At 41.3% G+C, this 140,933-nt stretch overlaps 2 protein-coding genes and 1 long non-coding RNA gene across 20 annotated transcripts; 2 read left to right on the forward strand and 1 right to left on the reverse strand.

The window, feature by feature from the left end:
• Positions 1-28,250: 28,250 nt before the first annotated feature.
• On the forward strand, positions 28,251-74,809 carry TTC1 (tetratricopeptide repeat domain 1). 2 transcript variants are annotated; one of them, XM_019433745.2, is made up of 8 exons: positions 28,251-28,353; positions 29,760-30,124; positions 54,756-54,816; positions 56,234-56,346; positions 61,035-61,071; positions 63,849-63,997; positions 66,516-66,570; positions 74,186-74,809. In XM_019433745.2, the coding sequence occupies exons 2-8, from the start codon at positions 29,792-29,794 to the stop codon at positions 74,317-74,319; spliced, it is 882 nt and encodes a 293-aa protein (XP_019289290.1). In that variant the 5' UTR covers positions 28,251-28,353; positions 29,760-29,791; the 3' UTR covers positions 74,320-74,809. The 2 variants fall into 2 exon arrangements, with proteins under 2 accessions (XP_019289290.1, XP_019289289.1); XM_019433744.2 differs by having other exon boundaries at positions 28,309-28,379.
• A 1,723-nt stretch (positions 74,810-76,532) lies between these two features.
• On the forward strand, positions 76,533-84,715 carry LOC109257567 (uncharacterized). Of its 2 annotated transcripts, XR_008423734.1 has the most exons (4): positions 76,533-76,642; positions 78,377-78,527; positions 80,054-81,489; positions 84,451-84,715. It is a non-coding gene; the product is annotated as an uncharacterized LOC109257567 (long non-coding RNA). The 2 variants fall into 2 exon arrangements; XR_008423733.1 differs by lacking the exon at positions 76,533-76,642 and having other exon boundaries at positions 77,936-78,527.
• Positions 82,825-118,630, reverse strand: PWWP2A (PWWP domain containing 2A). 16 transcript variants are annotated; one of them, XR_008423732.1, is made up of 6 exons: positions 117,986-118,629; positions 99,154-100,118; positions 94,270-94,357; positions 87,410-87,529; positions 86,155-86,243; positions 82,825-84,997 (listed from the first exon to the last, which is right to left on the reverse strand). XR_008423732.1 is itself a non-coding variant. In XM_019433731.2 (5 exons), exons 1-5 carry the CDS (start codon positions 118,567-118,569, stop codon positions 84,949-84,951), a joined length of 1,872 nt encoding a protein of 623 aa, XP_019289276.2. In that variant the 5' UTR covers positions 118,570-118,630; the 3' UTR covers positions 82,825-84,948. The 16 variants fall into 16 exon arrangements, 15 of the variants coding, with proteins under 15 accessions (XP_019289276.2, XP_019289277.2, XP_019289278.2 ...); XM_019433731.2 differs by lacking the exon at positions 86,155-86,243 and having other exon boundaries at positions 87,344-87,529; positions 117,986-118,630; XM_019433732.2 differs by lacking the exon at positions 94,270-94,357.
• Between the last annotated feature and the right edge of the window lie 22,303 nt (positions 118,631-140,933).

Consider the following 140,933-nt stretch of genomic DNA (forward strand, 5'->3'; position numbering starts at 1 on the left):
CTGGGGGCGCCTGGGTGGCTCAGTCGGTTAAGTGGCCGACTTCAGCTCAGGTCATGATCTCGCGGTCCGTCAGTTCGAGCCCGGCGTCGGGCTCTGTGCTGACAGCTCAGAGCCTGGAGCCTGTTTCAGATGCTGTGTCTCCCTCTCTCTGACCCTCCCTCGTTCATGCTCTGTCTCTCTCTGTCTCAAAAATAAATAAACGTTAAAAAAAATTAAAAAAAAAAAAAAAGAAACCCAGACTGAAGAATTTTCTGGATAAGATATGGATCTATGTGACTAAGCAACACACATGAGCACAAGAACCCTCACAAGCTCTGCTGGGGAGCCTGCCTGAGAAAGAAGCCCTGAGGAAAGTCACACAGAGAGGTGGGAGCCTGGGAGCCGGTAACCTCCGTTCTAGCCATTCTACTGATTTACTGTATGACCTGGAGAAAGTCACATTCCCTTTCTGGATCTTGGTTTCCCATCTCTGTAGTGATGGGATTGATTTTTAACATCTTTCCTGCCTCTGAAAGCCTCCAGTTTGCTAACAACAACAACAATAAATAAAGGATGGGGAACAAAACAGAGAGCATTTTTCTTCCCTGAAATTCAAAAAAAGCATGACAGGAACACACCTGCCTCAGTCCTTTCTTTTCCCACTTTGCTTTCTCTATGCTGAACTTCATATTTTTTCAAATGGCAGGAGCCTTCTCCAACAATGTTAGCACATCAATCATGTCTTCTATAGGCGATTGAAACAGAAAAGGCTTAGTGAAAAAGGAGCAAGCAATAGTTCATGTAACTGAAAAGTGTAGCGGTATCAGGCATGGCTGCATCCAGGAGTTTAAACAAGACTGTCAACTTGTTCACAGGTTCTGATGCTTTTATTTAGCTTTCAACTTTTAGCTCTGTTTATCTCTCCCTGTTTCTGAAAATAGCTTTCTCACACCATTGTTACAACTTAAACCCCCGCAAAAGGAGAAATATCTCCCACTAATTCTGACACGAAAGAAAGAAAGAGTCCTGAGAGGCTAGGTATTCTGTGTCAGAGACCCCTTTGAGACTCTGTACAGTCTCAAGGAGAAAGCTGTACATTCTCCTTCCATTAAAAAAAAAAGTATCTATAAATATACATATATAATATTTTTACACAGTTGCAAGTGACTCATCCCTGTTTAAGATCCCATGAACCAAGCATGATGCCCTAGATCCACAGGTTATTTGAGCAAAATTGGAGTTTAGAATTCTGTAGGCTAATCCCTCATCTTTACAGATAGGGATACTGAGGTAAATAACTTGACTATGTGACACTAAACTAGGACCAGGACCCCAATCTGCTGCCTCTGTGTCCATACCTTTTATACTCCCTTGTGTTGCCATGTTGGGGTTGAGTACGTCCTCTAACAGAGAGCAGATTTTTTCTTGTCTCAATACTGATAAAAGAGTCCTAGAAAAAGAAGAGCCTGGACCCAATTTCCAGGGAAGAAGAAACAGTTTGGTGCAGTCCTCTGAAAACATCTTGTTAGCAACACAGATCTTCCAAACAGGCTTTACACAGAATCCTGACATAACTGAGGCCCAGAGTGAAGAAGGAAAGGGACAGCAGAGCCTCAGCCCCTTGAGTGCCCTCCTCCTGAGCCCCTCCCTCTGGCCTGCGCCAAGCACTCCAAGGCTCCACAGAATGAGGCTTGGGAGTCACTGGTCTAGTGCAAGCGAGTGGGACTCGAAGTCAGTAGGACGTGGGTTCGGGTCTTGGCTCTGTGTGACCTTGAGCAATTCACCCTGCCTCTTTTGGTCTGTTTTCCCGTCTACCAAATGGCTGTGCTCATCACAGCCTACCAGGAAGCACAAAGGATTCAATGAGATAACTGTGGTGTAAACCCCAAACTATGACTCACTGGGCAGGTGCAAATTATCATTTGGACCACAGATACCTAAAGCCACAAGCACCAAAGGCATTTCCTGAGCTGCTTGGTTCTGATGACCTCACACATCACCAGTGTTTGGAGGCCACCCAGGTGACACAGGGACCTTCTTCCAGAAGAAAGGCTGAACAAGCAGTGGCTTACATCCTCATAGGGTGCTGGGCTCCAGATCTGACCCCAGCCAGAGTCTGCATTATGCTACCTCTTCAGGTCACCTCACTGTGGTCAGGCCCAGAGAAGGCCCGGAGTTCAAGAGCCCTTATGGAAGAAAACAGGTCCTCTTTACTTGGACTTCCCAACTGGCAGCAAAGCAGTCCTGCTTAATCCTCTCCAGCCACCCAAACATTACTAGGTCATTGTCACCACTGAGACATGCATGGGAATGCATCTGCCAACCGAAGTAAAGAGGCAAGTGGCTTGGCAAGATGGGGTAAGAGTTAATCCTCCAGATCTACGTTCAAAGCCCACCTCTGCCATTTAGTAGCTATGTGACCTTGGGCAGCTCACATCACAGGTGTAAACCTCAGTTTCCTTAACTCTAAAATAAGGATAATAATAGTACTTACCTCACAGGGACATTAGGCAGATCGAATGAGATCATGAGTATAAATCAACACTATGTCAGTCACTTGGAAACATCCAATGAACTATAGCTACTCTTAGCAAAGGTATTAACTATTCAATACCTCGATGTATGACATTTAGAAAACCTGAATTCATGAACAAAGAAAACAAATTCAGTGTTATTCATCAGAGTCCAGTGTTTTAGGACTCAGGGTCCACCTTGAAGAAGAAAGACACAAGTTTATAATGGAGCAAAAGAATTTTGTATGCTACAGCAGGAAGAAACATGTTACTCAAAGAGGAGAACAGCCCAAGTTTGAAAGGAAAAATGAAATTCAATAAAAGTTATAGAACATTCCAGGGTGACAGAGCTAGAATGGGTGCACGAGAGAAGGCCGGATGTCTTAGGGATTGTGCATCCTGTGATGGGAGGTGGGGCGGGAACAGTGGGTGGCTGGGGGCACACAGAGCTGTGTTCAAAGTTCAGCTCTACTACCTGAACCAGGTACCTTGGCCTCCCTGAGGCCAACCGTCTTGTATGTAAATTGAGAATATGGTTAGCACGTACCCCACAAGTTGGGGATAAAACAAAACATGAAAGAGCTTGGCTCAGAGTAGGCACTATTTTTAGTGTCTGTGTGTGACCTTATATATCCCCATTCCAGCAGCTTCCCCTTTTCCTGCATCAGCAGCTCCTTTAAGAATCTGATGAAGGAGTGCCTGGGTGGCTCAGTCGGTTAAGCGTTCGACTTTCGGTTTTGGCTCAGGTCATGATCTCACAATTCATGTGTTCTGGCCCGCATTGGGCTCTGCAGTGACAGTGCGGAGTCTGCTTGGGATTATCTCTCTCTCCCTCTCTTTGTCTCTCTCTCTCTCTCTCTTTCTCAAAATAAATAAATAAACTTTAAAAAAAAAAGAATCTGATGAAAACTTGGGGCACCTGGGTGGCTCAGTCAGTTAAGCATCGGGCTCTTGATTTCGGCTCAGGTCATGATCTCACGGTTCATGAGTTCAAACTTCGCGTCGGGCTCTACACCAACAGTGGGGAGCCTGCTTGAGATTCTCTTGTGTGTGTGCTCTCTCTTTCTGCCCTTCCCCTGCTTGCATGCTCCCTCTCTGTTTCTCAAAATAAAAAAGCAAATAAACTTAAAAAAAAAAAAGAATCTGATGAAAACCAGAGAAGAGTGTACCAGTCCAAGTTTCACCTACCATTCATGCCCCAAATCTCCCAATGTACACATGGAACCCAGATTATAAACTTCTCAACAGATTCAACTTCCCCAATTTATAGAAGTGGTCGAATCCGGAGACAGGTACACACAGAGATGAATGTCTTCTCTCTCAGGGAGTCAACCCAGCTGACAGGTGGGCAGGCCACCCACCAGGCAGTCCCATTTGAGTGTGTAACAGGAGTCAGGGATCCAGCACCTTCCTCACTTGGTGAGACCCTGAGTGTCAGGTTCCACTTTCCATCTGGAGCTTAGCGGTGATGGTTAGGTTCCTGGAAGGGGTTTGGATGGCACTTGGGCAAAGCATTGAGCATCACTCCTCCTGATGAAGAACTGACCTTATCCTGGCTGCTGTCAGCCTCTTGGTGACAAGAAATAGAACAGCAACCACTCCTCACCTCAGATTCAGGGTCAACTTCTTCCTGGCCCCGGAAGCAGACATGGCGGCCTCTAGCCACCCTACCTCCTCTCAGCAGGTCCCTTCAGGACCCTCTCCATTCTACCTCACCAGCCCAGGGAGACTTTATTTAGTCTGGCTGAGGGTGCGGGGAGTATATGGAGGGAGGTCTGCATCAATGTGGAAGAACTTGCATCCTTCTGCAGTTTTCCCATCTTCTACCTGGCCCTGCCTTCTGAATATTAAAAGCCAAGAATTTGACACTGTTTTCTTCGGCTTTCCCTAGAAAACCTTCCCATAGGTGGCAATGGGCGGCTTACTCCTAGCTGGCTTGGCTAGAGTCAGAGTCTCAGTTTGCAAGTTAATTTGCTGAAGTATGGGTGTTGGGACATGAGACAGGGCACAGGGGTGCAACTGCTCCCCTTTTGTCTCCTTCTCCCCCTGCACCTTTCCCCATTCTTCCCTCCCCTGAAGCCAGGCTGCCTCTGCCATTCCTCAAGTTGGGGGAGCCCACCTCCTCACTCAGGGCTTCTGCACTTCTGGTCCTCTGACTAAAGTCCCGTCCTCCCTCACCTCCCTCACATCTGTGCTCAAGTGTCACTTCTCATTGGCCATCTGATTTCTCTGACCGTCCTATTAGAAACCAACCTTCCCACTGCCAATGCCTCCCAGCACACCGTGTAGCCCCTCCCACTGTATTTTTCTCTATAGCACTTGCCACTACTTAGCATGTTATATATTTCATCGGTTTATATGTTTGTCTCCTCACACACACACTAGAAATGCATACTTCACGGGGGTGGAGGTTTTTGTCAACTTGTTCACCATTGCAGTCTCAGCCTCTAAAGTGGTGCCTGACACACAGTAGGTGCTCAAATATTTTTGAATGAATGAGTATATATATCCCTAGCATGAGTATGGATGTCTATAATAGGAGTAGAACAGGGAACTAGGGGGGCTCATGGCAGGGACCCCTACCTGATGATGGAGGAAGGGGCACTTCTGATCCCTTCCTGCAGGAAGGTCCCCTGCAGGAAGTGGCAGCTGAAGAGTGTCATGGGCCCCCACCGCCCAACACCCAATGTGCTTCCATTGTTAGTGTTCTCACACGCCCCTCAGTGGAGATGAGAACCTGAAGGCCGGGCCCCCCCGTCCCCACTTCTTTCTAGGCCTCTGTCCTCAGACTGCTGTTCAGGAACACTGAACCAGAGACGAGCTGGCCAAGCCCTGCCAGTCTGTGCCTCCAGCTTTTGTTTTCCCCCAATGCACAGTCCTCAGGGACAAGCTGCTTTGGGAGACAACTTTATCGGGACTAGTAAGACAAACAGCTTTGGTTCTTGCTAATGGCCTCATTCAGAGAAGTGGCATCTTTATAAGAGGACTGCTTGGGAGAAGAGGAAAGCACTAAAATCTGGTGACTGTCCTCCTGTGTCATGTCAACCACTACAGTCAGAAGCATATTATGTCTCCATCAAGTGTCACCTGAGCCAGCAACCACGTACGCCTGTCGCCTCCACATGCTCCTGCCTCCTGTGCATTATGCTCTCAGTTATTTGTTCTTCCATTTACTCCACAAAATATCATTGAGCACCTACACAAAGAGGAAGAAAACCCAGCTCTGCCCTCATGAAAACTTCTGGCTAGAAGAGGAAAGTGGACTCAAAATGATGTATATATCGCGTAGAAAGAGGTCCCTATGACACAAGAGTTAAGTGTAAGGACCACAGAGCCAGACAGAACCAGGTGAGGACTTTTATTCCCCCATTTATCAGTTTTGTCTACTTGGGAAAATCACCTACTGTCTCTGAGGGGCAGTTTTCACGATCTGTAGAATCGGAGAATCCTACCTGTCTTCGAGGGGTGTTGTGAAAATCAGTTTCAATAGGCCATGTGGTATGTTTAGTACAGTGCCTGGTAGAGGGTGATTGGTCAATAAATGGCAACTGTGATTACTAATATGCCACTGGAGCCATGGAAATAAAGGGTTCAGGAATTTGAGGGAGAAAGGGTTCACATGCACATGCGCAGAATCAGAAACGCTTCATGGAGGAAGCGGCATCTGAGCTGGGTCTGAAAATGTGGCTAAGTAGAGATGAGCAAGAAGCAGGAGCAGAGGAACCCATCTGCTGTTCTGTAAGGAAGCTGAGGCCACATGTAGATGTTTCTGCCAACTGAGGGCCCAGCCAACAGCCAGCCTCAACCACCAGACTGTAAGTGATTCTTGAGTGAGAGCCACTCGACTGAGCCCCATCAACCCCCAGAATCGTGACAGATAATAATAAACCACTGCTTCTGTTTTCCACCACAAGTTTCTTACACAACAACAGATGACTAGAAAGGAAAGAAGATCTCAGATTTCCACTCAGGCCATCTGACCCTGGAACCCCTGCTCATAACCATTACCCCTAGCATCTAACCAGTGCCCAAAACATGTTCGTGTTCTCTTGACACAGCTAATGAAATGCTGAGCCAGATTTCAGATCTGGCACCTCCTGATCTTGACTTGCCAAGGAGACAGAGGATGATAGGGAAGACTAGGAAATTAGGTCAGGAAGGGATGTGCTTTGTGGTTTGATTCTTTTTCCCCAGATTCATTGAGATACAATTAACAAATAAAAATTGTATGTATTTAAGGTGGACAACTTGATGTTTTGATACATGTATGCATTGTGAAATGGGATTACCCCCCTCAAGCTAATTAACATACCCATCACCTCATGTAGTTTACCTTTTATGTAGATGTGTCAAAAACACTTCAGACCTACTCTCAGCAAATTTCAAGTATATGATGCAGTATTAGTAACTATAGTTACCATGCTCTATGTTAGATCTCCAGAACTTACTCATCCTGCATATCTGGAACTTTGTACCCTTTGGCCAACTTCACCCTTTTCCCCCTACCCGCCCCCAACCGGCAACCACCCTTCTACTCTCCATTTTTATGACTCCAACTTTTGAGATTCCACATACAAGTGAGATCATACGGTATTTGTCTTTCTGTGTCTGGCTTATTTCACTTGGCACGATGTCCTCCAGGTTCATCCATATTGTTTCAAATGGCAGGATTTCTCTCTTTTTTAAGGCTAAATAATATTCTTCTGCATACATCTACCTGATTTTATTTTTTCCCCAACTAAATTAGGGGAGGTAGATATGTGCTCCCCAACCTCAAGGATCTCCAAAGTTTATTTACTATTGTATTAGTTTTCTAGGGCTGCCATAACAAAGTACAGAAATTTCTTTCCCATAGTCCCGGAGGCTAGAAATGTAAGATCAAGGTGTCAGCAGGGTTGATTTTCTCTGAGGCCTCTCTCCTTGGCTTGTAGATGGACGTCCTCTCCCTGTGTCCTCCCATGGTCCTTCCTCCATGTAGGTCTATGTCCAAATGTCCTCTTCTTATGAGGACACCAGCCATATTGGGTTAGAGCCCACCCTAACAATCTCATTTACATTATTTAACCTCTTTAAAGACCGTATGTCCAAATATAGTCACATTCTGAAGTACTGGAAGTTAGGACTTCAACATGAGTTTGGAGTGGGAGGGATACAAGTCAGCTCACAACAAGCAACCCAGAACCTTAGGACTAAAGCCGTAATGCTACAAGAACACATCAATGGGGGTGCCTGGGTGGCTCAGTCAGTTGGGTGTCAGACTTCGGCTTGGGTTATGATCTTGTGGTCTGTGAGTTCGAGCCCTGTGTCAGTCAGTCTCTGTGCTAACAGCTCAGAACCTGGAGCCTGCTTTGGATTCTGTGTCTCCCTCTCTCTCTGCCCCTCCCCTGCTCATGCTCTGTCTCTCAATAATAAATAAACATTATATATATAAAAAAAAAGAACACATCAATGAAGTGGGCATTATAATTGTCTCATTTTTAGGCTTAGAGAAGTTTAAGTTGTCCAAAAGGATGTGGCCCCCAGGAGGCAGAGGCAGGATTTGAATCAAGCAGCCTACTAATCTTACTCTGCGCATGCCCAGCCTGCAGAAACCCCCTTTGTATGTGGGAAGAAGTGCTTCTCACCCTTCTGCTTCTCCAAGTTCCTTTCTCTTGCCCCCAATTCTGCCCTCTCTCTGGTCTGGGGCTTTCAGAAAACAAAGCCAGAAAACCTTGCATGCTGTTTCTGCTTCCCCTCACCCCCCACACCTCATGTGAGGGAGGGAAGCACAGAACCTGCTGCCTGCTTGAATGTAAGGAGAGGGATGGGTGGGGCAGAGATGTGGATGAACATCACAAATTATCATCCGTCACTCACTACCCAGATGTCCAAGCCATCACCATCCAAAGAGTGAACCCAGCTGCGAAGATGTTCTGCATGTGCATGTGCACACGTATGAAGGACCAAGCATGCTGACTCGGCCAGGTGTGCAGGGGTCCGGCCCACACAACTAACCCAGCCCGTGGCCATGGCTCTCCAGCTTCTGCAGAGCAGGGCTTGATAAGGAAGTATCTGTTGCAGCTTTCAGAGTGGAAGCAGCCTCTTTCCTTCCCTCCTCACCTGATCCCAGGATGAGCTTGGCAGATTTCTCAGGAAGGGGCTCCAAAGCTAGAAGCTAGTGGCTCCCCGGACACAACAGAGTCTGCAGGGCTTCCCCAAGAGAGCCCCAGGAGTGGGCCAGCCCCCGGCTGTGACCTCTCCAAGGAAACACCTTGGAAGGTCTTCCCTCTCCCCACCAGCACCGGGAACTACCTGCAGGGAGATGCCAGGGGGCCCAAATGCCTGCTTTCAGGATCTTCCTCATGGCAAGGTTCAAGCTCCAGGTATTCCAGCACGGGTGTGCTGGACCTTCAGCATCGTTCCTAAGGTCCCCAGGGACAGGTATTTTTCAACACCGTTCACCATATACTGCTGAGGGCCTCCTCCAAGCCAGACATGCTCGAGGTATGGTGATGAACTAGACGGAACCACCCAGCCCCTCAGCCTCGGTGATGGGAATGTGGCAGGAGTTGCAGTCAAACCGAATCTGGGATCCATGGTGTGATTGGGCCCACCACACCGGGGGTGGTCCAGGGGCCCTCCCAAGTGTCTGATTGCATAACTTGGCATGCACAGAATCAAAGGAGTCTGCAAGAAGGCCAATTATGTAGGTGGGCATTTAGGGGCAGAGGGACAATAATCCCTTTTGTTCCAGCATCCCCAGTCTTTACCTTTCTCTCTCTGTTGACCCCCAACCCCCGCCTCCCAGCTACCAACCTACTTCGTTATTTCCCTTTTGTGCTTACATCCATGTCTCCACTCTGTGCCCCACGTTCCCTCTTTACCAGCTACAAGGCTGATTACCAGCATGTCTTTCCAATTTTGCATTCAGTGACATCACACTGGTAGCTTCAAGTCTGCTGCCATGGGAATATTCTACAGAAATCGGCAAACACTACCGATCGGGGCTTTGGTTTTCGTTTTTAGAAGGCAGTCTACCTGCACACCACTTTTCATCTCTGAAGAAGCTCTTTCCTCAAGGGACTGTGGGGCACCTGGGAACCTGAACAATGCTGCCCCTGGGCCGTGGCAACAACACCTGAGCCAGAAACAGGGGCATTCTGCTTGGAACAAAGCATGGCTGGGGCACTGTGAGACCCAAAGGGAAGACACTTCCAGCAGGCCCTTGAAGATTTGCAGCTTTGAGAGGACATAGCCCCAAGGGAGAGAGCTGCGTGGGAAACACCAGGAAACTGAGCTCCAGTGGTTACACTTGTGGTTCCTCTTTCAGGCAGCTTGCAGGAAGCAGTTAGTTATTAAGGAGGTGGTGGGAGATGAGGAATTCACGAGAGCCCCCAGAAATATTTGAGAAGACATTTTAAGAGGGCCCAAGGTTTGGGGCACCTGGGTGGCTCAGTTGGTTAAGCCTCCGACTTCAGCTCAGGTCATGATCTCGCCGTTCATGGACTTGAGCCCCACATTGGTCTCTGTGCTGACAGCTCAGAACCTGGAACCTGCTTCGGATTCTGTGTTTCTCTCTCTCCCTGCCCCTTGCCCACTCATTCTCTCTCTCTCTCTCTCTCTCTCTCAAAAATAAATAAGACATTTAAAAAAATTTTTTTAATTAAAAAATTTTGGGGGCGCCTGGGTGGCTCAGTCGGTTAAGCGGCCGACTACAGCTCAGGTCATGATCTCGCGGTCCGTGAGTTCGAGCCCCGCGTTGGGCTCTGTGCTGACAGCTCAGAGCCTGGAGCCTGTTTCAGATTCTGTGTCTCCCTCTCTCTGACCCTCCCCCATTCATGCTCTGTCTCTCTCTGTCTCAAAAATAAATAAACGTTAGAAAAAAAAAAATTTTTTTTACAAAAAGAAAAAAAAAAGAAAAATTTTGGGGGCACTTCGGTGGCTCAGTTGGTTGGGCATCTGACTTTGGCTCAGGTCATGATCTTGCGGTCCGGGAGTTCAAGCACCGCATCGGACTCTGCTGACAGCTCAAAGCCTGGAGCCTGCTTTGGATTCTATGACTCCCTCTCTCTGCCCCTCCCCTGCTTGTACTCTGTCTCTCTCTCCCTCCCTCTCTCTCTCTCTCTCTCTCTCTCTCTCAAAAATATATAAATGTTAAAAAAAATTTAATTTTAAAAAGAGGGCCTGAGGTTTGATAGGTGGAGACTAGACAAGAACATTGACTCTTCACACTCATGTGGCCTAATTTGCACCCTCCAAGGTGGGACTAGAGCTAGTCACTTTGCAAGGGGAAGGGTGCTCAGAGGCTGGCTTTTATAGCTAAACTGCCTGCTTTGGGTATCAAGAGCTGGGGCATGGTTCTCAAACTCAGAGTAGAAGAACCATTCAGGGGCTTAATGAGAATACAGACAGACTCACCCCTGGCCTCCTCCCACTGATTTAGTAGGTGACGGTAAAGCCCAGTAATCTGCATTTTCAGCAAACGTCCTGGGTAGTCATTTTGAGAAGCACTGCATGCACCCCCACAGTAAAAGACTAGCTTTTGCTCCCTCAAGATCCCCTACAGGGTCTCCAGTCTTCTGGGAACCACTTGCTAAACACGGAGTTGAAGGAGCAAATTCCTCTCTCCCCAGGCCCTGATAGGGCAGCTTCCAGTACTGACTTGCCTGCCATCTGCCTTAAACTCAGGATGGCTTCAGAGACGGTAAGACTTCCATCTGACCCAGAAGTTTAAAATGGTTGACCTCCTCACCCCTGCCTCCAAGCGAGGAAGGAGCCAGGCCTGGGGGCAAAAGGGCAGTGTTGTTAAGAAGCTCCGGAAACCCATTTCCAGAAATCAAACAGCAGTTGTTCTCACGCTTTAGTTTCAATCATGCCGAGAGGTTTCAATTTCCTCCTTTTGCAGGCTCACAAATATTTGGCATTGGGTTTCTGCGAGTTCTGTGACTGCCTGGAGATCTGACCACTGCCCTCCCCACCCCACGCCCTACCCCCGAGAGAGGTGCGAGGGTCTCTCCTCCGGGCACCCTGGAGTCTCCAGCTGCACTCAGCAAAGAAGACAAAGCCTCCCTGGGCTTCTCCTTGCGGCCCAGAGCCGGGCATCCTTCCTCCCTACGTGCAGAGACTGGGAAACAGTTCTTTAGACACTGCAGTGACCGCGACCGCTCCACTCTCCCTTCCCCTGAGCAGGTGCTTGGAACCGGGCAAGTTCGGCGTTGAGGAGGACCCCGGCGCCACCTGCCGTCCACCGCGCCTAAGCGACGGAGTGTAAAAGAACAACGCTGCAATTCAGTTTGCACTGCTCTGCCCACTTCCTGTGAGCCCCCATTGGTGTTTCGGCTGCAGCCAGACATTCTAGAAATCTGAGTTAGGACAGAGAGAAAGACATTTGAAGATGCCACACAGCTGACTTTGAAGATGAAGAGAAGGGGACCAAGAGTGGGGAGACATAGGCTGCCTTTGGAAGCTGGAAAGGACACAGAAACTGTTTCTTCTAGAGCCTCCAGAAAGAACTGCGACACCTTGACGTTAACCCAGTGAAACTTATTTCAGACTTCCAACCTCCAGAAATGTAAGAGAACACATTTGTGTTGTTTTATGCCAGTGACTTTGTAGTGACTTGTTACAGCAGGAATAGGAAACTCATGTGCATCTTAGCAGGTATCACACCCTCAAAGCGGTTAGAGACTTCATACTCACAGTCCTTTGCAACGCCGAGGGTCTCTATATGACTGGTCCTTCCCCTCTCCAGGAGGAGACAAGTCAAAGAGGCAGAAAGTGCAAGTTAACACCGATTTACTGTACTTCTCCCTTGTGCTAGAGAGCTAAGCCACATCCGAACCCCTTTCCTGGAGAGCTTTGAGACTAGGCGGGAAGATAAAGCCCAGGCCGCATTTTCCTACCTGGGTTATAGGGAGACGTGCCAGGGACTCCACATCGCTGTAGGGTAAACGCCGGGCAGCTCCTGGAGCAGCGATTTCCTGGACAAGATCAGGTTTGAAACATGTCTAATATAAATCTAGATTTTAAGATAAAACAAGGGACTTCAAAGAAATTTTCCTCTTCTTTAGCCATCTGAAACTGTGTTTCCCAGATATGCATTCACTCTGACCTGCGGTTAGGGACGTTTTGGTGGACAAATCCAAAAAGTTATAAACTAAGGACAGGTGATGTTGAACCAATGGTGGAAAGTGCAGTTAGATGAACCTCGACTACACAGCGGCCTCCAGGCAGAGGCTGAGGCGGGAGCATCTGAGGAGAGGGAACTGCAGCCCACCTCGAAGGATGTGAGAAGGCAAATGGTAGGGGAAGGGAAGGTTTTCCTGGAGGGAGAGACACCCACAAAACAACCTCGCTGTTTGGCTACTGTGTCATTAGAAAAACCATGTGTTGGGTGCCTGGGTGGCTCAGTTGGTTAAGCGTCCGACTCTTGATTTTGGCTCAGGTCGTGATCTCATGTTGCGTGAGTTCGAGCCCCACATCGGGCACCACACTGACTGTGTGGAGCCTGCTTGGGATTCTGTCTCCTTTCTCTGCCTCTCTCTCTCTCTCTCTCTCTCAAAGGAAAGAAAGAAAGAAAGAAAGAAAGAAAGAAAGAAAGAAAGAAAGAAAGAAACATACATGTGCAGAGTGGCCTGGGTTCTGAACGACTCTAAAATTACAGCAGGAAATTTTTTTTCATTGACTATCTATTGAGAGTGTAGAGACAGAGGCAACCTCATACAGTGCTAGGGGGTGGTGTGAAGGCACCTCCAAACATTTTGGAGGGCAATTCGACAATGTCTAAAACATTTTTAAAAAATTTTTTAAATGTTTATTTACTTTTAAGAGAGAGAAAAAGGCAGAGCACTAGCAGGGGAGGGGGGGAGAGGGGGAAGGGCAGAGAGAGAGGGAGACACAGAATCTGAAGCAGGCTCCAGCCTCTGAGATGTCAGCGCAGGGCCCGATGCGGGGATCGAAACCACGATCTGTGAGATCGTGACCTGAACCAAAGTTGGACACCTAACCGACTGAGCCACCCAAGTGCCCCTAGTGGCTAAAACTTTTGAAGCAAACACCCTTCAGCAGAGTACATGTAGGCCTCCCACCACGGACATAGTGCTCTAAGAGCACAACAATGTACAAGGGTGTTGCTGCGGCATTGTCTGTAGGAGAGAGAAACAGAGCGATAAACCATCTATCCTCATCTCTCCTCAGCTGTGCAAGAAGGAAGCCGATGCCTGTTATGTTCTTCTGGTCCTAACTTTTTAAGATGCCATAATTGCTCAGGTGATGTGCTTTGCACTGGGCCTACTTCATGATGATTTAAGGGGAAACACTGAATGGGCCATAATACTGAACCTCAGAAATGGCAAAAATCATGATGGGGATATGCTAATGATTGTACTTTGGGAGATGGTAAGTACACTGTTCAATTACTTCTGTTAATTCTCGGGAACTATAGCCCATCAAACCTTTAGAAATTATAGGCTGTGAACAAGGTTCTGGTTTAGACTCAGATTGTACCAGCCCCCATTCACCCCCACCCTGTCACTGGAATGGAGCCAGTGGAGTGAGCCAGGGAGGCCTGTGGTTTGGAAATTAAAGCTGAGCAGACAGGAGTTGGCTTCTGGTCCAAGGCTTTTTGAGCTGACCCTGAAGGTAGTTGGGGACTCTGCTGTGATTCCATAGCAGAAATCCTCAGCAGGAGGAGGGATGGCAGTTGGCAAAAATAATGCCTGGTCAATCTCACTGCCTCCAGAATCCCACCTTATCTTCCAGAAGTGAAAGGATCTTCTAGAAATAGGTCTTCATGAGTTGTGCTCTCACTGCTAGCCTAGTTATCTTCCCAAGAGGATGCCACTGGCAGGGTCAGTCTCCAGGGAGAAGTGAGGTCAAGATATTTCTCCAAGCACTCAAAATTTTTCTCGTCATGCATCCTATTCCAAGAGCCCTCAGGGCAGTGATTACTAAGAAGCCCCAAAATGAACACCATCTCTAAATCTAAGATCCAAAGGGCTGTTCATTTTAAGGTGTAACAAAAACAACTGTCTGTGCTTTAACCTTTAGAAAAATCGTCCTAGATAAGACAAAGCATTATGAAGGGTTCCCAGTGTCCTTCAGACTGATGCCTTGAAAGCCTGGGATTTTAGAGTAGACAGCTGGATTCAGTAGCCAACCAGCTATGTAGCTTCCTGGGGGAAGGGGATGATCTGTAAGAAATGCTAATGCATCGCTGGGATAAATTAGTGGAAAAGCTAATTGGTCTCATTCCTGCTCCAGAAGACAGTTTTTCCGTGGGGAGATTAAAAAAAATAATAATCCACTCTTTCCTAACACAGACCTAACTCTGTACATGTTCGGTCGGAGTCAACAAAACATTGGTAATCATAGTGAAAAGCATATTTCTTATAGTTCTATTCTGACTGTGTTTGGAAACATTCTCCTACAAATGCTTCTACTCCCTTCATTTTTCTTTTAACGTTTATTTATTTATTTTGAGAGAGAGAGAAAGACAGTGCATGCATGCTAGCAGGGGAGGAGCAGAGAACGAGGGAGAGGGAGAGAGAATCCCAAGCAGGATCTGCACTGTCAGTGCAGAGCTTGACATGGGGCTCAATCCCACGAACCATGAGATCAGGACCTGAGCCAAAATCAGAAGTCGGATGCTTAACAGACTGAGCCACCCAGGCTACCCTACCCCCTTTAAAAATAAACTTAAAAAGTAGGTGTTCAAATACTGATTATACTTTGGCTCAAAACGTGTCTCAAATCAAAATACAACTTTGTGCAACCCCCTAGCAGAGCCTGGCCAAAAGAAAGTCCTCATTAATTGAACTCAGCTCCTAGGATAGAATAGCCCTGCTTACAAATGTGGAAGAGATGGGCAGTTAGAAGCTGGTTCCAGGCTGAGGGACAAGACTGGGAATGCAGGCATGGAGGGTCCTTGTCATACCCTGGTACGCTGCTGTGTGTAATCGTGGTTGTCATAGCCAGCCCCGTCCTCGGTTCTCCCAGACATGTAGAGGGGAATCCAAGTTCTGAACACTGATCCAGCAGGAGCCGCTAACTTTGGATGAGAAAACTCCATCTAAAAAATAGGCACCACTTGGGGCACCTAGGTGGCTCAGTCTGTTAAGCATCCGACTCCTGATTTCACCTCAGGTCATGATCTTGCGGTCCATGGGTTCGAGCCCTGCATCAGACTCTGTGCTGACAGATCAGAACCGGGAGCCTGCTTCAGATTCTGTGTCTCCCTCTCCCTCTGCCCCTCTCCCGCTCATGCTCAAGCTGTCTCGATCTCTCAAATATAAATAAATGTTAAGAAAAAAATTTTTTAAAAATAGGCACCAATCCATGGATCTCTTCTGCTCTAAAGTCAGAAGAATGAAACATAAATAGTTGATGCCATTTTTTGCTGTTCCTTCTTGTCCACACCAGAAAATAATGCAGTTCTTTTCTTCCCAAGTACCTGCTGGTAAGGGGTGATTAATTCATCTGAACCATGTGGGTGGGCTAGAACAAGAACATGCTGAAAACAATTGACGTTAGGCTCACAAAGTCAATGGGTGCTTCGCAGTAGCTGAAATTCTGAAACTAAATAATGCGTACTGTGGGCCTGTTGCTGGGGAGTGGGTGATTTATGTAATTACATTAATTTTGCACCCTTTAACCTGCTTTCCCAAAAGTTATCTGGTTCAGAGAAACCACAAACGAGACTTAAAGAGAGAATACGTCCATAGAACAACAAGAGATGCTCTCTTGAATTTTTTCTTGGAACGTTAATTCTGCTTTACTAGTGGACGGAGGCACTACTCGGTGATTCATGTTTCCCTGAATTTTTATTTGTGGAACATCAGTTCTTCCTCATCCTCACTAAATAAAATCTGAAGGGCAAAGTTTGACAATTCGCTTTCAGGGTGAATGTGGGCAAACAAATATTTTCATGTAGTACTCATGGGAATGGAAACAAGACTTCTTAAGAGAAGGTACACATTAGCTACCCCCAGGCCAAGGAATTGCAAAAGCTGATTGCCTAACTGGTAAAAGGAGGAAGGGGAAACTATAGAGGGGAAGCACAATGTAACACTTTGATAAATTGTCCTCCTGGTTTATTTATATAATTAAGTCAGTGTATTAGCTAGCTCATGCTGCCATAACAAAATATCACAAACTGGGTGGCTTAAACAACAGAAATTTATTTTCTCAGTTCTGAAGGCTCAAAGTTCAAGATCAACATGTCAGCGTGGTTGGTTTCTGCAAAGCCTCTCTCTTTGCCTTGCAGATGGCTGCCTTCTTGCATGTCCTCACGTGGCCTCTTCTCTGACAGTGTGCATCCCTGGTGTCTCTTCCTCCTCTTATTAAGGCCATCAGTCCTTCTGGAGCGAGGCCCCACCCCTGCAGTCTCATTTAAGCTTTATTACCTCCTTTAGGCCCTATTGCCAAATACAGTCCCATTGGGAGTTAGAGCTTCAACATAGGAATTGGGGGAGCATGTAATTCAGTCCATAACAGTGTATTGAAATCTTTTGGAAGGATACACAGCACACTGATGTTAATGTGACTTTGGGGGAATGACACTGGGAATCCAAGTTGGGCCTGTTCTTCTACTGAATTTTTAAAATGGTATTATGTTAAAAGATGTTGGTGATAAAGGGATATTAATTGGAAGGGATGTCAAGTTTTAGCCCTCCCAGTACCTCTCCAGAGGTCCCACCCAGCCCTGAGTGTTGACAGCCATGTGCCTCACTTCTAGGCCCCATGGAGAAGGAAGTCTACTTCAGCAGGCGCTAGCATCCCATGTGGTCCCCAGGGACCCATCAGTGAAAAGGGAAGGAAAAGGACCCCGTGGAAAAATAGCATTGTCCTGTGACGCGTCTGTAGGCCAAGTGCATCTTTGGGACCCCGCACTGTATCTTCACCCTTTGGCCCCTTCTAAAGCCTGTGGGCTTCTGCAGGCTGTCACCACCCACAGGCTTCCAGCTCTGATAGCAGAAGGTCCAGCAGAGTGGCCACTGGAGCAGGGCATGGAGTGTGGGGGGTGGGGGGGCGTTTGGTGTTGAAAGGTCCTTCACAGCCTCCACCACCTCTCCAGTCACTTCTCATGCCACATTCTTCCTATAAAGTCAGCACTGCTAGCAGAAGTCCCTCTCGAGCACTTATGCAAGAAATCTGAGGAATGCAGAGCAGTGGCTTTAGTCCCTGAATTTATATAAACCACCAATTGCCTGTGGTTGTTAGCCACTAATTATTAGGTGTTTTGTCCCTGTCAGCATTTTCATAAACTGTTCCTTTCTGTGAGACATGATAAGCATTTAATCAACGCTGAATTGGAGGCATGTGTACCAGAGCCGCGGTGAGCGGGTGGGGGAGGGGGGTACTGTGAGGCTGTGTGTGGTTTTGAAGCTAGGAGCCAATCTGGTACTAAGCACACTGCATTGTGAGACACTGAAACAGTAAAGGTAGTAACAGCTGCCTTTTTGTGTGCACTTGAAATTGGGCCAGGCACGGCGTTTAAATCCTCTATATCCTCTATCCCTTGCCAAAAAACCTTGAATGGGGCTGTTATAGAGGAGGGGCTCAGAGAGGCTCAGTCATCCAGCCAGAGAGAGGACTGTGTCAGTGAGGGAGTGAGTTTGGCTGCACATAAGACAACACAAGTAATGGTGGCTTGGACAATCAGAAGATTTTGTTTTTCTCTCATGTAGGAAGTTTGGAGGTAGGCAGTCCAAGGATGGTGTGGCCACCCCATACTGCCAGGAAAGGCCCATGTCCCTCCTAGAGTTTGCCTGTACCATCCTTCTAATGTGGCCATAATGTCCCTCTTCCACTCCCAAAGAGGAAAGGGAGCAGGGCAAAGGCACATTCAGCTGATTCTGTCCCCTTTTTAAGGAGATTTCCAGAAAGTTCCATCTGTGTACTTCTACTGTGTCACATGGGCACTCCTTTCTGCAAGATGGCTATTATGCATCTGATATTGTGGAAAGTATTTATGTGTATTATTCTGTTTATTCCTCATAACAGCTCTTTAAGGAAGGCCTTTTCAACCCCTAGGTCCTAGTTTATTTTTTTTAAGTAGGCTCCATATCCAACATGGGGCTTAAACTCACAACCCTGAAATCAAGAGTTGCATGTGACTGAGCCAGCCAGTAGCCCCCCCCCCAACTGCCTGGATTCTAGTTTAATCCCTGCTATTAAATGCCTAACTCATCCCAGATAAATCTCTTTCCCTCTCTGGCCCTCAGTTTCCCTTCTCATCTGTTTATGAGGGATTAGACTAGAGTTAGGAGTTCTTACTTGGGGTCTACAGACCCCACAAGGCCATGGATAACATTCAGGGTGGCGGGGTGTGGGGGGAGGTGGGGCACCTGGATGGCTCAGTCAGTTGAGCGTCTGACTCTTGATTTCAGCTCAGATCATGACCTCATGGTTTTGTGAGATGGCGCCCCACATCAGACTCTGCACCGACAGCACAGAGCCTGCTTGGGATTCTCTCTCTCCCTCTCTTTCTGCCCCTTCCTCACTCAGGCTCGTTCTCTCTCTCTCTCTCTCTCTCTCTCTCTCTCTCTCTCAAAATAAATAAATAAACATTTAAAACAAAATCAGTGGGGAGGGGCATGAATTTGAATGGGGAAAAATATTACATTCTTATTTTCACTGACCTCTAGTTGAAATTTAGCTGCTGCTTCTATTGTAATTGTAGGCAACAGACCACAGTAATATTGGCAGAATCTGTGACTTTTTCACCAAAAAAAAAAAAAAAAAAAAATCACAGGACTTTTATAGCATGTTATAGTTGTTTTAGATATGTTAAAATATTGTCTATGTTCATCACTACAAAATTATGGTAGCTATTATACCTACCATATTTAATGTGTTAATTATATACATACATATAATAAATGTGATCTATATTACAAAAATATATGTTTTAATAATGCAGTAACTGTATTTCAATATGATTTATTTTGTTCATAATCCTGCGTATTTTGCTTAATGCACTTAAAAACATTTTTCTGAAAGGGGGGTCCATAGGATCAGCAGATCCCCAAAGAAGTTCATAGAACAAATAAAATGAAGAACCCCTGAAGTATGCAACCTCTGTGCCCTTCTGGCTATAAATGAAACTCTGCCACGAGCTATCACGGTCACCCTGAACAAGTCCCCTCAGTTTTCTCTTCTGTGGAATGGTAATAATATATGCATTGCCTAGCTTAGAGCTCTAGGAGAACCAAAGTAATCTACGTAAAGCACACTCAACTGCAAAGCTCATGCATGTTCAGTTACACAGGGTTACCTGCTGAAATGCTAACTAAATGCTGAGTGTTGTCAAATTATCCAACTTTAGACCTATTTTCCAAAGATACTGATATTTTTCTGTCATCTCTGGGGGAGTGTCCTGCTATGGCATATATTTTCTATTGCCGGATTGGGACCAAACTAGTATAAAATGCAATAATAATGAGGGAAGTGCACCTTAAGTGCACCTGGTTGAAGCTACTTAAGACCACAAGGAGATAAAATGAGATTTCACCACTAAGTCGTATAGCTGTAATTATACTTAGACTTTTTGAAAAATTTGAGCCAACATACCATGGTTTAAAGAAAGTCATGGATCACCAGTCATTTCCTTTGGAATCTCAAAACATAGGGATAGTTGGACAAGTGATAGGAATGTTTGGGAAGTTGGTTTCTTTCGTAATCTGTGACTTTAAAATATCTGTGAATACTTATTACATACTTATTCATCCAAGAAGTCTTCCAAGGTGGCCATAATTAATGTTTTAAAAGCAAAGATCTACAAATATCTTGTTAAGTTATATTCTAGAACGGACCTCAAATTATGTTTGGGACATTACTGAGTGCTTTCACAGTCTTGAACTCAAAAACAAAAGGTACTGTGAGGTAGTCAACTTGGCCAAGAAAGACGCTTCCTAAACAAGCTAGTGTTTTGATAAATTTCCCCAAGGATTTATGCAAGTATGTGCTCTGAGATGTTTTTATTGGGGAGAATATTTGGTTTGCACAATGGAAGCTGCCTTTTCTTCTGGCTTTCAGAGAATTTTAGTCTGATACTGGGGTTTGAGCTATATAGAGAACCCAGCTAAAAGTTAGACTTGGGGAAGATTTTTATGGTGCTAAAAAAGAAAAAGAAAAACTTTATATTTTTTAAAAAACCAGCAGAGAATAAACCCTGGTTTTTTTTAAATCATGAGACTAACAAGAGATCATTCATTCATTCACTCATTCATCTCTTGACAAGTGTTTCCTGACTGCTTACTTTTTCAAGGCACTGTGCCAAGCATTCAGCACACAACTGATGTGGCCCCTGCCCTTGTGAAACTTAAACGCTAACGTTGATGACATTAAACATTTTTAAAGACCCACCCTGTTCTAAGTACTTTACATATGCTAATTTATTTATACTTCCCAATCGCCCTAGAAGGAAAATACTGTTATTATCCCCATGTTATAGTTGGGAATCGGAACTTTATTGAAGTTAAGGGGTTTGTCCAAGTTTACAGGACTAGCAGGGGCTGAGCTGCTATTCAGTCTTGCCCAGTATGATGCTACAATCTGTGCTCTAAAACACAGGTCAGCAAACTACAGCCTTCCAGCCACATCCAGCCTGATACCTGTTAATAAAGTTTTATTGGAACATAAAAATTCTCATTCTTTTACATGGTGTCTATGACTGCTTTCATGTGACAACAGTAGTCCAGCAGTTGCAGCAGAGACCGTATGACCCAGAGGGTCTAAAATATTTACTCCCTGGCCATTTACAGAAAAAGTTTGCCAACTCCTGCTCTAATACTCTGCTATACTTCCTCTTTAGGAAAAGGGGGGGGGGGGGGGGAATAAGAGGTAATTAAAATACTTGAAAATATTTTTTTAATGTTTATTTATTTTTGAGACAGAGAGAGAGCATGAACGAGGGAGGGTCAGAGAGAGAGGGAGACACAGAATCCAAAGCAGACTCCAGGCTCTGACCTGTCAGCAGAGCCCGACGCAGGGCTCGAACTCACAGACCATGAGATCATGACCTGAGCCGAAGTCGGACGCTTAACCGACTGAGCCACCCAGGCGCCCCTTGAAAATAATTTTTTTAACGTGAATTTCACTCCACTGTGAAATGGAGTGCTGTGAGAGAATAACTGGAGGGAGAAGAGGAAGTTAGAGGCATCCTCTTTAAAATGTGAGCCCCAGAGTAGGGGCCTCACAAGTGGAGATCTGAATCCTGGGATAGAGCTTCTTGCTGAGGAATTTGTACACTATTTAGCTGTCCAAATATCCACTGTTTCTACTTTGACCTGAGCAGAGGATGATAAAGGAACAGTCCCCTTTCCGGAGTGCAAAGGTTTCTTTCTCCTTCAAAGGGAGCCTGGGAGGATTCAGTGACAGATGAAAATGTTCAGCACAGTGCTTGACACCCAGCTGGCACTCCACAAATGTCCCCTTCTTCTTCCTTCTGACACCTGTCCTTGCCACCTGCTGGACCAAAATTGGCCCTCTGAACTTGCAAAGGTTTGTACAGCATGAACACAATGCTTTATGCTTTAAGATGGACATTGACATTTAATATAGCAAAGTGAGGTTGAAAGTGTGGTTGCTAACTCAGAATAAATTATTTGGTCCAGCTGATGAGTCCCAGGGGAAATATGTGCTAGGTCAGTCATTCCATTTGTAGTTGGGGCACAAATACCCTTTCTTCATCCAAATGACCAAGGCTGTAGGCATAAGGAGGTTGGACAGTCAGGCAAGTGGATGTGGGATGCTTGCCTTGGCGGTTTTCTGGATGACTCACCCAAGATATTCAGTCTCCATTTTATATGGGACCTTCATCCATCCATCACAAGCATTAAAGGCCTCATCTTTAACCAGGCTCTGAGCCATTTGCTTGCCACTAAAAAAAACTTCTGAGTTTTCCTGCCAAGTGTATATCCACATATATTTTTATACATATAAATCACCTTCAAAACCACTCATTTTTGCATTTAAGGTTACTATATCTGCCCACTCCTTTTGTTCTTTAGAAAAACATACACTTTGTGGTTAGACCTAGCCTTACGTCCTTGTTCTATTCTACTAGCTGGGTGACCTTGGGGAAAAATTTTAACCTCTTTGAGCCTCAGTCTTATTTGTAATAATAATACTTACCAATGTAATCCATTTATACAATATTTGATTGTCTATTGAGTGCCAGGCTCTGTGCTAGGCTCTAGGAATTTCACAGCAAAAAAAGACAGACAAATCTCTTGTGGCTGTTACAGCCATAAAGGGAGTCATAATATTCAAGTAAGTACTCAAGATCATTACAATGTTATTAAATGATCTAAAGGAAATGTACAGGGTGAAGTATTAGAGTGAAATACATAAGTGATATTAAGGCAAGACCTGAAGAATGAGAATTGTGCAAAGCATAGGAAGCTCTCTTAATGTCTTCAGGCAGAGGGAACATTGAGTACAAAGGTCTGGAGGTGGGGCAGATACTGTTGTGTTTTAGAACAGAAAGTAGTATTGTATCCAAAAGGGAAAGTGGTACAAGAGGAGGTCAGTGAGATGAGTAGAGACCAGATCTCATGGGCCTTATGAGTCATGATAAGGAATTTTGGGTTTTATTCTAATCAGAGTGGGAAGTCAATGAAAATGGTTAAGACTTGTACAGGATTCAGGGCACCTGAGTGGCTCAGTTGGTTAAGTGTCCGACTTCAGCTCAGGTCATGATCTCACAGTTCGTGAGTTCAAACCCAGCATTGGGCTCTGCACTGACAGCTCAGAGCCTGGAGCCTGCTTTGGATTCTGTGTGCGTCTCTTTCTCTCTGACCCTCCCCTGCTTGTGTTTCTCTCTCTCTCTCTCTCTCTCTCTCTCTCAAAAATAAACATTTTTTAAAAAGTCTTGAACAGGATTCATGTTTTTAAAGATGAGTCTGGCTACTGCATGGTAAAGGAATGAAGGAATTATAAGAAACAACAGCAAAGGGAGGCCAGGATCATTGCAAGGATTACCTACAATTACAAATGTAAAATAATGAGCACAACCCATGACACATATAAGTTCTTTACGAAAGTTAGTTGGCTGGTGTTCTAGAAAGTTTAAGCCTCATACAGTAGACACTAACCTCATGTGGCTATTGAGCATTTGAAATGTGGCTAGTGCAATCATGGACTTAAATATCTCATTTTATTTTAATAAGAGGAATTTTAAAAATTAATATCTAATTCAGTCATAGGGAAGTATTTTTGAAAAAATTTAGATGTATGTATCTATTTAACCATAATTTTTATGAAATCTGAGTACAGATTCAGGTATTTTCAATGAAAACTTAATGTCTAAATTGAGATGTGCCCTAACAGTGAAATATATATATAATCCCAAAGACTTAGTGTGAAAAAAAGAATGTATAGTATTCTCTTAATTTTTATATTAGTTACATGCTCAAACGAGAATATTTTGGACACATTTTGTTAAAGAAAATATTGCTTAAATTAATTTCACCTCTTTTACTGTTTTTAATGCTGCTACTAGAAAATTTAAAGTTACATATGTGGCAGTCACATTTTATCACTATTAGACATGCTGATCTAAGGGAAAACAGAAATCCAGGAATTTAAATGCACAGAATGTTAGCTTTTGGTTATGTCTCCTATCAGAAATCTCAATTTGAAGATTGGAACTAGGAAAAAATAAAAAGCAATAGCACCTTTTGGAAACACTATAGGACTATGAGATCTACATCTTAATTTTGTATTTTATGTGATATATCTCATCCTCAAGGAATTCTTGTGGCATCCCTGGGTATTCCTGGATGTTGGACCTTGCTTTGGCAAGTTCATGCACCCCAACTCTGGGGAAATGTGGAGAATAGAGCTCAGGACTTAGAAGATCCCAGAGCAGGAAGCTTTATCTTCAAAGCTGGGCTCAGTAAGCCCCATAGTATGAATATATTCGCTCTGGGCACAGAAAAAAACTGAGTCAATATAGCATAAAAATCTAGCTCCAGGGAGAGTAGATGCACAGAGCCTCCCAGAAGTTTAGCACAGTGCATACATAACAAGTCATCAGGGAAGGCAGAAGTGATTCCCATCTCTTCCTGAAGATTCTCCACAAAGCAACTTATGTTAAAGTTTGTATGAAAGTCTGTAGGAAGTGCTTTAGGTTTGTTATTTTATTTAAGCTTCATGAAACCTTATGAGGTAGGTATCAAGGTTCAGTGACTTTTCTAACATCAGATCACATAGATGCTGAGAGGCTGGGCAGAGAGATTCAGACCAAGGAAGTCTGACTCCAGAGCCCACACTCTTCCACCATACTCAACAGCAATCCTATTGTCATGCCAGTGACCCAAAAGATCACCTTGAGCATAAGACTCCTTCTCTTGTATCATTCCATGCCACCGAGAAATCACCCAGCTGCTCCCCCAGAAAGAAAAGGAAAGAGAAAATGGCTCCTTTGCTATTCTCCTGATTCATTATGTACATGCCACAGGGTCTACTATGATGCCTAGCATTCATTCATTATTCATTCATTCATTCACTCATTCATGTTCAGCTTCCATTCTTTCAACAAATTTAGGGGCTCAATCCTCTGTCTGGGGAGTGTTAATGAAAGCTTCATAAATATTATCACTATTAATATTGATGATCATGAGTAACCCTAGTAAAAATCAAGTACTATTAGTAATTGATCATAATATTGATAATACTGTGAGAACATCATTAATAATAATGATTACAATAACGGCAAATGTTTATTGAGCACTTACTACGTTAAGGGCTGTTACAATTAAAGTATTTTTTTCTATATTGAGCACTTCACTTGTGTTTTAGATAAGACATGACCATTTAATTCTTACAATAATCCTACAAGATAATTCCAGAAGTCTCAAAACCTCTTTATACAACTCATCAGAGCACCAGATTACGCATTATTTTAGCCATAAATTCTTTTTTTTAATTAATTTATTTTTTGATTTACATCCAAGTTAGTTATCCATAAATTCTTGGAAGAGAACCATTCACCCATGTGATAACAGGATGTTCACTGATCCCTTACAACTGACAACAAGACAGACATGGTCTCTGCCTCAGGAAAATAATAACAGAACGGACTTCTCAATGAAAAACATTTCTTTTCCCTTTATAATAGTGGCTGTAAGCACAAAGACAAAATTTCCACAGTTCCAGGATCTGATTAGTAGGCTTCCATTTGTAAAAATTTGTTTCTTGCTTTGTACTCTATAGCAACATCCAGCTACTTGTCGTTTCCAAAAATAGTCCTGATATTTTTATGATGTCCTTCAGCCTTTCCTGTTTTTTTTTCCTTTTAATTAACTAGTACTCTTTCAACAGCATAACTCAAATATCTTATTAGTGAAGAATTGCTAAAGTGGGTCAATTGGGTGTTGGCCCTTGGTTAAAAAAAAAAAAAAAAAAAAAGACTGAGGGGCACCTGGGTGGCTCAGTCAGGTAAGTATCCAACTTCAGCTGAGGTCATGATCTCACGGTTCATGGGTTCAAGCCCCATATCCGGCTCCGTGATGACAGCTCAGAGCCTGGAGCCTGCTTCGAATTCTGTGTCTCCTTCTCTCTCTGCCCCTCCCCTGCACATGCTCTGTTGCTGGCTCTCTCAAAAAAATAAACATTTAAAAAAAAATTAAAAAAAGAGTGGATTGCATCTTCCTTCAGGCTCAGTAGTGCTTTTATCTTATTTCCAGTCTCCCCTTCCCCGACTAGCCTATGCAGTCTTGGGAATGGGAAGGGCAGGGACAGTGTCTTATTAGGTTTCCTGTAACCAGCTACAGTCACAAGACCTGTCACATAATATTATTGTCTCTAACACTCATTAAACACTATGTGTGTGTCAAGCCCTGTTCTCCGAGATTTCACCATTTCTTTCTTCCAAAACTTAATGGTGAGGTATCATTGGTACCCAACCCAATTTTTATAGTTGAGGGAAAATTTATATACTAAAGTTTAGAAGAAGCATTTGGGGCTCCTGGGTGGCTCAGTCAGTTAAGTATCCATCTTCGGCTCAGGTCATGATCTCTCCATTCTTGAGTTTGAGCCCCGCTTAGGATCCTCTGTCTTTCCGCTCTGCCTCTACCCCGCTCGCGCTGCACTTTCTCTCAAAAATAAATAAACATTAAAAAATAGAAAGTTTAGAGGCATTAAGTAATTTGCAGCAAAGTCATACAGCTAGTCAAATGGCAGAGCCAAATTAGAATTCAAATAATCAAATAATCCACCTAAAGCATTTTTCACAGCATGTGACACTTAATAAACACATAATAAATGTTAGTTACGAGAATTATAATTCAAAGTTGGACAGCTAGTAAAGTAAAAGAGCTGATATTGTGACTCAAGTTTATTTTATGTATTTTACTTATTTATTTTGCTCCAAAATTCATAGCTTTTCAATTACACCAGAATTTAATTAACAGGACTTATTTTTTTATTATTATTGAAGTATAGTTGACATACAATGTCATATTAGTTTCAGGTGTACGGCATAATGATTCTACAATTCTGTACATTACTCAATGCTTACATAACTGTAGTCACTGTTACCAGATAAAATTATTGCAATATTATTAAGTATATTCCCTATGCTGTACCCTTCATCTCTGTGACTTATTTACTTTATAACTGGAAGTTTGTATCTCTTTGCACCTAAGAAGACTTCTTAAAGGTCATAAAAGGCCTAACTACCAAACAGTTTTTTAGTTCCTGCCATATTAAAAAAAAATTTTAATATTAAAAGGTTTCCAAAATCTGGACAATTCTAAAATTGTCTATTCTATTCTAGAATAGAATTCTAAAAATTCTATTTTTAATGGTTTTTGTATATTAAAGCTTTTGATGTACACAAAAATACGAGGGTATGCATAACTTCATTTAGACACAAATTCAAAAAACAGGTTAGATATCCTTCCTGATAAAGTCCCTCCCAGCTATCTCTGCAATAGGTTCTGTGAGTTAAAGAAAACTAAGTAATCTCTGCTGTTATTACTGATTACCTGTCTGGCTACCTTGAAGGATATTTCAATTCTGTATTCCCAGCATAATGTGTGGGGGTCTAATAAACATTTAGTAAACATTTCTTGAAAGAATGCATTGGACAACAGTTCCCTTTGATTCCAGGACCCCTTTAACACTCAATATTAATGAGGACCACAAAAAGCTTTTATGTGGCTTATACTTACCAATATTTACTATACTAGAAATTAGAACTGAAAAATATTTAGTATTTGTTAATTTAAGATAACAATACACCTATTATATGCCAACATAAATTATCTTGTTATAAATCATTATATTTTCCAAAACAAAAAATGCTATAGTGAAGAGTGGCATTGTTTTGTTTATGCAAGTCTCTTGCTTAACAGAAGACTACTGGATTCTCAGAACTCCTTCTGCATTCAAGCCGTTGAGCGATCACATGACACAGCCTCTGGAAAACACTGTATATTCATGAAAGAAGTGTGGGAAAGGCAAATTTAGTGTTATTATGAAAACCGTTTTGATCTAGCAATGGACCCCTTGAAAGGCACAGTCTGAGAATCATTGGAGAGAAAATTTTATTTTGGACAGGGTTTATGCTTCAGGATTCCTTTATACATTGTTAGCATAAGAGGTCAGAGTGACGGAGTAAATGGAACAGTTTGGAGACAACCTTTTTGCCGCAGGTGCTGAGTAATGCGAACTCTCGCCGTAACCCAAGATGGTAACTTCCGCCTGCATTTCAGTCCGTACAATGGCGTCACACACCGCGATAGCGACGTGCTTTCTCCCTGAGGGTGCCACTACATTTCCCAGGATGCTTTGCCAACAGTGATGCCATTGGTTGGCTCCGACGGAAGTGCACTTGGGTGAACGGAAATAGAAGATTTTAGAGGCTGGGAAGGTGAGGACGAGAGGAGCTGGGGAGCTGTGAGTGCCACCTGGGGCTGTCCGCTTAAGGCGTTGGGGGACTCAGAGAACAAACTGTTGGGAAGCGTAGGGTGGCCTCTTCTTAACCCCGGGGACTCAAACTCCTGCATTCTTCCACTAGACCTGGAAGCAGGGGAAACAAAACATTGTGTGGAGGCTAAGTCTTGGTATTAAGGTCTTGTTTTTTTGAAGTTTTCTTGGGACGAGCTGGGACGAATTCGGGCTCTTGTCGCGACACAAGGGGCTTTGGCGTGATTTTGCTGTGACCAGAGGGGTGAGGGGTGGAGCTGCTGACGGTCTGACTCAGCTTCTACAGCAGTGGTTCTCAATTGGCTGTACATTAGAATCACCTGGAATGCCTTTTTTAAAAAATACGAGTATCCTGGGCCTACGCCAGACGCCAAAATCAGAATCTGTGGAGGATAAGATCTGGGTAGCAGTACTTGCTAAAGCGTCCCAAGTATTATTGTGTTTAGCCAAGGTTGAGAGCCACTCTTTTCGTGCCTGAGTCCTGATGAGGACCAGCTGCGCCACGATTTCCTTTACAGTATAACCTGCGTGGGCTCTACAGCGCGCACTTGGGTGAATTTGACAATCGATGTTTTGGCACTGACTGCATTTTAAGCACCGTCAGATACTTATTCTTGAGCTTCGTATCATGGTGCTGGAAAGGCCCGTATTTTTATTTTTATATTTTTATTTATTTATTTATTTATTTATTTATTTATTTTTTTACGACCTGGCTATTCGTTCTGAATAAAGGTTAGGGGCGTTTCATTTTTCTTACTTTTGTTTTAGCTTATGCCTATTTTTTTACAACCCTGACAAAATTTGAGCAGTGGAAAAAGGAAGAGTCACATTAAAATCGTTCTCTTTTGTTGCTTATATGAAGTTCTGAAAGGGGTGTCAGTTAAAATGATGTTTGGCATTATTTATGGGCTTATAACCAAATTTTTCTTTATAATAATTTCAATGAAAGGAAGTTAAGGTGTGTTTTGGGGTTTTGAGGTACAAATTTGTTTAGGTGTAATAGGTAGGATCTTTTTTTAATACAGGTTTCCACTGCTGTCTCAAAAGTTGAGCGTTTATCAAACCTTTCCTGAGCCAAAATGGCATAAAATAAAGATTATCCACACACCCACCACCCCCTGCTTTCCAAAAGGTCGAGTTATACCAGTTTGCTTTTACAAAGACCTGCATTAATATTTACATGTTTTCACTAAAAGAAATCTGAAGGGGATTTTCACTTTTACGAAAAGAGCTATTGCCATGCTAATGTACCATGCTAATGTTAAAAGCGAAGTGGCATAAGGCAGACTTTTGGAAAGTGGTGGATACCTGTATAAGCACCATTACCTAACATATTTTCTCTTTTCCCAGAACTTCAGCTTCACCTTCCTCACTGATCCAGCATGGGGGAGAAGTCAGAAAACTGTAGGGTTCCAGAGGATCTTTTCAATGGTTTGAAAGTTACAGATCCCCAGGAAGCAGAGTGTGCTAGCCCTCCAGTTTCTAATACCAAAGATCACCATTTCCAGAGCAAGTTGCTCAAGGATGTTGAAGCCCATCCCCAGGAGGACCAGGGAGAAGAGGAGTGTTTTCATGACCCTAGCACCTCATTTGAAAAGGAGGAGCCAGGAGTGGACAGGGTTGAGAACAAACCTGATGATAATGTGAATTCCTCTGAACTAGATGAAGAATACCTAATAGAACTGGAAAAAAACATGCCAGATGAAGAGAAACAGGTAAATATTTATTGTGCACTATCTGCCACGATAAACTGCTTTTTAAAATGAATAAATGTGTTTGATACTGTATCACAGATTGGGTCATCTGTGCTGAAAGAGTTACTTGCCCATCTGTGTCCTTATTGCTTTAGTAGTGACAGAGCTGAGATAAATCAGTAGCACGGAGTGTGTCTGCTTAACAGATTTCCTTTTTTTTTTTTCCTTTTTTTTTTTTTTTTTTTTTGGTCAACTTTGAGTTCTTCTGTTTGCCTCATATAATTTTATAACATCTGTATATACCTTTTAGCTTTTTTTTTTTTTTAAAAAATGGCCTTATTGGTGGTTGGCTGCTGAAATTCCTGTAAGGAACGTTTTTTGGTTAGACTTTAGAATTATGGTATGCTGCTTATTTGTATTAATCCCTTGATAGCAAAAAAAAAAAAAAAAAAAAAAAAAAAAATATGACTGCCTGAATATTCTGGTGGTGGTTTGGTTGCAGAGGGCAGTGACTGGGCCCTGTATTGTTTACATAACATTCTTGAGAAATAGACTTGTATATGATAGTAGTTATCATTTGTTAAGCACCTATAATTTGCCAGCCACTAAACTTAGAAAGTTGTGTTTTCATGTGATCTTTACAACACATCTATGAAACATAAACTGTTAGCATTTCCCATAAGAGAACAGAACTTAGTAACTTGCCCAAGATCACACGTGTAATAAATGGCAGAACTGATTCTCAAACCCAGGTCTGATTCCAAAGTATAATGTAGCATTTAATAACAAAAACAGCTGTCTTTCTACAAAGCAAATACACTAAAACAATGTACATTTTCCTGCTTCTTTGCCCCTGGGCCACATCCTTAACTGGGCAAGCCTTCACTTTTGGAGACAGAAGTCTTGGTATCGTCCACATATCCTTCCTTCTCATCTCCTAATCGAGGTCATCTGAATAGTTACCATAATATCTGAGTTCCTTGTCTGCAAGGAACTTGAATGAGATTTGTATCTTAGGCTTCTGAACAGCTCACTCACTGAACAGGTTATGATACATTGGTAATGGGCAGGGATTCTGAATGTGCACTGTAACGGGAACTGGGAAGTAATGTGACATGGAGCATCTTGTCTCTCCTTGGGCATTTTTCATTATTAAGCCTATTGGTGTTATTTTATTTTTTATTTTTTTGAGAGAGAGCACATGCACACCCATGCAAGTGGGGAACAGGGCAGAGAGAATCTTAAGCAGTCTCCATGCTGTCAGAGCCTGATATGGGGTTCCATCCCACAACCGTGAGATTGTGACCTGAGCCAAAATCAAGAGTCGGACGCTTAACCGCCTGAGCCACCCACACACCCCAAGTCTATTAGTTTTAACGTGCATGTGTTAGCTTTTGTGCTAGTGTGATACGATAAAATAACAATGGCTTAGAAGAGAAGGACAAAGGGCAAAATGAACCAATTTCATAAACTACCTCAGCAGAAATGGCTCAGAAAATTAAATCACATACTGTTCAATAATTAGGGAAATGATTTTCCAGAAAGTGTTTGATTCATATCACAGGTGCAGGCTTTTTAGAAGCATTGATTAAATGTCTGTGTTAAAACGTTAGCAATGCCTTTCTGATACCTTAATGTGTTTTACCCTGATGGTGAATTTTCTACTGTGCCATTGGTTTGACAGTTGTGTGATTTGACTCGAGATGTTACATACTCTGCCTCCCATTCCCAATTTAGTAAAACTTTGTGTCTCCTGGCCAGGAATCACATTTTAAGTTCTATAAATATTTAAAACAATTACTTTTATTGCCTCTAAGTTGAATATTCTAAATGGCACAATGACTTTTAAACTTTTTTCTTCCTTTTAAAAGTTAAGATATAACTTACATATAGTGAAACTGTTTACATTCTGTGTACAGTTCAGTGAGTCTTGACAGCTGTATGCACCTGTGTAACTCACACCCTTATTAGGATCCAGAACATAACCATCGTTCCAGAAACTCCCATTGTGTGCATCACCACTCATTTTGTCCCTGCACCCCCACCAACCCAGGGACCCACTGCTCTGATTCCTATTCCATAGGTTGGTTTTTTCCTATTCTAGACTTTTGTGTAAATATAATCACTTTTCAGATATAAACATTTTGTATTTTATATTTGTGTATCAACTTGTATGTTTTTGTAGCTTAATTTGAAAATTTGTAACAATATCTCTTAGAAACAACATGCTGTGGTGATAGCCATTGTTATTTTATAGAAATGTAAACCATTAATTCCACTAAGGAAACAACCTCCAAGAGTGCAGACTACCTTTACCTAATTGTGGTACTACTCTCTTGGGTATTTTTCTGGTGTTTTGATAAATATCTTTATGAAATTATTAGGAAACCAGCAAAACAGATGAAGAAATCTCTCTTCACTGCACACATGGTTTGCTTTTATAGGTCACTAGGAACAGGATACCTTTAAACTTGATTCTTTTAAAATAGAGTTGAGATAATTCAACAACAACAAAATAAACACAAATTGCCAAAAAATGTGAACAGATTTTTAGCCTCACTAATAGTGTTTAAGTGCAGATTAAAACATTACGTCTCGATTTATCTGATGTCCGCAATGAGAGGACACAAAGAGTGCTTGTGCTAATTTTGGGAGTTTAAAGTGCTATGTCATTTCTGTGGGATATAGGTATCACATTTTTAATATGAATATTTCTTTAGACCAAGGCTATCAATAGAACCTTTTGCAGTGATGGGAATGTTCTATGTATACTCTGTTTAGTATGGTAGCTACTGGCCATGATCAACCACATGTTAATAGTCATCAGCTGTGGAGCATTTGAAATGTGGCTAGTAGAGATGAGGAACTGAATTTTACAATTTTTAGTCATTTATTTTAAGGAAGTTATTAGAGATGTGTACAGATGTCTACATAAAGATGTGTCACAACATCATTCATAATTTTGAACATTAGAAATGATGTTCAACAGAGGGTATATTACTTTAAACAGTTTTGCCATTTTTATGCAATAGCATGTAATGCAGTCATTAAAAAGAAAGATAAATCTTAATATTGATGTGGAAAAAATACCTGTTAATTGAATTAAGCAGGTGTGAAATATGGCTTATAATAACAATTATGTACTTGGGTTTGTCCCAGTTCCTAGCAGAGTTCCTAAACCCTTGGAATTTCCTAATAAGAAATAAGGGTGTGTTTTGTTATTTATAACCAGCCCCTTTCAACCACACACATAGGAGCTTTCCAAAAATCACCTCAAGAATGAGGTCTGGTTGTCAGAGTTTGGAGCTTTCAGCCCCACCTCTGGGGAGGGGACAGAGGCTGGAGGTTGAGTTAATCACTAGTGACCAATGATTTGACCAGTGGTGCTTATGTACTGAAACCTACATTAAAACCCCAGGGGCGCCTGGGTGGCTCAGTCAGTTAAGCGCTCAGGTCATGATCTCACAGGTTGTGAGTTCGAGCCCTGCGTTGGGCTCTGTTGTGAAGCCTGGAGCCCACTTCGAGTTCTGTGTCTCCCTCTCTCTCTGCCCTCTGTCATCCTCTCTGTCTCTCAAAAATAAATATTTTTTAAAAATTAAAAAATCCATTTTAGTACTATGAGTGTGCAGATAGAATTGAAGTCTGCCTTAAATCTTCAGGAAAAGACCATCTAATTCTAAAAGTAGCATGCGTTATCAGTCATAGTAACAGCCATGTGCTAAACTAAATAAAATACCCTAATATTGTGCACTTACCAAAGTACTCAGCTAGTTTTGTTCTTCTTCTTTTTTTTTTTTTTTTTTAATGTTTATACTTTTGAGAAAGACAGAGCACAAGCAGGGGAGGGCAGAGAGGGAGGGACACACGGAATCCGAAGCAGACTCCAGGCTCAGAGCTGTCAGCACAGAGCCTGGCACAGGGCTCAAATCCCCAAACCATAAGATCATGACCTGAGCTGAAGTCAGACGCCTAACTGACTGAGCCACCCAAGAGCTCCTGTTTTGTTTTGTTCTTTGATCCTAGGTATCTAATTCTTGTCTTCATAGAACATTAAAGAAAATCTATGTTTTGCTGTCAGCAGAAATGAATGTGTTCACACTAAAATATAAGTTACTAACCTTCATTATATAACAACACTAAACAGTGGGGGAAATTTGGAGGGACTTAACAATGGAAGTTACTTCATTTGATTTTATAAATATTAAAATATTTGGGTATCTTTTAAGCTTGATGATACAAATTTCTATGCTGTTCACTCAGTTCAACCTCATTTGAAAGTATTTAAATCAGAGTACATTTAAATATTTATTTTCATTATTTGGTTCATAGACACTTGAGTTTTCCTCTTACCCCCTTTTTCTTAGGAAAAGAACCTCAAGCAATTAGCAAATTCTAAATCCTGTTGATGAAAAGTTGGGCTTTCTATGATGTAGTAAGAGATATGAGATATCTGTTTATGGCTGGGTAGGACCAGAAATGCACTTTTGCAGAATGTTTAAACCTGTTTGCTATAATATGGAACAGAAACAGGTATCCTTCTTAGTCTGTCTAGCACTGGTTAAAGTTTTTCTCAGGAAGTCTTTCATATTATAACTGTTCACTATCTTTTCCTTATAGCATCATAATTTTCCTTTTTGTGGAGTGAAAATTGGATTAGCTACTAAATGTATTAAGGGTAATCCTCCAGAAATGCACTAGAAGATGTTATAGTCACAACAACTTCCATTTGGTTTTGGAAGTTGCTAACATAGCATAATCGATGTTTTTAAATCAAACAAACTGATGGGGTGCCTGGATGGCTCAGTCGGTTGAGCATCCAACTTCGGCTCAGGTCATGATCTCGCGGTCTGTGAGTTTGAGCCCCACGTCGGGGTCTGTGCTGACAGCTCAGAGCTTGGAGCCTGCTTCAGATTCTGTCTCCCTCTCTCTCTACCCCTCCCCCGCTCATGCTCTGTTTCTCACTCTGTCAAAAATAAATAAACATTAAAAAATAAATAAACAAACTGAGTATAACTACGATTTGTACTTGAAACTTATGTTTTGGCATTTGAATAAAACAAAAGTACTCAATGAAAAAAAAAATTTAAACAAAAGGGTTCAGAGAGCTTCTGAATTGGGTGAACATGTAGAGGTGCAAGGAGGGTGACATACTCAGCATGGAAGCTCAGTGCCCCTTCCTGCATACCGTCTCTTCTGTCTGCCTGTGCCCAGAGTTACAGTCTTTTTTTTTTTTTTAATTTGTTTTAATGTTTATTTATTTTTGAAGGGGAGAGAGAGCATGAGCAGGGGAGGGGCAGAGAAAGAGGGAGACACAGAATTCAAAGCAGGCTCCAGGCTGTGAGCTGTCAGCACAGAGACTGACTCGGGGCTTGAACTCATGAGCCGTGAGATCATGACCTGAGCCGAAGTCGGACGCTTAACTGACTGAGCCACCCAGGGGCCCCAGAGTTACAGTCTTTAGAATAAAACAGTAATCTAGTAAGTGAACTGGTTTCTTGAGTTCTGGGAGTCTCTTTAGCAAATTAATTGCAACTGAGGAGGAAGTCATGGGAACTTCCAGTTTATAGCCCAAGGGTCAAAAGCAGAGGTGACAACCTTGACTGGCAGTTGGCATCTGAAGTAGGGGTGGGGTTGGGAGCAAGTCCTTAATTTGTAGGATCTGATGCATCTCCAGGTGGAGTGTGTCCAAAGTGAGTGAAAACGCAGGGCAGCATCTGGTGTCTGCTGTAGAGTTGGAGTTGTTGGTGCAGGGGAAACTCCCACACGTCTGGTCACAGAAGTGTTCAGTGTGTTGGTAGGAGAGGAGACACGCAAGAGGTGTGTTCCCTTTACAGCAGGTTATAGAATAGTCCATGATGATTCCTTTTGAGTTAAAAACCTGTGTAAAAATGTGTTCAGACATGAAAGTTTGGAAAGATACGGGGTGTGATTATTGGGAAATTTTTATTTATGTTTAATATACTTTTTTGAAGTATAGTTGACATACAGAGTTCTATTAGGTTTAGGTGGACAGCATAGTGATTTAACAGTTCCATACATTACTCAGTTCTTGCCATGGTAGTGCTTACCAGTAAGTCTGTCAGCATACAAAGTTATTACGGTATTATTGACTGTATTCCCTATGCTGTGCTTTTCATCCCTGTGACATATTTTATAACTGGAAGTTTGAACCTCTTAATCGCCTTCACCTGTTTTATTCTCTACTTTTTTTTTATACAGTAAGTGCACATCACATTTATAATCAACAACACAAGTAATTCCATTTTGAGAATATAAATAAAAATTGATTCTTTACCACCAGCATGGATTTTTTACCAGAGCACAGAAAGCTGACCTTTGAGGATTTGGAAAGAAATGCTATTATAGGATCTGTGTATGTTTCTCTTCAGGTAGAATCAAGTATCAATAGCTAAAGCCTGTTATTCAAGCAGACTTGACTTGCCCTGTGGCTGAGCAGATAATCCAGGCTCAATTGGAGTTCCAGTTCTCAGCAGAACTCCTAAATCAGTAATGGAGAAGGGGAGGGAGAGGAGGCAAAAACAAGAGTAATGGAGGAAGAAGGCAGCTAAGATTTTTAAAAACAGGCAAAATCTTTTAAGGAAAGCACTGTGTGTGTGTGTGTGTGTGTGTGTGTGTGTGTGTGTGTGTGTGTGTGTGTGTGTTTCAGCAGTATATCTTAAGTATTTGTGAAAACCTAAATGTTGACATGACTATCCAGAGGAATGGGATTTTAGCAAACATTTGAGATGTACTGGAACTGTGAAGCAAATAAGTGCTTCTCAAAGGTGTGGCTGATGTAAAGGACAAATCTGGTAGCAGATGAGAATTGTTGTTATGAAATTATGATACAAAGATGCTTTATAGTATCAGAACCTATAGAACATACTGCATAGGGCTGATCCTGTGAGAAAATCACCTTTTCTGGGGTACTTGTCACAGTGGAGTTTAGTCGTATGTAAATTCCCTAGATAATTCTTATGCGCTCACTGAAGTTTGAAGACCACTGTCTTAAGGCCTTGCACATCATCTTCCTTCACTCAATAGCTGTTGAATAAATACTATGATTATCTCTCCTGTGAAGGTCAGTAATTGATCTTACGAGTTACAGAGAGTTTATCTCATTCATTTATTTATTCCAGAAATACTTGGATTTCTTCCACATACCACGAATTGTTTGAAGCCCTTAAGGATACAGTGGTAAACAGGATGAGAGGGTTTCTCTTCTCTCCTAGCTGCTATATGCTAGTTGGGAAGTATAAAAAATTTTTAAGATGAAGTGATGTAGGGGTGGGGTTGGAAGGATGGGGAGGACTACTTTAGATTGGCTGGTCAGGAAAAGCCTTCTCTGGAGAGGTTGTAGATCAGCAAAGACTTGGAGGGAAAGTCAAATGTGTGACAATCAGAGAGGGAAATGTTCCATGCAATGGGGCAAAGTAGTATACAGCATGATTTCTTAGCTTCAGCTACTGGGTGGATGGTGATTCCATTTACAAATATGGAGAAGATGGAGGGACTTAGAGTTCATCAGGGCTCTAGTGATATAATTCTTGCTATAAATGAAAAGTTTATTTGTAAGCCAAAGTGCAGATGTAGTTACTTTAATGGGTTGGCTCCCTCCTACCAGTTGTTTGCCCATGGTATTCATTTGTAAATAGGTACACCCATAGATCCATTTAAGTACAGAAGTCTGTGTTTGGTAAATGTGGACTCAGAGCACAAGATTTCTGGGATTTTAAGGTGTATTTTGAGAGGAAGAGAAAGAGAGTGAGCGAGAGAGCTCTTGGGGGATGGGGGTGGGGCAGAGAGAGAATACGAAGCAGGCTCCATGCTGCCTTACATGGGGCTTGAACTCACGAACCATGAGATCATGACCTGAGCTGAAACCAAGAGTCGGGTGCTTAACCGACTGAGCCACCCAGGCACCCCAAGATTTCTGGGATTTTAAAACATTTTCCTTAGGCTCTGAAGACATAAAGGATTATTCTTTCCTTCAAGACTTTATCTCTAGCCAGGGACCATTATTGAAGTATTGTTTGGAACAGAAGTTCTTCATCAGTTATTTCCCTCTCATTTTTCCTTAATCTCACAGTACTTAATCCTTTTGATTTCCATGTTTCTGCCTTCTCATTGTGTTATTTTCATAATTGTTATCAATGCTGCTGTAGCAGTGGGCCTGTTTGCAGGGAACATTCTTCTGGTTGCTTCCAGAAAGTTTTCAGTAACTTTTCTATAGTGCCCTGTATATTCTGTTAACCTTATGACAAAACTCTTTCTGATTTGTTTTTTCCTTTTTAATGGGCATCCTTTTGAATTAAGGTTGCCATATTTATTAATTTCTTAAAGTTTACTAGTATTGGATTTAACGAACACTGTTAACAAATGATTAAATAAAATCCTAGAATTTAAGAATTGGAAAGACCTTAGATTTCTGATCCTGAGTTTAAGTCAGGGGAAATAACTTTTCCAAAATTTTTACTCCCAAAACATTTGGAAGTTAGTGGGATAATTTTAGATTCTTTGCTGATGAAACAGTTAAAGTGGCATTCAGTGTTCCTTGTGTTTATTAAGGAAGATCACTTTATGTAGATCAATGGTTCTCAAACTGTATAGTGCCTAAGAGTCACAGGAAATTTATTAATCATGCAAAGCCCTGAGAAGTGTCTGATAGCACAGACTTGTGAGGTAGCAGCCAGGAATCTGCTTTAACAAACATCTCCAGGTCATTTTGTTATAGGTAGAACTGTGGTCACTCTTTGGGAGACAGAAAGCCAGATTGACAAATACGACCAAGCTTCCAAAATGCAAGTATAACCAGTATACTGACTGCATCTCACATCAGAAGAGTTGACTCATGGGATGTTTTTCTTTTATCTTCCTCTTTGCTCAGGTTCTATAAAAGGTTTGTTGGGCTGAATTTAAACAGTACTAAAATAAGGAAATTTATTTCTATTAAATTGAATTTTGGGAAATAGAACTTTCTGAACTGAGAAACAAGGAAATATTTCCAAGATTAGTTCCTTATAGGTCAGTCATCTATCCTGAGAAAGATAAGACTTAGTGAGAGGTCAGATTCTCACTACAGCTCAAATCCAGAGAACCTCCCTCCAGACTCCCTAGAAGACTTCTAAAAGTAACTTGTGGAAAAAACAAATATGTCTGTATGTGTAAAGCAAATGATGTCTGATTTCAAAGAAAACAAAACTGAAGCTTGTCTTTTTAATGATAAAGGAATTCCCTTCAGGATCATTTGTAGGATGGGTGTCTTCAGTCCTTTCAGTGTGTAGTTGTTCCACCCCACCTAGATAAGACTGAAGCAGCAATGGTACTTGTGCCTCCATTTTCCAACCCTTTAGTAAGTGTGTGGCTTTTTTAACCTTCTCTTTGACCATTAAGTGATCTTTGAACACAGTGCTTGACTTAAAAGTTTATTTTATAGCAATTACTTTACAAAACTGCAGGGGGAAGCAGAGACCTGCTGATAGATTTACAATATGGAAATTAACCTGCTGGTGTGAATCTCTTGATTTTCTCCTTTTTATGTATTAAATCTATGATCATTGCAGGATTGTTAAATGATTTTTTTAAATGTATTTAATGCAAGTTTTTTATCATTTAATGATAGAAGGAGTATACATTTATAAGCTCCAAATTGTTTCTTTTTATTCACTGATCTTAAGAATAGGGAATATTCCTAGCTAGCACTGAAAAGGTGGTTGTTTCATGATTAATAAGGGAATTAAGGAGCACCTTCTGACATTTGCCAGTTTACACCAAAATTAAAGTTGTATCAACTTCAATTCTCTAGGATTTGAGGTACAGTTGGAAAGCTATTCCTCACACTGAGATTAAAGAGGAATTCACCTATATCTTCTTCCAATACTTATATGGTTTCACTTTTTATATTTAGATCTCCAGTCTACTTGGAGTTTGCTCTTGTGTAAGATGCAACATATATTCTAGTTTTATCTTTTTCCAAATGACTACCAAGTTGTCCCAGCACCATTTTTAAAAGTCTACTCTTGCTTCAGTGATTTGATTAAATTTTAATATCAACTCAGACTGAGTTTGTATTTTTTTTTTCCAAATGCTCACCTTCCACCTGTTAAATTATCAGTTAAAACCTAACTTAGTTTATAGTGGTATCATTAATCAAAGTAACCACATTTAGACATGGGTTAGATCACCGTTGAAAGATCTCAGTAGCAATGAAATTCTTTTTTTTAATTTTTTTAATGTTTATTTATTTTTGAGAGAGAGAGAGCAGGGGAGTGGTAGAGAGAGAGGGAGACACAGAATCCAAAGCAGGCTCCAGGCTCTTAGCTGTCAGCACAGAGCCCGACACGGGGCTCGAACCCACGAACCATGAGATCATGACCTGAGCTGAAGTCAGATGCTTCATGGACTGAGCCACCCGGGCGCCCCTCAGTGGTGATGAAATTTAAAAATAACTGGGGGCGCCTGGGTGGCGCAGTCGGTTAAGCGTCCGACTTCAGCCAGGTCACGATCTCGCGGTCCGTGAGTTCGAGCCCCGCGTCAGGCTCTGGGCTGATGGCTCGGAGCCTGGAGCCTGTTTCCGATTCTGTGTCTCCCTCTCTCTCTGCCCCTCCCCCGTTCATGCTCTGTCTCTCTCTGTCCCAAAAATAAATAAAAAACGTTGAAAAAATAAAAATAAAAAATAAAAATAAAAATAAAAATAACTGGAGAGCAGTACCTGGGTGGCTCAGTCTGTGAACTGTCTGACTTGATTTTTGGCTCAGGTCATGATCTCACGATCATGAGATTGAGCCCTGTGTCGGGCTCCGTGATGGGCGTGGAGCCTGCTTAAGATTCTCTCTCTCCTTCTCCCTCTGCTCCTCCCTACCTCAAAAAATAAGAAATAACTAGATAATTGATTAGTTTAAAAGTATAGAAATGTTTGTTGGGATCGTGTTTTGCAATATAATACTTCAAAGTTGTTTTGTCTTTAAGAAAATATAGTTCTCTCTATTCTGTGAAATTCTTTTACCCTATAATCCAAGAACATTGTTCCCTGGAAAATAGAATAAAATAAGATCCTAGCATACCTATGTTTGTGAAGGCAAAGAATAGATGTTAAACATTTGCAAACTGAATTGGTCTGTCAGCAAAGAACTCATTTTGCTAATTCAGTGGAAAATGGCCTTGGGTTACCTATAGAAAAACAACTGAAGATCTGTGGTGCGAATCCCTGATTCAGTGAGGTAGAGGTTTATTGTTTGTTTGTTTATTTATTTATTTATTTATTTATTTTTAATGTTTGTTTATTTTGAAAGAGAGCACATGCCTATGAGCAGGGGGAGGGGCAGAGAGAGGAGAGAGAGAACTCCCAAGCTGACTTCTGCTGTCAGTGTAGAACCTGTCATTGGGCCCAGACTCATGAACCATGACACCGTGGCCTGATCCAGAATCAAGAGTCAGATGCTCAACCAACAGCCACCTAGGTGCCCAGTAAAGGTTTATTTTTAACATAGTTCTCAAAACAACTCGAAGTGAGTTCTCTGGGACTGGATGACATGTTCTAAAGCACTGTCATCCTCTTTACAAGTGTCTTAATTCTTGATAGCAAGGGGATTAAAAATATTTTAAAATTTAAATTTAATTTTTAAAAATTAAAATTAGTGCCTTTTATGTTAGATAATTTTTTAGTGTACCATTGTAATATTTCTAATATTTAAACTGTTTCTTAGCTAAATTTATTTAGTGGTTGCTGTATAGATTTATATTATGCATCTTATTAGAGTCTAGTTTAGTTTAATACTTTGTAATTCCAGTAAAATATAGAAATTTTGCTTCAGGATAACTGTTTCTTCTTCCTTGGTGCCACCATTGTCATATACATTATATCAATTATATGCTGTAAACTCATCCACAAAGTATTGTAATTAGTCTTTTTTGTCTTTTAAAGAAATTGAGAAAATAATGTATTTCTAGAACCATTTCTAAATTTTTTTAACGTTTGTTTATTTTTGAGAGAGAGCACGAGCAGGGGAGGGTCAGAGAGAGAGGGAGACACAGAACAGAATCCGAAGCAGGCTCCAGGCTGTGAACTGTCAGCACAGAGCCCAATGTGGGGCTCAAACTCACAGACTGTGAGATCATGACCTGAGCCAAAGTTGGAAGCTTAACTGACTGAGCCAACCACCCAGGTCTCCCTATAGAACCATTTCTAAAGCTTTTCATTTCTCCATGTCTATTTGAGTTACCGTCTGGTATCATTTCCTTCCAGTCCAAAGGATTTCCTTTAGTATGTCTTGTAAGGGAGGTTTGGTAGCACTATTTCTGTCTTTATCTGTGAATGTTTTTATTTTGCCTTCATTTTGAGGTACGGTCTTGCTGCATATCTAATTCTTGGTTGACAGTTTTTTTCTTTCAACATTTTGAGTATGTCATCACACTGATTTCTTTGGCGAGAAATCAGATAATAATAATAGTGTTGTTGTTCTGAACCTGATAAGTTGTTTTCCTTCTGTTCGTTCAGATTTTCTCTTTGTCTTTCAACATTTTGACTCTGGTGGTTCTAGATATGGATCTATGTACTTGGGGTTCATTGAGCTGCTTGGATCTTTAGATTAACATTTTTCATCAACATTTTGAAGACTTCAGCCATTATTTCTTCAACTATTTCTTCTGTCCCCTTTCTGGGACTCTCAACACATGTATTGTGAGGGCTCTTCATTTTTCACCATCTTTTTTCTGCTCTCAGTTCTTCAGATTGGGTGTCTATTGCTCTACCTTGAATTTTATTTAATTTTCATGCCAGTTCAAATCTCCTTTCTATGAATTTTTCATTTCAGTTATTGGACTTTTCAACTTTTTCCTTTTAAATAATTTTTGTCCTTTTGTCATGGTTCTCTTTTTTTATTTTTTTTATATTTTATTTTATTTTATTTTATTATTTTATTTTATTTTCAGTATATGAAATTTATTGTCAAATTGATTTCCATACAACACCCAGTGCTCATCCCAAAAGGTGCCCTCCTCAATACCCATCCCCCACCCTCCCCTCCCTCCCAGCCACCCCCCATCAACCCTCAGTTTGTTCTCAGTTTTTAAGAGTCTCTTATGCTTTGGCTCTCTCCCACTCTAACCTCTTTTTTTTTTTTTTCCTTCCCCTCCCCCATGGGTTTCTGTTAAGTTTCTCAGGATCCACCTAAGAGTGAAAACATATGGTATCTGTCTTTCTCTGTATGGCTTATTTCACTTAGCATAACACTCTCCAGTTCCATCCACGTTGCTATAAAGGGCCATACTTCATTCTTTCTCATTGCCACGTAGTACTCCATTGTGTATATAAACCACAATTTCTTTATCCATTCATCAGTTGATGGACATTTAGGCTCTTTCCATAGTTTGGCTATTGTTGAGAGTGCTGCTATAAACATTGGGGTACAAGTGCCCCTATGCATCAGTACTCCTGTATCCCTTGGGTAAATTCCTAGCAGTGCTATTTCTGGGTCATAGGGTAGATCTATTTTTAATTTTTTGAGGAACCTCCACACTGTTTTCCAGAGCGGCTGCACCAATTTGCATTCCCACCAACAGTGCAAGAGGGTTCCCATTTCTCCACATCCTCGCCAGCATCTATAGTCTCCTGATTTGTTCATTTTGGCCACTCTCACTGGCGTGAGGTGATGTCTGAGTGTGGTTTTGATTTGTATTTCCCTGATGAGGAGCAACGTTGAGCATCTTTTCATGTGCCTGTTGGCCATCCAGATGTCTTCTTAGAGAAGTGTCTATTCATGTTTTCTGCCCATTTCTTCACTGGGTTATTTGTTTTTCGGGTGTGGAGTTTGGTGAGCTCTTTATAGATTTTGGATACTAGCCCTTTGTCCTATATGTCATTTGCAAATATCTTTTCCCATTCCGTTGGTTGCCTTTTAGTTTTGTTGGTTGTTTCCTTTGCTGTGCAGAAGCTTTTTATCTTCATAAGGTCCCAGTAGTTCATTTTTGCTTTTAATTCTCTTGCCTTTGGGGATGTGTCAAGTAAGAAATTGCTACGGCTGAGGTCAGAGAGGTCTTTTCCTGCTTTCTCCTCTAGGGTTTTGATGGTTTCCTGTCTCACATTCAGGTCCTTTATCCATTTTGAGTTTATTTTTGTGAATGGTGTGAGAAAGTGGTCTAGTTTCAATCTTCTGCATGTTGCCGTCCAGTTCTCCCATTTGTTAAAGAGACTGTCTTTTTTCCATTGGATGTTCTTCCCTGCTTTGTCAAAGATTAGTTGGCCATACTTTTGTGGGTCTAGTTCTGGGGTTTCTATTCTATTCCATTGGTCTATGTGTCTGTTTTTGTGCCAGTGGTTCTCTTTTTTTAATCATTGTCATGCTTTCATTTAAGTCTTTAAACACAATTTTCTTTAGTTCTTTGAACATGTTTATAGCTGCTTTCAAGTCTTTGCTAGATCTAAAATCGGTGATATTCAGATATTTCTGTTTACTGCTCTTTTTGTTTTGGTTTTTTTTCCTGGTTGTGGGTCAAATTTTTCTGTCTCTTTGTATACTTTACAATTTTTTGTTAAAACTGGATGTTTTAAGTAGGGATGTAACAGCTCTGGATTCTGTCCTCTACCACCACCTTCCCTGCTTGCATTATTTTTCCTGTTGCTTTTTTGCAACTGTTGCTTTTTACCTAGTCTCAAGCTGTACAGTCAATTTCTCCTGGTGTCTGTGTGGCCACTGACAGCTCTGCTCAGCTGGGTTTTGTTTTTGTCCTTTTCTTGCTGGTAGTTTTAAATATGGCTTTCTTGGGGTTGCTCTTGTTTCTGTACAGCTTAGTGGTCAGTTGATAACTGGTCAGAGATTATGTTCAAACAGCTCAAACCAACAAGGCTTCCACCTACTGATCTGTGTGTGGATTTAGAAGTGTATTACAATTTTAGGGAATTTTCAGGTCAGCCCAGCTGGACCCTCTTGTGTCTCCTCAGCATAGGTGCACAGGTTCCTGATAGGACAAGCGTGCATGAATAGCTTTGGTCCTCTTCATTGCTACCAGGCATGCGCACCATCTCCAGTCCATTAGGGGTACAAGGAGAGCTTATCAGGTACCTCTGTGACTGCCTCTTCTGTCTCCCTGTTACATTTCTGCTTGGTCCATGGGTCCCTTATTTGCCCAGCCAGGGCCGCAACCACAAATTAGTAGGACCCCTGACCTTCCCTGTTTGCTTACCACTCAGATTGCTGCTTATTTCTGACAGTACCACTGGGCATGGATTATTTCACCTCCAGTTTGAATCAGCTCAGCCTCCTCAAGCAGTGGTACTGCTGGTTCTTCATGGCCTTCCTTGCTCTATTAGAACTACGGTGTCAAATGATGGGAGGAAGAAGGGGAGCAGGTCCTTGCAAGGAAGCCACAGATTTCACGGCTATTTTCTGAAGTTCAATAGTTTTTCACTAGTGTTACTCACTTTGCTGTAAGCTTTTAGTCGATTTTTAGGACACTGAAACGGCTGCTGTTAATCATTTTGTCCAGTTTATAGTTATTTTTTACGTTTGCCACATCAGAAGTCCCATCCAGTATTGAGTTTTGATCTGTTCAAATATTTATACATTAAAATTAAACCAGAAAGGATGAGGAAAAAATTAAGCCTTAAAATGGATTACAAATAGAATGAAATTAATGTGATCAAATTGATCACATAGAAAAGATGATTCCAGTAACGTTAAGCACAGTACTCTGGCTGTTCACCCTTAGTAGGATATATTTTAAAGTTACAAAGAACTGCAATGAGGGGTGCCTGGGTGGCTCAGTAGGTTCAGCATGCAAGTCTTGATTTCTCTCATGGTTGTGAGATCGAGCCCTGTGTCAGGCTCTGCGCTGAGCTCGGAGCCTGTTTGGGATTCTCTCTCTCCCTCTGTGCCCCTTCCCTGCTTGTGCACATGCTCTTTCTTTCTCTCTCTAAAATAAAAAATTAATTTAAAAAATTGTTTTAAAGAACTACAATGAAATCTTGAACTTTACATAGTAGGTTCATCATAGGTACTGATATTCATATAGTAACTTCAGAACTTTTCTGTTAATTTTAGGATAGAGCAAATGAGTAAATATATTGCTGTTACTGGGAACCAGAGTTTTCAGTGTGGGAGAAAGTGAGGAAGAATCAGGTGGTGTTCACTTGTCTGACTGCATACAAGATTTCATGTTTATGTATTCTTTGACTTGTGGCGTTTTTGTTTTTTTATTTTTTAAAGTTGTATCTCCTGGATTTCTTACTGAGAGGACCTAAAAACAATGACTTGCTAGTAACAGGGAACGTACTAGCATCCAGATCTTGGTTTCTAAATACCATTCCCCATCAAAAGGATCCAGGACTCCTTGGAAAAATGGCTGATTCCAAGGCTGGAGCACGCGTTGTACAAAGTATCCTATCTGGAACACAGTATGCACTGGCAGCAAAGTCCACCCATAGGAACCCCTGGAAGTGAGCTGGGAGATTTAGGAGCCTGGTCTAAATCCTGGAGCCCCTTGGGAGGAAAGGTGCAATCAGCCAAGGGCCTGGACAGGGGCCCTGGACAGGGCCCCTCTTGCCTTGGTCTGAAGGCTGCACAATGTTTTATTACCCATTGAAGCATGAAGTAACATTCCAAACATTCTGCAGTGTTTGTACACATATGTATTATATAATTATATAGTTATGTAATATATACCAAATTAGAGGTGACAAGGTACAGTGCATTCACAGAAAGGTCACGCAGGGAAGGAAGCGAAAGGTGGCTGTGCTTGTGTGACTTTGAAAACCCAGAAAATTTTGTTTTTGGGAAAACAGTTGGGAAGAAAATACGGAAGAGAAACAAGTGCATTCCAAGGTGGGGATGCATATACAAAGGAATGGAATGAAGGATAAAAGATAAGCGTGGTAGGTGTTGAGAGACAGTGAAGAGATCAGACTGTCTAAAGGAAGGACTTGTGTTGGGTGGTAATGAGAGGTAAGGTGGAGTAGATTGGAATACAAGTTTGATGTAGTTTAAAAAAAATAGAAAACCAAGAGATATCTGATCTTGATTTTCTTACCTGTAAAATGGGTCATTTAATACTTTCATGCTAACATCTTGAGAATTGCCCTGCAAAAAGCAAATGAGCTAATGTACGTGACTGCAGATTTTAAGAAGTAATGTGCTATATCCTGATACAAGTTATATTAAATTTTGAACACCAGGCTGAAAAGTTTGCAGTTGGGGTAATAACTGCTGAAATAAACTCCATTCATCACGAGCATTATCTCTTTGGGGTTTTCCTTGACAGCTCCTGTGATGATTTACAATGCAGAATAATGTCACTGTTTCTTCCTGAGTTTTCCATGATGGGGAGGAGTACTGAGTAAAGAGCTCTGTAAAATTTCTTTGGTTTCCATTGTTATGGAAATAAAATTCTAGAGCAGATATTTCTCTGTGAAGCCTCTGGAATGTGTTAAAAGACCTTGTGGAAGGGCACCTACCTGGCTGGCTCAATCAGTAGAGTATGCGACTCTTGACCTCTGGGGTCGTGAATGTAAGCCCCACATTGGATATAAAGTTTACTTTAAGGGACCCCTGGGTGGTTCAGTTAGTTAATCGTCCAAGTTAGGTGGTGATCTCACATTTTGTGAGTTCGAGCCCCTCCGCTTTGGGCTCTGCACTGATAGTTCGGAGCCGGGAACCTGCTTTGGATTCTGTCTGTCTGTCTCGCTGTCTGTCTGTCGCTCTCTCTCTCAAAAAAAAAAAAAAAAAAAAAAGTGCATTGTAGACACATATGACAGGGCTCCTAACCACATTATACGTTATACCAGAACCTGATAATTTGAACCTGATAATGCTGCTGAATGTCAACACCACCAGCTCATTTATGTGTGTATGTTCTTGGCATTTAGCATGCTAAATAAGACTCATGATACAATCTGTGCTTGGATTCCAGTAATATTACAGTATGCGTGCCGTCTTTTGGAGAAAGAGAATGTTCTGGCAGCAGCATAAACCCTAGTCTTTGTACTGGGATCAAGATAGTCCCTTGGCACAGCTGGGAGTAGTGTAGCTTTCTCCTAAATGTACTATTTTTAGCTGTTTCCAAGGAGATATTCAGCATGATAGTGATAATTGCATTAATCCTCAATTTACACAATCTGTGGAAACAGCAGCTCTTTTCCAGTGTTTACTACTTAATGGGTCACTGAGTTGTGATTTGTCAGCTGAAAAAATAAAATGCCTTCCTTTGAATAATTGGCTTCAGAAATATGATCTGGATCTCTTCCCTCTGCCAGTTCAACCTTTAGTCCTGGTTACAGAGACACTGAGCATAGCATAATGTTTAAACTTGTGGAATCACTATGTTGTGCACCTGAAACTAACACTGTGTGTTAGCTACACTCAAGTAAAAAAATATAGTTTGAAAAAAGACACTGTGAGCTTTTCCCAGACTGCCTGCTCAGGCTTGCCATCATCATTAATTCCTTCTGGTATACCTTGGATCTAAGTTTTGCCTACTGGTATGTCAGTGTTCTAAATTTACCAAAGAGTGATTAAACTCTTAACATACGTGCGCGTGCGAGTGCACACACACGCACACACACAACACCCCACATGAGTCTGATCTGGCAGTCTGAGTGATTCATCTGTGTTCATAAAACATTCCTGATGAGTTTGCAATGGAGAACAGATTATAGCTTAGAAAGTAGCTTGAAATTAGAGTTAAAACAGAGGAGACTGAAAGTTCAGAATGGATATTAAACTCTAGTAACTTGATGAGTTGTTCTTCTCTAAAGAATTTTTGTTTTTGCAATAGCCTTTTAAAATATATTAAAGACCTTTAGGACCTATGATGATGTATACCATACCATATTCGTACGATTATGTAATTTTCTCTTTTAACTTATTAATATGCTACCTTACATTAATATGTATTCTAATGTCAAACTTTTCACCGTTAGAACCTAATTGGCCAATTATGCATTTTGTGTGTATGAATTTAAAACTGACCATGAATTTGCTATTATTTATAGGGCTGTAATTATACCTTAATTAAAGTTGTTTTCTAATCTTTTTTTCATACCCCCTTCACTCATGTCTCCCACCCCCTAACCCCACCTCTGGCAATTGCCAATCTATTCTCTGTTTCTATGAGCTTGGGATTTTTTTGTGTTTTATTGTTTAGGTTCCACATATAAGAAAAATCATATTTATCTTTTCCTTCATTTAGGGTAATGCCCTCAAGATCAATTTATGTTATTGCAGATGGCAAGATTCCATCTTTTTATGGCTGAATAATATTCAGTTGTGTGTATATATACATCACAATTTCTTTTTCTTCTTGTTTTTTTGTTTGTTTTGTTTTTACTAGGCAAAGAACTTTATTAACCTTGTTTCAAACTTTATCCCCAGGCTTCTTCAGCTTAATTCACTGCAAAGAATGAATTGCATATGAGCAAAAACTAAAAAGAGCTGCATTGTCCCAGAGGCTTGGGCTTAAACATATTAGAGATCCATGAACAGAATTTTGAAAAGCAGTCATAAAATAGCAGCTCCCAGTAACTTCTTCAAGTTTTATCTTCTCCAGAAGCTGACTCAGTTCAGTTTGCTTCATTCTTGGAAGCTTCATCAAAAACTTTCCACAGGATCTGGAACTTCATCCTCCTCCTCCTCTCTGGTAGCTAGTGGTTCTTCGCCATCCGCAGATCGTGCGGGCAAAGCTTTAGCCCGTCTCTTCTTAAACTAGTCAGACCATCTGCACCGCGCTGGTTTAAGATCCTGGGGAGCATTTCTGTCAGCTCCTTTGTCTCAGCATGCCCTGTGATGTTGAAAAGTGTTCACTGCCAAGAATGGCTGGACTTTAGGGTTGTCAAAGTGGATCACTATACCTTGGTTTGTGAACGTATTCACTTCTTCAGTACCAGAGATACTGTTTACCCCCAACTTCTTTAAGGAGAACTGAAGTTTTTTATCATCTGTCGCCATTCCGTGGTCCCCCTTCTTTCAGTGAGCTGCACACTCTGCTTGCAGTTTGGCAAGTTTACCCTGGTTCGTGATAGTTTCTTTCATCTTTTGGGGGCAGAAATGGAACCGAGCAGGGGACTAGGGTTAGCGCTCAGGGAGTCTTGGGCAGAGCAGCTGAGATAAGGTGGTCACACGTGGGGGTGCAAGGTGGCAGCTAGAAGGAGACTGGAATGAGGCCCAATCCACAATTTATCCCTTCATCCGTTGACTGACACTTAGGTTGTTTCCGTATCTTGGCTATTGTAAATAATGCTGCAGTGAGCATAAGGGTGCATATATCTCTTCAAGTTAGTGCTTTCATTTTCTTTGGCTAAATACCCCGAAGTGGAATTGCTGGGTCATATGGTAATTCCATTTTTAATTTTTTAAGGAAACTCCATACAATTTTCCATAGTGATTGTGCCAGTTTACATTCCCACCAACAGTGCATAAGGGTTCTTTTCTCCACATCCTCAACATTTGTTTCTTGTTTTTGTTTTTGTTTTTTTTTTAAGTAATAACCATTCTAGCAAGTGTGAGTGGTATTTCATTGTGGTTTTTATTTGCATTTCCCTGATGATTAATGATGTTGAACATCTTTTCATGTACTTATTGGCCATCTGTATGTCTTTGGAAAAAAGTCTGTTCACGTCTTCTGCCCATTTTTTAATCTGATTGGTTTTGCTATTAAGTTGTATGAGTTGTTTATATAGTTTGGATATTAACCCTTTATTAGATATATGATTTGCCAACATTTTCTCCCATTCAGTAGGTTGCCTTTTCATTTTGTTCATGGTTTCCTTTGCTGAGCAGAAGATTTTTCAGTTTGATATGGCCCCACTTGTTTATTTTTGCTTTTTTTGCCTTCGCTTTTGGTGTCAGGTTCAGAAAATCATCAGCAAGATCTATGTCAAGGAACTTACTGCCTGTATGCTCTTCTAGAAATTTTTTATGGTTTCAGGTGTTAAAGTCTTAATCCATTGTGAGTTAATTTTTGTGTAGAATGTGAGATAGTGGTCCAGTTTCATTCTTTCACAATGTGGCTGTCCAGTTTTCCCAAAACCATCTATTGAAGAGACTGTCCTTTCCCCATTGTATATTCTTGGCTCTTTTGTCATAAATTAATTGACTGCATATGCATGCATTTATTTCTTGCCTCTGTGTTCCATTGATCTATGCGTCAGTTTTTATGCTAATACCATACTATTTTAATTAGTATAGCTTTGTAATATAGCTTGAAATCGGACCATGATGCCTCCAGCTTTGTTCTTCTTTGTCAGGGTTGCTTTGGCTCTTCAGGGTTGAAATAACTTTTTTTGAGTATAGTTGACACACTATGTTATGTTAGTTTCAGGTGTACAACATAGTGATCCACCAAGTTTATACATTATGCTATCTATGTTCACCACAATTGTAGCTACCATCTGTCTCCACATATTGCTATTATAATATCATTGACTATGTTCCTTATGCTGTGCCTTTTAATCCTGTGACTTATTCATTCCATAATTGGAAGCCTGTATTTCCCTCTGCCCTTGACCTGTTTTGCCCAACCCCCTACACCCCTCCTCACTGGTAGCTGCCAGTTCTCTGTATTTATAGGTCTGATTCTGCTTTTTGTTTGTTGATTCATTTGTTTTTGTTTGTTTAGGTTCCACTTATGACTGAAATCATATGGTATTTGTCTTCCTCTGTCTGATTTATACCACTTAGCATAATACCTGCTAGGTCCATCCATATTGTCTCAAATGGCACTATTTCATCCTTTTTATGGCTGCATAATATTCCACTGTGTCTATATAACATATCTTCCTCATCTATTCATTTAGGTTGCTTCCATATCATGGCTGTTTTTTGAAAACCTCCACACTGGTTGTGCCAATTTACATTGCCACCAACAGTGTACAAGGGTTCCTTTTCTTCACAAGTTATTTCTTATCTTTTTGGTTTTAGCCATTCTAGCAGGTGTAAGATGATGTCTCGTTTTGATTTACATTTCCCTGATGATTAGTAATGTTGAGCATCTTTTATGTGTCTGTTGGCCATCTGTATGTCTTCTTGAAAAAACTTTTAGCCGAATTTGTTACGGAGTTTTCTTTGCTTCCAGCATCCAACTCCCCTTCCTAGCTGGAAGAATTCTTCTGCATTGTAGTCTTGTTCAGTGGCCTTACCCCGTGTTCCTCATTCTATTCTCTGACAGCCAAGGCATGTGAGCTATGCTTGGCTTATTGGATGCTCCTAAGCAATACTTTGAATTTCGATTGGGGCAAAGAAAAGGAAATAGTTAGGATTTATTTGCCCCTATTACAGCCCTTACACTAAAAGACAGTTAGGGAAGCCTAACTGAGCCTGGGTGGCTCAGACAGTTAAGCGTCTGTCTCTTGCTTTCGGCTCGGGTCATGGTCTTGTGGTTCGTGGGTTCAGGCCCACATCGGGCTCTGTGCTGATGATGTGGAGCCTGCTTGGGATTCTCACTCTCGCTCTGTGCTCCCCCGCCTGCCCGCGCCCCCCCCCCCCCGGAAAATAAATAAATAAATAAATAGACAGTTAATGCTTTCTTGCTTCTTGACTTAACAGAGCTGCCTTGAATCCTGCCCATTTTCTAAGCCTGTGTTTTTAGGCCTCCCAGTGATTCTGTGAGTACCAGTATCTTTCCAGTGAATCTTCCCTCTTTAAAATTTTTTTTACCTGGGGCGCCTGGGTGGCTTAGTTGGTTGAGCATCCGACTTCAGCTCAGGTCATGATCTCACATTCTGTGAGTTCGAGCCCTGCATCAGGCTCTGTGCTGACAGCTCAGAACCTGGAGCCCGCTTCAGATTCTGTGTCACCCCCTCTCTCTGCCCCTGCCCCCTGCTCATGCTCTGTCTCTCTCTCTCTCTCAAAAATAAATAGAAACATTCAAATTTTTTTTACCTAAGATACAGTCTTTTTTGCTTGCATCCATAAATTGTGATACCATAGAGAACATTATGACCTCTCTCCTAGGTAATACTAGGTAACGAAGTGTGACCATATTCTTATATTTTGATTCCCATCACCATCACCCATATTATTTTCTTGTATTCCCTTAGAATAGCCCTGTTCCAGATATGTTATATTTTAGAATGAATTACTGTGTCTGTCGTGTATCTGACGCATAGTAGATACCATAAAAATGAGATTGATTTTATACTCATCTTTTAGTTTCTTTACTCAGCTTCATCATCTAGAGTATAATAATGTATTTGGGAAGCACCCTGGTCTCAACAGTGTATTTACAAATCTATAGACATATTTTTACTTTGGTTCCTAATCTTTTTTTATATATACATTTTTTAAAGCATTTATGTATGTATGTATGTATGTATGTATGTATGTATGTATGTATGTATGTATTTATTGTGAGGACCAGGGGGGAATGAGAGAGAATGGGTATCCCAAGCAGGCTTCACGCTGCAGCACACAGCCCAACACAGGGCTCCATCTCATGAACCGTGAGATCATGACCTGCGATGAAATACAGAGCTAGACGCTTAACTGACTGAGCCAGCCAGGTGCCCCTCTTTGGTTCCTAATCTGAAGAGTCCTAGTTGTTTAGGCTCCATGCTTTTCCTGTGCATGAAATAAGCTGCTGACTGTATTTCCTCCCTTTGAAGTTTTTATTTAGTCAGGAGCTCTCGTCATGATCCCAGAGTCATGGGTTCAAGCTCTGTGTCAGGCTTTGTGCTGAGCAGAGAGCCTGCTTAAGATTCTTTCTCTCTCTCCCTCTGCCCCTCTCCCTCAGTTGCATGTGTGCACTTGCTCGCTCGCTCTCTCTCTCTCTCTCTCAAGCTCTTTCAGAAGGTGGCAGGCAGTCACTTCTGCCAGTTCTGCTTGTGCCGACCGTATTGCTAAGATGTTTAGGGCTGGAAGCAAAGCACATGGGGATAGCATGTGCCATCTTTGCAGAATAACATTCACTCTGCCTTTGAGTATGATGGGTGCTTGGCCATCTGTGTGAATTTCTGAGTTGTTAGAAGCAGCTCAGAAACTAAAGATTTATTTATCTCGGTTTCTTCAGACTTCTTTGTGTTATCCTGTTAACAGAATATTGCCCTGACCCTGCAGATGGGCTTTGTTCCCTGTAACACACCAGCATTCTGTAGGTCATCTTTATCACGTAAACCACACTTGTAGTTCAGTATATATTGAATTACTTATTTTGCAGAAAAGTAATAGCTCGTATTTATTGTGCCCTTATTTGCCAGGCAGTGTATTGGGTGCTTTATGCACCTTATCACTTTAATCCATAAAACTATAAAGCCTCATTCTTTAGAGGAAGAAACTAAGGCTTAGAAGGATCGGGAACTTGTCCAAAATACATTTAATAAGTAGCAGATTCAGAATTTGAATTTGCAGAGGTGTGCATGCCAGTGGGTATGTTGTTTAGTTTTATTTTGAGTAAAGAGAAATTAAATGATACCTAAATTACTATTACATGCAAAATATTTAAAAACCGGAAACCCAGGTTTTGTGTTTTAAATATCAAGAATGCAATTGATGATTTGCCAGATGGTCAGGTGTTTTTCTGTATCTGTTTGAGATTTAGATAAAACTGACCCAGTTTTCAAAAGTCAAGCTGAAAAAACAAAATCAGTTACTTCCTGTTGAAAGCCTAATGAAAACTAACCTTTTTGCTCACTTATAACATTGTGAGAAATGATGTAATTGATCTCTTGCAGAAGAGAAGAGAAGAGAGCACTAGACTAAAGGAGGAGGGGAACGCGCAGTTTAAGAAAGGAGGTAAGGTCGGGTGACTGGGTGGCTCAGTCGGTTAAGCATCTGACTCTTGGTTTTGGTTCAGGTCATGATCTCACAGTTCATGGGATTGAGCCCTGCGTTGGGCTCTGCACTGACAGCACAGAGCTTCCTTCGGATTTTCTCAACCCTCTCCCTCTTTCTCCTTTTCAAAATAAATAATAAACATTAAAAAAAAAAAAGAAAGGAGGTAAGGCACCGATGTCTAATCATTTGCGTCCTCATTCTGTTTCAGAGTGTGAAGAAACACCGGAGAACATTTGGGAACACCTAGCAGACCTAAACTACTAACAATACAGTGTTGCTTCCCAGCACCTTGAAATTTTGTTTTTCACCAGGTCCAGATCATTCTCACCTGATAGTGATCAATTACCACATGTCTCTTGGCACAGGCATACTTTTTCTTTTCTGTAATCCACTATAGATCTAAAAGTTAGGAGGGCAGACTCTTCAAATGATGCATTGGAAAACTATCCTGCAAGGTTAAAAGGCTGCTGCCTTCATTAATGTAAAAACAGGATCCCTGTTCCTCAATTGTAATGATGCTGTAAAAACTGGCCCCGTGGTTCCAGTGTGGCCTAGGGAAGTATTTTGCTTATACTTTGGCTGGTCTTTCATGTGCCCTTTTCTTTGGCTGCCTTAAGTAGAGAGATGTTCTCCATGTCCTTCTGCATTTTTTACATTTGCTTAGGAATAACTTGGGTTCATTCGGATATTTTGGGGGAACTATGTGATCTTACAGTAGTATTCTATCACATGTAAAATGTGTATGCTTTAGAAAACTAGGAGTAGTAACATTTTCCTCTCTAGTTATTTTTAAAGTTAAATTTTGTTTTCTTTCTGTTTAGTCATCATCACTTTTTTTTTTCTAAGAGAACTAATGTTTCTAATTTTGAAAGCATATCTCTTTGTATTTTAGTGTTAAATATTTCCAACCTGAGAAAGGAGTGAACAGACAATTTTCTTTTAGTGCCCTGACCATGTAATTCTGTGCATAGCAGCGAATAAATAAATTTATCACCATTTTCTCTTTAGGTCTTTAGTCAACCACTGATTTTTACATTGTTGCTTTTAGCTCCATAAAATGTGTCTCCAAGCATTTCAGAGAAGCAGTTTTGGCTGGTGACTCCATAAAAGCACAATGTCTTTAATGAAGATACATACAGAGAATTTTTTTTATCTTAAGCCATTAATCCCAACTTTAGTCTCTTTCATCTGTCCAGTTCTCTAATCCCCTTTCAACATTCCTTACTAAATGGGTAAGCCAAATGAAAGTTAAACATACAAAACATTCTGTTTGAGACTTTTGTTCTGTGAATGGAAAGCTATGCATTCTGAGATACTATGGCATACAATAATAGCAGGGACAAAATCTTAATGACCTCTTTTACCTTATCTTCAGATTATATAGAAGCTGAGAGTTCTTATAGTCAAGCCCTTCAGATGTGCCCATCCTGCTTCCAGAAAGACAGGTCTATTCTGTTTTCAAATAGAGCTGCTGCAAGGATGAAACAGGTATGTGTTTTTAACCCTTTTTTTTCTTTTTTCTTTTTAAAAGTTTCTATTTATTTATTTTGAGAGAGAGAGCATATGCGCACAAGGATGGGGCAGAGAGAAGGAAAGAGAATGCCAAGCAGGCACTGCACTATCAGTGTGGAGCCCGACCCAGCATGGGGCTCGAACTCAGGAACAATGAGATCATGACCTGAATCGAGATAAAGAGTTGGACACTTAACCAACTGAGCCACCCAGCTGCCCCCTGACCATTTCTTTTTAAGAAGTACATGAACTTGCAGTGTTTCATAGGGTAGCTTTTGTTCCGAAACTAGCATGGGGGCTACAACTCTTGATCTCAGGGTTGTGAGTTCGAACCCCACCTTGGATGTAGAGATTACTAAAAAATAAAATCTTTAAAAAAAGAAAAAAAAACGAACAACTAACACAGGGGCTTAAAGTTGCCTCCCTTGTCCTGCCCATGTATTTCCCTGATGTAAAGGGCACAGGGAAGATAGAAAAGTATCTGGGAGTGCCTGGGAGGCTCAGTCAGTTGAGCATCTGACTCTTGATTTCGGTTCAGGTCATGATCTCATGGTCATGGAATCGAGCCACGTGTCCAGCTCCACGCTTAGCATGGAGCCTGCTTGGGATTCTCTCTCCCCCTTTCTCTCTGCCCCTCCCCTGCTCGCATGTGTTCATTCTCTCTCTCTCTCTCTCTCTCTCTCTCTCTCCCTCTCTCTCTCCCTCTCCCTCTCCCTCTCCCTCTCCCTCTCCCTCCCTCCCTCCCTCCCTCTATCTCAAAATAAATGTTTTTGTTTGTTTGTTTAAAGGAAAACACTTGAGTCAGATTACTCTTAACATTCCTTGTTGGAGAGGTTGATCGAATGCTTTCATGGGAGGAACACTGACAAATTCTCCACCAAACTAGGGCAGGTTACTCAAGCAAAAAACCAAGTAATATATATCCTGGAATAGCTGCAGCTGTTTATTTTAGGCCTCTGGAATTCTAGATAAAGACTCAAAGGGACAGGGAAACACTGATTAAAACTCTGCACTTCAAAATGCTTATTCCTAGGATTCTGATTTTCTGTCAAAAGTATGGACACAGGCAGAAATCCAACAGTTAAGATGAGAGGCCCCTAAAGTGTGAAGTAAGTGTCCGGGAAAGTTCAAATGCATTTTATATCTCCAACGGTTTGAGAACTTCGAACCACAAGAGTGTAGAGAAGAGTACAGTTCTATTTGTTTTGTGTTATATTGGTATTAAAAGTTAGATTTCTTGTTGATTTATCTGCTATTACTGTTTAGTCAACATAGTCTATTTTAGTGGATTGAAATGATGTGAGAGTTTTGAAAAAAGCCATACCGATTATTTAAAATTCTGGCTATTTATATCCAAAGCTCAAAGAGCGGGTTATTTAGCATACCTTTAAGCAACCACAAAACATGGTCAGGATTGGCGTAAGTAGTTTTTTGTTTGTTTAGATCAGGTATCTATGTCACTTTATCTTGTTGCCAGAAATTCTCCAGTGCCTCTACCAAAGTCACTTCGGATGAGTAAGGGTGTTTGTTTTTTTTTTTTTTTTTTTTTTTTTTAAGGGGGTAGGGTGGGGATTACTTCAGTAATTAGACATGAAAAAAGGTGGGGGGTTTTTGGTATGTTTAAACCTGTATGTTTGATTAGTGGATTCAATTTCCAAGGTGATTTTAGAGTGATTCATGTGGCATGGGCAAAGAAAGAATTCTAGAGTATGCAGACATTTTTTGTTTGAAGAAATAAAATAATTTAGTTTACTTAGAACAGTATTCATTCATATATTTCTACCATTGACCTGAATTCACACCTAACAGTTTTTACTCTTAGCTGGAAAAATCTTTTGCTTTTGCTTCCTGGAGACATCTTGCCACATTCTCAGACTGGAAATTGTCATTGTGAAATAACATCAGGGTTATCTTGAATTTCAGAGAAAAGGCATCATACCCATTTGGCTCCTGAGATTTGGAATTCTTTGTTTCCACAGTTGCCAAGTTACTAATACTGCCTAGGTTGAACTAGTATCATTGACCAGGTTCTTGGAATTAGGAAAAGGTATGGTCTTGCTAGTCTTTTGTCTGTCACATCTGAGAAGAACTCAAAAGAGAGTTGTTCTGTGACTGTTTCCTATACAAAGGATAGCTTTGTTAGCACAGTTGTTTATTCTTTTAAGTTGTACTCTTAATATTTTACGATTCTAAAATTAGAAACATGAAAACTTCCAGGATTAATGCACTGGAAGTGATATAAGGAGCATATTCTGAGTTTTTCAAGAAGTGGTGGGTTAACTGCTTTTAGGATTTCTGAAAGGTAGGCTCAGCATCCCTGACTGAACAACACTGACCAGGCTTTACATTTCACATCTGGTGAGTAAAGGCCAGCTGGAGTTAGGGCAGAGTTTCAGCTCTAGGCCTGGCTACACAAGAGCAGACAAAGCCCTACATTTTTAAAACTGTCCTTATATACAATGTGGTGTGTGTGTGTGTGTGTGTGTGTGTGTGTGTGTGTGTGTGTGTGTGACTTATGTAAGCTATGAAACGATGGCAAATAGGTTCTGAGTATTTAATTGCATGGCACTTAAAACAAAATTTTTTTTTAATGTTTATTTTATTTTTGAGAGAGACAGAGACAAATTGTGATTGGAGGAGGGGCAAAGAGATGGAGACACAGAATCTGAAATAGGCTCCAGGCTCTGAGCTGTCAGCACAGAGCCCCATGTGGGACCTGAACCCACAAACCGTGAGATCATGATCTGAAGTCAGATGCTTAACTGACTAAGCTACCCAGGCGCCCCTAATACACAACACCTTGGACTGCCACTCTTAGCAGCAGACAATACCTGGGTGCCCTGAGGTGTTAGTAGACTATAAGCCTCAAACAAAGGATTCCAGAGTAAAATGCCATAATTCCTTGATCTGCAGGGGCTGGTTATTGATAAGGTGCATTGCCACTTAGCGGTTTTTTAGGGGCACAAAGAATACCACCAATATACACATAAGTTGTAAAGATTTACTCCTATTTTAGAAACTTTAAAATATGAAATTGTGGGGGCGCCTGGGTGGCTCAGTTGGTTAAGCGTCCGACTTTAGCTCAGGTCATGATCTCACAGTCTGTGAGTTCGAGCCCCGCGTCAGGCTCTGTGCTGACAGCTCAGAGCCTGGAGCCTGCTTCAGATTCTGTGTCTCCCTCTCTCTCTGTCCCTCCCCTGCTCATGTTCTGTCTCCCTCTGTCTCAAAAAAAAATAAAAACATTAAAAAAAATTTTTTTTTAAGGAGTGCCTGGGTGGCTCAGTCGATTGAGCTTCCGACTTCAGTTCAGGTCATGATCTCACAGTCTGTGAGTTCGAGCCCCACGTCGGGCTCTGTGCTGATGGCTCGGAGCCTGGAGCCTGCTTCGGATTCTGTGTCTCCCTCTCTCTCTGCCCCTAACCCACTCACAGCCTGTCTCTGTCTCTCTCAAAAATAAAAAAACATTTAAGATTAAAAAAAAAAAATTTAATATGAAATTGTGTGTTTTAGATTTATGCAAATATGGTGAGTTAGGGAAATACTGACTTACACAAAAGTATACAGATATCTTTACTACGGGACTTCATAGAGCTTTTAATATGTAAATTGTTATGATGAACATTGGAAGAGAGATAATATAGTTAGGGACTCCCAGATGACTCTGAAACCTTTTTTGTTCCTTGTGGGTAAAATGCAAAATAACATAAAACTGACCATTTTAACCATTTTAAACTGTACAATTCAGTATGATTAAATATATACACAATATTATGTAACCATCACCACTGTCTGGTTCCAGAACTTTTTTGTGACCCCAAAAGGAAATCCTGTACCGATTAGGCAGTCACTCCCCACTCCTGGAATTGTTTTTGATTGAATTCTGAAACCCAGTTCAATAGAAATTGCTCTGAAATATTGTGTAAAATATTTAGTGTTTTCTCCAATAGCCATTATAGGAAGTATTGAACATTTATTTGAATTAAAATTTCTGAAATATTGTAGAAAACTTCTGATTTGGGGAAAATAGACATTGCTTGAAGAGTTAAATAGGTTAGTGTCAGAGCTGGATTTCCAGTCTAGTTCTTTTGACATCCAGTGTTCTTTCCACTATGCCATTCTTCTAGATTCAGCAAGTTTAATTAGTTAGATATCTTATTTCATGAATTGTTTTGTATTTTTATTTCATCAGTGGATAAATTAAGATTTACAACCGAGACTAACGATAAGCCACAGTGTGTGTCCATAATGCATACTTTCTGGAAGATACCACTTTGGGTGTGAGAATACAACAGCTAGCCAAAGAGGAGGGTTATTAATAGTTATTCATATGTCAATCATTTGCCCTGCTCATTGATCACAACCTTTTCTCAATATCAGCATTCTAATGTGAAGTGCCTTGCAAATATAATAGGTCAATTGCAACAATCTTTAAAGGTGTTAGGAAGAAACTATGAATAATTTGTTGCTAGACAAATCTTTTACATCAGAGCTGTCACCATTAGTTTGAATTTTAGCTTGGAAATATCATGCATGTTTTCACATGATGTCTTTGAAGAGTATTGTGCATCTCCACAAGCAGTTATTAATGATCAGTGTATGTTATTGACTCTTTGAACTATTAAGATAGAACTAGAGTGACACATTAATGTTTTGTTTACTTTTAGGACAAGAAAGAGATGGCCATCGGTGACTGCAACAAAGGTACAACTTTTTAGTCTTGTTGTATGTTAACATATGAGAGCATTAATTACCTCAGCTGAACAAATAGAGTCAGTCAGATATGTGTAGTTGACCCTTGAACAACACAGGTTTGAACTGCATGGGTCTACTTATACGTGGAGTTTTTTCAATAAATACAGTAAAGTGCTCTAAATGTATTTTCTCTTATGATATCTTAATACTTTCTTCTGTTTAGCTTTCCATTGCTGTGAGAATACAGTATATAACATATATACATAGTATGTGTTAATCATCTGTTTGTTACTGGTAAGGCTTCTGGTAAACAGGTCAGCACCCCTGACCCCCACGTTGTTCAAAGATCAACTGTACTTGTACGTGTGTGTACCCTTATTCTGGGACCTTTAAAAGAAGAAGCTTTATAGTTCAGCCTTCTTGGAGGTACTATATAGCAGTCACCTTAGTATACATGCTTTTGAATAGATAGTTCTGTCAGTTTATCCTGTGTTAGTAAATATGTGAAGAAAAATTCAAAGAGCTACCTTGGCAACAGAAACCCATGGGAACAGGATTCACTTCTGTAGTGTCTGAATTACTTTCTGAGATTGAAATTGAAGATTTTAACTGCTGCTAGGGCATCTGGATCTGTGTATTTGTGGAGAGAGAGGCAGCACAGTGGGGGGCAGCTTCTATTGGGGAACTGGTACTCTCTTCACTTGTAATAATTCCTCCAAACCTATTTGCCATCATTTTAATTACATTTTCAGATTCTACACAGTGAACCGAGACTTTACTGTCTGCTACCTGGGTTCCATTATGGTCTTTTCATCTCACCAACATATAGACACACTCCCAGCCATAGGATCACTATTGGGTTGTTGGTTGGTTGGTTGGTTGGTTGGTTTTTGTTTTTGTTTCAAAAATTTCCTAATAGTCCAGACAGTTGGTTTGGAGAATACACATGATCGCTTTTCCTTGCATCCTACTACTCTCATGAGTTTCTAGGTAATTACTAATTTGGGAAATTTTTTCAGTTTTCCATATTTGGATAGTATTTTCTTTTAGAGAATTGAAGAGTTAGAAGGAAGCTTGTATGTTATCTAGTCCCACTCATGCTCAGCATGAATTCCTCTCTTTTTTTTCTTCACATTAATTAATCACCTTCTTTACTGGCTTTCTTTTCTTTATACTTAGTATTTCTGTATACTTAGTATTTCCTTCTTAATATACTGAAGGAAAGTGTTACTACTTTGAATCTAGCAAAGTACTTTCGACCTATTACTGTGTTGGGCTAGAACTAATTCTGAATATGCTGTTTTGTTTGGAGGAAGGTATTTAACCTTAATTTGTGTGAGATGTGTGGGTTAGAAGGATTTAAATTAGGAACAGTTTGCTGATGTTCAGATCTCCTTTTTCTGTAACCACTCCACCTTTCAAATGGCTGGCTTCCCTCAGATATTCCCTTTTCATAGTCTTTGAGCACTCTCTGAAGTTACCTTATTTTCCTCCCTTCACTTATCTACTAGAATAGCTTAAAGCTTCATGTGAAGGATCTTGTCTGCTTGTTTACCACTATACTCTAGAGATAATACTACATGAAGTGCATATATTTGGTACTAAAGAAATAGTTACTAAAAGCATGAATGAGTAAAAGTTGAGTATATTACTTGAAGAGAAAAAAGTTCTAGAGCCATGACATTGCTTTCTAACAGAAAAAGAAACAAAAGAATAGGAGAAAGACAGTATATAGTTGATCCAAAACATGGGCAGAGGATTTTTCAAAGGGCAATTGTTGTTGGATAAAGGAAAGGGTGTAATGGGGCACCTGGGTGGCACAGTCGGTTGAGCGTCCGACTTCAGCTCAGGTCATGATCTCACAGCTTGTGAGTTGGAGCCCCATGTTGAACTCTGTGCTGACAGCTCGGAGCCTGGAGCCTGCTTCGGATTCTGTGTCTCCCTCTCTCTCTGCCCCTAACCCACTCACATTCTATCTCTGTCTCTCTCAAAAATAAACATTTAAAAAAATTAAAAAAAAAAAAAAAAAAAAAAGGAAAGGGTGTTATGCACCAGTGACCTAAAGGTGTTGGAACACAAGTTTGAAGGAACAATGGGAGTTTAGCTAAACATGTAGCCTCAGTAGTTAAGGCGTAACCTCAGTCAATTGAGGCCTAGAAAAAAGGATCATAGCAGAATCTGCCACCAAACTGTTCCCTCAACTCTTTCATTTGTACCTTCAGATTCTTGCTCACTTTGGCACTGTGCACATGGGCTCTGTGTTCTGGCCCGTTCTGAACTAGATGAAGGACAGGTATGTGAAAACAGGACTTTGGGTATAGACCAGGGTTTAGTAAACTATAATCATCAACCCAAATCCAGCCTGCCACCTGCGTGTGTACGGCCCATGAGCTAAGAATGGCTTTTACATTCTTAAGTGGTTAGAAATCAGAAGGGAAATATTTTGTGATATATGAAAATTATGAAATGCAAATTTCAATGTCCATAAACAAAGGTTTATGGGAACACAGCCATTTATTTATTTATAATAAATATACATTGTCGTTTCTTTTGTGTTACAGTCACAGAGTTGAGTAGTTGCAAAAAAGATGGTCTGTCCCGTAGAGCCTGAGATATTTACTGTCTTGCCCTTTATAAGAAAAAGTTTGCCTGTGCCAGGTGTTGCCTTTGACAAATGATTCTTCCTTTTAGACCTTCGGAGGATGGTTAATAAAGAAACATGATATAGCTAAGGATGTGCAGGCCCTTTTTCCTCATGGTAACAATGATTTCTTCTCTTTTTACAGCTATTCAGTTAAACCCCAGCTATATCAGGGCAATATTGAGGAGAGCGGAGTTGTATGAGAAGACTGATAAGCTAGATGAAGCCCTGGAGGACTATAAATCCATATTAGAAAAAGATCCATCAATACATCAAGCAAGAGAAGCTTGCATGGTAAACTAATTTTTTTTATTTATTTTATTTATTTTGAGAGAGAGATAGCAAGTGGGGGAGGGACAGAGAGGGAGGGAGAGAGAGGGAATCCCAGGCAGGCTCTGTGCTGTCAGCACAGAGCCCAGTGCGGGGTTCAAACTCACGAACCATGAGATCATGACCTGAGCCAAAGTCAGGAGTCAGACGCTTAAGTGACTGAGCCACCCAGGTATCCTGGTAAACCTAATTTTTTTAAGTGGGTTTTTTTTTTTTTTTTCTGTTCTGTGTATTGCTACTCATTGAATCTTAAATAATCCTTTGGGACCCAACTACCTTCTGTTTTTTATATATTTATATTATATATTTTTTTTCACACTTTTGTCATTTTATTCACCAATCACAAATACGATCTAAGGAGTCAAAGTGATCATGAATAATGGACTAGCACCTGGAACAAAATATATGGGAGATCTAACTTTGTGACCATGTGCCATTTAATCCCCATTCTGTTCATCTGTAGGGTTAATAAGAACTCAGTTTCATTGTTGGACTAGGCAGATCTTGTCCACTGTAGTTGTACAGTTTAGTCCAAAATGAATCTTAGTGTTATGGATCATAAACTCTGGTTTTCTGTCCATCTTTTTCAGTCACTGAGTTTCTAGTTATTATATGGCCAGCATGTTTCCAATTAAATATATTCCAAATTAGCCTCCTTATCTTTCTTAAAATTACTCTTATTCTTGTCCATGGCACCGTAGATCCTTTTGCTTCTAATAAACATCACAGTATTTTTAGGTCAGTTGTCAATTAGCTCCATATTACTGGAGTTCTCCCCTTAAAAATAACCTTGGATCTGTGCCTTTACCTTTAACACCGCTCTTGGTCTCTAATGTGCAGAGCAGTACACCCTCTAACACACGTGCTGCAGAGTTGGATGTGTCTGTATTATCGCCCTCCCAGATAACAGATGTTCAGATACGTTTGAGAAACACTGACTTCATTAAACAGTCTTCTTCGCTGCCAAACTTCCCAGCTGGCCATGAGGACAGAGAGGTCTGTCGTGTGCACCAGCACACAGCACAGGTTGCAGGCCTCCAGGAGATGAGACGGCAGGGACGTTTTTTTCATCGAAGGCAGCATTTTAAAATGGGAAGGTTTAGATGAAAATCTAAGTCAGACCCCTCTTAAAAATTGGGAGGTGTGGACATACTGGATCTTTCTTGAATTCCTGTGTCTTGGCATTCGGCTGGAACTCTTCAGTTCCTTGCTGACTATGCTGCTCTCTATTGCCTTACACTGATTGATTTCCTAGGTTACATTTCCTGTCTGGATGCTGAGAGCATTTGAGCAGGGCCCCGCCATGTAGGACTTCCCACTCATTTCACGAGATCATTATTCCACCAAGCAGACCTGAGAGATGTTGACCGATCTCCCTGCATTAATGTCCTAGGTGGTTTGGGTTTTGTTTTGCTTTGTGTTTTTGCACCCTCGAGATGAATTCCTTCAGTAATAACAAATTTTTTATTTATCTAAAAATGGAGCAATGAGAAAAAGACTGATTCGGATCATTAAAATACATAAGTAAATTTGACGCCACTTTTAGTGCTTTATGTGACTTTTAACATCTCTGGTGGTAGTATTGACTTAATTTGACATGGAGAAAAGGAATAGAGTTCTTAAAATCTTGGCTAAATTCTTGGTAGCCTTTATCCTTGGCAAATTAGGTTTAAACCATCTGTAAAAGGAAGCCTTTTATATTAGCTGTCATATGCATAAAGAATTTATTTTATTTTGAATTATTATGACTGGGTTATCGCAGAGTACTTAGGGCCGATCATAGAGCTAAAAGCAGCCATCTGAGACTCTGATCTAGATCAGTGATTTTCAGCTGGCATGATTTGGGATGGGTTGCCAGGGACATGTGGCAATGTCTGAAGATACTTTGGTTGTCATGACCAGGATGGTACTCTTGGCATCTAGTGGCCAGGGATGCTCTAAACATCCTGCACAAGACGCACAAGACAACCCCCACAACAAAGAATTACGTAGTCCAGGATATCATGTTGCCAAGATTGAAAAAACCTGAGCGAGTTGATCATTTAGGAACATCCAATATTGATCTGACCCCTTCTTAGCAAATTAGATTATATTAATAAAGGACTTCAAGTTAAAAAATATAAATGAACCAAAAAAAATTTTTTTAATATATAAACTATAATCCTACCACCTAAATATTACCACTGTAAACATCTGGTATGTGTTCTTTCAGAAATTTTTTTATGTGTATATTCACCAAATTTTTATTGAGATTCTTCCCAGGCCACTGGGCCAAGAACTGGGAGTATAGCAGTGAACCAGACAAAACTCCTTTGTGTAGCTCACCCACAAATATTTGTGGGTTTTTTTTCTGTATTTAACAGGATCATATATATGTACATCACCTGCTCTGACTTTCACATTAAGTGTGTGTTGCTCAATTTCAAAACAAAGCCAGAAGATTTTTCACCAGCTCTTCTTGTTTCTCCTCTTTTCCCCTCAGAGATTACCTAAGCAGATTGAAGAACGTAATGAAAAGCTAAAGGCAGAGATGTTAGGTAAGTTTGCGCCCCTTACTTTCCCACGGCCCTGGTAGCTGGGAGGCAGGATGCGGGACAGCAGGATTTGGTACTTGCTGGAGGAGAATACAACAGTGAGAAATAGCTCTGGGGCCCTTCATTTGTTGTGTGAGCCAAACCATGGCCCTAGTGAGTTTGAGCTGTTTTGGACTCCAGGCGGTTTAGAGTGGTTTAGAGAGGGTGTCAGCTTTTCAAAAACTAAACTTCTATTTAGTTTTTCCTGCCTTCAAGAATGTAAAATGTGATTCAACCTGGCATCCCACTAACAACTATTTCAGATCATGAATTTCATGAAAAGAGTTGAATTTCTTCATGGAGTAAGTGACTTATGTTTTTCATTTCATTAGAGTATAGTCACTACCAGCCGATACTGTGTCAGAACTAAGGGAATTTTTGTTTTGAAAATGGCATGAGAGTCCCTTCAGTGTTTGAGAAGACATGAGAAGTCAGGAATGAGGAATAAATGGTGAGGAGAACAAAGGAGTGTGAGTGAAGCATACGTCAAATGGATTCATGGTTTATTTCTCTTATTTGCCGAAGCATTTTATAGTTGGGGTCAGAGAAGCCTTCCCATGAACAGCCTATTTGACTCAAGGGAGTCAAGTTTCCTAGACAGAGAGCTCTCCAGCACATTCTGCTTATAACCTGTCTTGTATTTCCCTGCTCAAGATCTGCTTTGTGTTTTACCTTATGAATATTTTCTAAATCTACTATGTGAATTGAATTTAATATATTGCCATCAGGTGGGCCTAAACGAAAAATCTTAAAATAAATTGGACTTGGCCATTTATGGCCACTGCATAGGTGTCAGTATCCAGAGAATGAGAACATAGTTTCCAAAGGATCAGTCTGATAGCAGAACTGATTGAGAACAAGCCATTAAACCTAGACAATCCAAAACCTCTCGCTCCTGCTAAGAACTGTTTTAGAGTTGGGGACACTTCTGGAGCATTCCCAGTTTTTCCAAAAAAGGCTCTTTCTTTCCCTAATTTACACCTACTTGACAGTTTTCCCTAATTGACACCTTGTTTGAGCAAAAAAAAAATTATTTTAGAGGTACTCTTTCTTCAAAGAAAAGGGAAAAGAGAATTTTTCACCTATTCTAATAACAGTGACTCTTTGTTTTAGAAAAAAGCTAGTATCTGTACTTAGCTGAGCCAGATTCAGGCTGGAGGAGATTTGGGGTGGCCACAGTGCACTTGGAAAAGACCCTTGTTGTTCTTCGGGTCTGTTTCTTTGAGCCAGTTTGAAACCGTGAAGGGATGGATGTAGATGGAATCTTATAGCCATTGTCAACTCCCGATGGAATCAAAACTTCCATTTCTCCTTGCCTGGCTGGCTGAGTCCCTCTAGATTCTCATGAGCCAAAATTTCTGTCTCTGTAGCTTTGGGTTTTACTTATATTGTCCCCTTCGTTTGAAATATTCAAGTTGAATTCATTCTCAGTTGCTTCTGTAATGACTTCTCCCCTCATCGGATTTCAGCAGTTTAAGTTGCTTGGTAAATCATATGTCAGTTTGTTGTTAAACATGAAAAGTATGAATAACTAGACTCCTTTACCTCCTTACTCAGTAGAAGGATCATGAATAAGATACTGCCTCTAGGTGTTCCCCACTGTAGGAGAGCCTAAAAGGGAGAGAGCACTCTTCAAGTGGAATCACAGCCCCACAAGAGCATTCCGGACTTCTTCCCTCCCCCTTACAGGTGCCATGGCTGTGCTTCCTCTGCTGGGGGGTCCTCAGGAGCCACTCACGGCAGAATAATCTCACCCCTAGACATTCTGAGCAAGCCTTCTGCAGTGGACCACACAATTTTTAGTGCTGGTTTCTCTGGAATGCTGGCTTCTGCTAAAAACTGGCAGTTAAAGATTTTAAAAGCCTGCTCAATACCACTTGTCATTGGCATTTACAAAGTGAGGTCATTATTTAACAAAATGAGCTTTTTTATTTAAGGTTGCTCAGTTATCTCTGACTTTTTCTTTTCTTTTTCTTTTGTCAGTAAGTTGACTGCCTTTTTGTTAGAAAAAAGAGCCATAAAGCTGCCTCCGTGAAGGAAAAAATCCTAATTGGACTAATGAAAGGGTGAACATCCTTGCTTCTCCCTTTCTAGCCTGTTATTGAGAAAATTATTAGAAAAAAAAGTACATAAATCATTAGAACAACCCCAGTAATGCTTCCCTCTCATAGGCACCTGCGGCTGCTTCCTGCCCAGCCACTGTGGCACACCGCCTGGGCCTTGTTCCCATCCAGCCCAGCTCTTCCACTCATACCATCACCTCCTTACACCCTCTTGGAACATATTTCTGCTCTCCTGATTCCTGAAGCTTCTCAGGTGTTCACTCCTGGCCACTAGCAACCTAACGAGTGCACATTTGTGAACTGAATTAAGAACACCATCTTGTATGATGCCGTGATCAAGAGCTACGTAAGGTCACTTAGAAGTAACCTGTCCGTTGTCTTTGCAAAGATTTGACACGTTCTTTTGGCTCTTTCCGTGCATTAGGTGCTTCTCTGCTCTGCATAGTAGAGGGTCCTAGAACCAGCTCCCTCACCCAACGTCATAAGAAAGCCTTGACGTTGTCACTGTCTCTTAAAACTGCTGAAGTCATAGGGGCGCCTGGGTGGCTCAGTTGGTTGAGCGTCCAACTTCGGCTCAGGTCATGATTTCACGGTTTGTGAGTTTGAGCACCACGTCAGGCTCTGGTGCTGACAGCTCAGAGCCTGGAGCCTGCTTTGGATTCTGTGTCCCCCTTTCCACCCCACCCCTGCTTGTGCTCTGTCTCTCTCTGTCTTTCAAAAATGAATAAACATTAAAAAAAAAAACAAACTGCTGAAGTCATACATGTGAGTATGGAAATCCAGGGTCGTTTTTTCATATTTCTTTTCATGCCACTCTGCCTGATGCTCGTTAGAGACTCCACATGCAGTGTGCTCTGGCCACATGAGTGTCTCTAAACCAATCCCTTGCTGTCATTATTCCCTCAGAGAGTATCAGTTTGTAGATTTTCACTGCCCTGCTTTCTGCCTCATTCCCTGGTTGCTGCTTCTCCAGCTCCTCTCAAGAGAGTCACTCCTGGGGCGCCTGGCTGGCCCAGTCGGTTAAGTGTCTGACTTCGGCTCAGGTCATGATCTCACGGTTTGTGAGTACGAGCCCCCCATCCAGCTCTCTGCTGTTAGCACAGAGCCCACTTCAGGTCCTCTGTCCCCTTCTTGTTCTGCCCCTCCCCCACTTGCATTCTCTCTGTCTCTTTAAATAAGTAAACTTTAAAGAAAAAAAAAAAAAGTCACTCCTGCTTCTTTGACAGTTCTTGGGAAGGCTTATTTCAGCCTCCGCTTTCACCCAAAAGCTAATGTAGGTATTTAATTTGGCTGTGAATTATTTTATCTTCCATATTCTGTGCTTGATTTGCCTTTTGCTCAAAGGAAAGCAAGAGGCAGCTGCATGGCTTAGTTTTCCTGCCTCATAAGAGGAAATGCAGTGAGTGGGGATTCAGTTGTGTCCTGCTGGGCCCAAACCCCAGCTGTCTTTAAGGAAGTGAAAACAAATGGCATTCCTGGCCCTCCTCAGGGTGAATGGACTGCCACACAGTATCTCCAAGGAGAAGTTATGTGTAAGAGTCCATTGGGTTATTGTGACACAGTGTTGCTTGGAGGCATAGAAACTAACACTTATCAGATCTGGATCCAGTGACAAGCGTTAATCTCTAGTCATAAACATTCCTGTCTGAGCACAAGCAATTTGGGACTCTTCTCTTTGCCTGCAGTTAGTCTAATAGATGAGATCCTAACACGGACATGTTGACACGTCCCAGCTGAGTGATGGTGCCAGATCTGCTCCAAGTGGAAATAAGAAAATCTGACTGATTACTGCCTAGATAGGGAAGGCGTACAATTTGGCAGCCAGTGGAAAGGGTGGCAGATAGGCTAATGTGGCAGATCCTGTCCGAGAGGCCAGGAAGCTGCATTAGTCTCTGAGCATCCAACCGGACTCTAAACAGCAGCAGGGAAACTCCTGAGGGTGAGTGTGAGTATATTTATGAGCATGATCTCTACCGAAGGTGCTTCTCTACTGTAACCATAAACAGCAAAAGATGCATTTTTCAATCATCTTTCAACCAAAAAATCATTGGTTCTACCATAATGTTTTGCTCTGTTCCCTTATATTCTCACTGGCCTCAGTCTGATTTCAGAGCTTTTTTTCTTCTTCCTTTTTAAGATTTTATTTTTAAGTAATCTGTATACCCAGTGTGGGTCTCAAACTCGCAACCCCGCGATCAAGAGTTGTACGCTCCACCAACTGAGCCAGCCTTGCACCCCTCAGAACTTCTTTACCTAGCATTATAGGCATTCAGATATTTGTTCAGTGAATAAATAAATGGCTGCTTTCCCAGAATGTTGCACTAACTTTCTGTCAGGACCACCTCCAGGCTCTCCTTTTCATTCTTCCTTTGCCACAGCATTATTAACCCTTAAAGCTCAGTTCTCAAATCTTCAGTGGCCTTCCCCGTGGCACAAGAACCATAGACTCTGGCCTGGCTCATAAGAACCTGCCTGAGCCCACTGGACACATTGCTTGCCCTTGCCCACCCCTCTCTATACATTTATCCAAACCATTTTTGCCAGCCCTGCCCGCTCCCTCTGTCTCAAATGACTACAGTCCTGTCTGTCCTCTGATGATGATTCGCATGGACACTCTTACACGAGAAGCTCTGGCAGGGCTCCCCCCTCCCCACCCCCAGGAAGGAATCTTCTTACTGACTCTCCTGGCACTCATATCTCAGCTTCCCTGTGAACTGGCTTATGTGTGTGTGTGTGTGTCTTGTCTTCCCCATCGTATCTCAGCTTATTCTGGTGAAGTGACTGTCTCCTGTCTCTGCCTCCCTACCACACAGCGAGATGCCACACTTGTGAACTTAGGACTGTTGGTCAGATTCAAGTCTGGGAACCTCAGGTCGTCTCTAACATGGAGACTTTTTCATCGTGTCTTTATCAGGTGTCTCAAGCACTTTGTGTGCATTGTCTCACGTAGCAGGCAGAACTTCCCACATTCTGATCTGGAGATCACATAGTAAAACTATTGCGGAATGTTAGAAAGGCCGAGAACGGAAGGAAGGAGAATGATAGCCTGTGTGCAGGCTGAGTCCTCAGAGAAACAGAAGCAGGATCGGATTAGATGTACAAGAAACCCATCGGGGAAACACCTGGAAGGGGAAGTGGGGCAGAGGGGTGGGAGCTGTCAGATGGCTGTGGAGGATAGAGGGAAGCGGAGTAGGAAGTCTCACCCAGCATGTAGTGCTCAGAAAGTTCCAGCAAAGCCATTGGGGAGCCCCACTCACCTGTCAGAGCACCTGGTCTGCCCCTACCGAGCTCAGTCGGTCATTGACTGGGACATGCAGGTGTCGGCAGAGGGCATCTGGGGAAGCACGTTTTCATGAGTGCCGTCCAGAGAATCAGTTAAGCTAAAAGTACAAGGCTCACTGTGGTGGGCATCTTCTTCAGCAGGGCAAGCAAAGTGAGAACCTGCAGAAGGCCCTAATTGTCCCTCTCCATCTGCAGTTTAAAGTCCTGTCCCCTTGCCATCCACGGAACACAGTGGCATGCCAGCGTCCTGCCCCTCTCAGTTCTTCAGCGCGCTGCAGTGTAGTCTCTCCTGAGGTGCCTCTCACCCCCGCACAGGCGGAGAGCTCCTCCCCCGGGGCTCGGGGCGCACCTCGCTCCTGTGTCTGCCTCCCCACTAGACCGAGAGCATCTCCGAAGTCTGTAGCTCCCATTGCATCACATGGCAGAGCCCGTACAGTTGGCGCTCTCACGGGTTGCTGTGCAGTGAGATGGGCTTGCAGCAAGACCTCCATCCAGGGGGCACCTGGGGCTCAGTCGCCAGTCCAGAGTGGCCCTCTAACAGAGGAGGCTGCCAGATGGCGCTGCTGCTTTTGGGAAGCGTGGTGTGACCATCCCTTGAGATTCATTCTCCTTTCATTCACTCCATGTCAGAAGAGCCAAGGGTTGTGCCAGCAGTGACCTTTTAGTTGGCTTCTTTAAATGTGTGTTTCCCCCCTGCCCTCCTTCCTCAACCCCAGGACAGACCGCCGAGGTCCTGGATGACTCATGCTTACCTGAGGATGCCCCCTCCTTTGTTTGTTGTGGCCCCTACCTGGGCATCCATCCACTTGAGGCTGTGCTCTGGACGGCACCTGGGTGTGGGGATGGGCTGCCAGTGCCTCTCCTCAAACAGGCATACTCAGCATGTGTGATCCAGGTTTAAGTTTGGGAAGCCTGTCTGGAGACTGGTCAGCCTGGGTCTGAGAGCTTCCGGGGGATAAGTCTTAGACTGAGACCAAAAGTTCTTTCAACGAGTTACTAGAAAAGGCCTTGACATGTGAAGGCCATGCATCTGTAAGTTCTCTGCTTGGGCTTTGCTTCAAGGTGGGAGGCCTCAGAGAGAGAAAGCTGCTAACAAGTGGGACGGTGGGAAGGAACCCATAGCTCTGACAGTTAGGGGCTTCTTCCCCTTTACCCCCACGCTCCTCTCCATTGGAAGTGTACCTGCAAGAACAATTGTTCAGAAAGAGTTGAAACTGTGTATTCACCTGTTCCAGCCAAAGATTTTCCAAAATGCTCCTACCTTCAAATATTCCATCCCATTGCCCCATAAGTCCCTATAAATCTCCAGCTGTTGACATACAAACTCTGTGGCACTCTTATATGTAGAATCCACATAAAACTCCTTGTTTATACCACGTGTCTCAATTTTGGTTTTTGAAACGTGAATGCACCTGTGATTAATGAGTAAAGCCCGAATCTTAGGGAGAAGAGACTGGACTATTGAGGTGGGTGGTGCCATCAAAGGAATAAGAACCCCTGTTTCCTGAGAAGCAGCGAGTTTGGTGTAGAAGCTAAGGCTTTCCCTAGTAAAGCAGGAAGCTCTTCAGTGTGAACCCTGGCTCAGTAGAAGTCTGCTGAGTGGAATTGGATGCAGCAGGTGGCTGCTGCTTTTTCCACAGAGAACAGACTTGGAGGGGCCACCACCCTTAGCACCAGGCCCTGGGGCTCGGCAGTATGCTTTCAGCCCCCCTGGGAGCAGCAGTCGCTTTGGCCATCACTCATCCCAGGGCCTGTGTCCTTTGTTGGTCCTGGCCTGTTTGGACAGGAAGATCATCTACAAAGTACAGGCTTGGGGGTGGTGCCTGGGTGGCTCAGTCGGTTAGGTGTCCAACTTCGGCTCAGGTCACGATCTCACAGTTCATGAGTTCGAACCCCACATCGGGCTCTGCACTGACAGCTCAGAGCCTGGATCCTGCTCTGGAATCTGTGTCTCCCTCTCTCTCTCTCTCTCTCCCCCCCCCCCCCCCACTTGCTCTCTCCAAATAAACTTAAAAAAAAAAAAAAAAAAAAAAGGCTTGGGGATGGGTGGCCCTAAAGTGTGACCACACTGCTGAGGGGGCTAAAGTTTTCATAATTTTAAAAGCGGGAGTTTCTTTAACTGAAGAGAGATGTTCTTTATATTTTGTAATCAGATAGGAAGGCAGGATCAGTCAAGGTCTTCCTGCATCTGTTTATTCCCCATATTTATTTGAATTTCCACTTTTACATTGCAGGTAAACTAAAAGATCTTGGAAACTTGGTTCTTCGACCTTTTGGACTCTCCACTGAAAATTTCCAGATCAAACAGGATTCCTCTACTGGTTCCTACTCCATCAATTTTGTTCAAAATCCAAATAATAACAGATAACAAAGTTTACAGTAGCTTTTAAAGCTGGCTTGGAGATTGTATGCTGCTCGCTGTTAGCAAGGGGGAAGGCCCTGCCAATATTTAACTTTCAAAAGCATCTTATCTCAAAGACAGGCTATCTGCTAGGGCCCAGTGCTCCCTTCTCCCTCTTGTTTTATGATCCAGGTCAAATGCACTTCTGATGTAATAAGCCTAATTTGATTTCCGTTTTAAGGTGGTGTCTATGCATCTGTTACCCTTGATTCTGGCTGACCTTTGCTTTGTCCGGGCAGAAGCCTGCTTGTCAAAGCTGACCTCCCCGAGCTATACACACAAGCCCAGCCAAAGTGTCTCCTGGCCCGAGCCAGGTTCAGAGACTACCCAGACATGATTCATGAGGCTCCCACCTGCTGCCCCCTCTCCCTGATTACTCACATTGCTCAGGCCGCCGGGCATGGGCTCCAGCATCTCCTGGTTTCCTCTGTGGTAATAAACGCTTTCTTTGACGGTCTGAGCTGGCTTGTGAATTTTGTCCCCATAATGACAGCTAAAGCAGAAGGCTCCTCTGGCTTCAGGCTCAGTGTTGCTGAATGTTACCAGCATCCACAGATCTGCCCACAGTCTTAGTTGTCACCTCGAAGATGATCTTGAAGAACTGACCATTCCGCCAGGTACTAGAATGCAGAAACCACCTCACACAGTGTCTTGGGCCTCTTCATGTTTGTGCAGATCATGATGAGATCAGTGTTTTTGCCCAAGCATCAGTCTTAACAGTTTCAACTTAAAGTAGCTCCATTCAAGAAGAGCGGTATGTGAATCCCAGACAAAACCATATTCTTTTAGACTACACGAACCCAGAGGTTTCAAAGGTAGGTTTGGGCTTTCTTAGTCATCACTGATTGTTGGTGAAAGCTTTCAGTTCTGGTTTGAGTGTCAAAGGCAGTGACTTGCAGGTTTCATCTCAGAACTGAAGTGCCCATATAATTCTGTAAGTGACATTGCAGCAGTCCTGCTCCATGTCCAGATGTGCCACAGCTCTGATCTGTTCCTCAGAGCCCCTTAGAGTGCAGTGCGTTGGTCGGTCGCAGAATGATGTGCAGTGTTAACTCTGTGCTATGCTAAGCCTCTCTTCCAGATTTTGAAATGGAATTAAGGGGGAAAGGAGAGGGGGAGAGCGCGTGGTTACTTTTGCTTTGCTGTCTTTATGATAAATCTGGCATCTGAAGTTCTCAAAAAAGTGTGTGTGAGGAATCACAGCGATTGTGCAGGAGCTTTGGCCAAAAGGCCTGTGTCCGGCTCTCGGTGGTGATGGCGTCCTGTGCAGCCGTTTTGCCAGAGCAGCGATTCCCAGGTCGCTCACCTCAGGACCCTCACACTCCAGAGCGTTTGAAGAGTGTTTGGGGTTATGTGGATTTTATCCATTGATGTTTACCAGATGAGAAATTAAAACTGAGAAGTCCCTTAAATACTTAGTTAATTCCTTTAAAAATAGCAAATATATTTCTTGTTTATATATATATATATTTTTTTTAAAACAATATTTTTAGAAAACTGTCTTCCAAAACAAAAACATGACATCATTTTACATTTCTGTAAATCTCTTTCACGTGTGGCTTAGTAGAGGCTAGCAGGATTCAGATCTGCTTCTGCACTCAGGTTGTCACAGTATCCCGTCATGTAGCCTGGCGAATCCTACACCGTGCACACCCATGACAGTGTGACAGTGAGAAAAGCAGTTGACCTACCTCTTAGTATTAGCGAAAATAGCTTTGACTTCTTGGAGACCTGAAAGGGTCTCAGGAATTCCTGGCAGGCCTCAGGGCACTTTTTTTCTTCTTTAATAGAGCTCTACACCCAACATGGGGTTTGAATCACAACCCCAAGATCAAGAGTCGCATGCTCTACCAACTGAGCCAGCCAGGCTCCCCTCAGACCACATTTTGAGAGCTACTTTGCCAGATTCTGACTTTGGGCTCAACAGCTGAGACTCAGCCAAGGTCGGAGCTGAGATTCCTGAGCACCTGTCTGAACCTCCAGGGAGTGAGGAAATAGACATGTTTGCCTAGATACAGCCTTCCTTAAGACATTGTCATTGCCACAGGCTCCAGAGGTTTTTGTTTTGTTTTGTTTTTGTTTTTGTTTAGTCTATTTTCAGAGAGCACGAGCATGAGCAATGGAGGGGCAGGGAAAGAGGGAGAGAGAGAATCCCAAGCAGGCTCCGCACTTGGGACCAGTGCGGAGACTCCGCACTCCGAACCAGACGCAGGGCTTGAACTCACAAACCATGAGATCATGACCTGAGCTGAAATCAAGAGCCGGACACTCAACTGACTGAGCTACTCAGGTGCCCAGGTTTTGCTTCTTAGGCCTTCCTCTCTGCTTCCTCTCCCTTCTCCACCACCTCCACCCTGCTGAAATCTCACAATGAATCTTGAAAGAAAAGAAAGAGAATCTAACTAGGTGTGAAATTTTTTTTTTAATTTTTTTAACGTTTATTTTTGAGAGAGTGCAAGCAGGGGAGGGACAGAGAGAGAAGGAGACACAGAATCCGAAGCAGGCTCCAGGCTGAGCTGTCAGTGCAGAGCCCGATGCGGGACTCAAACCCATGAACTGTGAGATCATGACCCGAGCCGAAGTCAGACACTCAACCGACTGAGCCACCCACACACCCCTAAGTGTGAAATTTGGAGGGTTTTTTTTTTTTTTTTAATCAACCACAATTATTTCTCTGTTTACAAATCTGGAAGAAAAAATAGATTCAACCTTTTGAAAATAGTTGACATTAGAATGAATGGGATAGAATTGAAGCATTTGATTCTGTATATGTTCTTATTCCGACAATATCATGATGGATCAAAATAATTTTGGATCTCCTTCAACAGTTTCCTTGAAGACTATTAAGATACATTTTATTTAAATAGTATCTATTCCCTGCCTCCATGAGCTCCTGGAAGGTAAGGGCCATGTTTATTTTTTTAATAGCACCAACACCTACCGCTCTACCAGAAACCCAGTTAATTGGTATTAAAGAGCATTCTATAAGAAGTGTTTTCAATGTGAATAACCATCACAATCCAGAAGTCTCCAGTATCTGTACCCTTTGATTAGTACCTGATTTTTAAAATGTCTCCTTTACTAACCGTTATATGTTATCTCAAGGTAAGTAGAAACTAGTCATTTCCTCAAAATCTTAAGATCCAGCAAGTGTTTTTAATGTCAGCCAGGTTTATGTGCTATTTTTCACCTTCCAAAGAATATGGTGGGAGGCAATGAAAGATAATACCTTGGTTTCACCTAGTCGAGACCAGTGGATTGATCTGGGACTTCCCTGTGTATTGCCCAGAATGGCCTTAACACCCTACAGTTAATGGTCCCAGAACTTTCTACAGTAGTGTTTTTATTTGGATAGGTGTGCAGTTCTGGCTAATTTAGAGGGCTCAGCTAGGATTTCTCAACAGTGAATCCAGTACTTATACACTGTGAAGCTTAAAAAGACACTTTGTAAAGAAAGTCACTTTAAGCCAGTGGGGAGCCCATCTTGTGCAGCCATGTAAAATGTCCTGAGATGTTGAGCATTCAGTCTGGCTTGTAAGCATATGTCTTCTCATCTGTAAATTTTCATTTTTGCATCTTTGTCTTGAGACTTTCAGAAATCCCCACCTTGTTCTGTAGTTTCAGCCTCCCCACCCTCTCCCAGATCACATTTCCACTGAATCTTGTGTTCTCTGTATTTCCATACTATGTCTTAACCACCCCTCTAACTTTGACATGAGCGACTTTTCTGTTCACAGGAGGCTCACCCAGGAAACTGGGACTATTCCTACAACAAAGTCCTACTCATCTAGTGCTTTTTCTGTGGAGTGCACTGTAGATTAGTTCCTTTTCCTCATGTCATGCATCTGAGCTATGGTTATATTCTGTTCTTAAGATCCAACCTCTTTTCCTAAGAACTCTGACTTTCTGTATATGATTCCCTTCCATCAGAAGCACTGCCCCTGGGTTCCCTTCCCCCCACCCTTTTGCCCCTTGTCTCACCCCCCAGAACTCCATATCTTATTACAAGTTATTGTGCTTGTAGGAATAGAGAATATTACACCATGCCGAGATGTGGAGGCTGGGGAGTGGCTGAGCCTACTAGCTAATGACCTGAACATCGTGGCACTGGGCCTACATTTGAACTTCAGTAAAATGGCAAGACCTCACACATTGGACCTTCAGAGTTAACTCAGGTATAGTCAAAGGCATGAATGCTTGTTCAGTCTTAAATGACGAAAGTCCCTATTTCTCGCAACATTTTGTGTCGTTAAAAGTAGGGAACTGCTCTTGGAAATGTTGTTGGGCCTGGTGATTATTTCTGGTGCTGTGGGTCGCTGAGCTGGCCTCCGAGCCTACTGGAAATGTAATTGAATTCCTTTTACACAGCTCTGAAGCTGGAATCCAGACTGATTTAGAAAGACAGAGGGAGGGATTTTACTGAGTAAAATGTCATGGGCTAGAGAACTGGCAGCAGGTATTAAATGTAAACCTGATTGGGAGACGTATTTGCCGAGTTGTCTGTCTGATCCTAAGAGCTAACCAGACCTGTGAATCCTGTCTTTTACAACCTGTTTAGCAAAAATTGAAATGTCAAAGGGGAAGATCAAGGAGGATGGGAACAGCTGTGCAGGTGAATGGCTGCTTTAATATCCTTAAGGTCTTTAAAGGGCAAGGTCCAGTAACCCTCTTAAGACCAGGGTGCCAATCTGAGAAACCTCCTAGGACAGGAAGAATCAGTGCTTTAAGCCTCTGTCCCTTTTCCTCTGTTATCTGAACTTTCCCTTAAGCTTGCTGTTGGCCTACAAGGCAGCATAGAGTTGCTGGAGCTCAGTCTTCCAGGGGCAGCCCTGGGGGTCACTGCCAGCTCGGCTGTTGCCTGTTCTGTGTCTGTGTTGCTGTGATCACTTCCTGTCGTAAGCCAGCCTTTCCCTTCATCGCCCCCTCATTTCTGAAGGCATTGAACTCTTCCTCTAATATGTCTTTGGGGGTGTACTGCGTGCTTGATACCCCCAAACCCTGGTAAAAATCTTGGAACACTTTTAGCGAGGTGTGTATGCTCCTTTTCACCCTGCAACCCACCCCCCCCCCCCGCCCCTCCCCCCTACTTCAATAGTTATGAGCTTAGTTAGTCTTTCTATCACCTGCATTTCCTTTAAAAGAGGAAGCATGTGCACATTGTACCAGAAGGGGCTAGGAAGTCTGTACCTTCAGGAAACTGTACAGTTAAAAGCCGGACAGAAAAAGGAGGTGATCGTTTCCATTTGCTTCCTGCTGTCTGCCAAGAGCTGCCCTGAGTCCCCACTAGAACAAGCCCATTAGTGCTTCTGAAAGTGAGCAATGGACTGCTTGCTACCAGTCAACCCGAGAGGTGGGGCTAAAATAACCCTAGAGTATCAGAACAATTGCTTCAAACCCTTCAAGGGGCAGTCAAGAAACTAGTAACATGAGTATATGAAAACTAGTCAGCATGGCCCTCATACTTCAGAGCATTAAACGTTTCAGTCCTCCTGGCTACAAGCTGCTAATTGTTGAAGCTAGGGTTGGATACATGGGGTTAGTTATGCTAGTCTACTTTACAGATGTTTAGAATATTCTATAATAAGAATTTTCCAACTCTGTGAGGTCCGCAAACCAGGAATAAACTCCATCACATAGGAGTTAAGGTCTATCAGCCAGAACTAGAAATATGACTCCTTACCTTCTTTCTACTTTCACTCAGGAGGCAACTTTGGAAGCCCACACTTCCCTCTTAGCTAAAGCACGGCACGGCCTGCTGTCCCATTGCCCAGGAAGCGCATAGCTAACCACTCTCAGCCATGATTTGGTCCCAGCTCCTAGAGCTCTGGCTTGCTGAAAAAATACAGCCCAACCAGATGGGAACTCCTGCCTGGCACTGGGGCTTCTAAGCCATCAGGCATCATGGCGGATGTGAAGGGAACCAACTCAGAAGCCTCTCCGGGAAATCAGTGCCAAAGGTGAGGAGCTAGATATGAAGATACTGGAAGCTTGTTGTCCCCCTGTGGGATGCTGTGTCAGGTGGATGTCTACATCAGGCACCCTACCTGAACACCCACCTGGCAGCCACCTAAGGCCACCTGAGCACCCAAGTGCCCTCCAATTCCCCAAATGTAACAAGTTAGAAATCCACAGATGGTAAAGTCTTCAGGCAGACTAAAGACCGAAGTCCTCAGGGAGGCCAGGAATGGGAAGCAAGGGAATGAAGTAGGGAGAACAGTGTTTACATTTCAAAGAATGTAGGCTTTGGTGGACGGTCTCTGGTACTTGGTCTGACGTACACAACATTGTTTTGTGGAATAGTTTGACTAGCCCAAAATAGAATACGCTATTTACAACTTTTCTTCACGAAGTTAACTGGGAGAGAAGGTCGGGTGATTTCCTGAGGCAGCATGACACTGATGAGGTCCTGCCTTGGCAGCGCTGACATCAGAGGTCAAGAGTAACTGCCTTGTTTTCCACAGGTGTTAGAGCAGCTTCATTTAAACATGTGAAGGACCCCCAGCCCCATCCCTGTCTTCCACAAGGTTGCTTTGTGTCTTACTGAAGCCCCTGGCTGTGCTTTTCTGGAACAGTGACACAGCAGACACTCCTTTACCTCAAGGTACTTCAGACTGATGATATGGTTCACCTGCTTTAGATCACAGATCTGAGCTGTCCACTCAGGAATCATGCACTGAGCTTAGAATTCGGAAGCACAAAATTATAGACTAGTTCACTCAAGGGAAAAAAAATTCCATCTTCCATGGTTTTGGCCAGTGAGGTTACCGTGTGAGTCTTCTGTCAGGAAGGTGACTGGTAGACCTTAGATTAGAATCCGTACCTGTAAAGCAGGTTATCTGTATAGAAACATCCTCTTAATGTCACCATCTCACTTTGCCTCCCTTGCGTCAGAAGGTTGCTTCTACAAATGTGCTTCACAAAGGAATCGGGAAAGGACTAATCCCAGAAGTATGCTTAAGTACGGTGACCTAGCAGCTTGGGTTTGGCCAGCTCTTTCTTCCTCTGACACAGTATTCCTGACGTATACTCTTTCCTTCCAGGTTCATTACCTTCTTGATATGATACCTACTTGTTTAGGCCATGAAATTTCACTGTGAATAAGCAAAGATTTGGCAGGATGTTCACCACTAGAGAAAGGTATGCTTAAAGAAAACACAGCTCTATTCAAAGCACTGAGGGAAGAATCATTACTTGAAAGAAGAAAAATGAGTTCTTAGGTATAAAAGCAGGAAAACAGCTTAATTTTATCTGTAGGGCATATCTGCAGTGACATACCCAGCATGTCCATGGAGGTACTGGTACATTCCATACAGGATTCCCGGGCATGAATCCAAACTTACATTTCCTTATATGAAGACCAGAAAGGTCCTGAGTTGTATCCATGGGTTTCATCACTCATCCCCTCTCCTTTGTTAAGAGGGGCGTCTGTAAACATACTGACACATGTATATAACACGATCTGGACTGTATTGGGGCGGGGTGGATGTCATGTGGCGGCCTTCCAGATGATGTGTGCATGGCTTCTTTACCTTGGTTCTCTCTAGTTCCATTTCCATTAGTAGGAAACTTCAGGGGGGGATACAAAATATAAACAGAGCCATAATCCAGTGGCCTCGTCTTTACACTTACATAAACTGAAATGGGAGAATATTTGAGCCTAAAGATTCTGTATATACTCTGGAATAACAGGCAGCCTTCTAAAGAATTGCTTATCTCAAATGAGGGGGTGAGACACAGTAACTTAAGTTTTTGGGTCTGAAAAATCTCAGCTCTCTGGTAGGCTTTAAAAGGCTAATTTTTTCCTGAAAACGAGTGTTTCTGCTCAAACACATTGGACATGCTAGGCCTTTTATTTTTTTAAGTTTATTTTGAGAGAGAAAGAGAGATCACAAGTGGGGGAGGGTCAGAGAGAAGGAGAGACGGAATCTCAAGCAGGCTCTGCACCATCAGTGCAGAGCCCGATGCGGGGCCCAAACCCACAAAGCGTGAGATCATGACCTGAACCGAGATCAAGAGTCAGACGCTTAACCGACTGCGACATCCAGGTGCCCCAGACATGCTGGGCTTTTAAAGAAGCAACCATTTATCCATAAGGGCAGGACTTCTTAAAATTAAACCTACCAGTAGATACTTAATCACATCCAACTCTGAATGGTAGTAAATTTGTTTCCATCAGAAAAGAAAACCGTATACTCCTGAAAACAATATTACAGTATATGTTAACTAGAATTTGAAGAAAACCAGTAATGTCTATGTACAGGGTCCTAATTAAACTATTCACCCTTCTTCTATCCTTTGGTCATAGAGGGTCCCATAAAATCTCCCGGTGATTAAATAAAAACTTACAGGCTGTTCGCCTAAGGAGGCAGTGTTACTTAAAACAGCTCCCTAAAGAACAACAGTGGTTGAGTCCTAATAGTTAAAAAAAAAAAAATCTAACTCTTAAAAAGTAAACAAAAGTTTTTAGATAACTAAATTTTAAAAAATCAAGACTTTATTGGATAAATGTTACACAACATTCTTTAACATTGAAGTCTTAGCATACTTTAGATGAGAAACAATTTTTGTCATTCAAGTCTACAAAATGAAATAGGCTTGTGAAGATTTGAAATACAAAGGTAGCATGAAGCAAAGCTTAAATATTAAGCAACTAAAGCAATGAAAAGTGAAATAGCAACATGGTATGTCTAGGTTTTAAACACCACCAAATTTCATTTATTAAAAAATGAAAATGTGGTTTATAACAAAATGCCTTTGAGAGTTTTGTCATGAGAAAAAATAGATACTTAAAAAGAATTGGGAGAGATCAGGTTTTGCCTTTGTATTATTTCTTGGTCATTTCCATCACTGCGCAAAGAATTCTAAAGCTTAATTACAAATCCTTATTGTGCAACCCACCATGGCTTAGAGTTCTCTGGTTCTTAAAGTGAGCCTGAAAGGTACTGCTGGTGTTCAACATCTGAAAGAACAAGATGGACCCAAGTCTAAGAGGGCGCCACAGAAGTACATGTAATCTTTAGAACTCCCTGCTGCTAGTTCCTGAGCTTTTTCAGATTTGATCAAACGTGTGTAATGACTTCATGGAAGAACTTTCCAAAAAGACTTTAGAATGCACTCCAAACTTAATTATTTGCAGTGTAATCAAAATTTGTTTAAGCTCACTAGAAGACTGTTCACCTTTTCTTCTTGAGTTGTAAAACAAGTCCTAGTCAAGTATATTAAATGTTTCCCAACTCTTACCCAGACCCTTTTCTTAATCCTGAGTGTGGGGTTAAGTAATTCCAAACCTATACAGTAAGATTATGGAAAGTCTGAACACTGGAGCCAAATGTTCAGTTATGTTCCTTCAAATGAATTTTGTATTTTATTTTTTGGCATTTTTCCCTTTTTTTTGTATTAAGTAATCAATATGGATTATCTTGTAAAAAATAAATCAGCATTGCCACTAAAAAACTTCAGTATTATTATTAAAAGTACGGCACCATCAAATATAAAATGCCTTAAAAATGTAGTAATAGGTCCATCTGGTTTTCTCATGTTTTCTCCATTCATTAAAAAGAAAAATTAAAGTTTTTCATAATATGTATTTTCCAAAGACCAAAACAACAGTATGGTCTCCATTAATAAGAATTCATTTTCCATGCGTGAAAGCTCTTTATGGGTCTGTTCCTACTACGTGTTCCCAGGGTCAAGTCCCACCTGACACCTGGGAGAATGAGTATCTTGCACTTAGAAGGAAGGGCTCTCCATGAGAGAGGTCCACATCACAATTCAGGGCAAAAGCCTTTCCACCTCAGTAGGATTAAGAACTAGCTCTTAGAGTATACATTTTCACTCTAAGATCAACACTAGCCTATCCACTTTGAGTCAGAATTTAAAAGGTAAGAATGCTGTTATGAAAATGTGCACAAATGTTAAATACTGGTGGCAAATAAATACATCTTAATATGTTCTAACAAGCAAACGTATATTCAAGATAATACAGCCCTGCTTTATTAAAGAAAGAGAAAGGTCCAAAATCTCTTTGCTGGGTGGAGTGGGGCACTTTGCCATCCTTTTAGCAGGATGTTAGATCATCTTTTCTGTTGTTTCCACCAGCACCTGAAGGAAACCTTGGCCTCACCTCGGCATATGTGACTATTGCTGTTTCACAGGAGATCCATTCTAGAAATGCCTTTGCTCATAGCTGAACTGATTAACAAAACCTTGAAGAAAGCACAAAGTTTTAGTTCAAAAAATAATCCAGCTTCTCTGTCATCATCCCTTGCCTTCTTAGGCCTGTCCAAACTGTACTGGTAAGAACTTCACATTCAAAAAAAGTTACGGTCAGTGATTCTTCATACATAAAATTCAAGTGATTTCCTTGCGTGTTTCGTATCACTTTTCTCCTCCTCTCATGCATAACTTACTGCAATGGTTTATTTTTTTATAAAACATTCCCCTAATGCCTTGTCTTCGGTTTAATATAGCACAATTTGCAAGTGCCCCTTTATAGACTGTTGGGTTTTAACCACTGCCTTAACATTTACTTCTTAGTGCAGCTTTAAAAATCTGAATCTCCAATTTCATTCAGTCCTGATGCTCTGGTGTTCTGTGTCACTGTGGTACAGGTCCATGAAACCAGCAGCCTGCTAATGTCTTTGTGCTGAAATACAGTAAAGAAAAGGAAGAAAAGGTAGTTAAGCACAAGTAAATAGGAGAAAAATTATGTCCTTGTTGTTTAAATTCAGCCCTGCATAGATTATAGGATCATACTTTTTTCTTTTAAATCAGCTAAACTTAACCAAGATTTGAGAAAACAGTTTACTTCCACTTTAAACCAGCAGAAGCGTTCATTTTATTTCCAAGGTACATCTGGCCAAATTCCAACACAAAACTTGTCACCTTCACACAATCTGCACTTGAGTATATTTTTTAAAATACCTGATGAACATTTGCCTAATAAAGGGGGGATTTTAGCTTTGTTCTTTGTGCGGCTTTATGTTCTTTACCTCACCAGAAACAATACTAAACTCTGTGAATCCTCAGCTGCTGTGGACCACTCTGAAGCACTAGAGGCCTTCCTCTAGCACAGGCTGCCTACACACGGGAGCAAATTTATATAACAAATCAAGCTACGTGCAAGTCAGCTGCACAGCATACTGTCTACATATGTATAAAGAGCAAAAAAGGGTGGTGGAGGGTGCCTTCCCAGAGCTACACACAGCACATCAGAAGGCATCAAGAGCGCCATTTCACTACTCAAAGGCCACTTATGTACACTCATTAGATACAGCGTCCCTTATCACACCAGATCATGAGCAGAGGCCCTCTTCACCATACCTCCAAAAAAAAGCAAGCCTGAGCAAAACATTTATAAAGGGCAAAGCTTATAAAAATGATTGCCAGGAAGCACGACCAGAATTTCTGCCCAACATTATCAACTTCCCTTTAATACCAAGTGGTAAGAACCCCATTGAAACCCTCTATAATCCCTGGTTAACGCCTCTCAAGCCTGGGAGACTAGTACCAATAAGAGCCTCAATTCCAAAAGAGGTGATTGTGGAGAGAATGACGACTTTTTGGTCAAATGTACTTTTAAGCCAAAGGTCTATGGTGTTTTCAGTGGAATAATAACTGACAAAACAAACACAGAATGCAGGAAAGGAAAGAAAAACCACCCCCATCCTTCCCAATGTTTAACTTCCAGATATTTCAAAGTAGGTGTCTTTCCCACTCTTTGCTAGCACTCTTGCTCTTATGTTAAGCTTCCCAGTGCTGCCTCACTGACTTACTAGATCAAGGCCTATAAAATAAACTTACAGGGCATTCTATCATGCTTTTTCGCAAGCAATGAAAAATGGCTTCTACACTGCACACATCAGAATGGAAGGTGAATGTAGTCTTTGCTTCTAAAGAAACAGAATGATTAACACTTTTAGAACTGACATTGAACTAAGAAAAGTTCATCTGTTAAAACCAACAATCGTAATACTATTTAGACCCACACAGAACTCTGGAAGTAAACTGAAAGAGAAGAAAAAAGTAAACAGTCAATCCCATGTACAATTTCATTTCCTTCTATTTATGACTCAATGTTTGGCTTCAACCTTAGGCCTAATCAGGTTGACAGGAAAGCCAAGGATTGAAGCATGTCTTATGATTCCTATGAGAGGTACAGAAAATTAAAACATGATTTTTCCTCAAGAAATCACCATAAGGGTAGCTACCATCCCTGCAATCCAGGTAAGAGTCCAAAATATCCCAGCCTCCATCTCTGATCCAAAATGTGCCATTGTGACTCAGCTTGCAAATTATAGCTTATCTGCAGTGATACAGCCCAATTACAGCTCACCACCAGCTGCACACACCAGAGGGTTAAATAGCCTTAATTCAAGGAAGCAAAAAGAGATCGTAAGTTCAGAAGCAGTACATCAGAAATCCTTAAACCTTCCCAGCTGTAGAAGAGTCCCAAATAAGCCGTTAAGGCGTTATCCAGAGAAGTTTCAATAAATGTACTTAAAAAGATTATGGCCACATTTCAGGATTATCTTTTGCCCCCCTCTGAATTTTGACTTTCCTTATGTAAATGACAATGGTTCTGAGGTTAGTTCGCTAAGAATATATATATGTTCATAGATGTATATATATATATATTCTTACATATACACACATTAAGAATGACTAAGAAGTTAAATGAATATAAAAGTGACAAAGACTGAGATAGTGAAAAGATAGAGAAATCCACTATTTGGCTTTCCACGAAGACTCTGTTGCTAGTTGACAGAATTCTACAACCTGATACTCAACTTTTACTGCCCTAGGAGAAACTTGTTTCACGGAAGCTCACAGGAGGCTGGCTCTACTTGTTTTTAGCACAGCTGGTAATACCAATTGAAAGTTACTTTCATTCAGTAAAACAGTCACCTATATGAGATACACCCAGCTACAAAGGTCAATGAAAACTCAGGAAAAAGAACTAATGAACTCTTTTATGTCTAGCCTAACCTACTTCAGAATGATCAAGTGGTGACATGATGCCCTCTTCACTTTGTGGCAGGGCTTAGCACAGACAGACCTGCCCGTTTCACTGTTAACTTCAATGCTCCCAGTCTGAATCCACAGTGGTCTGTCAGACACTGTAAGGGAGCAGCAGGACTCGTCACTGTCTGATGTAATAGCTGCCATTTGTTGAGACCTATGGTAGAAAAAACCAAGTTAACAAAAATAGAGCAGTCATTTGAGTTCTTTTAAATCCATTTTACAAAAAAAAATTTTAAAAATAAGACCAAAATTCAGTTGAATTTTCATCATGAATGTATTCTGGATAACTTGCGGACTTCACAGGAAGTGAAGCTTGGATACTAAAAGAAAACAGATTTGAGGTGTGTACACACCAGTATTGGCCAGGAGAGGGCACTCTCCAGAACAAGTCAATTCAGCAGCAAGACGCCTTGGGCGCACACACTAAGATGCTGCCCTCCAATACTAGCTCCCATGTAATGTTCCTGCTAAAAAATTTCTTCTAGCCTACCCCTAACCTAGGGCTGGAGTAGTCCTGATCGGCGAGGGCCGAAGTTGTCATCCTTGTCCATGTTAACTTCATTAATGAGTTCAGAGACCCTATTTTGCAGAATGACCAAAAACTACCTGAATCCTTTTGTCCTTTTAATGTCCGTGACCTCCTATGCATACTACTCAGGACCTGGCATTCCTGTGTGAGTTAATACCTGCTCGAAAGAAGTCTGAGAAGATAAGCTTTCTCACTGGGGCTTTTAGAACAGAGATTTCAAATACAAAGAATAACTCAAATGAAGGATTGCTCTTCTAAGCCTTATTTTTAACATATTTATTTGTCTGCTTCCCTATTTTAAGTATAAATTCATCGCATCCATAAAGTCAACTCTAGGATCACTTATTTAGATGATTTTCAGTCCTTATGATGATTTTTAGAATGCTAAGGTACATCAGAAACAGTAACAATCAAAACTTTTAAAAAGGCTTTTCTGACATTGAAAAGGAGAAACCTCATACACCTGATCTATAATTACTTCTGAATTTTAACTCAAAGGAGAACAATTTTCTTAAATGAGATTTAATAAGGTTATGTGCCCTTTTGTTCATGGGAAACAAATATACTAAGTATGTTTTATATATTATTAATTGTAATCCAACAGCAATCACAGAAGAAAAAAAGGAGTCTTGAGTGCACAAAAGAATTTAACTTTGAACCTCTCCCTCCAGAAGTAAAACTTGTTAGGTTTTCAACCATCATTCTAAATCTCTTGGATTCTAGTTAAGAGAGTCAAGAAGCTCTATCAAAAAATGATCTCTTGCTGTGCATTTGCCCCTCCCACCCCCTGAAACACCATATAAAATATCAACATGCCAGTCCCAGTCCACAGAACCTGGCTAAGAAGTCTTTTGTGCTAATATTTAAGATGAGTTTCCCCTCAGTGCTTTTAGGGCCTTGGGTTTCTCTTTAGAAACAGACCACACATACATGATCCATTAGAAAGAGCCACGGAGCCCTAGCAGTGATACCCACATGAAAGGCAGCAATTTCACTTGAAATTACTTATTTTGTCCTTTAAGAAAAAGCTTATTTGCAACAATGTCAACTATTCCTGGGAGGCAGAACTATAAATGGGCAGATCAGAATGGGGGTAAGTCATGAAAGAAGGAAGTAGAGGTCATGCTCTTAGAGCAAAGTTCAGCATTAAAAACTAACGAATTAAGATTATATACTTGTACCTGTTATCTTGCTGAACACTCAATATAAGTTTTCTTTGAATATAGTGTAGTATCAGGGCACCTGGGTGGCTCAGTCGGTTAAGTGTCTGACTCTTGATCTTGGCTCAGGTCATAATCTCATGGTTTGTGCGAGAGAGCAAGCCCCGCATTGGGCTCTATACTGACAGCACACAGCCTACTTAGGATTCTCTCTCTCTCTCTGCCCCTCACCCACTCATTCATTGTCTCTCACTCCCCCCCGCCCCGAAAAACAACAACAACAAAAAACACACTGTAGAATCATGCAACATGAACAAATAGGAAAAGCACAGTGTCTCATTTTACAGTAGACATTCTGTTTTTCTAGCCTTGGTGCTGTTTTTCTAACCAGTTATAATAGGGTTTTCGACAAACTGCACACAGTTCTTCCCAGCATACCAGGACTCACACTAAGATGCCACTCCCAGCCAGATTCCCTGCTAAAAACTAAACGGGGGGGGGGGGGGGGGGGGGGGCAATCATAGGTTTGTAATTAACATCTCAAAATTGAGCCATGGGTAAAGATAACTACCTTCTGGAAAATATGGCCACAGCACACACAGATCAAGGCCTTGGAATGTGTGGTATTTCCCTCCTAAAAAGTGGAAACTATCTACTCAGTCATACCAGTAGCAATAAACAATAAAAAGGAATTTTCAAATTAACAGCCACTTTTTACCATTTGGCAAAAAATATTAAAACACCAGGGTCCCAAGGGAATATGGCATTTGTGCAAATCAGCTAACTGACTCACTTAAAAGCTGACATGCAAAGCTTTGTGGTTCTGATGCCTTTATAAAGCTCTCCTAGGAGGACCTCTACTCACTCCACTGAGCCCCACCAGTGCAGATAGTTCCCACACGTCTTTGAAATGATTTGGGATGTGCCAGGCTTCTGAGATGGTGATTGGTCATTAGTATATACCTGTCGGAACCAGAATTACTTTTCCTCATTCATTCACAAGTAGACATCATTTCTCCTTTGTCAGGCCCTGTGCTTGGCATAAAGGAGAGAAGTGGGAGAGGAACAGACTGGAATTTATGCAGTACGTAAGTGAATGAGGGGAGGGTTGAAATGCAAGGTTAATGCAGTTTTCCCTTCACTATAAATCCCTGTTGCTCCCCACAAATGCCTGTTAGAAATAGTTCAGCCTACTTCTAGATATTTATGGATGATCATACTATGATTGTTGAAATCTCAGGTAATAACACTGTTGTTATAACAGTTTATAAATTAATGTATGTCGCACAAAGCTTATTTCAAAAGCTACCAGAAATGAAATTTCTATGCCATACACAGAAAGCAGTGGTTGTGGAAATGACAGCAAGTTATTTCTATAGGTCTTGTGCTAGGCACTTTATGGCTTTAAATTCTCACAATTACCTTCTGAGGAGGTACTATTTATTCTCCCCATATCACAGAGGATGACAGTAAGGTAACCTAAGATCACACAGCTAGCTTCTAAGGGACAGATCCATGCCTGCCATTGAATCCAGGAAGAAATCTGGCTCAAGACCCTGTACTTTCAGCCATGTCCCTGAAAAGTGAGAAAGAATGCTTCTTGGCTCTGGGGGTCTGGCCGGCTCAGTCAGGAGCATGCAACTCTTGATCTCAGGGTTGTGAGTTCGAACCCCATGTTGGGTGTGAAGGTTACTTAAAATCAAATAAAACTTAAAAAAAGAATGATTCTTTGCTCAATACAAGCCTGGCTGGTCACTGGCAAGTTATATACTCACAAGTATCCATTTCTATATTTTACACTCAACAGGATAACCTTCACATTCTTATAAAAACATTCTCTCCAGGCAAGCAAAAAACTTTTACTAGGGGAAAATTATATCCCTTCTAGACTTTTTCAGTAACTTTTAAGTGAATCTTTGTGTTATAATGAGTACATGTGTATAATGATATACATTATAATTACAACTTTTTTAGTTTATTTATTTTTGAGGAAGAAAGAAGGAATGAGCAGGGTGGGGGGGCAGAGAGAAAGGGGGATAGAGGGTCTGAAGCAGGTTCTGTGCTGACAGCACAAACCATGAGATCATGACCTGAGCCAAAGTCAGATGCTTAACAGAGTGAGCCACCCAGGTGCCCCACAATTTTTTTTAGTTTAAATGAAAAGGGAAAAAGTGTTATAATAACAGCCTAATGCTTTAGCTATGGCATAGTTTTCCTTCTAGATACAGGCACTAGGATAGAAAATATTATGAGTTTTAAATCATAATTTCTGGTTAAGACTTAGATTTCTAAAGTAGTAAAAAGCAGCTGTCACATTCTTATGATTACAAGGAAAATGCCATATAAATTATGGCTGTGTTTTCAACGTATTTTTAATGAGGCCTTATACAAATGTCAGGAATTTAAAGAAAAAAATTTTAATTCACATTTAAACCAAGTTTTAAGACTAGGTATTTTTTAACTGGTCTGTTTTGAACATCAAAGTTTTAAGAAATTGTTTTATAAACCAAAGTGTCCAATAGTAGAAGGCTATAAACTGGACAACATACACTATAAGCCATCGAACTTATTCAGTTAGAAAATAAGAATCTGACTCAGAAATTCAGTATTTTGATAAATCCTTGTAATTTTTGATTCTATGGTTTCTTTTCCTTTATACCTCCCTGTATCCAATCTTAACTTGTGCCACAATAACACAGAAATCTTTAAGAAAAATTCAAGTTCAGCAATTGCTTTTTTCAGAAATTAGATGCATTAAAATTTTTTTTTTTTTAATTTTTTTTTTTCAACGTTTTTTATTTATTTTTGGGACAGAGAGAGACAGAGCATGAACGGGGGAGGGGCAGAGAGAGAGGGAGACACAGAATGGGAAACAGGCTCCAGGCTCCTAGCCATCAGCCCAGAGCCTGACGCGGGGCTCGAACTCACAGACCGCGAGATCGTGACCTGGCTGAAGTCGGACGCTTAACCGACTGCGCCACCCAGGGGCCCCTAGATGCATTAAAATTTGACTCAATCCATCCCAAACTGGACTTAAAGGCAGGATATAAAAACTAATTTACTTTAGCATTTCCTACCAGAGTGTGGTACACAAAATCATCTTAGAATTTTAGAATTTTAATAGTATGTATGTCAAGGAGTATGTGTTTTTCATTAACTGTACTGACATAAAAAGTGTAAAAGTGGGGGTGCCTGGGTGGCTCTGTCGGTTGAGCGTCCAACTTCGGCTTAGGTCATGATCTCACAGTTTGCAAGTTGGAGCCCCGCATCGGTCTCTGTGCTGACAGCTCCAAGCCTGGAGCCTCCTTTGGATTGTGTGTCTCTCCCTCTGCTCCTCCCCTGCTCACACTCTCTCTCTCTCTCTCACAAATAAAGATTCAAAAAAAAATTTTTTTTTAAGTATCAAAGGGAGTAACAGTAAACAAATTTGAAAATATGGCAAAAAGTGTGATGGTATGTAAATAATTTAAGTTTTGGGGGCGCCTGGGTGGCTCAGTCGGTTGAGCGTCCGACTTCGGCTCAGGTCATGATCTCACGGTCCCTGGGTTCAGGGCCCCGCGTCGGGCTCTGTGCTGACAGCTCAGAGCCTGGAGCCTGTTTCAGATTCTGTGTCTCCCTCTTTCTCTGACCCTCTTCATGCTCTCTGTCTCAAAAATAAATAAATGTTAAAAAAGAATAATAATAATAATAATTTAAGTTTTGGAAGCTAATTAATTCCATTAGTAAAATAATTTCAATGATTTCCATGTTCATAAAATTGTCCAAAACAACTGTTTTTGTCACTGGGAGGGAATGGTTTTAACTTAAAACTTACCCTTAAGTGATTTTAATAGGCAAATGCAGTCACACTAACTCATCTAAAAATTTTACCACAAGGCAGTTACAGCTCTAGCACTAACCAGGCTGATCAGGAAGGAATCCTGGAAGCCAGGCACCAAGGTGCATGTTCCAGTCATGGTGCTTGACCAAGAAAAACACTCCCGTGACTTACTGTTCTAGAAGCTATTTGGAAATTATCAGTCCAGATGTAAAAGATTTCGATCAAAATCCAAATTACAAGTGGAAAGATGGTGATGGGTACACAATGTGAATGTACTTAATGACACAGAGCCATACACTTTTTTAAAAAAACGGTTAAAATAAATTTTATGTGAGGTGTACTTAATTTTTAAAATACAAAACAAAACAAAAACCCTAACAAATTATAGTGTTCTGTGTATATGAAGGAAGAAAATAATTTCCACCTAAAGTCACAAGGAAAGGTAAAAAATCCTTGAGTCTATACTGGGGCTCCTGGGTGGCTCAGTTGGTTAAGCATCTGACTTCAGCTCAGGTCATGATCTCAGTCCATGGGTTCGAGCCTTGCATCGGGCTCTGTGCTGACAGCTCAGAGCCTGGAGCCTACTTTGGATTCTGTGTCTCCCTCTCTCTCTGCCCCTCTCCCGCTCATGCTCTGTCTCTCAAAAATAAGTAAATGTTCAAAAAAAAAAAAAAAATCCTTGAGTCTATAAATATGGAGTCTCTTGAGTAGAGACTAAACAAGAAGACTTGCTTCTCTTCTTGGTACCAACTATCCATGGGAGAGACACTAAGACATCCTGGAAAACTAACCCTACAGAGACCATCTATATCACTATGACTTTAAACCTTCCATTCCTTTATTCAGAATAGCACAACAGAGCACATAAATTGCTAAAGCTTTCTTTCTTTAAATTCTATGCACTCTGTATAGTGAGGGCATACACGAACTGTAAACACAGACTATGAAGGGCCTATTAACTCAGTCAGAACCAGGTAAAAGTAAGTAATTCAGCTTAGCTGTTTTTATTTTCTCCTGGCAGTTGGCATGGCACCAGCTCCTCCTGGTTCTATTTCTGAATTCCCTGTATCAGGCATCTCAATCAGAGATGATCTTCACTGCCACCATCCTAATACCATCCCAAAGCAAACGCTAAATTTGCCCCAACTGAGGGTCTTCATTCTCTTCTAGCAAATCCCCTATGGAGGCCTTCACTGGGCCCAAATCCAAACAATATCCTGAATCAAAACATTATCAACTTTTCTAGACATTTGCCAGTCCCTTCTCTGCTAGGAGTACTAAACAAAAATGAACCAACACAGCAGAAACCACAGAAAAATTCACAAGTTAAAAGGAAAAATCTAATTTTAGATCCAAATTATAGATTTCTTAAGGTACAGGCATACCTCGTTTTATTGCGCTTCACTTTACTACGCTTCGCAGATACTGCTTTTTTTACAAATTGAAGGTTCAAGACTTCAGTGGAGGAAGTAACTGCAGATGTGGCAGAAATAGCAAGAGAACTAGAATTAGAAGTGGAGCCTGAAGATGGGACTGAGTTGCTGCAATCTCGTGATAAAACTTTAACAGATGAGGAGGTGCTTCTTATGGATGAGCAAAGAAAGTGTTTCTTGAGATGGAATCTACTCCCGGTGGAGACGCTGTGAAGAGTGTGGACACGACAACAAAAGATTTAGACTATGACATCAACGTAGCTGATAAACGGACTTTGAGAGGACTGACTCCAGTTTCGAAAGTTCTTCTGTGGGTAAAATGCCATCTAACAACATCACATGCCACAAAGAGATAAATCGTTCATGAAAAGCAGAGTCAATCGATGTGGCAAACTTCACTATTTTCTTATTTTAAGAAAATTGCCACAGCCACCCCAACCTTCAGCAACCACCACCCTGATCGGTCAGCAGCTATCCACATTGAACCCAGACCCTCCACACCAGGAAAAAGACCCACTGAAAGCTCAGATGGTTAGCAATTTTTGGCAATAAAGCTATTTTTTAAATTAAGATATACATTATTTAGACACAATGCTATTGCACACTTAACAGACTGTAACAGAATAGAAATAACTTGTATATATGCACTAAGAAACCAAAAAATTAATGACTCACTTTATTGGGTGGTCTGAACCGAACCCAGTATCTGAGGTAGGCCTGTTTTCTAATTCCCAATTCAGTTATTCTATATAAAGAACTTGTATATGTAGGTAAAGGAATGCAAATGTGTATCTTTCCTTCAACATAACCAACGTTAAGTATGACCTGTTCAAAATAGGGGTGCAAGTCAATATTTTTGTAAGTTAGAAATTCAAACCCACTAATGAAGATACACATTTAATTGATTTTGGTAGCACTTTCATTTTCTTTGCCTTCAGTCTGTCTTCATACCTATATTCTTGTCTATTCTACTTAGTATGAACTTAAAGTTACTATTCATAGATTTTTCCCTTCAAAAGCACATAGGACATACATGTCCATCCTGTCATATGAGTGGGCTCCAGACTAATGAATTCTACTTTCCCTATTTTGCTGATCTCTGGTTCCACATCTATAAATGAGTCGAAAAGATACCCCTTTTAGATTAACACTTGGCTGTTCTGGGAAACTAGAGAAAAATACTCTGATGCTTTAAATTTCTGACCAATTCTAGAAATAAAGACATCTTTTGCTGTTACACCTCTTTTTACTTGGTTTCTCCCCTTGTTAATCCTTTATTCTAAGCCACTTTTTTTTAGACCACTGGAGATGTGATTTGGCCTAAGCCTAGTTTTCTCTCTGCCAGGGGAAAAAACCACTTTTGGTTATCTCCATACAAAGAGTACATGCCTCCTTCTTGACCACTTTAAAGAAAAATGTAAAAGGAAAATGGCTACAATGATCCAATTCACCTCTATCTCCATCTCTACTGGATACATTAAGCTGTTTAAGAAATTTCTATTTGGTATAACGTACAGAGAAAATGAATCACTATGCTGTACACCTGAAACTAATGTAACACTGTGTGTCAACTATACTCAAAATTTTTTTCAATCTCCATTTGAATGAAACACTACTATGCAGCTGTTGGGTTAGTGTTTAGAATATACAGATTTTAAGATTAAGCAGTTCTTTAAAGTTTCTTCCCCTATGGAAACTTCAAATGAAATGTGCCACAGTTAAAACAGAGGGAGTATTTGGCAAGATAATTAGAGATCATGCACATTACTGATTATATTTGATTATATTTCAACATTTCCCTCAGTGGTATGGACTACATAAAATTCGATGTTATTTTACTCAACAACCAGGACTTTGTTACTCTTTTTCTCCATGGCTTCTGAAATAAATAAAATTCGGTTTATGCAACCAGAGCACATATGCCAAAGCTTCTGACTATTTATTAGCAATATCCACAGTCAAACCCACTGCGTTAAGATAAAACTCACCTGGATCATTACATGAAGCCTTGAAATTACATATTTTAAGGGACTTTTTGCTTTGCCCTGTTTAAATCTTTCTGAACCTTAGATTTCAAACTTTCAAAAATATCTGAATGAACAAGTTCATTAATCTGAAACAAATACCCAAAAAAATATTTTAATTCCTTAAAACCCCTCAATCACGCTATGAACGTCTTTCAACCTGTTATAATCAAAGAATTTTAAAAATAGTATAGTTGTTTCTGTTTGCAGGAAAGAATATGTTCTATTCAAGTGCAACATTGTTTTTTTCAATTGTGTGTTTATTATAATCAAAAAGCATTGACTGAGTTCCCCAGAAGAAATTCTACTTGCTTTTGCAGAAATCAGTGCATAAATCATAGAAGTCCATAACCTTAAGGAAGCTGACAGATTATGGATTTTAATCTCCATTAATTCCATAGGTAACTAAGAGATTTCAAATTGGATTACTTAGAATTACACAAAAAGTTGCTCTACTTAAAATTTTCAATTTTCCATGTCAAATTGATATTGCATCAAATTTAAAGGTAAGTTAGACACACACAAAAAAATGAAAGCAACTTGAAAAGTCTTGGGATAAACTTGCCTCCACAGGCAATCAGATCTATTTTTCACTAAAAATGAAAAGCTAAAAATGGAAAGTTAAATCTACATGGACCATGTAGAAAAACAGTGATCTAAATTACTAGCCCCAAAAGCAAGGATACCTGAGGCAGAAGACCAGGTGGAAGAGAGACTGGTTGTAATTACAAGAACCATGTGATGAAATATTAAGGCTAAAAATGAGGAAAATTAAACCCACACGTTTATGAGAAATTGGCGGGAAGAGTGTCTCAAATCTAGAAGCACATCAGACCTATATGCTATAAAACTTCATTTTAAGATTATGAGGATCACTTACTTGAATTTCATCTATACTCAGATATTTTCTCTGATAGGACAAATACGAAAATAAAAGTTTGATTTTTTTCATCTCCTCTACACACTAACAAATAATTTTCTACCATCTTGAAATTTTTCAAAGCTTTTTGAGAAACACACACAAATAATTTGGATTTAGTCGATTTTATTTACAGCTTTTTTTTTTTTTTTTTTACATTTCAGAGCATTACACAATTACATTTTCTCATTTTCTGACCTGCAAACAGATACCTTAAACGGAAATATCTTTTAAAAATTATCAAATTAGGTACATCCAAAATGCAACAATTACACATATGACAATTAATTCACAAAGTGTAATTTACCAGGACGTATCCTAAGAATTTAGGAACAGCCAGTCAGGAGAAATCTGACCAAATTTAGCAATCAACTATTTACACATCCAAAGACAAACCTACCTAAACTCCCAAACCAGAAATTTGAAAGTTTTTGTTAAATCCCCATTGGACAAAAGAGAGTGATGATTCAAAAACCTAGTCAGCCTTGAAAGTCTTAACCCCAAATACCGGGCTCTTTCCCCAGTCTGCAACTGAATAGCAAGCATCTCAGTCTGTCAAACACCTAAGTATCAAACTCTTGCGCCATTATGCACATAGAAAGGCTAAGTGTTCATTAATTAAAAACAAGACGTCATTAAATATCCACACTATTACCACCCCCCGCCCCCAGCTCACCAGCCCTTACTGCAATCCCAAATATGCAACCTGTGTCACATAGTGACAGGCTCTATCTTATATATATATATATACACACATACATATATATGTGTATGTGTGTATGTATGTATATATGTATGTATGCATATACACACATATATGTATGTGTGTGTATATATATAAATATACACACATACAGTACAAGGTACAAATGGCAATTAACAGTCCCTGCAAAAATTCATTTTCAGTTGAGGCTATGGCTCCTATGCCTTGGGATGGTTTGACTTCAAAACTGAAAAATACTGCTGAAATCTCACTTCCTTAAGACAAATTGATTGCTTGTTCAATTTTAGCTTCTCAGTCTAAAAATGGCTATAAGGTAAGTATAAAAAAGCAGCCAACTGAGTACAATTTCTCTCTCCGATTTGGCCAAGCTATTTTGTAGAAGTTACTCCTAACTAGACTAGAAAATCTGTGGCGCCTTCCGATGGTTCTTGCCTACCTTACTGTCCATGTTCACGTTTCAAACTGTGTCAACAGAGCCCGCACTTCAGGGGTCAGCTGCTTGGCAGCCTTAGCCGCCTCTGTGATAGCCTTGCGATACAGGCCCTTTCTCTTCTTATTAAAGCGTGACTGGAAGTTTTCTAAAAAGGGGGAGAGTTGCGAAAGAGCAAGAAAAGAGGTTGTTGGAGACCCAAACCATGAAATACGGGCCTCCTGTCGGACTAAAAGGCCGCTATCTTTCCGGCTCACAGTTATAGTAAGAATACGGGCTGGCCACCAAGGAAAGCCATAGATCTTGGCCCAAACAATGTCCCCTACACATATGGTCCTGCCATCTGGTGTGACGCATTTAGAGACGTTTTTGGAAAAGACTTTCATTTTCAAGGAATTACTGAGCTTTTTCTCTTCCTTTGAAGAGGAGGAAGTGGAGGAGGTGGAAGGTGCATGCATACTGCCTGGAGGAAAATCAAAGCTTTCAGAAGAACTACACTCAGAGTTGGAGGATTTCAAATCATCTGTGCTATCAATGCTACACACGGAAGCACTGGAAGAGTCAGGTTTCTTTTGATTTAGGGTCATGTAAACAGAGATACTGCTTTTGCTGCCCTTTTTGCCCAGTGTCTGTGGTTCATCCCGCTCACCAGGCACAAGCACGTCATTGGTGTCCTGAACCTCACTGCTGGCCTCTTCGGGGCCTTTTGAGGGACTCTGATTTTCTGAAGGGGCCTCACCTGCTGAGCGGGTGGAGGTGCAGCGAGACTGGGGCTTGGGTGCCATCTTGCCACTCCGCATTTTCTCAAGTCCTGTCTTCAAAGAAGAGTCATTCTCTTCGTTCCTGTACCTCTGTGGTTTTAAACGAACCCGGGGTGGAAGGGAACCTGAGCTAGGACTCTGATATCGACGTGTGAAATGGACTTTTGAGTGTGCATTTTTGGATGTAGAGGTTTCGCTCTGCTTCTTCTGTGCCTTTTCTTTGGCAATTTTCAACACTTCCCGAGCTTTTGCATGATCCATGTTCTTACTCTGGAGCACTTTTTTAGTACTTAACTGAGCTTTTGATGTATTTGCCTGAGCAGAAACTTTGACTACTCTGCCTCTGCTGTGAGCAATACTGGAAACCTTAACCACAGTATTTCTTCTCTGGCTTTCATTTTGGTTTTTCCCATCCACTTTATGGTCAGTTTTCAGTTTTTTGTTCACAGTAGTTACACTTTCGTTTTTCCGTTTCTTGTCTTCATATTTAGAAGAGTCACTTGCACTGCTACCTTTTCTAATTTCCTTTTTTTCAGCAACAACACTGTTTTTACATTTGTCACACAGGACTTGCCTGGGTCGTAGTTTAATAGCATTCATTATTGAAGTAGGCTCTTCCCTGTACATTTTTCGTTTGGGTCGCTTGATTTTCCGAGGAGGTGGCTGAGGTATTGACTGGTTATATGTGTCCCTGATAAACAAAGGGGGAGGATAAGGTGCTCCTTCATGGAAGAGAGGTGGTGGTTTGCAAGTCCACAGGCTTTCAGCCAGGCTCGGCTCGGGAGGCGAGACTGGAGAAGAGTCATCAGGAACAGCACCGCTCACTTCACGCTGGACTTCCGCCCCTTCTTGGAATGTATTACTTTGGAGCTGCATGGCTTCAGGTTTGTCCTTATATTCCCTTTTGGGAAATACTGTCACAGGGATCCCATGGGGCCCAAACCTTGGAAAGAAATGACAGAAAAAAAGAAGTCATTAAGTAAGGGTCTAAGATTCAGTTTCTTAAACTGCAACAACACCTAATGTTTGTTTGTATGGCTTTCCTGAAAACTATTTCATATTAAAGAATAAAAACAAATACCAACTGACCACCTCACCCCCAAAATCCCAAAGCCCTTCAATTTTTCATTGGTCCCATATCTTAGGGCTAAACAGATTCTATGTCTAGGTATAAACTCAAACGATTGTTCTAAGCAGTGCCAGAATAACTGAGATTATTTAAAATAGACCTTTCAGTCTTGGATCAGAAAGGCATTCACTCTATCAGATAGCTTAATATGAAATGACATTGGATATTACATTCGCTGGACTACGGACAAGTCTAGTAAATGCGACTATGAATCTGCAACATACATCTCTCTCTCTGGTTATATGAGCTTTCAAAAGCTTCACAAAACAAATTCAGCCTTGACTACCCCAAAACACTGAATCAGTAAAACCCCATCTCAACTTTGTTTAATCACTAAAGACTCAAAGACAGCTGTGCTCCTTTACTCATCTTGCACCCTAACTCTTCAGCCCTTCATCTACCTCCTGCCCCGCAAAATCATAAAAATATGAGACATTCAGATGCTCAAGTTAGCACACAAGCAGACAGGTATAGAGCTGTGGCTTTCTAACTGTTTAAAACACACATCACACATTAAAAAAGTATTTTCACACTGCAATCTAAAACATTTATGTATACATGCATGTATACATATATAAATAGACACTTATGCCACAGTTTCACTAAATACTTTTAACCTCATATTATGCGCTATGACACATTACATGGATTTTAAAACTGGTCCCGACCAAATTTGCAAAGCACTGGTACAGAACACGAATCTTTACAATTCTCCGTTTCTAATAAAACAGGGGTCAACATGACCTTGTTTCTCATGTAGACTTAGAAATCACTGTGGTTTAATCCTCCTGGGCTAAACATCAAGAACTCTTAAAGCTAAACTTGCCACACTCAGATTCCTGCACATAAAAATAAAGTCACACTACCAAAAAAACATCATCATATACATGTTAACACATTACTTTTAAGCACTATTTGATGCTGTTTGAATACCAGTGAATACAATTCTAATGTCAATCCTTTAAGGCAGAGGTGCTTGGAACCCACGGACCGGCTTCAGGCAGCCTGAACTCATAAGATGCAAATGTTTTACATGTCTGTTTTTCATGAGAATGAGTCTTGGTTCTCATACTCTCTACTCTCTAAAATGTCCTTATGTCCCCCAAAGGGTTCATAATATCTCTGTTGGGAAGAAATGTTGAGATTACATTCTTAGGACTATAAACACACCCAAACGCGGACAGGGATATAGTAAGAGCCAACACCACTAAGTTCTATCTGGTTCTAACACCCAAATCATTTTCTTCCTGAAGTCTTCTATTTGGTGACCACAAACCAACAGTTTGAGAGAAATACTTACAAACTACAAAGGAAGAGGAAAGCTTTTACCTAGGGTGGGACAAATTTGAATCTGGGCTAATCCACAAAGGACACTCTCCTCTATCAGACTCTGCCAAGTGGCTTTCTATTCTAGTATCTGGTACTTAATGTTGGCTTCCTATTTACTTGCAAGGCACTCTGGGCATTTAGCCTGTTCTCTTATATGCTCAATGACCACTTTTTCAAGATGACAGAACAAGACAGGTGATTCTTGGATTTTATCATAGAGCTATATAAAACAATGTAACTTATCTAAGGTGAGATCCACAATTGGTATTAGCAATAAAATTTCTACCACTTAAGAAGCTATCATTTTGCCCCCCTGCACTCTCACATGGTGTTTTCACAGTGGAACAAAAAAAAAACATGCCATTCCTTTATTAGGCATAACTAAAACCATAATCATCCTAATGTCTGAGGTAAACTTTCACACCTGTTCTTACCAACTCTATATCCATAGGTGTTACTAAACCTCACCAGATAATAGTTTTTGTGTAAATGGGTAACACTATTTCCTACCACTAAGGATTCAGGTAAGGATTAACAGGAAAATGCCAGCCATTTTTCTTGACTAAAATTTACTTCATTTAATTAATTTGATCCTATTTTCAACTAATTTACTAGACTTAAGGAACATTTCTATAACCTTAATTTATAATCTCAAAGTGGGATGATCTAGCCAATTATTTTAGAACTTTATATCAAATAAGCTGTGGAATCTGATATTTTTCCTCAGAGAGTTTAATAAAAACATTAACTTCATACCTGGGGTTTTTCCCTCGCCTTTCCCTCTTAAGCATATAAAATACAAGCATTAAATGTTTTTTTTACTAACACAGGAAGGCACTTCATTGTGTAATATGGCACTGAAAGAGGGGGTGGGGGTGGGGGGAGCCAAGCTGGTAACTGTGAGTGGTGCAAGACTGGCAAAAGCAGAAAAATATTTGTTAAGGAAACTTTCTCAAAGGACCAGAAAGATTAAATCACTTTAAGAAGAAAAGGGGTATCAATGTACCACTCCATCTCAGTTGTCTCCCTAATATGTCTCCCTAACATGGGCAACACTTAGTAACTAAGGGTGGAGATGCTGGTTGAGATATCAATTTCTAGGATCACAACTATGATTTAAATTTTTAAAATCAGAGTGTAAATATATGAAACTGCAATGAATCCGTTTCATCTATGTATGTACATACAGATGCTCACATAAAATATATTTGTAACTATGCTCAAAAGTTTGAAAACCACTAATTTACGATACTGTAACCTTAATAAGAATATAAAGTAGCTACAAAACTATACCCTCTTGGGGCACCTGGCTGGCTCAGTCAGTAGAGCATGTGACTCTTGATCTCAGTCAGAGTCATGAGTTCAAGCCTCAGGTTGGGCATGGATTTAAAAAAAAAAAAAAAAAAAAAAGGTCATGCCTTAAAAAAAAAAAAAATCACAAAATCTAATTTCTCAAAATCTGCAACATAATACTCTGTGGTGGTTGAAAATGGAGATTCCTAAGCCCTTGCCACAAGGCAATCCTAAGACCCTCCCCTAGGGTGGAAAGCAGAATTTAAATTTTTAACAAGAACTTTTGCTTTAGCTTTTTCTAAGGTGAAGGTATTTAGGTCTCCTTTGAGTGTTCAAAGGGTGACCTCAGCAGAGAAAGACTTCAATCACGGAGAGGTGAAGGCTGACTAACATCCCTTGCCTGAGCTTTTTCTAAAAGAACTTTTCACAAATACTTGAGTAATAAATAAGACACAAAGCATCTTTCCTCTTTTCCTCACCCCTTCTTTGTGCAGCACGAAGGTATTAATGTATCAGGGACTCATCCTAACCCTTACCTATTTTCAGTAATCTTTAACCACTACCCAAAAACTCTAAAGGAAAAATATTCAGGTATTATAGCTTAATTAAAAATAGCGCCTGGGTACCTTGGCTGGTTCAGTCAGTAAAGTATCCCAACTTTGGCTCAGCTCATGATCTCATGGCCTGTGAGTTCAAGCCCCTGCAGTGGGCTCTGTGCTGACAGCTGACAGCCTGGATTCTGCTTCAGGTTCTGTGTCTCCCTCTCTCTCTGCCCCTCCCCTGCTCGCTTGCTCTCTCTCGCTCTCAAAAATAAGTAAACCTTTAAAAAAAATTAAGAAAAAAAGAAAAAGCTACTGGGGCACCTGGCTGGCTCAGTTGGTGGAATATGTGACTTTGGATCTCAGGATTGTGAGTTTGAGCCTCATGTTGGGTACAGAGATTACTTTAAAAATCTTTTAAAGAAATTAATAAAAATAAAAATAATCTTTTAAAGAGGTGCCTGGGTGGCTCAGTCAGTTCAGCACCTAACTTTAGCTCAGGTCATGACCTCGTGGTTTGTGAGTTTGAGCCCCACATCGGGCTCTGCACTATCAGAGTCTGCTTGGGATTCTCTCTCTCCCTCTGCCCCTTCCCCACCTAAGCTGGCTCTCTCAAAATAAACTTTAAAAAAATTTGGTTTTTAATCTTTTAAAAACTTTTTTAAAAAATAAAAATAGCTTCCGAGGAAAACCAGGTGAAGTACACCAGAGACCTCTCTGAACTATCTTGGCAAATTCCTGTGAATCTATAAAATTAAGTTTTAAAACTAGTTATCTTCTTAATAATTTTGGAGTAATGAATGCCAAAATCTTGAGGAGGGAGAATACTGGTGCTTGTTATTTTGTGTCAAGGCAAGAAAGAAAGGAAAAGTATCCTCAGCTAATGTAAAGGTGAAACCAATGTAATATAAAGTATTTAATACAGCAAAATTCAAAATGTGACTATTAGAGGAATGATAAGAATGTTTTCTAATATTTGGGTTCTACTTTAGAGGTCTGAATTCCATGGAGGATTCTAGCTTTGACTTAATGAAGCTCTTAATCACCCACTAATAAAATTATGATATTTGCTTGCTTAAGATTTCTAGCATTACCAATCAATCCTATACGTAAATTAGGCATCACTCCTTAGAGTAAAAATTATCATTCAAATTCCCTTTCCACAGGAACACTTCAAACAAAGCAAAAAATGTTTACCAACAACTCTTACCTCTTATTCTGAAAGTGTTTTTTAAATGCCGGTATTTTGTTTATCTGCATTAACTTCACAGCAACCTCAATCACCTCATCTCTGACCTAGGATTATACTCTTTTCCTTCCTGTTTACAACAGCTTAACAGTGCACAACTGATTCTCATTTTCTTCCTTCAAATTCTGGTTGCCAAGCTCCAACTGTAGGAGGAAATTCTTTTAAAAATATTGTACAGTAAAAATAAAGAAACAAAAAACTAAGGTATTACTATTTTAGGCAAGCAAACAGGGGTCCCGAGGAATTCAACACTCAGAAAATAATTCAGGAGGTTAGCTGAGACAGACCCCAGTGTTCTGGCTGAACCAGACCTCCCTCCAATAAACAGAAAACAAAAAGAAACTTTTCCTTCCCAGAATTATGTTCTCTTAAAGAATCTACAGTAGGGAAAAATTATATGCAGTTAACCACTTGAAAAATAATAATCCTGATTTATTTCAACTCAAGTAGATGTTTTCAGAAATTACTTCTTCCTTAAATTAGCAACAGGCTAACTCATAAAGGAGGAAACCATAAAGCACGATTTTGGTTCACATTACATCTCTGGAGATTGGTTATCATGTCAAAATTTAATCTTAGGACAAATGAAATTAATAAGCTGTACACAACAGAAAATTTTACAAAATAAAAATGTGCCTCTAAGCCCCCCAAAATTAAAACTTCACGCCTGTACACACAGTTCTGGGTATATATCCAAAATAACTGAAAACAGGGTCTCAAAGAGATAATTGCACACCCGTGTTCATAGCAGCATTATTCACAATAGCTAAGAAGTGGAAACAATCCAAGTGCCCATCAAAAGACAGATGGGTAAATAAATGCGGTATGTACATACAATGGAATATTATTCAGCCTTAAAATGTAAATTGTCACATGTTACAACATAGATAAAGATAAACCTTGACATTATGCTAAGTGCAGTAAGTCAAAACAGATACCATATGATTCCACTATAAGACATCTAAGTCAGTCAAATTCAGAGAAACAAAGTAGAATGGTGGTTGTCAGGGGCTGGGGGAAGGGGAAATGGGGAGTTATTTCATGGGTCTAGAGTTGTAGTTTTAGAAGACTGAAAAGTTCTGGAGATCTGTTTCACAACGATGTGAACCTACTTAACACTAGTTACGGAACTACACACTTAAAACTGGTTAGGATGGAACACAATATGCGCCTTTTAAAATTTAAAAAGAATTTTTAATTATATATCTACCTAATACAGAAGGGAAAAGTTTGATGAGCAGTATATTTTCATGGTAGTAATGGAATGATTAGTGCAAGGGAAAGAGTCACTACACTGAGGAATAACAGAACAATACCTTGACCTGAGGACAATCCAAGTGAACAGCACCAATGAGGGCAAATAAGGATTATGTGCCTGCAGACGTGGCGCCCTGAGAACACCGCCCTGCCTGTATAGCTTGAACCTCACGTAAGCAACTATCAGACAAACCAATATTGAGGAACAGTCCCTATTACATGTAGCCTATATTATATGGCAACTAAATACAATACATGGTCATTTACTGGAGGAGGAAAAAAGCTTTAAAGGACATTATTGGGAAAATTGACAAAATGAAATATGGGCTGCAAATTAAAGTCCTCTGTGAATGTTTCCTGGATTTGAAAACTATATTGATTTAAGAAATGAATGCACAAGTATTAAGAGGTAAAGGACAATGATGTATGCAACCTACTCTCAAAATAGTTCAAGAAAAAAATACATTGAAAGAATAATAAAGCAAACATGGCAAAATGCTAAAAAAATAGTGAATCTAGATAAAGGGCTTATAAGAGTTCTCTGCTGTGTTTGAAATTATTTTAAGATAAAAAGGTTTTAAAAATTAATTGGGGCACCTGGGTGGCTCAGTCGGTTAAGCGCCCGACTCCGGCTTAGGTCATGATCTCGCAGTTTGTGAGTTCGAGCCCCGCATCGGGCTGTGTGCAGACAGCTCAGAGCCTGGAGCCTGCTTCGGCTTCTGTGTCTCCCTCTCTCTGCCCCTTCCCCACTTGCGCTCTGTCTCTCAAAAATAAATAAACATTAAAAAAAATTTTTTAATTAGTTTTTAAAAGGTATAATCTTAAATTTAGTTCACCTCAACTCCACCAAAACATTTAAGCAAAGAAGGTACATAAAAAAGAAAAATTGGAGGCACCTGGCTGGCTCAGTCAGTAGAGCACTCAACTCTCGTTCTCAGGGTCATAAGTTCAAGCCTCACACTGATTCGGAGCCTACTTAAAAAAAAAAAAAACTTGTCCTACTTAAGCAGAAATGCCAACAAATGCACTTCAAGTACCACTAAGCACAAAAATCTATATTCAGATACAACTATGCTAATTATTCACAGTATAAAACCAAGCCTCAGTCCTAGAACCCAACTTCAGTAGGCAAGACCAGAATGTAATACTTGTTGCCAAAAGAAACTACAGACTTGAGAGGGAAGAAATCACAGTGGATTAGTGACCAGGCAATGAGCTTTGTAGGAAATGGCCTACACCGAGAAGGACCTAGACAGATTTACTGAAGAGTGAAACAGGGAGTGGTAAAAAGTGGTTACCCATTTGTGAATGCTGGTAACCAATTTAAGCTGGTTTAAAAAAGTGAAACACTGGGACGACTGGGTGGCTCAGTCGGTTAAGTGTCCATCTTCGGCTCAGGTCATGATCTCACGGCTGGTGGGTTTGAGCCCCAGGCCAGGCTCTGTGCTGACAACTCAGAGCCTGGAGCCTGCATCAGATTCTATGTCTCCCTCTTTCTCTCTCTGCCTCTCCCCCACTTGTTCTATCTCTCAAAAATGAAAGAAAGGAAGAGAAAGAAAGAAAGAAAGAAAGAAAGAAAGAAAGAAAGAAAGAAAGAAAGAAACAGTGAACAGGTGTCACAAAAAAATCAGCAGATGGCAAGATGCACTAGGAGTCACCACAGAGCAACCTGATTCCCTATTCCATAGGAGAGAGGTAAGAATTCAGCTTACACAGGCAATAACAAAGATAATCCATCTGGCGGAAAGAGAACGCATGCCAGAGACACTGTGCATGAGGGAGGGAACTGCTATGAAAGTTCGGTGACAGGATGGTGAAGGGAGAAAACTAGTCACTTAAAACAAAACCAAGAAAGGGGCACCTGGATGGCTCAGTCCACTAAGCATCTGACTTTGGCTCAGGTCATGATCTTGAGGTTCCTGAGTTCCAGCCCTGAGTTGGGCTTTCTGCTGTCAGCATAGAGCCTGTTTTGGATCCTCTCTCTCTCTCTCTCTCTCTCTCTCTCTCTCTCACTCTGCCCCTCTCTCTTGCTCTCTGCCACTCCCCCACTCACACTCTCAAAACTAAACATTTTTTTTAATTGCCCCCCCGCCCCCCCCAAAAAGGACAAGACCAATGAAGGCTTCTGATTGTACAGTGATGGGATCAGAAGGGTCTCCATCATTTTGATAAAACTTTAGCTCAGAGACTACCTGGGTGGCTCAGTCAGTTAAGTAACTGACTGTTGGTTTCAGCTAGGGTCATGATCTCACAGTCACAGGACCAAGGTCCAGCTCTCCGCCCCCCCCCCCACCCCACCTCTGCTCTTCCCCTGCTTGTGCTTTCCCTCTCTCAAACAAATTTTAAAAAATAAAAACAGGCTCAGCCATGCTAGTCTGGTTCTATCATTTAATAAGTGTAAAGAAAAGCACAAAATTATATTCTTTTCCCTCACTGAAATATGTCATTCTCAAAGCTAAGCCCTATTCAATGTTTTAAAAGCATATAGAGTAAGTAGAAACACTATAAGGACTAAATTTCTCTGAGACTGTAACTTTTTCTTCATGACAAAGCCCAAAATTTCCTCAAAAGCCATTTGCCCCAAGCGGCAGTGCGTAAAAAAAAAAAAAAAAAAATACACGACACCATATTTTGCAAGCATCTCCTACTTACTCATTCCCTAGTAAAATGTAAATGTCACTCTTCTTTATTAAAAAGGCCAAGTTATACGTCACAGATATCACCTGAAGCTTCTACGGTCCTTTTAAGGTGTTTTAAAGGTAAAGATTACACTGCAACATAACAGGATTTAGGGTGAGTGTCTAGTCAAGCAAACCCATATTGCTTACATCTGCCACTTAGTTAACACATATAGCACTTACTATATGCTAACAACTATTCTAATATATACTTATTTTCACTAATTGATTTCATCACCACAACGCTTTTAGTGAAGTGTTAGACCTGTCCCCATTTTAGACAGGGTTAAGTGATCTTCCCACGATCACACGGCTGGTACGTAGTAGAGCCAGTACATGAATCCGTGCAGTTAACCAAAGTCAGGTTCCTCACTGCTGCTGCTACGACCACCACCTCCGTTTCATCAAGTTACTTATCCTCTTTCTTCCACCTCCACTCCCCACTAAGGGAGTGGAGGAGCTGACAGCTCCATATGCTCTTTTCAGAACCCTGTGGAGATAGACAGGCTTCCCAGTTCAGAATTTTTCTGGTTTTTGAGATAACAAGCAGCCTATTATCAAGCATATTAATACTTCAGCAATGAAAGAAAATTCACACTAAATGGGATAAGTAGATGTAAAGGTTTGATAGATAAATAGATGAAATAGTCACCAAAAAAGTAACAAAAAAGTTCAGTTTTAAGAGGTTTTTCGATACTGGAACTGCAGTTAAGTAACTTCAAAGAACTGTCATCTAGATTGAGAATATGCATAATCGCTCACCTTAGGGCCTAGAACATAATAAGTAGGCACAATATATGGTAACTATTAAAGTTAAAATGTATTCATTTTATTAAATATAAGTGAATATGGATCATGTTTTTAATTAAAAACTACAAGTATTAAAAGAGCAATCTGCAGGGACTATGGGTACCCAAATGGGCAAGGAGGGAGGGAGGATGACTTTAGCAACAGAAAAACAAAACATGCACCAATTATGAACTAGAATCCCAGGAAATATCTTTTAAAATTAACTGGTAGGGAGAGAGGCTGCATAAAAATTTTTAAGTAACATCTAAATTAAAAAAATATACTCAATCTTTGAAAAGTCTATTCAACCCTCTTATAAAATATGGATAGCTTTTGGAGGGGTCAGGGAGTTAAACACTAATAATTTCGATTTTAAGCTCCCAATCATGTACCTTCAACCAATCCTCTAAAAACCTACCTGGATAACTAAGTTTGGAAATAAAGATGGAGAGAACTCTGGATAGACTTATGCTTCAGTCTTTTTTTTCTTTTTTTTAATTTTTTTTAATGTTTATTTTTGAGAGAGAGAAAGAGAGACATAGTGCAAGCAGGGGAGCAGCAAAGAGAGGGAGACACAGAATCTGAAGCAGGCTCCAGGCTCTGAGCTGTCAGTACAGGGCCTGATGCAGGGCTCGAACCCACAAACTGCGAGATCATGACCTGAGCTGAAGTCAGAAGCTTAACTGACTGAGCCATCCGGGCGCCCCTATGCTTCAGTCTTTTTCAAAGTAAAAATAGTAATAAAATCTGTATGGTAGTCAAATTATTTAACTCCTTAATAGTAAACTCTTGATTTTTTTTTTAAATGTTTATTTTTGAGAGAGCGTGCACAAGCTGGGGAGAGAGACGGACAGAGGATTCGAAGCAGGCTCTGTGCTGACAGCAGGGAGCCCAGTGAAGGGCTCGGAACTCAGGAAGCATGTGTCAAGTCGGCTGCTCAACACCAGTCAAGAGCAGACAAATCTTGACTTCACTTTTATACATCACGTGGAGCAACACAGTTGACATTTTCCCAAGAAAATGAACACTGGTATCAAAGGATCCTTTTCATTAATGTGAACACTCATCAGTTTGCAAACTTTATATTATGAATTCTAAGTACTTTTAATATCTCTTTTGTATTATGTCTAATGGGGTCCACCACACAGAGGCCTAAATGATTTCTCAACAGACTTTTTTAAGACAATTTATTCAATTTATTTTTCTATTCGTATTTTACCAAAAACCGGCTGTTCAACAACTTACAATATTTTAGTCTTCAAATTATTTTCCAATTAAGCTATTCAGTAGTTGGCAAAACATCCCAGGACCATATATGAAGTAACCCCATTTCCAAAAATGCCCAAAGTATTCACTAAATTGGAGTGAAGAGCAATCCCGCCCCCCCCTTTTTTTTTTAAGACACAGAGCAAGCCAGGGAGAGGCGCAGGAGAGATGTAATTTCAAGAAGGCTCCACTCCACCCTCAGCTCGCAGCCTGATGTGAAGCCCTTGAACCCACAACCCTAAGATCACACCCCTAGGCGAAACCAAGAGTCAAACACTCAACCAAACCACCCAGGCGCTCCAAGCAATTCATTTTTTTTTTTTTTTAAGTTTACTTATTTGAGAGAGAGAGCACACACGCACAAGCAGGAGAAGGGCAGAGCAAGAGGGAGAGACAATCCCAAGCAGGCCCTGTGCTGTCAGCACCGAGCCCCGACACGGGGCTCGAACTCACAAACCTGAACTGAAATCATGACCTGAGCCTAAATCAAGAGTCAGATGCTTAACTGACTGAGTTAAGTTAACTCAGTCTCAGTTAACTCAGATGCTTAACTGACTGAGCCACCTGGCACCACTCACCCCCCAGCAATTCATATTTTAAAAGCAAGCAACTATTGCCCGGTTGAGAGAAGAACAAGGAATCTATCATTTCTACCCACCCCATCAAAATCTTAAGCTAAATGGTAATGATAAAAACAGTGAAGTGTATTAGACTTAGACCATGATTGTTTTCCAATCTTAGAGAATTGCATATTGTTCAAAAAGGGCATCTGTAAACTACCTACTAATATCTACCACTTAGAATTTCAGGCAATTTACTTAATCTCTCTGTGCCTTAGTGTCTTTATCTGTGAAATGGGGATTAGCGGAATTTACTTCATTGGATATTCCAGAGAGTCAAGTGAAAACAATGTATACAAAGTGCTTGGCCTAGGACCTAGTTTAAGAGTGGGAAATACATAGTGGCTACTGTTAATTACAGAAAGTAAAGATTGGCAACCTTCCTAGAAGATGGGAATATGCAGACAGTGAAATCAAATATTTCGGAGGTATGAGTTTTAAAAAGCTAAAAACCACTATTCTATTTTAAGGTGACTATATAAAACTGGTCCAAGGAAAAAAGATAAAAGTTATAGACTACTAAATTTCTAGTGGTTAACCAGATTTAGGATACCTATTTGCCAGTTCTATACTAAGGATCTAGATTTGCCACCCAAGTGGCCCATCTCCACATGTACTGCTTACTTTGTAATTACATCCCAATCAAAATTAACCAGTAACTTTTAAAACAGGTTTAACAAATTTATGGTCCTACTATTTTGGCAAAACCACTCCTTAAATATTAGTTATCTCCAAATATGGTACAAGAATCACCTGCATCAGAATCATCTTGGTTAAAACTGCAAATTGGAGCTTAAGCACATTTGTTTGGAGAACCACTGCCCAACATGTTTAGCAAAAACATTCTTTTAAATCCACCCAGTGTAACTTAACCTCCACTTACTCTCTTGCAAGATCAGACACTAACTAGAGCAAGCTCTGTTCTGCTGGTAATGTGTGCCTGAATTAATCTGGAATTTAGGAAGAACAGGGCCAATATCAAGAAATAAGGATGTACTTCATAGGCACAAATAACTATGAAGAACTTTTTTTTTAATCAATGTGACATCAACTCAGCCATAACAGAGAAGATGAGCACATACTACACAAACTCTTTAATAGCTCCCCACAGAAAAACAGATCTTAGGAAGATTAAGCCGATTTTCATCAACAACTTTGCTTTAAAACAGTATATAGTGAAGTATGGTCTGTCTTACATATAAAAGGCTGAAAATTAGCCTCATTAGAAACCCCAAGTCCAATAAAACATGCCTGGCATAGTTTGTGTCTACATCTAGTTTATCTAGTTTATAAAATTTAGCTTTAAAATCTGTTTTTAATAGCATGATGTTACAGGATTCTTTACACTCAAACTAGGTTTTTAATGTCCAACAATTATCACCTCTTAAAAAGAAAATCCTTGCAGTCCAACATGCTATGGAAAAGCGCACTCTCAATACAACATATATATTGATTTAGTAGTGGGTGTCCTAAAACTGTCTGGGTCAGAAAGTAGTTGGCACTTGCCTCTGTGCTATCTTACTATGGGAACCTTTTATCAACACCTTGGGATATAAGCAGTATAATCACCAAAAAAAAAAATAAATAAAATAAAAATTTAAGTGTTTTAAATATGTACAACTCAACACAAGCATTCAAGCATACTACTTCAGGACCTAAATTCTCAACCTGGATGCTTAATATAAGCTACTAATACCACTACTCACTGCTTCACCAGAATGGCTGTATATTTTTCCCACCAAAAGTAGAGCTATTGCACCATACGTTTCATGGTCTCTGTAAAGAAAGAAAATCATTGTCTTGGTTTATATTTCCTTAAAAAAAAACAAATAAATTTTCTACAAACTGTTTTAAGAACTTAGTGAAATCTGAAGTTTTTTAAAGAAATCACCTCAATTCTTTTTAATGCAACAGTACCCCATAGACACACACAAGTCAATATTTGTAAAAGGTCAAGTCTAAAATGTAACTAGCTGCAACTTTTAATAAGCATGTACCACAAAATTAAAATGCACAGGGTTTTTAGGCATAAACATTTACTTCATGACTCCTTAATTCATATCAGATCAAATAAAATGGAATTCAGAGAGATTTTTCAGGATTTCAAAGTAGCTTTAGAACTACTTTTTAAGATGTGGAGAGCAGTAATAAACAATTTAAATGATCCCTCTGTGTAGTTAGAAACCATAGGTCCCGGTATACACTGTTCCTTCAGGTAGGGATTGAGAAGGCTGAAACTACGTTTTCAGAAACTGGGGCTGCAGCCTTTTGCCCTCTGCAGAAAATCTTCACTGGTTAAATTTTTCTATATTTGGAGTTATTAAAGTTGGAAGTGTGTTTAAGCGATAGGTCTACAGTGTGCAAGCAGGCAAGTGATACCTGTATCATTTCTACTGACCCAAACTAGGGAAGAGAGGCTTTCGAAAGAGGTCCTCAGGGGACTCTGGCTGTTGCACCTTCAGTTTGCCCCTGAAGGAAAAGAACTACTTTTAAAAATCATGAAAATTCATCCAATGGGATGCAACTGCAAAAAAATCCAGAATGTGGAAAGTTCTGCCAAAGTCAACAGTTTAACAAATAAACTGCAAGGGAATAAATTGAAGAGAACTACCAAAGAAAAACTTATGAAACTCATCAACCAATTACTAAGTATAAACTTTATTTGGATCCTAATTTGAACAAAACTTAGATACTGAGATGTTAATTTTGAGATGCACTATGAAATTTTTACACTGACTGGCCACAGGATAATAGAAAGGAACTGCTGCCATTATTTGGGCTGTGGTAACAACAGTACAATTATGGTTTTAAAGTCCTTATCTTTTCAGAGATCTATACCAAAATTCTTATGGTAAAGAAATAGGTTTAGAATTTGCTTCAAAATAATCCAGTGGAGGTGGGCATATGATGAAAGGAGTGTGACTAAGAATTGATAAACGTCAAAGCAAGAATGATACGTACAAGGAGGTTCATTTCCCATAATAAAATACAAAACAAAATTATGGTACAACCACTGATTTATTATTCTGTCTAAAATAATCACTAAGACAGTTTAGCAACCTGAAGGAATGCTTATTATATAATGCTAAATGAAACAAATGTACTTATGTCAAAATTTCAAAAGCTTAAGGTTAAGGAAGAAAAGGGAGTAAGAAAACCAAACTGAATTTGTGGGTTAGTTGATTATTTTTATCTGCTAGTATTAGATTATTGTCATTACATATTGCTAATGAAATCAGAAGTAGGCATGTAATTTAAACTACCTAAGAGAGCTGGGTATAAAACAACAGTGGAGGAACCTAGAATAAACTAAAGAATGCCTTAAAGGGTATTCAGTTTCATAAATCCTAAGCTACATAAAAGCAGTTTTTAACCAGATATTCAAGTATCTTCATTTTTAGGGTGACCATGTCATTTAAATAGTAGCCAAAGCAAGCTACTTTGAAGATATGAGGAGGAAGTAATCAAACTGGGGTGGTACAGGAAAACCAGACCTCCTGGTCATCCTATTTATTTTACAAAAATACATAAACTGAGGCATGAAGTTTGTTTAATGTTTGGGTTTGTGAACTGCCTAAAGTCAAAATGAATTAGCCTCACAGACTACAGACTGGAGCCCAAAGAAGCATAAAGATTTGCCCAAAGTTACAGTGTTAACTAGAAAGCCTGGCACCAGGAGTCAGACCCCAATTACTCTGACACTCTGCCCAGATCAATCTACTTTTCAGTAAGTGGTACTACCACTTTCTTTTTTCTTTTTCAATCACATGTGTCCTATTCCTTTTCTCCACAAAAAAGATTCTCCTCAAAAATGTGTTCTTCAATCAAATAACTAAAAATAAGGCAAAAAACAATACAATGACAGGAGGGTGAAGAACATCAAATGCTTACAAAAGCAGACTCCGGATCAATCCATATATATGAAAAGCTGTACACTAGGACTGAACACTTTTCTACACAGTGAACAACTCTTCCAACGTTAAAAGACATTTCTGTACCATTCATATGTCAGAATAAAATAATCAAAAGCATTAACTGGCCCTTTTAAAGATTGAAGAAAACCATGCACATACGTTGAGGCACTTAGGAGTCTCCCAAATGTAATTCTTTCCTGACTGTCTCCTTGAACAAGAACCAAGACTTCAGAGACTGCTTTGTGTTCTGCAATTTACAGCTAAGGAAATGGGGAAGGTGCAGAGCAGAAGGGTCTCATGGCTATTACCTGACTGAAGAATCTGCTTGGCTCCAACACTCATACCCTCTGTATTATCCCATATAACTACTGAAATCAAGATAGGCACTAAATTTCAGAAATCTGCAATTCTTTACTTACTGTTTAAAAGAAAATTTGCCAGCCCAACTGTCTAATATGAAAATAGAAAATGTATAGGCTTCAGAATCAGATCAACCTACACTTGAATCCTTACTTTGCCATAGGCGCACTGACTGGCCAAATTAAATGAACTTCAATTTCCTCCTATATAAATGAAAAATACCACCAGAGTTATAAAGACTAAAGCAAGTGGTACAATGCCTGGTACATAATAAGCACTCAATAGGAAGTTCTTGTTATTTTTAGCCAAAGGTTTAATTAAACAGCCAATTCAAATAGGATACAAACTGTTTTTAAAGCAGCTGATTACTATAGTCATGGTATAATCTATGAACACTATCTCCTGGATCATCAGTTAACCCCAAACTGCACATGCAAGTATGCAATCAAGGTAAAGCACAGATTACAAAATATATGGACAGATCCATTTTTCCAAATTATATTATGAAAAAGAGATACCCAACTAGTCAATCATTTGTCCAATAATAATTCCTTCAAGTGCTAAATTTTAAAAACTCTGTTATTTCCTCACCAATTCCACAACGGCTACCTCCCATATATAAGCTTCCAGAAGGCAGGGACTGTATCTCATAACATTCAAAACACTAAGAGGTGCCTTAGTCACAGATGTGTTCAATAAGTATTTGTTGAAAGGTTGATATGGTTTCCTTAACGACCTTTTAAAAAAAAACTTCAATGACAGAATCCTTTCACTTTAAAACATTAAAATGCAAAAGGTTTGCAATAAAAATACCTCCTTCAAGCAAAGAAATTGCTGTCTATAAGAAGCATGGTTAGCAAAGTAGAACTCAAACAACAAATTGCAATTTCCTATCAAAGAAAATTTTTTAAAATAAAATACCAACACCATGAGCACCTCAACAGAGAAAAGCACTATCCATTCCATTGCCAGGAACAACTTACCTTTTTGCACCTTCCTTTTGCAGATTTGAAATCCAGATTCTCACACAATCACTGGCCTTCATTTCTGTTTGATTCAATAGCATACACACTACTGAGTCTCTCTCCTTCACTATTAAACACATCAGTAGAAAGCACACTGGTCTTATTCTGCTTTCTAACTATGAAAACAAAAGTGCAAAAAGTCCTAATCCAAAATTCTCAAAAAAAGAAAAACCAAAAAAAAAAAAAAAATTTGAGATTACACAATGTACAGAAGTAATTAATTGTAAAGGCTCCGGCTCCCATCTTCCCCCCTGCCCAAACACCCTACTTCAACATTTCTTTTTTTTTTTTTTTTTTTTTTTTTTTTACAAGCGCTTTCAGTATTTTAAATGGTTTTTTTTTTTTCTCCCAAATAGGAAAAGGACTCTGGTATCTTGATGGGAGGACAAGAAATTTAAAATAAAACATATTAAAATAAGCCATTTCCAAACAGGTGAGATACCCATCAGAGTGTGTGCTGTTGCAGGAAACAGAATGGAGAGCCGTGAATGGGAGTCTCTGCACTTCATATCTGCAAAAGAAGAGAATAAAAAGATTAACTTTACTCTAGACTTAGAATACCTTCTTTACCTGTTTAAAGCAATGCCCTTAAACATTTTAAATCAGAGATGAAAATGACTAAGACAAAGGCTTATGGGTGAACTCAACCTTCTTGCCCTTAATACATAAATTTATACTATATCTACAGTATTAGAAGTCAATATTTGAACAGTTTTATACCACACCATCTTGATATTACAGGGTAAAAAAAAAAAAAATCTCTCTTCTTTAGGCTTTTCTTAAAACCATCACTTCAATTAGACAAATGTGCTTCCCTATTGCACAGTTATCTAGTGAGAATTAGTTCTAACAGTAAGAAAAACAGTCTGGAGGTTCATTTCTAACAAATACTCTTCCCCCTATAAGGAGTGACAGTTAACCTTCTGGGGACCCCAACGCACAACCCCTTTCTTCAACCTCGTTAAAGGTTAAGAAGAAAAGTGTCCCACAAGCAACGTCCCCCCACCCCCGCACCAGGTTCTCCGCAAAACTCCCGCATTTCGCGTTAACCCACCAGCCCCCAGAGGGGGTACACCAGGGCCACGTCAGGGACGGAGCTCGGGGGTGAGGGATGAGCTCCGCGAGCCCGTCAGGCACCCGCGTCCCCACCTGGTGACACACCTGCCCTCGCAGGCGCCCACCTGGGGCAGGGACCGCCCTCTCCCGGGCTCGCGCTGATGCCCCACTCGGAGCGCGCGCCCCGCGCCGCACGGGACCCGAGGGCGTGCAGGCGGCGGGAGCCGGGGATGCAGGGGTCGTCCCGGCTCGCTCCCTCCCTAGGGACCAAGCGGGCCTGGGGGCGTGCTGGGGCGGGCGCAGTACCTTTTGGACAGATCCATGAGGACACCGGAGAAGAGCTTCTCCCCTAGACGGAACGACACGACGAGCGCGTCCTCAATGATGTGGTCCAGCGTGACCCGCACCTCCGAGCCGGGAATCAGCTGCGACACCGCGGAGTCCCCGCCCGCCGGCGGCACGAGCGCCGGGGCTGCGGGCTGGGGCAGCGGCGGTTCCTGGCGCTCCTCGGGAGCGGGGGGCTGCTCGGGCTGCGGTGCAGGGGAAGGTGGAAGCTCGGGCCCTCCCTGAGGCGCTGCTGCCGCCGGCTCCGCCACCCGAGCGGGCAGCTTCTCCTCAGCTTCCAGCTCTGGCCCCGCCGCCTCCGGGCTGCGGGAGAGCTCCCCCGGCGGCGGCGGTGGCGGCGGGAGCGGCGGCTCGTCGGCCTGGGGAGAAGACTGCTGCCCGTCGGCCTCGCCGTCCGGCACAGATGCTTCAGTCGCCGTGACCGGGAGGGGGTCAGTGCCAGCCTCGCTGCCGGGGATGGGCTCCATCTCCGGCTCGGCCTCGCCGGCGCCCCCCTCCCCGGGGGACGCTGCAGTCGCTGCCGCCTCTGCAGCCACGGCCGCCATTTTCTTCCTGGCTTCTCCCTCCTCCAGCTCGGGCTGCAGCGGCGGCAGCAGCGCTGCTTGGTTCCCTGGGCCTTCCCCTCCCTCCCTTGAACAGTTTCGTCCCGCCCTTTCTCTGCTGCTCGTTATTGGCACCGCGCCATTGGTTGCGCCCTATACCCCTCCCGCACTTGTGATACTCCATTGGCCAGGTGCAGGCGTCTATCACCCAGTCAGTCCCTCCCCTCCATGCAGAGTAGGAACTTCTCATTGGCGGGATGAGTTGTCAAATGTTGAATCTTAGAGGAGGAGTGAGGGGACGAGGGAAGTCACAAAAGCTGAGCCACATACTTGTCGCCTCTTTCTATTGGCTGGAAGAGGAACTAAAGTTTTATGGTTGGTCTACGCTCTTGCCCATTATCAGTCAGGCTTTCAGAGGTGGGATAAAGGAGAGAATCACGTAGCGTGCTAGTTCTTTCAAAGGCGACCGAGGGGAGGAGTAAGGGGAGTATGCGAGGGGAACAGCTTCCCAAGAATCCCTGCGCGGAGGCCCTTAGAATAAATGTTATTTCTAGGCGCGGACCTGCTTGCGGCCGCGTGTACGCACGACAAGCTTCTTTGGAAGGCCATCTAAAGTTTGAAAATAATTCTTCAAACCTGTTTTGAGCTCCTACTAGGGTAGGAACCGTGCTAGGTGTTGGAGATAGAATGATGTCAAGACATTCTCCATAACCCCGTGACAGACACTCCAGCCCACACACAGGAGTGTTTTCCTTGACTTCTCTCCACTTTCTAGGAACAATGCACCTACTTATTTCAAAGTAGGAAAATGCTAATGAAAAGAGGAGGGACACCATGCACACTGTGTTCAGCTGATGAATGTTCCAAAGAGCAGTCCTGAGGCATTTAGGGGCTTACATGTGAACATTGTTTGCTGTCTCCAAATTCACTGGAAAGTGGACGCACCTGGTTCCTTGCTTAAACCTTTTTCTTTCCTGGTCTCTCTGCCACAGGCTCAAAAACTCTTTTCAGTGTCCTAATGCTCCCACCTTAACGCTCTTCCTGTTTTAAGTCTCTTCATTTGTTATGTCTAGAAGAATCTACTGAAGCCATTTATTTCAGATTGCACCACAGAATCAGCCTATTCTCCAGAAGAGGTTGTAGGCACTGCGATTGCCAACAGAGGGAGGAAAGAAAAGTTGACAGTATTAAGGGGAGTAAAAAAATGAAATTCTAAATAATCATAGCTAACAATTATTGAGCACCTGTGTACCAGGCCCTAGTACAAACCCTTAATATAGCATCTCATTTAAGCCTTATGCTACTTCTATGAAGTAGGTACTATTACACCCATTTTAGAGATAAATTGAAGCACAAAGAGGTCACTCAGCTAGTAAATTTCAGAGACAAAATTCCAATTTTACATTGAAAAGGACCAAAAATGGAAAAAACTAAATATCACCATATGTTCTATTTCAAGTCACGGGGCTCTTGGGAAAAGCCAATAGGAAATCCTAGTCAGGGCAGGTTTAGCATCTCCAAAGTAGCAGAAGGAAATGAAATTACTGACTGTCCAGTCTGTGTCAGAGATTTTTCCCATAAGCTCTCATTTAAAATCCTGTGAATTAAATCCTCTCCCTCTTTTCCAGATGAGAAAACTGACCCTTAGCCAGGTTAAAGATCTCAGAGGTCACACGCCTAACAGCAGGTCCAATCTAACACACCTCTGCCAAGGTGCACGACTATTCCACTCATTCATTGAACAAATAATTTATCTCCTGCAGGCCAGATGCCTGCAGTAAACAGACATGGATCCCACCTTACAGGGTTTTCACCATGACCACTTGGTCTATAATTCACTATAGTCAATTAAGTATTACATATAATTCTATAAAACTCCTAGATCCATGCTGAGTTCCCACACTGTATAACCTCTCAGAAGAAAAAAAATGCAGCTCAGGTCCTAGGACCTGATTAACTCTTACAGTAATTCATCGCAAGATGCTGCAGTGAATCGCTTAAATTAAGCATTTATGGCAGACTGCCGCATACCAAGTCCTCCCTCTAAATCACCGTTTTCATCCTGCAACCCAAGAGCCTCTACTGGGTCTCTATGTTCACATCAAGCGTAACCCCTTCTGCTTGTCTGTCAAGGCCCTCTCTGTTCCTCCTCTATCTTTCAGGTTTGTTTTGTAGTACTCCTCAAGCTTGTTAATACTGGGAAGATCTTTCATCCATTTATTCAACAAATAAATATTGAAGACCTACTATGTGCCGGTTACTGGGCTTACCAGGCCGAAGGCATGTAGAAAGAACATAAGAAACTTAATGCCTGGCCTCCTGGGGCTTATTTTTCTAATTAGGGAGTTAGAAAATAAGCAATGAGTAAACAAGATGATTACAGATTGTGAGAAATGCCATAAAAAAAAACAGGATGAGTGATAAGCAATCATTTCTAGCAGAGGGGCAGAGAGTGTCTTCTTTAGATAAGGTGGTCAGAAAAAGTCCCTCTGGTGATAAGACATTTTAACTAAAATGCAAAGGATAAGACAGAGCCAGTTATTGACTGTTGTATGACTTCAGCAATTGCTGAAGTCCTTAGGCCAAAGGGGGCTTAATTCATTCCAGAAACAGAAAGAGACCAGTATTGTTGAAGAGGAATGAGCAAGAACATAGCTTGGTGAAATAAGATTGGAAAGGAATACAGAGCCAAATCATATTTTATGTACTGAAGATATAAAAACAAGAGATTCTACCCTCAGGGAGTTTCAAGTCTATTGGGAACCTAAGCTGTTGTATCCTAGTCAACCCTGCATTCAGCCTCTTCCTGGCATAGAATCAGCATAGAAGAAGCCCTTGGTGTTTATGGAATGGATAGCCACATGGTATCTGAGATTAGATGGATGGTTAGATGAATGGATGAGGGTTGGATGGATGGTTGAAAAGTTGGATGATGTCTTAATCCATTCAGTCTTCTAGAACAAAATGCCACAGACTGGGTAGCTTACAAACAACAGAAATGTATTTCCTACAGTTCTGGAGACTGGAAGTACAAGCTCAGGGTGCCACCATGGTTTGGGTGATAGCCCTCTTCCAGGTTGCAGACTTCTGATATACTCGCATGGTAGGAAGGGACAAGGGAGCTCTCTTGGGCCTCTTTTACTTCTCTCATTCATGAGGGTCCCACCCTCATGACCTAATCACCTTCCAAAGACCCCCATTTGTTAATACCATCAACATGAGGGTTTAGGATTTCAACATATGAATTTTGGAGGGACACAAACATTCAGACCATAGCAGGTAGATAAATGGTGATTAAACAGATCACTGAATGGATGGACAGATAAATGGCAGGGATAAGGAACATAGCTGACTACTCAAGTGGATCTTCACTGTCACAAGAAGACTTTGATCTTGAGCTCTGTGGGGTACTACAGTTCAGTAGCTAAAAACTCAAAGTGGAAGTGAATGAAACTGTATGTGACTCCCCAGTTGGCCTCTGACTAGCTATATGATCTGGGCATGATCTTAGGCTAGTTGATTAATCTCTGTTTCCTCATTTACAAAATATCTAAATAATAACTACATAAGGGTGTGCTTGTTTTTAAGTGATATATGTAAAGTGTTTAACATAGAACCTAAATCATAGTAAGCACACTGCCATTATTATTAGCAACTAGATCTAGAAATTCAGTCTTTTTTTAAAAGCATTATTTATTTTCTTTAGTAATCTCTGTACACAATGTGGGACTCAAATTTACAACCCCAAGATTAAGAGTTGGATGCTCTTCCAACTGAGCCAGCCAGGTGCCCTTAGATATTCAGTCTTATTACATCTGGTGTTAATCATATTCTAGGGGCTCTGACTCCCACTAACCAACCTTGTGAAAGACTAAATAAAACCCCAAACACTGGGGTGTTGGTTCATGGAGAGTTTTAAATATGGCTAATTGTGGTTATTTTTTTCCGGGCTTGGTTTCTCAGGAAATCAAATTATAGACAAAAAATAGCATGGGGAGCAGAGACCCACCACAAAAGGAACTAACTCACTGAACATGGCTGCAAAACCATGGTCACTGAATGAATTGCTCCTCCTTTTCTAGAACGATTTCTGTCCAGTAACCAATATTTCTCTTCTAAAATCAAATCACCTACTCTCAGATCAAGACAGTGATTGATAACTAGTGACAAACATGTCAATCATTGGCTCTCTTTCCATGCATCTCAGTGGTTCTAAATGTATCAAGGGATCTCTCTGAGAATCTGCTCAAAAAAAGATATTTTACATATTGTATGAGTCCATTCACATAAGGTACCAAAACAAGCAAAGCAAATGTATGCTCTCAGAAGTCAGGATAGAGGTTATTTTTGACCAGGGAAGGGGAACAGGACAGTTCAGCTAATGACTACTACAAGCTAATATGAGTAGGGTTTTCTAGGATTCTGATAAGTTTCTGTTTCTTCATCTACCTACTTGTTTCACAGGAATGTTCAGTTTATAAAAGTTCATCAAGCCATGCACTTATGTGTGCTTTTCTGTATATAGATTTATATTAGTTATCTATTACTGCTAGTGTCTTAAACATCATACATGTATTTTATCACAGTGCCTCTGGGCAGAAATTCAGGCATAGCTTAGTTGGATCCTTTGTTTAGGGTCTCTCTTAAAACGTAACCAAGATGCCAACAGGGGCTGCAATCTCACCTGAAAGCTAGATTAGGGAAGGGCCTACTTCCAAGCTCACTAACATGATTCTTGGAGGAGTCAATTCCTTCATTGCTGTTGGCTAGAGGCTGCCTTCACCTCTTTGTCACATGGGCCTGTCCATAGGACAGTTCATGATTTACAGTTTGCTTCATCAGAGAAAAATGGAGCAAGCAATAGAGAAGTCACAGTCATTTATAGCCTAATCTCAGAATAGGCATCTCATCACTTGTGCTATGGTCTATTCAGAAGCAAGTCTGTAGGTCAAGGGGTGCTTGGGTGACTCAGTTAAGTTGGGTTAAGCATCCAACTTTGGCTCAGATCATGATCTTGTGGTTCGTGGGTTTGAGCCCCGTGTCGGGCTCCGTGCTGACAGCTCAGGGTCTGGAGCCTGCTTCGGATTCTGTGTCCCCCCCCCCCCCCACCTCTCTGCCCCACCCCCTCTCACGCCCTATCTCACTCTGTGTCTCCAAAAATGAATAAGTGTTTAAAAAAAAAAAAAGAAGCAAGTCAGTAGGTCAAGCCCAAACACTAAGAGAGAAGATTATGCAAGAGCATGAGTATCAAGAGGCAAGGATCACTGGGAGCTGATTACCACACAATTTAAAGATTTTTTTTTTAATTTTTTTTTTAATGTTTATTTATTTTTGAGACAGGGAGAGACAGAGCATGAACTGGGGAGGGTCAGAGAGAGGGAGACACAGAATCTGAAACAGGCTCCAGGCTCTGAGCTGTCAGCACAGAGCCTGACGCGGGGCTCGAACTCACGGACCACGAGATCGTGACCTGAGCCAAAGTCGGCCGCTTAACCGACTGAGCCACCCAGGCGCCCTTTAAAGATTTTTAAAAATGACAGGTGCCCGGGTGGCTCAGTTGGTTAAGTGTCTGACTTCGGTTCAGGTCATGATCTCACGGTTTGTGAGTTCAAGCCCCGCGTCGGGCTCTGTGCTGACAGCTCCAAGCCTGGAGCCTGCTTCAGATTCTGTGTCTCCCTCTCCCTCTGCCCCTCCCCAGCTAGCACTCTGTCTCTGTCTCTGTCTCTGTCTCTCTCTCTCTCTCAAAAAATAAATAAACATTAAAAAAATTTTTTAAGATTTAAAAAAATGAAAATGAAAAATATTTGAGATATTTCCCTAAATCTTCCCCCACCCCACATACTCATCCACAGACTGTGTTAAAGCCTCTTGTTCTATGTAGATGCTGTACATCCCATACCACCAGCCCCTTAGTAACAGATGCACACCTCAGATAGGCAGTGGAAGAGGCCATCATATTACAAAGGTCAATCCTAATATTGAGAACAGTCCCCATAAGGAGAGCCATCATTGATCTGTGAGTACCTCCTATGTGCCAGATGGAGACAGCAGCCAGGTAAGCCTGGGGAGGATAAGTACATCAAAGGTGGGTACTGTCCTGAGACATCTTCGTCTACAGTCTTGGGTGTTTTTTCAATGCTCCCCCTCCCTTCTTTGTATATTTTCAACAGCTGCCATGTCAACATAGTTCCTTAAAATTGCACTTCAAGGACACTGCTTTAGAGGGAGTGGTTCTATGTTGACCATCTTGGTTTGCCTGGACCGAAGGGTTTTCTGGAATGTAGGACATTCAGCTTAAAAGTGGGACAGTCCTGGGGCGCCTGGGTGGCTCAGTCGGTTAAGCGGCCGACTTCGGCTCAGGTCATGATCTCGCGGTCCGTGAGTTCGAGCCCCGCGTCGGGCTCTGTGCTGACAGCTCAGAGCCTGGAGCCTGTTTCAGATTCTGTGTCTCCCTCTCTCTGACCCTCCCCTGTTCATGCTCTGTCTCTCCTTGTCTCAAAAATAAATAAAACGTTAAAAAAAAATTAAAAAAAAAAAAAGTGGGACAGTCCTGGGCAAATGGAGATAGTTGGCCAGGATTCATGCTGGGTGTCTTGCAGAAATGAATGCTGATCCTTGCAAGAACCCAGAGGAAAGGGAGCCTTGGAGAGGTCAAAGAAAACTTCTAAAGCTGGAAAATGGGATTAGGATGGGCACCAGGTCTCTGAGTCTCCAAAGATGTGCTCTTGGCAACTTTGATCTCTTGGCTATTTCTTCTATTTCCTTCACCATCCTCCAGGACAGGATTTTTGGATAAAAGGCATATCAGTGTGCATTTTTTGTCCAGCCTTCTAGTTGCAAGCCCACAAGTTAAACCTGACCTTAGATTCTACCTTGATTGTATCCACCCTCTCAAAAAAAATTCTAAGAACATTTATGTATTTGATTATTTCTCTCAGTTGGGTTCTTCTATCATTTTAAAGGTAGCAGGTCTTAGATTATGAGACTCTCTTTTTTTCAATGTTTATTTAAATTTTTTTTAAATGTTTATTTTTGACAGAGAGAGACAGAGCATGAGCGGGGGAGGGGGAGAGAGAGAGAGAGAGAGAGAGACAGAATCTGAAGCAGGCTCTAGGCTCTGAGCTATCAGCAGAGAGCCCAACGCGGGGCTCAAACCCACAAGCCACAAGATCATGACCAGGGCTGAAGTCAGACACTGAACAGACTGAGCCACCCAGGTGCCCCTTAGATTATGAGACTCTTAAAAAGATTTCATTTTATAGCTTCCTTAGACTAGTGCTTATCCAAGTAATGGTATTTAATCTCTATCATGTGCTTACTTCTTATCAGGCATGAAATCACTTAAACCATATTATATCCTAATTAGGTACATTCCATAATTATCACCATTACAGATTAGGATACTGAGGCACATCTAGGTATTGGATGGGGTGCCTGGATGGCTCAGTCAGAAGAGCATGCAACTCTTGATCTTGGGGTTGTGAGTTTGAGCCCCACATTGGGTGCAGAGATCACTAAAAAAATAAAAAAATAATAAAAAATAAAAATAGGCATCAGAGATCAATACCTATTTGCTCATTGATTACAAGGAGCTCCTGACCTTATGTGAAGATTTCTGAAAAACAGGTGGAAACGTCAGCTAAAGAGGTACATGTGATACGAGGGCCAATCTTGAGAAACCACAACCCACAGATCATTTTGATAGAATTGCTCCTCTGTCCTCATTATTTACCTCTGTTTCAGTTTCCTCGTTTGTAATACAGGAATGATCATCATCATCTCTACCTCAAATAGCTGCTGTGAAGATTACATTAAATTGGATCATGTGGGGCACCTGGGTGGCTCAGTCGGTTAAGCGTCCGACTTCAGCTCAGGTCACGATCTCACGCTCCGTGAGTTCGAGCCCCGCGTCAGGCTCTGGGCCGATGGCTCGGAGCCTGGAGCCTGCTTCCGATTCTGTGTCTCCCTCTCTCTCTGCCCCTCCCCCGTTCATGCTCTGTCTCTCTCTGTCTCAAAAATAAATAAGTGTTAAAAATAAATAAATAAATAAATAATTGGATCATGTCTATAGGTGGTAACAGTTCTTATTATCCCTCCCAGAGGTCTGGAGGCCTGGGTGGGAGCATGGAAGTCATTTGGTTCATCCGAAGTAAATTCTGAGCCAGAAGCCAGGGACCAGGCACTAGTGTTAGCATTTATTTTAGGGCTATTCCAGTGTTTACCCCCAGCCAGTGCTCTGACTACATATGCAAATACAGGTCTAAACTGCTTTGGTACATTCTTATGCCAAATTCCTACTCTGTTTTATTTGTAGTTGTTTGTTTTAAAAACAGCCCACATGGTTTAGGAAGGAATGTGTGTCTAGCTATACCTAGGAAAAAAAAAAAAAAGACCCTTGTGATGTCTGTCTTGTTCATCACTGCATCTCTCCCATGTGTAGCACAGTGCCTGGCACATGGCAGGCTTTCAAAAAACATTTGTAGAATTCATAAACAAATGACTAGGCAAGTGAATAGTTATTTCCAGGGGGTAGAATCAATGTGGGTTTTCTTTTCTTTTTGCTCATCTGCATGTCCCAGTTGTCCTAATTTTCTCGTTTTTCTATAATGCACATGTATTTAAGAAATGTTTAAATCCTTACTTCAGCAAATAAATATATAACTAAGTGAATTTTTTAAAAAAGGCTAGGATAGTCTTTTAATAGGAGGATTCCTTTTTTTGTTTGTTTTAATGTTTATTTGTTTATTTATTTTTTAGAGAGAGAGAGAGAGACAGAGTGCAAGCGGGGGAGGGGCAGAGAGAGAGACTGGCACAGAATCTGAAGCAGGTTCCAGGCTCCCAGCTGTCAGCACAGAGCCTTAGGTGGGCTGAAACTCACCAACTGGGGAATCAGGACCTGGGCCACCCAGGATGACCTGAGCCATCCTCCCTCCCAAACACGGAATCTCTGGACAGGGTGTGCAGAGCAGCAGGCCTGAGTGGGTTGCCCAGGAGCTAATGGGGAGGAGGGATAAGAGAGTCCGCATCCTAGATCCCAGAGGCTTCAGCAGCCTGCCCTTCTCCGTTGGGTCACAACACACAACATATTTTACTTTGGTGTGCATGCTGGGTGAAGGCGAGAAGCAAGTCCCAGAAGAGTTTTTCAGGGACTCTAAATGATTCATAAGGAGTTCTCCTCGGGAAACGGAGACCTGGGTGTTGGGTGCACTGAATTGGAGGTGGCATAGCTCCTGACCCCTCCCCCACTCCACCAGGCAGTGAACCTTCAGAGGTGACCCCCTTCTGTAGGAGTTTTTGGCCCCTGTATCCAAATCCGAATTCCTTGCAGGCTTAGCCCACTCCCACCCTGGTCCGTGGTTGCTGACGAAGACGGGAATAGACAAGCCAATTTAGTTGTCGTTCTCTCTTTGTTCCCTTGACCTTGAGGCATCTAACGCAGCAGAGCCCGCGGTGCCGGGAGCCTGGCAGAGTTCTGGAATGAAAGGCAGGAGACCTTGGAGGGCTCTCGGAGCCCACACTCGTTTTCTCTGCTTTGGTCACCATAGTGACTTCTCTCTGAAGCCCCAATTCTGTGGGTTTTGCTAGATATTCATTCATAATAAGGCCACCCCTGCGTTTTCCGCCCACTGGGGAATAGAGCGCCGCGTGCATTTGTAGTCACGTGGCTCATGCGCTGGGCCTTTAAACTCTGCGTGCGAGTGTGTGTGTGTGTGTGTGTGTGTGCGTGTGTGCGCGCGCGCGCGCGTAAAGCGGCGGGGGGCGGGCGCGCGCACTGCGAGGTCCTCTTCTCTGTGGAGGGAAGGGTCAGAGCTGGGAAGGAATTCAGATCCCCTCTGGTCTTGTTCTCATTGTTTACAGAGAAAGGACCTGCCCAAAGTTTCCTAGCCTTGCGAGAGACGCCCCCACTAGAACAGAAGTGTCCTGACTCCTGGCCCAGTGCTCACTGCACTCCATCACACAGGGACGTGCAAGGCCCACGGGATCATCCCAGATTTTCTAACTTCTTGGCCTTTTGTGCCAAGCACTGGAGTCACACTTCCTGACACCGTCACTAAAGGATCCAAAAATTTATGATAACCAGATCGTGAACCTCTCTAGTGAAAGGCCAAAACTAGAGCTCTGATAGTGAGACAAAGCACTTCCATTTCCAGTACAGATTTGCAAGTAAATTAGCTCATTTGATACTCTGGATTACCCTGCAAAGTGACTACTATTATTCCCTTTTAAATTGAGAAACTTGTGGCTTCAGATTGGTAGTATGAATCAACTAGGGAGTCAGAGGTGAATTTGAATCCTAACTCTGCAATTTGCTAATGATAAAGAATAGCATAAAAGCTCATCAATATAGACCCTGAGTTCAAATTCAATGAGATCCAGTGTCCCTGTCATTTCCCTGCTGTGTGACTTTAGGCAAGTTACTTAACTTCTCTGAGCTTCTATTTTCCATCTGTAAAAACAGCTTAATAGCACCTATTTCACACTGTCTTTGTGAGGATCAAATAAAGCAATACATGGAAATCACTTAGCACTGTACTGGATACTTAATAAGTGGTTTCTATTATTCCAAAATTAGAAAGTACTCTCCTACTAGAAATGCTGGTCACAGACAAAAAGAAAAAAATCTACATCCCACATCCAGGCTCACCCAGAGCCCAATACCTTCCTTTGTGTCAGCCAAGGAAATGAGTACTTGAAAAAAAGACATCCCAAAGAGAGGAAATGAATTTGAAAGATGTTTTTCATAGCTTGATTTTGCATTTCTAAAAGATTCAGACTTCGGAAGGGAAGGGAGGAATTGGATTCAGTGTCTCTCTATAGCTTTGCTTCCAATACTCTCCAGAACTATGCTGCCCAACAGGGTGGGCCCCCAGCCTCTTGTGGTTATTGAACACATTAAATACACCTGCTCCAGATTGAGATGTGCTGTAAGTATAAAATGCATCCCGGATCTTAAAGACTTACTGGGAAAAATTTTAAAACACTTTTAGAATTAATTTCACCCATGCCTTTTGATGTTTCTAATATGGCTATCAGAAATTTTTCAGTTCTGTATGTGGCTCAACATTATGTTTCTGTAAGACAGAGCTGCTACAGGTAGAACACGGAATCCCAGCTCAGGCCATCTGTGTAGGGCACCTCCCGTGTCTCTCTCCTTTAATTCTTACAACAATATTGTCTGGAAGGTATTGTTATTTACATTCCACTCCTGAAGGGCAAATTTAGGGATGCCAACCCTTCGTTTTACCAGGTAAGGTCACCAAACCCACTATTACTATGTACTAATATCATTCCACAAGAGAGGGACTTCGTAATACCAACAACACTGAACATTTCAACTGCATCAAACAGTACATTGCCCCCTCAGTAATAAAAGTAGCTGGCATTTCTTAAGAGCTTATTATTTTAAAGGCACTGAGCTAATATATGCTTTAGCTTTTCAGTTCTGTAAAACCCATGAGGTCGGTTCCATTATCATCCCCATTTAAAAGATAAAGTGAGTGATGGGGCACCTGGGTGGCTCAGTCAGGCGCCACAAAATCAAAGACTCTTGATTTCGACTCAGGTTATGATGTCGTGGTTAGTGAGATGGAGCCCCATTGTTGGTGAGATCGAGACCCACGACGGGCTCCATGCTAACAGCACTGAACCTGCTTGGGATTCTCTCTCTCCCCCCGCCCTCCCCCCTCAAAATAAATAAATAAACATTAAAAAAAAAAAAAAAAGATAAGGAGACCAAGGCTCTGAGAGGCACCGGCTAATAAGTGGGGACTGTAGGATTTGAACTCACATACGGTAAACTCTAAAGCCTGTTCTCCATCAGTTGTGCCTGCCTATAATAGTCCCAGGAAGTGACTGAAGTTTGCATTTGGCTATAAATTTGATGAGGTGTTTTTGTTTTTGTTTTTAGAATTCTATTATACATTCATACCCTCTCCCTTTCAACTCCGCCCCAGTCTGTACTTGAATTTGGGAAAAGATAATTACAGTTGAAGTGACACGGGTATTTAAAAGGAAATCAACACATCTGCCTTCATCCTGCATGAATATGGAAGAGGATTTCTATCTAGCCAGCCCTTCTCGTGTTCTCTTTCAATGGAAAATGTCAGCAAGCTCCGGAGACCAAATTGAGCCCGCTGGGAAGGCCCTGGTGCCCCACGTCCAGTGAGGACCAGGCTGTAGTCGGGCTGCTTGACTCCTTCTCATCCACAGCTTGATCTACACCTTCCACACAGTGGGAGCTCAGATGCTGCGAGGGGGTCATCGCTCTACTCCACCAATTTTCCATCTGATAGGGGATTTAGAACCGAGTTTCCCATGGCTGAGTTACAATTCATTTCTGACTTGGCCATCTCCCAGCTTTCAGCTTTCAGTAGCACAGCCCTCCTGGAGATCACGCCTGACTTCTAAAGCTGAGGGGAAACCTTCTCAGCATTAACCTTCTCCAAGTCGAAATTCAAATCCCTAAATTGTAGATTTGCAGGGTGGGGGATTAGGGAAGCTGGCATTTTGAAGCTACAGGATAAGGGGAGGCCATAATAATCACGTCTTTCAGTCATGTTGGGCTTTGTGACTATACTGACTATTACTTGCTAGGAGCTTTGCAGACATGGTATCACTCAGTCCTCATAGCAACCTACGAGGTCCATCTTAATCATCATACAAAGGGGAAAACGGAGGCTAAAAGAAGTGAAGTGACTTGCTCAAGGTCACACAGTTGCTAATGGCTGAGCCCTAAGACCCCAAACCTGGTCTCAGATTCTATAGCTTAGAACTGTGGACTAGTTTGGGGCACCTGGGTGACTCAGTCGGTTAAGCATCCAACTGCAGCTCAGGTCATGATCTCACGGTTTGTGAGCCCCGCATGGGGCTTTGCACTGATAATGCAGAGCCTGCTTGGGATTCTCTCTCTGCCCTTCCCCTCCCACTCTCTTTCAAAACAAATAAACTTAAAAAAAAAAACAAAACATGTGGTTAGTTTGCTCAAGTTCACATCATAGCTGGTAAGTGATAGAGCCAAAATTCCAGTGAAGATAAAAATGAGAGAACATGCCCTTCCCAGCAATCTTGTAGAGATTTAAAAAAAGATAATACCAAAAATGAGTCAAGGTGAGGTGAGATGAGCATTCTTTCAAGCACTCAAACCTCTGCAATTTGATATTTCCCTTTTGAAAAGCAATTTGATAATTATACAAGGACCTTAATTTTTCTTTTTTATGTATTGCCCCCACCCCTGCACTTAGAACAGTCTCTGACAGTCGTAGTCCTCAATAAAGATTTGTAGAAGGAATAAATTCACTCCTACCCTGACATTCCCCTAAGGCCAAAGTGCTGTTAGGTTCACTTAAAATCAGTAAATTCAAAGAAGAGAAATGGAGAAGGGAAGGACAAGAACTTAATTTGAGATTATGTTTGATCCACCTGGCAGCCAGTATAAGAATCATTGCCAGCCAACAAAGGGTCAGGACACCCATAATAGATCATTCTCACTGCCAATCTTACCAAAAGAATATTCCACTGTTAGCCAAAAATGCTAATAAAAATAATTACCATATTTGGAATGTTTATATGCCAAGGACTCATGTATTAATATCATTTCGTCTTCATAATAGCCTTATAGATAGATAGTATTATTTTCATTGAAGAAACTGGGTCTCAGAGAGGTTAAATAAATTGCCCAGAGCCACCCAGAGGGTCGGTGATGGAGCCAGGATTCAGCCAGTACTAGGGTTTTCATTCCTGGCTAAGCATGAGAAAATGGAGATTTCTAGACCTCCCCTAAAGTCACCAACTTGGGATTTCCTGGATTGTGGCCCTGGGATGTATTGAAAAGTTTCCACAGATGACCTGAAACCTACCAAAAGTTAAAGACCTAGACCTAGTTCAGTCTTAACCCAAAACTCACCTTTTAACTTCTCACTGGCCTTGGATCCAGTACTAATCAGTCTGCCCCAGAAGAATCTTTACTTGGGAGAACCACTGATGGTCTTTGTGAAGGCTTTGGTCCAATGATCAGCTTTCAGGATGAGACTTTGTCCACAGAGTAATAGACAAAAGCACACAGGCTCAGAGGATTCTAACAAAAGGGCTTCAAAAAGTCAGGCAATCTAGTATCTTCTCACCCCAGGTACATGCCTTTCACTTACCCCGGAGCCCTGTGCCCTCCTCCTTGCCTCTTTGTTTCCATCCATTCATCTTTCGGATGGCAACTTCCTGCCTGATCATATGAACTATGTACCTCACACACAGCTCTTTCTGTTTATTTGTGTGATTATTTACTTGTTTCCCCTTGCATGAGACAAAAGAAAGCAGGGACCAGGCCTTGTTTTGCTCACCTTCAAACACTATCCCTAGGCCTAGCATGCAGTAGGCACTCAGTAAATAAGAGCTGACCTTTACAGGTCTCCTACCATGTACCAAGCTCTGTAGTGAGCACTTCGTATATATGAATCCTCACAACACCCTGATGCCCACTTCACAGATGAACAAACGAAGGTATGGAAAGACTAAGTGGTCACTTAAATGTCTAAATGGCTGAAATACACCAAGTTAGTCTGTGGCAAAGCCCAGATTCAAACCTAAGCAGTAAAACTCCCAAGCTGAAACTCTTGATTAATTCATGTTCTGGTGGTTGACTGATTGATGGTTCATTAACGGCCTCTGGAGCCACCACACCCACAATTCATCTGCTGGAGACCAGAGCTAATGCCTGACCCCACAGGGCTGATCTGAGTATCCCAGCAACGTGGCCAGAGTACCAGCCCTCAGAGGTGCAAGGTATGCTGGGAGAGAACAGGCTTTGGGAGCAGCCTTGAGATTGCATCCTAGTTGCATTACTTGCCTTTCTGGGCCCCAGTTCTCCCATCTGCTGCATGGGTTAATAATTGATGCCCTCAAGAATCTTATGAAGATGAGATGACCTAGTATACATGAAACAGCCTACCATGATGCATCATACCCAGCAGAGGGTCCACCACACATTTGTTTCCTTTCCTGAATCAATCTCTCTTTCTGTCATCTCAGCCTAAAGCCTATTCTAATAAGGCTCTAGCTTTTTCCAACAAACATTCTCCAGCTGAGATTCAGAGGCAGCTGTGTCCTCTGCTCCTGTCTGCCTGCTCCCTCACAGAACACTCCCCTGCTATTTCTAGCTCCTTTCTCATCAAGGTCCTTTCCCGTTTTCCAAGGTAGCTAGGATACAGACTTGTTAGGCCTGGCCCTGAATTCCCTGCGGAGGCTGGTGCAGGGCCTTTGGGCAGGTGGCCACATGGGGAAGCTGAAAAGGACAGAATCAATAGAAACAAATTTGTCCTGACAATGAGGGCAAGGCCCACCATGCCCTTTGCTTTGACAGCATCTCAGAATCAGAACAGGGAGAAAAAGGTCTTCTTTCTCTCTTTCTTCTTCCCTTCCTCCTCCCTCCCTCCCTTTTTCCCTTCCTTCCTCCCTTTCTCCATTCCTTGCTTCCTTCCTTTCTTCATTCTGTCTTTCCTTCCATCCTTCCTTTTCTTCTTTCTCCTTCCCTTCCTCCCTTGCTTTCTTTCTAGATAAAGGTCAGTGTTTTTAAAAGGACTGAAGGTTTGGGACTCCAGATGACCTGATATTGACGAGGACCCATGACAAACTAGGAAGAACAGTGTCTCGGGAGGAGCAGGCTATTATGGCATGTGTGAGCATAAGAAAACATCAGAATCAAAAGTAACTCCCCGGGGTGCCTGAGTGGCTCAGTAGGTTAAGCGCCTGACTCTAGATTTCAGCTCAGTTCATGATCTTGAGGTTTGTGGGATCAAGACCTACATCAGGCTCCATGGAGCCTGCTTGGGATTTTCTTTCCCTCTCTCTCTCTGCCCCTTCCCCACTCATGATCTCTCTCAAAATAAATAAACTTAAAAAACAAAGTAACTCCCCATGTGTCTTTGTTTGAGTAAACTTCCTGCTTGGCAATGAAGACAACTAGCAGAACCTGGCCTACTAGGGCAATGGACCACTTATTTCTGGAGTCCCTCCCGAGCACCAGTGAGAACGGAAGAATGGGTATAGAGAGAGCTCAGGCAAGGACCTAGATTCCAATATCCTCTCCTTATAGGCGGGCCTCCTGATTTCCTCTTCTTTTTCTTTTCTGATTAAAACATTTTTCTTTTTTTTTTTTAATTTTTTTTAATGTTTTTTATTTATTTTTGAGACAGAGAGAGACAGAGCATGAACAGGGGAGGGGCAGAGAGAGAGGGAGACACAGAATCCGAAGCAGGCTCCAGGCTCTGAGCTGTCAGCACAGAGCCTGACGCGGGGCTCGAACCCACGAACCGTGAGATCATGACCTGGGCCGAAGTCGGACGCTTAACCAACTGAGCCACCCAGGCACCCCTTAAAACATTTTTCTAATGGACACAGGTACATAATGAATAATTCAGACCACTCAGAAGAATAGAGGGAAAGGTATGCCTTCTTTCCATCCCAGTTCTCAAGTTCTCGGGTACAACTATTGGTTTCTTCTTCTTCATCTTTTTTAAAGTAATTACTACACCCAACACAGGGATTGAACTCATGACCCTGAGATCAACAGTCGCATGCTCCACCAACTGAGCCAGCCAGGTGCCCCACAATAATTGTCTTCTTTCCCCCAGTGTATTACATACCTTCAGATCTCCTAGTCCAAGCATTTAACTTCTCATGAATAATGTCAATCACCAAATATGTATGGAGCTTCTTCCGTGTGGCAGACACTGGACTAGACACTGAGGATACCATGATAAGTACAGTCCCTGGCCTCAGGGAGCCTACAGGCTAGTACATCAATAGACAGGTAATTGCATATGCATAATTATTGAACTATAATTGTGAGAAGCATCATAAAGGAAAATCACAAGCATATAATATGACTGGCCAAGGAAATGGCATTTAAGCTGGTTTCAGAAGGATGTGTAGGAGTTAAAACAAGAGGGAAAAAGTGTTCCTGCTAGTGGAAACAACATATGCAAAGGCCCTGCAGAGGGAAGGTGTTTGGCAGGAGGGACTGGGAGAAGGCAGGTGTGGCCTCACAGAGTGAGAGTGTTTGTGAGGTGAGGTTAAAGGGCAGGCAGGGCTGGCTCAGCCAAAGATCTAAAAGCTCTGGCAACCAGCCCAAAGCTTTCCTGAGTTGTCATCATAACAAGTCCCTGTGCCAAGCACTTTGGAGAAATCAAACACCTTCCAGAAATTATCTGAAAAAATAAAATATAGACAAATGAAACGAAGGCTAACAGCCCTTGGAATTGGAGCCAGGTGGCAGAACAGTCCTCAGGTGGGCTAGGAGCTGGGCGGGAAGGTTTCGTGAAGCTGGAAGTGGAGGGAATGTGGTTTTGGAATCAAGCAAAGATATCATGAGGTTGTGGAATAGGGGCTGACATGATGAGAACAATTTGCTTGATTTTTTTTTTAATTCAAATTTCTATTGAGATAACTGTAGATTAACATACAGTTAAGAAATAATACAGAAAAATCCTTTGTACACTTCAATGGTAGCATGTTACAAAACTATAGTATAGGTATATACCCCCAAAATTGAAAAACTCACAAAAAGAATTTTCCCTCTTGTTTGTTTTTTCCTTTTCTGTCATTTTTTTTCTCCTCTTGCTTTGACTCCTACTTATTCTTCAGACACCAGCTTCAACGCTATTTCTGTGGCCAGCCATGTTACATGCCTGTAATTTTCCTTTATGGCACTTTTCACAATTGTAGTTGAATAATCATGCATGTGCAATTACTTATCTATTGATGCTTTCTGTTGATGTCTATTGAAAGGGTCTTAAAGAGATATTTGTACCACCCATGTTCATAACAACATTAATCACAATAGCCCAGAAGTAGAAACAATCCAAATGTCCACTGATGGATGGATGGATAAACAAAATGTGGCATCCACACACAGTGGAATATTATTCAGCCTTAAAAATAAGGGGGCATTATACTAAGTGAAATAATAGACTCACAAAAAAGACACATACTATACGATTCCACTTATATGAGGTTCCTAGAGTAGTCAAATTCAGAGAGACAGAAAGTAGAATGGTGGTTGCCAGGGGCTGGGGGGGGAGGAGGCATAGGGTGTTATTCTTTAATAGGTACAGAATTTTGGTTCAGCAAGATGCAAAGCGCTCTGGGGATTGGTTGTGTAACAGTGTGAATGAATGTACTTAACACTACTGAAATGTAAGCTTAAACATGGTTAAGATAGTAAATTTTTTAAAGCTATTTATTAAGTTTATTTTTGAGAAATTTATTTTTTTAAGTTTTTGAAATTTATTTATTTTGAGAGAAAGAGAGAAAGAGAGAGCAGGGGAAGGGCAGAGAGAGACAGGGAGAGAGAGAGAATCCCAAGCAGGGTCCACGCTGTCAGCGTAGAGCCTGATGCAGGACTCAAACCCACGAACCACAAGAAAGTGACTTGAGCTGAAATCAAGAGTTGGACGCTCAACTAACTGAGCCACCCAGGTGCCCCTATTTATTTTGAGAGAGAGAGAGAGAGAGCAGGGGAGGCTCAGGGAGAAAGGAAGAGAGAATCCCAAGCTGACTCCATACTGTCAGTGCAGAGCCCTACGAGGGGCTCGAACTCAGGAACCATGAGATCATGACCTGTGCCGAAATCAAGAGTGAGATGCTTAACTGACTGAACCACCCAGGCACCCCAGTTGGTAAATTTTATATGTGTTTTACCACAATTAAAAAAAAAACAACTATAGTATAATATCACTATCAGGATACTGACGGTGACACAATCTGCTCATTTTGTTTAGATTTCCCCAGTTTTACTTGTACTCTTATTTTGTGTATGTGTATTAACTCTATACAGTGTATCACTTGTATAAACTCCTGTGTCCACACCACAGTCAAGATGCAAAGCATTCCATCACCACAAGGTTCCCTTGTGTTGCCCTATTGTAACCACACCCATCTCCTTTTCATCTCCCCTCTTCATCCCTCCATTCATTTGTCCTCCATTTCTAAAATTTTATCATTTCAAAATGTTACATAAATAGAATCATGCAGTATGCAATCTTTTGGAATTGATTTTTTTTTATCCTAAATTCCCTGGAATACACCCAGGCTGTTGCATGGATCAATAGTTTATTCCTTTATGTTATTACATAGTATTCCATGATGGGTATGTACTTCAGTTTGTTTGACTGTTCACCCCATTGAAGGACATCTAGGTTGATTCCAGTTTTTGTCTATTACGGATAATGTTGCCATGAGAACTTGTATATTGGCTTTTTGCGTAAACAAAAGGTTTTATTTCTTAGGGATAAATGTTTGGGAGTGCTATCGCTGGGTTATATGGTAGTTGAATGTTTTTATTATATTTTTATGAATCTGCTAAACTGTTTTCCACAGTCAGTATACCATTTACATTCCCACCACTAATGCAAGAGTCACCGGGATGCCCTGTATCCTCACCAGCATCTGATGTCATCACTAGTTTTTATTGTAGCCATTCTGATAGGTGTGTGGTGACATCTCATAGCAATTTCAATTTGCATTTCTTAATAGTTAATGATGTTAAATATGAAATGTACTTGTCCCCTTGTATATACTTTTGATGAGATTTTTCTTTACGGCTTTTACTTCTATTCTCATTGGCGGATTGCTTATTTTTTCACTACTGAGTTTGAGAGTTCTTTCTATATTTTAGGTATTAGTCCTTTGTCAGATACGTGGTTGCAAATATTTTCTTCTACTGGGTATTTTGTCTTTTCATTGTCTTCACATGGGCTTTTATATAGCAGAAGTTTTATATTCTAATGAGATCTAATGTGCCAGTTTTTCTTATTATGAATCATGCTTTTCTTTTTCCTAAAGTTTTATTTGTAAATAATCTCTACATCCAACATGGGACTAGAACTCACAACCCTGAGATCAAGAGTCACATTCTCTACTGACTGAGCCAGCAGGCACCCCATGAATCACACTTTTTTTTATGTCAAGTCTAAGAACTCCTTGTCTCACCCTACATACCGAATTCTCACCTATTTTTGTTCTAAAAGTTTTATGGTTTTACATTTTACAGTTAAGTCTATGACCCATTTTGATTTAACTTTTGTATAAGCTATGAGGTTTACATTGAAGTTCATTTTTTAACCTATGAATCTCTGTTAGATTTGCTTGACTTTTTATAAGACACATTTATTCAGAGTCATGATCAGACTATTTACATTTAGCGATCAATAGATTGGATGGATCAATGGATGCCAAAAAAAAAAAAAAATCTACATTAAAACCCTTCATTGCAATGCTCCACAGAGCAGAGACTAAAATAACCTGTTTTATACTTAGTCACAAATAGCGCTTGATTTTTTTTTTGCCCATGCACATGAGTATTGTCTAAAACACGTCTTTTTCTTTGTAGCAGCCTTGTCACCACGATGGTTGGCTGCGTTCACAAATCTGTTGTAACCTGTAGCTTCCCTGTCACTTCTCTGGCTTCACTGCTGAACTTTACTTCTTGGCTGAAATTAAAACCTTCTGCCACTGTCACAGCTATTGCTGCTGCTGGAGCTACCATAGTCACCTTGGTTTTGTGGTTTGGCAAACTATTGGCCTCTACCAAACTTTTACTTCCAAAGTTTCCTTCTTTCATGGGACCAAAATATGATGATTAATTGTAATGGTCAAAATTATTTCAGCTTCTGCCACCTCCCAAATTCCTTCCATTATTACCAAATAAATATGTTGTAGCTATCCACACTGCCACCATATCCACCACCACCGCCATGACTGCTACCAAAGCCACCTCAGCCACTGAAATTTCCTTCATGACCAAAGCTCTAATGCCAATCAAAACCACCACTGGGTCAGGGCACCTGGGAGTCTCAGTCGGCTAAGCATCCAACTCTTGGTTTTGGCTCAGGACATGATCTCACGGTTTTGTGGGTTCGAGCCCCGCATTGCAAGTTCGGAGCCTCCTTGGGATTCTCTGTCTCTGTCTCTCTCTCTCTCTCTCTGCCACTCCCCGACTTGCTCTGTCTCTGTCTCTCTCAAAATAAATAAATAAACTTAAAAAAAGAAAAAACAGACTGGGGCGCCTAGGTAGCTCAGCCGGTTAAGCGTCTGACTTCAGCTCAGGTTATGATCTCACGGTTGTTGAGTTCAAGCCCTGCATCAGGGTCTGTGCTGACAGCTCAGAGCCTGGAGCCTGCTTTGGATTCTGTGTCACCCTCTCTCTCTGCCCTTCTCCTGTTTGTGCTCTCTCTCTCTCAAAAATAAATAAACATTTAAAAATGTAAAACAAAACAAAACCAGAAACACAAAAATCACCACTACAACCACCATCAAAGTTCCCACACTTACTTCAAGCTCTTTGGCTGAAGGAAACACTAGCCATCTCTTGATTATATAGGGTTACCTTACTTCATAGTTGTGGCCATTCACAGTATGGTATTTCTCTTTTTCTTCCAGCTTTCTTGAGATATAATTGACAAATAACATTATGTAAGTTTAAGGTGTATTATGTGATGATTTGATATACATATATACTGTGAAATATATATTTACCACATTAAGGTTGGTTACCACATCCATCACCCCAAGTGTGTGTGTGTGTGTGTGTGTGTGTGTGTGCCAAGAACATTTAATTTCAATTTCAAATATATAACACAGTTTTGTAAACTAAAGTCACCATGCTGCACATTAGACCCCCTGAGTTTATTCATCTTATGACTGAAAGTTTGTGCCCTTTTCACAGTATGGTACTCCTGAACGACAACCTTGCAGTTAGTTATGGTCCTCAAAAGTTCAAAAGCAAAGCCCCTCTTCTTGCCACTGCCTTGGTCAGTCATGATTTCAATCACTTTGATTTTCCCATTATTTTTTTTTCTTTTAAGTTTATTTATTTGGGTAAGCATGAACCCTGCTTCTGGTCAAACATGAACCCCATGAGCCCCACTTCTCTCTCTCTCTCTCTCTCTCTCTCTCTCTCTGCCCCTCGCTCACCTGTGCCCTCTCTCTGTCTCTCTCTCAAAAAACAGTTTATTTATTTTGGGAGAGACAGACACAGAGACAGAGAGTGCAGAGGAGGGGCAGAGAGAGAGGGAGAAAGAGAGAATCCCAAGCAGACGCCACACGGTCTCCAAAGAGCTCAATGCAGGGCTTGATCCCAGGAACCTGAAATCATGATCTGAGCCAAGATCAAGAGTCTGACACTTAACCAACTAAGCCACCCAGATGCCCTGATTTTCCCATTCTGTTTAAAAAACATCTCTTAGGTGATGGTCTTCAGTGTCTTTTTGAGTGCTGCCAATGAAAATCTTTTTCTCAGTTAAGTGGGCACCGTGCCTTTGAGAACCTTCTCTTAAGACAGTCCATTTTGGTTCTACAACACTTCCGTCCACCTCGTG

The sequence above is a fragment of the Panthera pardus genome, unplaced genomic scaffold, assembly GCF_024362965.1.
Source record: "Panthera pardus isolate Hobbes unplaced genomic scaffold, ASM2436296v1 HiC_scaffold_2, whole genome shotgun sequence".
Lineage (NCBI taxonomy): Eukaryota > Metazoa > Chordata > Mammalia > Carnivora > Felidae > Panthera > Panthera pardus.

Excerpts from the sequence above, each read along its gene's own strand:
- PWWP2A (XM_019433729.2), bottom strand. The coding sequence starts at position 118,569 with ATGGCGGCCGTGGCTGCAGAGGCGGCAGCGACTGCAGCGTCCCCCGGG. Across the intron at positions 100,119-117,985 it reads CTCATGGATCTGTCCAAAAG|GTTTGGGCCCCATGGGATCC; the intron begins GTACTGCGCCCG and ends TTTCTTTCCAAG.
- TTC1 (XM_019433745.2), top strand. The coding sequence starts at position 29,792 with ATGGGGGAGAAGTCAGAAAACTGTAGGGTTCCAGAGGATCTTTTCAAT. Across the intron at positions 54,817-56,233 it reads CGCGCAGTTTAAGAAAGGAG|ATTATATAGAAGCTGAGAGT; the intron begins GTAAGGTCGGGT and ends CCTTATCTTCAG. Across the intron at positions 56,347-61,034 it reads CTGCTGCAAGGATGAAACAG|GACAAGAAAGAGATGGCCAT; the intron begins GTATGTGTTTTT and ends GTTTACTTTTAG.